We start from the raw sequence: 110,279 nt of genomic DNA on the forward strand, positions 1-110,279 counted from the left end.
GAATACAGGGTGATTGTGAGCACACAAGGCCCACACAGCACAAAGTCTGAACACAGAACGATATAATGTGCACGAGCTTCTCATTCTCATAGTAGCTGTGACAGACCGGGCCGCGTCTGGGCACCGCTGAGGGCATCCGCTCAGGGCGAACTGCTCAACTTCGGGGCTCCTTACAGCCCCCAGACTGGTGACCTCTCCAAACAGGCCCACAGAACACTTCAGCAGCCTGCCTGAAGCCTCACGAGCAAAACCCCTCCGACACCCCAGCAATATCTGTGCCCCAGATGGCCCTGGGCCTCATACACAGGTAGGGGGTCTTAGCACCCAATCCCACCTACCCCGAACAAGTTCTGTCCAGTTCCAAGAAACCAGCCACAGATCCCTGGTCAATTTATCCTCTGGACCTCACCCACAAATCACGCTGGGCCAATCCTTTAGAATCTACCATCTAAAGGTTTATTACCATAAGAAAGAAAAGCATGAGAGTAAGGTTGCTAAAGTATCATACATTACATGCATCGACTCTCCCAGTTCTCGATGCAGGCTCTAGCAGAGATGTTACAGCTGCTGGCTTAAAAGTCCTTGTTGTGCATCCTAGATCAGGATGAGTCCACAGTTCTTTCCGGCCCTTCGATCCCTGCACTGCTGCCTCTGGGATGAAGTGCTGAGCAAGATGAAGTCGACCACATGGACTCTTTATACATCCTTCCTGGTCTCTTCTTGGCTGCAGCAGGTCACCTGGCCAGTGGCCTATCCCTGTATTCCCTGCAGGCAGCCCTCAGGTGTCAGCCCTCATTCTTTAGGTGTGTCCTTGGCCCATTGAGTACCATTGTCCCACAGGGCCTCGCTAATTAGCATGTCCAAAGGCTGGGCTCTGCCCAATGCTCAACCACATGCAGGGAAATATTCAGTATCCATACAAAGTACATGCTTATAATTTCACACACAGGCATTATACAATCACATGAACAGCGTACATAGGATTAGCAGACAGTAAGCTTCTATTCAACACCTCACATGGCCCCCTTTTATACCATTTTTGGGGCCAACACCTATCGGTGCAGCAGTGATCTGGCTGCTTCCCTCAAATTCAGTAACATGACAGTAGCTCACGTCTTAAATTCTTTTAAAGTATTTCCCAGAGGACCTACATTCTCAACCTACCAGATGGGGGAGGGTGTCTTAGGGTTTGAGCTTCGAAGGGTGTGGGGGAGCGCTGGGGCTCTTGGCTTCTGCCCCACAGGATGTGCCAGGGCTCAGAGCTTCAGCCCAGGAGCTGAACTTTAACAGTAAAAGTGCCAGATGCAGCTTGTGAGCCATAGTTGGGCCATGCCTGGAATAGAGGAGAATGGCCCTGAAATCTATGAAATAATTAACCGTAATCTCCAACTCTGACTGCTCATAATGGCCCATCTCCTGTACATCATCCAATATTCACCATGTCTGTCATTGCCAGTACAACCTCTGCATGGACCTGGAGCACTAGCACGTCCCAGTTTGGAAGAGTGCTATGCCACCACAGGAGAGGAGTGTGGCATGAGCCCATAGGTCTTAGAGAGGAGCTGGGAGGTTGGAAAGGAGAGCTGTTAAGACACCAGAACATAAAATTCCCAGGACAGCAATCCCAAAGGATTCCTTAATTCCTTAGGTCTTTTACACCCATCTTGCAAATAAAAAACACATTTTTAAACTAGTGAATGTTTAATTGACAATTTTATTTGAAGAAACTAATACAAAAATAAGAGAAAGATTGACACAGATGTACCGGGCCAGTTTATTTGAAACTGACCAGAGGAGAATAGTAGATAAGTCATTATAGTACCGCTCACTACTTAATTCGGATTTCCTAACACAAACATACATTCTAAAGCCGGTCACTAAGCAATGATGGTTTCATACAGAAACTATCATTGGATAAATTACATCATATTTAAAAATGTGTGAATTACAATTCCACATGGAAAGATTTGGCTCTCTCGAATAGGTAGCTGAACAAGTGAGTTCCAGATTCCCCACCAGTGGGGAGGCAAACTAGAAATGAGAGTTGTACTTGCCTCTGTACCGCTCATCTTGGAAGGGACTTTTCCTTCTTGTAGGGGACAGAATAAAACCCCTTTCCTTCCTCTTTCTACACAGAGACTGCTCTTTCTGCTCTCTTGTCCAACATGAGCACCACTGAGTCTTCTGGTACTATCTGGGTATAAATGGTTCCACGAGGATCAGAGTAACAGGCTTCATGCTCTTCAGAAACTGAGAATGCTAAAAAGCATAAAAGTCATCAGGAAAGCACAAGCCAGGTCTCCTTGACAGCTTATCCCCCCACTCAGTGCTACCTTGAAGGGAAAAAAGAAGTCAAATGGGACTTTCCAATATGTGCTGGGCTGGCTACGTGGAGATTCTGGCCATTCTGTCATGTCAGTGAAGGCAACAACGGTTGTCAAAGGCACCATGGTCATGCTGAGGGACTGCAGGAAAAGGAAAACATCAACACTTTAGCATGGCTAGAGCCACAGATGCATCTTCCAACCTAGGGGATGTTTCTTCAGAAGTAATGGCTGCCAAAAGTGACCGGCTGGCTCCAAAGAGCAAGCAGTCTTCATCAGCTATTGCTACCATCTTCTGCATATTTATCATATTTTCAAAGTGAAGAGAACTCTGACATTGTGGTCAGGCATATCACAGGGAAGAGTTATCGTGAGAGGAGAAATGTAGTACTTCCATGTGTGTGTATGTCCCTTTTCTTTCCCTCTTCAAAATGAAGAACTGGGACACTTTACAGAAAAGTGTAGGAGAAGATTAGTTACTTGGCCTACAGTAGCTGTGGTTTTCTTAGATATTTTTGTCAGTGTGATTCCCACTGTAGGGCGCATATGCACCTCATACATGCAAAACCACATGTTTTTGGAATTGCTGGGTCTGTTGAGGTTCATGAGAGAGTGCAAAAACCAAGCAACCATGACCCTTTCTCCGTTCTCTCACAATTTGAAGCTCCTGGTAATCAAGGATTCCAAGAGCAGGTCATGAAATCCACACTGACAAACATTTTTGAAGAATCACAATTACTATAGTGTAAATAAATAACTGTATTTTCTTCTACTGTGTATCAGTGTGGAGCCCCATTGTAGGCGCCTGGCAAGTAATATCCCTTCAGGACAGTAGGAATGAGGAATTCCAGCTGCACTGGTCAAAAAGAGATTCTTCTTCTTCTCTCTTAAACCTGTCATATGATCAGCTAAGTCCAAGGCACAGTGCTCGACAAAAGGCAGTAGTTTACTCCACACCTCTACTTTGCAGATGTCTAGTAGTAGCACACGTCTGAAAAAGGTGGAAGAAAATACTTGAATACTAGTGCAGTTAGCCTTGATATTTAATGGGAGATATTCCCTAGCCATCTAATAGCAAGAGGATGCAACATGTGATCTGTTTCAATATTCTTTGGGATTATAGAGGTTGACCTTTGGAATGCTCTGTTATAGGAAGAAATATATAAGATGATAGCTGGAATGATTTAGTCTCCTTGGTATAATAGAGCACAGACCTGGAAACAAATAGTGTGTGTAATTTCTTTTTTCCTAGTGATTCATGTACATTTGGGAAGGACACAGGTAAGCTGATGGGTTCACTCAGATGGAATTCTGAGAACACACTGGGGCTGTATCTACACTACGGGGTTTTTCTGGGATACCGGAGGTATCTCGAAAAAATTCCGCCGCATCCCTAACCCTAACCCTCTTCCTCCTCCAATGAGGAAGAAGGGCTTTTCTGGAATGAGGAGGCTTTTCCAAAATTTGGCCCAGTGTACACGGGCCAAATTTTGGAAAAGCCTCTTCCGAAAAAACTATCCTGGAGTGCAATTTGCATACCTTTTTTCGATAGATCACTGTAGAGTAGACATAGCTTGGGAAACATAAGAATGGACACACAGGGCCAGACCAAAGGTCCATTTAACTCAGTATCCTGTCTTCAGACAGGGGCCAATGCCAGATGTACCAGAGGGAATGAAAAGAACACGTAACCAACAACAGAGGTGTAGATTGGACATCAGGAATAACTTCCTGTCAGGACAGTTAAGCACTAGAATAAATTGCACAGGAAGGTTGTAAAACAGAGAGGGGCAAATTACAGCCTGCAGGCCACATCTAGCCCACCAGCCATTTTAATCTGGCCCTCAAGCTCCTGCTGCAGATCAGGATCTGGGACTTGCCCTGCTTTGCGTGGCTCCTGGAAGCAGCAGTATGTCCCTCTTCTGGCTCGTTGCTATACATAAGAGCCAGCAGAGGGTTCTGTGTGCTGCTCCCACCCCCAAGCACTTCCCTCACAGCTCCCATTGGCTGGGAACTGCAGCCAATGGGAATTTCAGGGACAGCACCTGTGGACAGGGGGAGGGAAGCAGTGAACAGAGCCATCTCGTCACACCTTCACACAGGAGCCAGCCAGAAGGGGGACATGCTGCAACTTTCAGGAGCTGCATGGGGAGGTAAGCACAGTCCACAGCCTGCACCCCTGAGCCCCACACCGTCCATGAACCTGCCACCTGCCCCAGCCTTGATTCCTCTTCTATACTATGAATCCCTCAGACCCAGTTTGGATCCTTCTCCTGAACCCCGACTGTCTTATCCCCAACCATACCCGCAACTGGAGCCCTCCCCCTTCCCACATTCCAACCCCTGCTCCAACCCAGAGCGCCCTCCTGGACCCTGAGCACCTCATTTCTGACCTCATCGCAGAGTCTATCGCCCAATCAGAGCTGTCACTCTTTCCTACATTATGGAGATTTAGTCTACCTTCTTCTGTGGAAATATTACATACGTGCCATTGTCAGGCTACACGGACAAATGGTAAGATCCAATGAACTCCAACCTATCAATACCAGAATTATACGAAAGATCCCTCAGACTTTATATAACCCATATGCCCTATGTTATGGCTTTGGGGGGTGGAGGTGAATGATAATGAGGCTATACCTTCAGAGACTGACACTGATACCAGTACCGTGCTCCCAGCACTTGAGTTTGTGGGTTGGACTGAAGGCCCACCTTAGCCCACAATACCTGGATCTTCAAAGACACAGGAATCATACAGCAGGAGGCACAATTCGCAGCCTGAGAAGAAAAGGGGAACTCATACGTTTTCATAGATTTTAAGGCAAACGAGACATTAAGATAATATATTCTGACCTCCTGCATAACAAAGGTTACAAAACCTCACCCAGTAATTTTAGCATCAAGCAAAATTTTCTCGTTGAACTAGGTCATATATTTTAGAAAGATATCCCGTCTTTATTAATGATGTCAAGTAATGGAGAACCGACCATATTTCTACCTAATCTAGTGTCTAAGGTGTCACAGGACTACTTATTACTTCTACGTTATTCTAATAGTTAATCAGCTTCACCTATGTGCCTGATTATCCTGGAGGAGCAGAGCCCATTGTTGTCTGTGGATTCCCTGTATTTGTTTTCACCAACTCCAAGCAAAACAAAGGTTGGGGGGGGGGGGAGCAGGGAGAGCTTTGCCTTAGGAAGGGGATTCCCAAGTGATCTCTTCCCTGGAAAAGGGTTTATTTTATATTTTTCTTTTAACTCACTTGGGTGGTGGTAGCATTTCCTTTTGGATCTCAGAGAGACTGAGACCAGACAAGTTTGTTTCTGGGAACGTACAGAGGCAGGTTCTTAGTTTATTCTGCTAGCTGGCCCCCATCTCTACATTCGACGTGTTAGGTTGGGGAATTGAGCCATGACACCTACTCAAAGAGGAGCCTCTGAATAGCATGTGCATGGACTAACAACATCTGTTTGTATGCATTAGGGCCCCTGAACTGGGTCAGTAGTCCTGACACACAGATAGTCTGTATGTGCCCTCTTTGACTCCAGTACTAACAAAGAACAACAAACTTTGGCCATGTCTCCCTTTGCAGGAAGATCAACACTGTGGCAGTTGATCTTCCAACATTAGATTTAGCGGGTCGAGGGTCACGTTTCCACTTACTGGAAGATCGATACTCTGGGGATCAATCTTCCGGGGTTCGATTTAGCAGGTCTAGTAAAGAGCTGTTGCAAGGAGTAAGGGAAGTTGACCGGAGCATTTCTCCAGTCAACCACTCGCTGTGGAGACGGCACCAAGCTCAGCTTATGTTATTTATGTAGACTGAGTTGCAGACCTTACACTGATGTTTTGGGTGTAAAGTAGACCTGGCCTAGTAAAGCCCACTAAATTGAATGGTGAGGGTGCCCCAGTTGATGCCAGTACTCATGAAGAGTAAGAGAGGTCAATGGGAGCCTCTCCCATCGCCTCTTGCTGTGAGAAAGGCACCAAAGCTTGGCTTAAGGTACGTTGACTCCAGCTACATTTTTACATAGTTGGAACTCCGTACCTTCAGCTGACCTTTCCCCACACTGTGGGCTTGGTCTGAGATTTTCTCCCCCTCTCACAGTCCTCAAAGCTATTCATCTTGGATGCCGAGCTCAGAGAAGAAAGAGTAGGGTTCAGAATTGGCTCTTCATTCTTATTACCTGCATGCTGCAATTCCACATAAGGATACTGGTCCACTGATCCGTCTGGGTTGGCTGAGCACTGCCAGTTATGGCCAGAGCCTGTGGGCTGCTCACCCCTTCGAGGGCCTGATATAGCTTCTCCTGCAAGTAGCTACAGCTTCCATCCATCATTGTTTGTAGTATGCTGGAAATGAGACAGAACATCTTTAGTAGTCTAAGTCCTTTGGAGCAGAGAAGAAACCAGTTTTTAATATAGGGCATTTTTTCTGCAGTAATGATTTCATTTCAAGGTGTCTACTACTTTGGTAATGCCTGCATGAAATAATTTTGGAAATATTAGTGTTCAATTCTGTATGGATTCACCTCATGTCTTCAAAAAAAGTAGAAGGGAGAAGAAAAGTGCACAAATCACTGACAAAGATGTGCTGCATGTTGAGGAGATTGACAGAGTACCTCAGATCTCCTGTCACCCTTGGGGTTTTTGTTTGTTAGGGAAGAAGGATCTCTCTACTATCACCAGGAAGAGAACGAATTGAATTATTGACCCTGTAAGTCATGGAGTTGGGTTATAACTTCCAATAGTATTTAATTATAATCAGGCTTTCTTTTTATACACACATATATACATACACATACACATACACCAGCCAGGAGCAGGAATCCTGTCACTTGACAATCAAAGTGCTAAAGGAATACTCCAAAAAGACAAGGTCACTGCAGAGAAACTAAGTGAATTACAACTAAGAAGATGCAAGGGAGATTCTCACACTTGAGCCATTCTTTTTAGGTGAGAAATCTGAGGGACTGTCCCAGATTGAGGTGTCAACAGAAGAGGATTCAGAACAAACTGACAAGTTAAACAATAATAAATCATTAGTACCAGACTTATTCACCAAAGAGTTTTAAAGGAATTGAGATATGAAATTGCAGAACTACAAAGTGTGGTATGTAACCTATCATTAAATCAACATTTGTAGCAGATGACTAGAGGATAGCTAACATGACACCAATTTCTTAAAAAGTCTTCATAGGTGATCCTGGCACTTATAGGTCAGTGAGCTGAAATTCAGTGCTAGGCATAGTGATTGAAACTATTAGTAAACAACAGAATTATCAGACACATAAAATGTTAGGGAAGAGTCAACATGGCTTTTGTACAGTAAAGCATCCCTCACTCATCTATTAGAATTATCTTAGGAGATCAACAAGCATGTGGGTAAGAGTGATCCAGTAGAAGCAGAAAGCTTTTGACAAGGTCCATCACAAAGGCTTTTAAGGAAAGTAAGCTGTCATGGGATAAGGAGAAAGGTCCTCTCATGGATCATGTAGATACCATTTCATATTTAGCTAGAAGCCATTCTGTATAACAAAAGCTATTTCAGTTTCTTGTGTCTGCACGCGGGAGTGAACTGGCCTTCACCGAGGTGGGGAGAGACCAGAGGGATGCGCTGTTGGAATGTGTTGTTGAACTATTTTTGAGCTGAAGCTCAAACTCCCTCTAAACCTGTTTCTTTCTCTGCTGATAATAATTCCTCTTTGAAGTTCGCTTTGATTTCTTGCCCTGACGTCAGACTTGTTTGGTTAAGGGTATAAAATACTAGGATTGATTGTATTAGCCAGCCTTACTGGGCCCGACTTTGCTGGGACCACGTTTGGCTCACTTTGCTTTTACTGGCCAATAAAACTGTCTGTTTAGCCGCGTAAACTGAGTGAGGCGTTTGCTTCGACAATTTGGAGGTTCCACCGAGATTCCTAACGCGCCACTTGCCCGTATGGATGGACCGGCACTCCACTTCCAAACCTCTCAGAGCGCTCAATAAAAGGTAAGGAGATACCTGTTACGAAATCTCCTGTTGAGGGCTTAGGATTTGGAGTGACAGCCAGCCATCAGGGTAAGGGGAGCTACGGAATTCAATTTTGTGGAGCGGCTAACATTTTTGTCTGTCTGTGTCTGTCTTTGTCTATTAGGCCTGTCTTATGTGTCACAGTTCCAAAAGGGCACACCGGTGTCTCTAGTGAGGCAGCCATGCGCTGGACCCTCTGTGTTCGGACGCTAAAAGCTGGTGTGGTGCCATTACTCTCTCTCGGCACACGGAACTGTGGGGAAGCTTTGTTGTCTCTCTCTGTTATTTGTGGGCGTAGTACTGACCTCTGAGGCTAACCCCAGGCCATAGTGCCCCATTCCGCCAGGCTGTCTCCAGGCGCCAGGACGTGGTGTTCTGCCGGGCTGGGGCAGGTGCCGGAAACCCCTGCGAGCCAGGTGGACCTTGAATCCAGTGCCTCGCAACAAAAAGGGGGGGGACCAATGCGAGCAGGTGAATTCTTGATTCGGTGACTCGCAGAGCGAGCAGGCGGATCCTGATTCAGTGACTCGCAGAGCAAGCAGGCGGATCCTGATTCGGTGACTCGCAGAGCGAGCAGGCGGATCCTGATTCGGTGACTTGCAGAATATGGTGTAAGCAGGCGGACTTTAGTTCGGTGCCTTACAGAATTAAGCGCGCGCAGAAAATGGGGGTAGGTCAGTCTACAGGAATTCCAGTGCCTTTATGATAAGTGCCTTCTGGTATAGAGTCCTAATGAAATCTGATATTAAGTGCCGGGTGTCTTAGGGCAGCGTCACTTAATAGAAACCCATGGGAACTGGACAATAAATAAAGATGCATCTAAATGTGGAAACTGTAGGAAAAATGTGAAAAAGGAAAAAAATAAATTGTATGGAAAATGAGTATGAATGTAATGAGTGAAGAATGAATGCTGCTGCATAGGTCTGAGACTTGAGCTGATCCCAGCTGCACCAGGGCTCTCCCACGAGGGAGCCCTGAACGCAAGGAGGTGGGGGGTCAGCTGAACCTCGAGACTCAGCGGATATGTGAGGGAGTGACGACTCCCCTTATTTCATGAGCTACTAAGGTCTGACTCTCTAGACCCGGCAGACTCTTTCTTTGGAGTGTGTAAAGTTAGTTTAAGTGGGGATTAGTCTAAACACCCCCCCACTCTGCTGAAAGGCACCCCTGTGTACTGCATGTATGTGCATAATGGTCCAAGGACCTGTAAGCTTTTAACAAATTTGAAAAGAAGAAAAATTAAAGCCCTGAGGGATAAAAGTGAAGCTCAGAAAGGCAAAAATCTGCCCTGCAGTAAGATAGGTAACTTAAAAGTTGCTGCAGCACCTCTGTGCCAAAATAATGCACAAGAAGTGGAAAAAAAAAAAGAAAAGAGATTTCTCAGTTGGCACACCCATATCAACCAAGCTTGGGGGGAAAATCTGGCACAACATCACCCCTCTATCCCTCTTTATAACGCATACACAGGTAGAGAGGAAACCTGAAAAATAACTGAAAGGAATTAGCTCTTCCCTTTGAAAACACGGGCTCCTGTAACAAACTTGCCCGATCCAAAGCAAAACACAAACTTTAAAATAAGTTTAACAGTTTAAGGAAAGTGTTCCTCCAAATCCTAAGGGGGAGGGAAAAAAAATAAAAAAACCTGCTTTAAGAAATGACTCCTTGTTTCTTGCAGCCTCTTTTAATCATCTTAGCAATGAAACAGTCAAGTTAAACATTTGGCTACAGACACTTTGTTAAATCTATTAAAGAGAAAATAAAGAATTCTACTGAAGCTTAATTGGTTAACCGCATAAAAGAATAGAATCTATACATTGTAAGTTTGTAAAACCTGCACCCTAAAGGTTAAATGTGTCTTCCAAGGAACCTAATTATTGTTTAAAAAAAAAATCCAAGCCCAGAAACTTCACAGTGTTTCTGTTCAAGGCTGAGCTGATAGCACCTTTGGCTTGCTTTCAAATCCAAGGTTGTGTGTGTCTGCAAACTGCCTGGCTGTTCTGGAAGGGGGGGAGCACTGTCCCCCATAAGTAAGTCTGTAACATTACATGTGATTCTTTTCAGGAAAAGAAAACCTTTTTGCTTGCTGGAATAGTAACTAGCAAGCACCTTGTTCTAAGAGTTTCTGTAGCAGTTAAAAAAAAAAAAAAAAAAAGCCTGGTCTGCAGTACAAGAGAGAAACTGAGGCATGGCCCCTTTAACTTAATAATTAAACAATGAAGTAATATACTCAAACCCTCTGAAGCTAGTGTTCAAAATAAAAGCATACCATTGGGTAACAGCAGGCTGATCAAAAAGTAGCAAAAATCTGTAAAGAAAAAGTGTTCTAAAATATAATGCACCACCCCAATGTGGGTAGAAATGTTTTCTTTGTCTTTCAGATCATCAAGAAGCGCTAATATCATCTGAAAATTAACTGAAAAAAACCCCCATGGTTCTGTGTCATGACATAATAAGTTTGTGTTCTGTGTTCTGTCCAGATTTGTCTTGTGTGTGTCTTAATTTTGATATATGTATTTCTAACATTGTTGTGTGTACAATATTGTTGTTTTAATGAAAGAATAATTTAAGTCCCTTGAATAATCTTAACTTTGTGCTTTACATAGATGGTTTTTTGCTTTTATAATTCTAGCAGAATTTTAGTAGCAGGCTATGCAGTTTGTACTGTCTAGAATGTAGTGAAATCTGCTCCTCTACCTGCTGTTTTTCCCTTCTCTCCTACCATCGCCAGCTCCTACGCCGTCTCTTTCAGAACTGGCCCTCCTGCAAGACCAAGCCCCAGAATCGGAAAAGCAGGAGTGGAAACTGGCAAGGTGCACCTTGCACCCAGACCACTTGTGGTGCAGCTCTGATGGCCACATTGTTGCCCCAGTGGTCTTGCTACTTCACCTTGCCTTCGTGCTCCATAGATTGTCGCATGTTGGCAAAGGGGGGATGGTAGCAATCCTTAAAACAAAATTGGTTTGCTCCCAAATTCTCCCAAGCAGCCAAAGATCACTGTCTGGCTTGCCCTGTCTGCCAAGCCCACAACATAGGTAAACCTGTAAAGACAGTTCCGGCAACCAGACCTCTGCATTTAAGACCATTTCTGAATTTACAAATAGACTTTATTCAATTGCTTAACTGTCAATCTTTTGAATAATGTGCTGGTTATTGTTTGCCTGTTTTTGAGATGAGTAGAAGCTTATTCCTGCAGGAAAGCTGATGCCATCACAGTGGCAAAGAAACTTCTAAATCATTACATCCCATCATGAGGAATACCCCTGGTGATCTCCGGCGATAGAGGTACCCACTTTACTGGACAAATTGTTCCAAAACTAGCAAAGTACTACTCTATCAGAGAAGCACTGCACTGCCCGCGACACCCAGAAAGCGCAGGAGCAGTAGAGAGACGTAACGAGATTTTAAAGAACAAACTTGCTAAAATATGCGAGAACTCTGGCTTAACATAGATAGTAGCACTCCCGATTGCCCTAATGAGCATGAGAGCCACTCCTAATCAGAAAACTGGACTCAGTCCACATGAGATTGCATGTGGCCGACCTATGAGACTGTTAAGCAGCCCAGAAATTGACCTGGCTGATGCCACACTTGTTAAAAGAAGCATAGTCAAATATTGTCAGGAACTTATAAGGTGTGTACAGTCTTATCATTCACAGGTTAAGGACGCCTTCCAGGAGGCCCCGACTGAGCCATGCCATAAACTACAACCAGGAGACTGGGTTTGCGTGAAAGTTCACCAGTGGAAGACTGCCCTGGAACCCAGAAGTTGGCCCCAACAAAGAGCACCGCAGACCTGGTACCGGAGACCCAGGTCCAGAAGCAGACGGGGATCACCGCAGACCTGGTACCAGAAACCCAGGTCCAGAAGTAGACGAAGATCAGCGCAGGCTTGGTACCGGCAATCCAGGCCCAGAAGCAGACGATCCTAAGAGGCCGAGGCCAAGGTACCAGCTGCGGCCCAGAAAGACCTGCCAGCAATAGGTGAAGCAATCTACGAAGTCCTGAAGATCAGCCAGCATGAGGCTGGACAAACAATTCATGTTAAGCTTATGCTTAATCTTGTCAGGTTGCTGGATATGTGCTCACAGTCCTGTACATTCAGAAAGAGGTATCCCAATGATTCCAGTCCCACTAAACAACACTCAAATGAATGGCACACTGTTTAGTGAACAAAGCCAAATGATACTTAGCAGGATAAAAAGTTTACTAACCCCGGGTATATCTGCCTAGCCTTGACCCCAGTTGGAGAGTACTGCTGGACATGTAATGGTTCAAGAGCCAGGGTAAGAAAAAGCCAAAACCAAATAGCCCTAGACTATGTCCTAGCTAGTAAGGGCGGGGTTTGTGCCTTAGTAAGAAGAGAATGCTGTGGGTATATTTCTGACACCAGCAAAGAAGTACAAGAAGATGTCTCAGAGATTGAAAAAACTGTGGAAAGCCTAAGACAAGAGAAAAGCTGGACCCTCTGAGGTTGGTTGAGAGGCTGGTTTAGACATGTGGGAACTTGGATTTTGCAAGGTATTGTTTTAGTATTAGCTATATTCTTTTGTGCCTATTTTTGTTTCTTGCTAATCAAATGCTGTATTTCTTGTATTCTAGAAAACAAGGGACAGACCCTTACTAAAGGGAATGTAGAAGTAATTATGTTAAAATATGATGAGCAAGAAAAGAACAAGAAATGTATATAAAAGCTTTGATGAAAATAAAAGCATGAAATGGCTTCAAAGTTAGCCTTTAAAAGGCTAAAAGGGGGGAGTTGTAGATACCATTTCATATTTAGCTAGAAGCCATTCTGTATAACAAAAGCCATTTCAGTTTCTTGTGTCTGCACGCGGGAGTGAACTGGCCTTCACCGAGGTGGGGAGAGACCAGAGGGATGCGCTGTTGGAATGTGTTGTTGAACTATTTTTGAGCTGAAGCTCAAACTCCCTCTAAACCTGTTTCTTTCTCTGCTGATAATAATTCCTCTTTGAAGTTCGCTTTGATTTCTTGCCCTGACATCAGACTTGTTTGGTTAAGGGTATAAAATACTAGGATTGATTGTATTAGCCAGCCTTACTGGGCCCGACTTTGCTGGGACCACGTTTGGCTCACTTTGCTTTTATTGGCCAATAAAACTGTCTGTTTAGCCGCGTAAACTGAGTGAGGCGTTTGCTTCGACAATCAGTAACTTAAAAGACAGGAAACAAAGGGATAGAATAAATGCTCAGTTTTCAGAATGGAGACAGATATATAATGATATCTCCCAATAATTTGTACTGGGACTAGTGCTGTTCAAAATACTCATAAATGATCTGGAGAAAGGGGTAAACTGTGAGCTGACCAATTTGCCAATGATATAAAATTACATAAGGTAGTGAAGTCCAAAGCAAACTGCAAAGAGTTAAAAAGGGATCTCACAAAACTGGGTAATTGGACAACAATATGACATGAAATTCAGTGTTAATAAATGCAAAGTAATGCACACTGGGAGAATAATCCAAACTATAGATACAAAATGATGTGGTCTGAATTAGATGTTAACACTAAGGCTATGTCTAGACTGCAAGCCTCTTTCGAAAGAGGCTTTTTCGAAAGTATCTTTCGAAAAAGCCTCTTTCAAAAGTATCTTTCGAAAAAGCCTCTTTCGAAAAAGAGCATCTAGACTGCAAGCAGTACTTTTGAAAAAGCAAGCCGCTTTTTCGAAAGAAAGCAGCGAGTGAGTCTGGATGCTCTCTTTCTAAAAAGCCCTGTTGGCATTCAAGAACGCCTTTTTTCGAAAGAGCACTTTCGAAAAAAGGCGTTCTTCCTCATGCAATGAGGTTTACCGCCGTCGAAAGAAAAACCGCGTTCTTTCGATTTAATTTCGAAAGAATGCGGCTGCAGTCTAGACGCAGGTGAAGTTTTTTTGAAAAAAGGCTACTTTTTTCGAAAAAAACCCTGAGTCTGGACACAGCCTAAAAGAAGAAAAGAGAGAGAGAAAGAGATTTTGGAATCATCATGGATAGCATGCTAAGACCTGTTAGGAATGGACTACGTAATAAGGGAAAAAATATCATAATGCCACTATCTAAATCCATGGTACAATCACACTGTGAATACTGCAATTCTGGTCACCCTGTCTCATAAAAAGATACATTAGAAATGAAAAAATACAGAGAAGGGTATCAAAAATTACAAAAGGTACTTAGCACCTTCCTTATGAAGACAAATTAAAAAGCTTGAAAAAGATACGACTAAGAGGGAAGATATGATAAGAGGACTATCAAATCATGAATGATGTGGAGAAAGGCTATGTATACACTACAAAGATATATCGGAAAAAGAAACGCAATTTGTGGTACGCAAATTGTGTATCTTTTTTTTATTTACTTCCGAAAGAGGCTTTTCTGAAATTTGGCCTGTCTACACGGGGCCAAATTTCAGAAAAAACCCTCTTTTGGAACATCCCTTCTTCCTCGTAAAATGCAGATTACAGGATGCTGAAAAACGTGTCTGCTTTTCTGACTTTTTTTCGGAAAAGCGGACACGTTCCTTGGATGTGGCAGAGCTTTTCCAGGATGCCTCCAGTGTCCCGGAAAAACTCTGCAGTCTAGACATAGCCAAAGTGAATAGGGAAGTGTGAGTTACACCTTCACATGACACAAGAACCAGTGTCACTCAATGAAATTAATAGGCAGTAGGTTTAAAACTTAAAGAAGTATTTCTTTACACAATGCACAGTCAGTCTGTGGAACATGTTGTTACAGGATGTGCTAAAGGCCAGAAGTATAACTGGGTTCAAAAAAGAATTAAATAAGATCATGGAGGATCGGTCCATTAATGGCTATTATCCAAGATGGGCAGAGATGCAGTCCCATGCTCTTGGTATTCCTAAATCTCTGAATGCCAGATGTTGGGATTGAACACAGGACAGATCACTTGATGTTTGGCTTGATCTGGTCATTCTCTCTGAAGTTACAAGCATTTAGTTACAAGCATTTTTTTCTCAATTTTCTCCATTTAAATTTGGACACTTGCAGAAAATTATGGGGTTCTGGTTGGACAATGACTTCAGATATTGAGATTCAAAATTTTCAAACTTTATAACTATTAAAACACATTGTCAAAGTCACATATCAAAACATATAAAGTAAATAGCTTCAAATCAAACTGTTAAGTACCACTTTTGTTTTTACTTTGCCTCTCTATAAATGTCCATTATTATTAATGAAAATATTTGTAATCAGTTTGTGTGTAAGAGGTACAAAATTGGTCTTTATTGATATTAAATAATAAAAATTTATTCCTTTCAGGAGTAATGATAATTCTAGTCTTCAAATCCAAGCCCTTCATTCATGTATTGTTCTATGAAACACGTGCCTAGAACTGGCACCTCAGAACCTCCCCAACAGACCACCACAATTAATAGTGTTCTAGTTGCTCTAGGAGGGCTCTCTCTTGTTGAGGTTCTTTGTCGCCAGCATTCCTCAAGCCCTTCAAGCATGTGTGAGAGAGATTACCTGAGCCCCATATGGGGATTTACAAGGAAGATACTACCTGAGCTTCACAGCACAACCTGAGCCCTGCAAACCTGAATGGCAATGACAGGAGAGTCATACCTTGCAAACTTATCTAAGGATTGGGGAGGAAGGGATGATGAAAATTGTTACCTGAAATGGCAGCTTGTCCTCACATTCATTCCAAACTGTACCTTGTACCTAAGAGTCTGTGAACATATTCCATTACCTTGGCTCTGTAAGATAGTCACCTGAGGGAAGGAGCTATGTGTAAGGAAGCCAAATAAGAGGAAAGTTAAACAGCATGGGCTATCCAACCAGTCCTCAACAATATCAAGCTTTCATTATGTGGATTTAATGTGGATAAATGTAAAGTAATGCAAATTGAAAAAAATAATCCCAACTATACATATAATATGATGGGGGTTAATTTAGCTACATCTAATCAGGAAAGAGATCTTGGAGTCATCGTGGCTAGTTCTTGAAGACAGTAAAAAAAACAGTCAAAAAAGCAAACAGGATGTTAGGAATCATTAAAAAAGGGATAGAGAATAAGACGGAGAATATTGTATTGCCCTTATATAAATCCATGGTATGCCCACATCTTTAATACTGTGTACAGATGTGGTCTCCTCATCTCAAAAAAGATATACTGGCATTAGAAAAGGTTCAGAGAAGGGCAACTAAAATGCTTAGCGGTTTGGAGCTGGTCCCATATGAGGAGAGATTAAAGAGACTGGGACTTTTCAGCTTGGAAAAGAGAAGACTAAGGGGGGATATGGTAGAGGTATATCAAATCATGAGTGGTGTGGAGAAAGTGAATAAGGAAAAGCTATTTACTTGTTCCCATAATATAAGAACTAGGGGCCACCAAATGAAACTAATGGGCAGCAGGTTTAAAACAAATAAAAGGAAGTTCTTCTTCACACAGCGCATAGTCCATCTGTGGAACTCCTTGCCTGAGGAGGTTGTGAAGGCTAGGACTATAACAGGACTAGATAAAAGAGAACTAGATAAATTCATGGAGGTTAAGTCCATTAGCCAGTATGGGTAAGGAATGATGTCCCTATCCTCTGTCTGTCAGAGGGTGGAGATGGATGGCAGGAGAGAGATCGCTTGATCATTACCCATTCAATTCACTACCTCTGGGACACCTGGCATTGGCCACTGTCGGCAGACAGGGTACTGGGCTGGATGGACCTTTGGTCTGACCCAGTATGGCCAGTCTTATGTTCTTATGTTAGTAGTAGTAATCTCCTACCAACAGTGCCAGTTATTGTAGTATATGTACTTAATCCACCACAACCAACTTAGCCTCCAACCAAAGAAATACCCACCCAAACATGCCAATGACACCCTCAACAAAGTTACACCCAAAAGTCTCCTTAATTCTGACAGGCTTCTAATCCAGTCATGGTCAAGACACCTTCAATATTATTATCAATTATTTGTTTCCAGTAATGCCCACAATTTTCTTTTCAAAGCTTCTCAAACATGGTCCTTGCTCTGAAGAAACATACAGAGAAATGGACACAGGATATAGGAAAGCCATGTGGAACAAGGCTTTCTCTTGGCAGATACCCAAAAAACCAAACAGGCACTGTGCTAACTACATAGATATTCCTTACTACTCAAAACATTGCTATAATAAGCCTCTTAATTTCTTGAAGGAATCATGGTACATGTGGGTCTTTAGGAGGGAGTTGATCAGGGAGAGGCTGATAGCCTTATGGATGAGCTTAAGGATGGTGTTTCCCTACTATTCGCAATGACAAGGTTCTGATAGACAAAGGTTGCAACATGAGATTCATATGATGCTTCCCCAGTTAATAGTATAGCCACACTATAAGATGATGGAGACAGATACAGTCTAACACCAGAAAGGATACATGCTGCCTGGCACCACTGTTTAGAGATAAGAGTGGTGCCCCAATGATATAGCCAGGGTTTCCACTTCTTGGTAAGGTGTACAAAGAAGTCCCACTCTGCAGAGAAGCAAGCAGAAGAGAAGGAAAGAAAATGTTACAAACAGAAGTCACACCAGGTTGATCAGACATAGCTGATCAAATTCAGTCATGGGATAAGCAGGAAAACTCATTTTCAGACAAGGAAGTCAAGCCTACTTATGGCAGGGCTCAAAAAACGCACCCTCAGTGTAACTAAAGCTTTTTTAAAAATCACCCTATTAAAAATCTCATTAAAAATAAAACCTTGGTCTGTCTCAGAATCCTCTTCCATACTTACCCAGTACCTCTACAACACGGCAGTTGGCAAGCCAAACTGCAGCCTGCCCTGAAACTTGAGTACCCATGCCCTAGAACAGGGCTACTCAACTTTGGAAGCCCCGGGGGCCACAATGATACTCACAGCACATGCCGAGGGCCGCAACTTAAGTGTGGTTGCATATATATGCAAATAGCTTCTTTCAGACAATGCCCTGGCACTCCTGGCATCTCCTCCCTGGGGGCTAGAAACACTGACACCCTGTTCTCGTCTATTCCAGCCAGCCTGCCTGCTTGCATCTTTCAAATGCTCACCCTGCCTGGGAGATGCCTCGCTGTTGTGGAGCATGTTCCAAGTGGTGGCCATGTTCAAAGGATCCCACGCACGAGCTGCGTGTTGAGTCCGTGTAAATCCAAACCGCACCACGGGCCACATGCCGGGCCACATGTTGAGTAGTGCTGCCCTAGAGATAGTTCTTAAAACATCAGCCTCCCACAACCTAAGATTTGTCTGCAACAAAGGGTACTATGGCCTCATGGATTTTATGGTCATATTTATGATCCATGTTACACTGTCTCCATAGCGGGTTAGGTGGTTCTACAGAAACAAAGTTACTTATCTATAACCCAGTTTCTTTGAAATGGGTGCTACATATTCAACTCATTAGAATACTCCAAATTGTGCAGCCTTAATGTAAAATTCTACTAGCAGTAGCCACTGGAGCAGCCACACACGTCCCTTGCCCCACTCCCCTTTCTAAGCTCCAGACATTCCAGGAAAAGAATTGTAAAGGGTCTCTCCCACTGCCTCAGTTCTTCCCCCATGACCATAAGACCTTTGGTAAGTAGGGCTCTGAAGCAGTGGGGAAAGAAAGGTAGGGAGTATGACTATGCAGAGCAGTGTTCCCTCTAAGGTGTGCGCCTACGCCGCTGGGCACAAAACATTCTAAGCCCACCCATCTCCTTCCCAGAGTCATGCAGCAGCACTTACCTTCTTGCTGGACCTGGAAGCTGAATGGTGTGGCTGCTTGCAGGGTCTAGGCCTCATGGAATGAGGTGAAACAGTAAACTCAAACTAAGGACTTAGTTCGAGTTAACATTTGACAGTTAGTTCGGACTAGGGAGATTTAAAAATGGCGCCCGGACGGGAAGATGCAAATAAAGCCCGGGATATTTAAATCGCGGGCTTCGTTTGCAACTTCGAATGCCTACATTAGCCTCCCTAGTTCGAACTAGGGGACTAGTGTAGACATACCCACAGAGAGCTTTACATACTTGGGTAGTATTATCAGGCAACACAGAGGCATCAGAAGTGATATCCAGAGCAGACTCAGTAAAGGCAGAAATTTCTTCATGAGTCTGAATGCTGTATGGAAGCCATCACAATACAACATCCATACCAAACTGAAGTTTTACCAGAACTGTATTTTATCAACACTATTATATGGATCAGAATGCTGGCGGATGACAGAGTATGACCTCAATAAATTGTCAACTTTTCACACCAGAAATCTTTGGAGGATTCTCTGTATTTTTTGGCCAAGAATAATTTCAAATCAGGACCTGCTTCCGCGATGTAAACAAGATGACATGGTTACCATCATTATGAAAAGACACTGGAGATGGACTGGGCACGTGCTCAGGAAAGATGGAAGCTCCATCACAAAGATTGTGGTGCACTGGACCCCTGAAGGGAAGCGGAAGCAAGGACAACTCAAGACAACACGGTGCCGGACCGCTGAAGTAGAAATGAAGAGCATGAATTACACTTGGGGTATTATGGAGAGGCTGGCCAGAGACAGAAGTGGAGGACCTTTGTTGCTGCCCTATATGTCAGTGGGCATGAAGGACGATGATGATGATGGTCCCTTAGAAAACACACTAACTACTTACGTTAAACTAGCCATTCAATTTTATATTCAACTTTGAGTACCTTTTCCAAACCCGAGGAAAGGCTCTGGATAGCTCAAAAGCTTGTGTCTCTCACCAACAGAAGCTGGTCCAAAAAAAGATATTGCCTCAAGATCTTTGTCTCTTTACTTCTTCAACAGTAATATTATGTAAATCTGTGCTAGTTAACAAACCCTCCTCAATTCTCTTAACTGGCTCATTAACTCTCATCCTCATGACTGGCTCCTTCAGATCCAATCTTGTAAGATTCATAGACAAATGGCTCCTAGCTCTTCTTTGACAGCTTGAATCAGAGCCTGGCTCCATAATAAGAGTCTGGCCTGGTATGTCCTTCTCTCTAAGGCTGGCTCTTTGTAATAAGGGTGACACTGATGAGGGCTGCAAAATTTTCCTTGGTACTGTAGCTGAGTCTCTCTGAAATGGGACAGCTCTGGAAACAGTCTGTCACTGATCCTGACCAATTTTTCAGATCCTGAACTCCCTTGGATAGCAACCCTGGGTGAGAAGCTGAATTTCACTTCATTCTTGCAGACCTGGCAGGAGGCAGAGATGGGGCTGAATCAGGTATCTGCTTGAATTAGGTATCTGCCAGTGTCAGTACTTCCTGGAGCCAGTTTTGTCTCTCTTTGCCCTTGTGGTAAATGATAGGAAGTGTGGACATTCAGAGGGAGAATGCTCTTCTGCCAAACATATCAGGCATCTGGGATATGCGCTCAGTGCTGGGAATACTACTGGGCACCAGATGCATCTTTTGAATCCAGGCTTCTTAGCCTTCTGAGCCATTGTGTTATCCTTTATATAACCCTGTGAACTTATGTTCCACCTAATCTAAACATCTGCCTATCTACTAAGGATCTAAAGGGATCCTACAGCAACAAGGTAACTATCCAGCTGGTCAAAGCTGAAGTCACTGAGGCAAAGAAGTACCATGTGCCATTTAAACCCTTGCCCTAAGAAGTCTGAAGTTTGGGGGGAGTAGACAAGCACTAGTCGAATTATACTGTTCAGGCTGCTTTGATCAAAGCACTCTTTATGATTGGAATATGCAGAGGCTACTAAAAAGAAGAACTCACCTTTGCCCTTCCACAGCCCTGAAGTTTTGAGTTACTGAGCCCAGCCCCAAATTCAACACACACTTATCACATTGTCCTCACTGGGAAAGGGTTTGGGGACTACTTCAATAAGCTTCTAGTGTTCAGAATCAAATGACCTCACTACACCTCATGTTACACTGCAGCCACTTGGCATGAGAGTGGCCCTCGCCAGTACTAACTCACAGACAGATTTAATATTTCCCAGCTTTGTCCTCTAGCCTTACAATACAAGGGGTTGGGAAAAGACCCTTCAGGACAATTCCTAACACCAGCAGCTCAGCTCAGCACAAGTGAGATAAAACATTGCTTCCTAACCTCGCTTTACATCACATGCATGGCTCAAAAACATTTACCTTGATCTCCCCTTTCCTCCCCCAGGGACCATGCTAGAGCAGGACACCAAGTCTGCAGAAGACAATTTGCACTCTTTGAAGGCCTCTTACCTGAGACAAAACCACTGACTATAATGCCACACAGGACTGATATATGACTGAGAAGCTGACCCTGTTCCTCTCATGCCACTGACCAAATCTCCTCACTCAAAGACTTAAATGAAGTCAGAGCACTAAGCTCAGATCTTGAAATGATCCATGTGATCCCAGGACACTCACCCAGAAGTGCAGTGTGAACCGCTGCTGCAGAGAGCTCCCAGAGACATTGGTCACTTTAAACTGGACAGAGACACTCTGGATTCCATGGGTGCCATTGAACTCTATCTCATAGATCACCTACAAGTCCAAAGCAGAGGAGAGTCAGAGAAAGGAAAAGGATCCGGGGCCTTATTCCAACCATGAATGCTTTAATGATGGTGGAAGGATGGTTTAAGTACCTCATGAACAACACTGTGACAGGTGTTGCCATCCATCTGGGGTGCTCCAGGCTGTGTGACAGGGGCGATGCTCACCTGAAGGCAGCAAAGAAAATTTAAAAATCAGTTAATCCATTAAAATTGAGTGTGCCCATCCAACCCTGATGTGAGGTTGCTTACTGTAAGTAGAGGCTCTTACAAATGGGGGCCGCATATCTCAATTACCATGTACCCAGTCCAGAAATTCTTCAAAGGGGCATTCATTGACATGCACAGTCAAGGAGTCGAGGAGGCCTGGGAGACGTCCTGGCTGTCGGTGACTGGCTCGAGGGACAGGGTCATGGTCCTTGTCTCCTGCTCTCGCTTCTCCTCCTCTGGCTGGGACTGACCCTAGTCCTCCTGCTCCTCCTCTGGGATGACCTCCATCTGGACTATGACGGGGGTCTCAACCCTGGAATCCACCAGAATGGGTGGGGAAGACATTTCCGCACCCCCCCAGGATGTGGTGGAGCTTGGCATAGTAGGGGCAGATGTGGGGTCCTGCCCGAGTTCACGCTGTGCTTGGTGGCCCTGACATACCCCGATGGAACTCTTTTACCTTGCTCCGGAACTGCTCCATGGTCCGAGCAAGGTGTCTTCACTCTGCCAGGGATGTGGCCATCCGAGAGTAGATCTTGGCATTCCGCCTTTTGGCTCGGGTACCTTGCCCCACAGTTTGAGGAGGGCCTCAATCTCCGGTCCTGACCAGGTCAGGGCACACCTTTTGGTCCCCCTGGGGGGTCCTAGGACCCCTGAGGCTGCTCCCTGGAAGGGCCAGGGGAGTATCAAGGGGCTTGTGGCTCCGCCATGGGTGGCAATGGCAGTGGAAGAGAGAGCTGCACGATAAGGGTACTGCTCTCAGGCTGGCTTCCTGCCACAAGGCTTGTCCAGGGTGCCTGCAGCTTTAAGAGGGGCCATCAGACAGGACCTATAGAGTTCCCATTACCTTGGATGACGTGGCCACCAGGGCACTTGTTTTTTTTTCCTGGAGGCCATTTCTTGTGCAAAAGCCCCTGTTCCCCGTCCACGAACTCTTTCACAAAAAGGCTTCTTCCTTGTAGAAAGAAGAATACCAACTGCGCAAAACCCCTCTGTTCTTTCAATGATTTTGCGCAAAAACATGCTTGAGGTGTGGATGCTCCTCTGTAGTGTAGACATAGCCCCAGTCTCCTGAAACCTGCTGTACCTCAACCCTCTGCCCTGAACTAATACACCAGGGCTGGGCAAGATGCGGTCCAGGGGCATCCAGCCCACCTAACACTTTCATACAGACCACAGACTGTATCTGGCCACTTTCTAGTTATATCTTGCTGCCCGTGCTGCTGAATTTCCAAGCACTGGCCCAGACAGCAAGATACTATTTAAATGGCTCACAGTCATGGCGCTATCCCAACAGGGGCTCAATGACAAGCCCATTAAATAGCTGCAGAAACCCCAGGTGGCTGCCAGGCAACACAGTAGTGGCAGGGAAGGGAGTTGCAAACCTTTTGCTGGGTCTTTAATTCAAAGCGTGCAGCCCCACACAATTCTGGGGGGAGGCTAGTCCCAAGCCCTGCCCCTTCCAAGGATGGAGCTGGCCCACAACCACGTACCAAAATTCATTAAGTGGCCTCCCCTCAGAAAATTATTGCCCACCCCTGTATACTCCCAACTCTGACTCCTACATCCCAACCCTCAGCCCTGAGACCCTCCCACACCCTAACCCTAATTCCTGCATCTCCTCCCACATCCCCAGGGCCCTGCCCTGAGACCCCCACACTCCACCCCACACTTCACTTTTTTTACAAGTACTAACACACCACAACTCCCACAGCCTCTGCCCTGAGTGCCCCACTCCCACCCCCAGGGGACAGGTTGTGATAGGACATTACCTGTAAGAAATTTTAAGTTACTTTCACCCCTGGTTCTGGACCAAAAGATAAAGAGAATTTTTCTGAGGAAGGCTGTATGGAATTAAGACAATTTGGACATGTATACTTTCTCATTCCCCAGCATTTTGCACTATATAGTAATGTTGAAACTATGCAGCTCTGATAAATTTTGAGTTTGGTTTCAGTGTTGTATTTAGATAATTTCCAGACTGTAATTGAGCTCCTGAGGGTGTTCCTGGCTTTACTGATTTTGTTCTGGATATCCTGGCTTGTGGTTTTGTGCTGGATGTCCTGAATGGTGATGCTGCCCAAGTATGTGAATGTTTCTACACTGGGGAGAACATAATCCTCTAACCATACTCATGACACTAAGTCAATATTAAAAGTCTTACTGAAGTTGATTTGCAGTCCGATTGGCTGGCAGAATGTGTTGAGTCAAGCTTTTTTTTCTTTTTTTTTAATATGGTGTTGGGTTTGTGACAGGAAAGCAAGATAATCTGCGAAGTCCAGGTCTTCAAGGGATGAGACGGGTATCCATATAATGCTCTTGGTATGTTTTCTGTTGCACGTTGCATTACCCAGCTGATGGCAAGGGTGAAGAGGATTGCAGACATGACACACCCTGATGTACTCCTGTTTTGACTTCAAAACTGGCTCACTATGATCAGTACTGCATGTAAAATTGAAATAGTAGCTTTTGATGATGCTGATTATTCCATATGCCTGCAGAATGCACCACAGGTTGATTGTGTGATTGTTATTAAATATCTTCTCAAAGTCTATTATGTTTATGTAGGGTTGCTGTTGCCATTCTAACCATTGTTCTATTATGTTTCACAGAGTGAAAATCTGGACTGTGCACCCACTCTTTCCAAAACATCAGCCTGCTCTTTTTTGAAAATGCTATCAACTGCTTCTCATACATATGCTAGACTATGATCTTATACTTCCATCTGCTTGTCATAAATAAAAGTGTGATACCACACCAGTTATTACAATCATTGAGATTTCCTTTTTTTGGTATCTTCACTATAACAACACTGGTCCACTCATCTAGAACTAGGATAACTAATTCAAGATTTACCTTGAACATTTCTGCATTCAAGTTATCCTTGCCAGGAGCTTTGGCATTTTTAAAGAATCTGATGGTTTGAATGATCTCTTCCTTAGTTTAGGTGTCCGTGTTGATATCAAGACCTTCTTCTGTCTCCCTGATGTTTGCTTCCTCTTTAGATGACTCCTTGTTCAGCAATTCTTGTAAGTGCTCTGTCCAGTGTATTTCTTGGGCTTTTTTTCTATTATCAGCAGGTACCCCTGTTTATCTCTAATAAGAGTGTTTTGTTGGTATCTGCTGTTTACCACTGATTAGCCAGTTCATTTTGTAGATGGCTCTTTGTTCACCATGAGCAGTTGCATCCTCTGCTACTGTTGCCAGATTACCAATAGAATACCATTTCAGTTCAGATATAAACAATTTAAAATATTTCATACTTTTCAGGTTATAGTGAAGGAGGACTAAACTCTAATTCAGGCTATGCAGAGGTTAGAAAGAACTGGAGAGGTGCTGGCCTGCTCTGCCTCAGGTATCCTTGGCTGGGAGCATGTGAGTCAATGGACACTGCTTTTGAAGAATTTCTGGACTCCAGAACATAGTGCTCTATATATGGAAAACATATAGGGGATCCATCACTTGAAGAAAACCTGAGGCCTTCTCCCACTTTCTCTTTCCAAACCACTTTCCAGTCTGAGTCTTTTCCCTTTTCAACCAGATCTCTGTCTGTGACCTACCCCTCCACTCCCAATCTATCTGGGAACTAGGGCTTGCTCTCTACTCCATCTCTACCCATTCCAATCCAAAGATCTTCCACTCACTCGCTTATACACACCACCCGAGAGTATACCCCTCTCACATCTGAAACTTTCCCCATATTATTGTTCCAGAGACAGTGTGGCTTTCTCCTCCAAAACTATGTCTCAGATACAGAACTTTTCCATTCCTGCCAAATGCTTGATTCAAGCAGCTCATTCTGCATGCCTCAGACTTAGATTTCCCTTCTCAAATGCAGGACGTATTTTCTCTGGCATAGAAAATCACCTGCATGAGCTTGACATCAGTTGTATTAACTGGGACCTGGAAGAGAAAAATAAAAAATGTTTTGACTGTAGGTACCCAGAGTCACTAAGATATCACACACCTAGAAGCTATGGTGATAAGCAGAGCTCTGCAAATTCCAAGGCCAAAGAACTTGCCACCAACTTTGTGTTCTAGAAATATGGTCTAGTTAGTGGATACAGCACTGGTCTGTGACCCAGCTGTTTTCCTGATTTTTACTAGGGTCCTTCTGTTTTCCCTTTCTGAATATTGGTACCCCACTCTCTCTGTTCTAGCCTTTGGGAATTTCCCTGTTATTCCAGGATTTAATAAAGAATTAATATTGATGTAAATATTAATATGTCATTGAAATGAATGAGGCAGTTTGCTCCTCTCAGAAATATTTTTTCAGAATGCCTGCATAGCAGAACAGATGTCACTGCATCAACTACACGTGGTGTGTATTTCCAAGGTTTTTTTCATAATCATGGGACTTAGAAAATAAAGTAAATAAAAGCGTAGAGGTTTTTTTAATCATGTCACAGGAGCCATAGGCACAGGCGTATAGTACCTTAAATTGGCTTTGCACAGCAGGTCACTAGCAGAAGCCCAACATCAACAACAAGAAAAATAACTGAAAAGCTGATATGAGAGTCAAATCAATCAAAGGCTGGAAATATAATTAATGCACTCAACATGGTTTTATAGAAAACAGCACTTGATAAATAAGCCTGATTTAATTCTATGACAAGCTTACATGTTTGGTTGATAAAGGTAACTGCATAGATGTATTATATATTTACATTTTTGTAAGGCACTTTATTGGGTATCAAACAAAATTTGAATTAAAAGTTAGTACTATAAAACATCAGTACGCCACATGAAATTGATTAAGAACAGGCCATCTGACAGCTCTCAAAACAATTATCAACAGCGGATTCTGATTACTTGGTAAACTGGGCCAACTCAAACAAAATGTGTTTGAATGCAGATACATTCAAGATCATACATCTAGGAACAATGTTGATCACTGTTACTGTATGATTTTTTTTCTTGTGTCGGGGCTAAGCTTCATCTGTACTATACTTAGCTTGCCTTCTCCGGTGGAGGGAGCGAGTGGTGAAGTCATGATACAAAGCTAATGTGACTAAACTGGGTCTTCATGGAAGCTGGTGATCTGTGACCAGAGCAAGATCAGATCAGAAAGACTTCAGAGAGGGTGGCATTGAGAATTGATGCTCCAGGAGTAGGTTGGAAGACTGAGAAAAATAGAGACCTGAGAGTCAATGCTCTATAAAGATCAGGAGGGTATCAGGCAGGGTCGGAGAACATTGGAGGAAGACATAGAAGTTTGGGGTGACTGGACAGTCAGAATGCCCAAGGCTGAGAACTCATAACAGATGGGTAACCTCTATGATACCAGCCTGTGAGTTTCCCTTTAATCTTCCATAATAATGAGAGGATGGACAAACTGTTCAGACTGCCTTCAAGCAAGGTAATAAGGTGACTCCTCTGAACAAAGAAAGGATGAAGGGACTAAGAGTACAGGAGGGCTAGAGCTGAGCCCAAGAGAAATATGGTGGTGGAGAAAAGAAAACAGGAGAAAAGGGGCTGTGCCTCATGAGACTGGGATGGAAGATATGTGGTTGGTTGGTTGGTTTGATTTGATTTAAAGGGCTAATCTTTTTGTGACTTGGCCAGAGATCTATTTCACTTGCTGTAGATCAAAGACCCATGCGAGATTAATGAAAAATGAGGCACCAGTGCAAAATTGGGTGGATTCCTGTTAGAAACACAATTCTAGAATAGAAAACTATACTTGGAAAACCGTGACACAGAAAAGGGCTTGGGAATGCTGGCAAACAACTAATTGAACAAGAGCTTGTACTGTAATGCAGGGGTCAAAAATAAAATGCAATCCTGGCATATGAACAAAGTAGAATATGGTAAAAGCGGCGAGGAGTCCTGTGGCACCTTATGGACTAACTGAAGTGTAGGAGCATAAGCTTTTGTTGGCAAAGACCCACTTCGTCAGATGCATGTAGTGGAAATTTCCAGAGGCAGGTATAAATATGCAGGCCAGAATCAGGCTGGAGATGACGAGGTGGATCCAATCAAGGAGGATGAGGCCCACTTCTAGTAGCTGATCTGGAGGTGTGAATTCCAAGAGAGCAGAAGCTGCTTTTGTAGTTAGCTAGCCATTCACAGTCTTTGTTTAATCCAGAGTTGATTGTGTCAAACTTGAAGATGAATTGTAGCTCAGCAGTTTCTCTTTGAAGAAACGAGGAAGTGAGGAGACAGACTGACAGAGCCAGACGTGTACCCAGAAGCCTCCTGCTACGGGACAAGTCCAAGAAAGAAACCAACAGAACACCACTGGCTATCACCTATAGCCCTCAGCTAAAACCTCTCCAACGCATCATTAGTGATCTTCAACCCATCCTGGACAATGATCCCTCGCTTTCACAGGCCTTGGGAGGTAGGCCAGTCCTTGCCCACAGACAACCCCCAACCTGAAGCATATTCTCACCAGCAACTACACACCGCACCATAATAACTCGAACTCAGGAACCAATCCTTGCAACAAACCTCGGTGCCAACTCTGCCCAAATATATACACCAGAAACACCATCACAGGACCTAACCAGATCAGCCATACTGTCACTGGTACATTCTCCTGCACATCTACTAACGTAATATATGCCATCATATGCCAACAATGCCCCTCTGCTATATACATCGGCCAAACTGGACAGTCCCTACGTAAAAGAATCAATGGACACAAATCTCATATTAGGAATGGCAACGTACAAAAACCTGTAGGGGAACACTTCAATCTTCCTGGACACACAATTGCAGATCTCAAGGTAGCCATCCTGCAGCAAAAAAACTTCAGGACCAGACTTCAAAGAGAAACTGCTCCTCGCCGCTTTTGCAGATTCAGACTAACACGGCTACCCCTCTGATACTAGAATATGGTAATTACTCGTTTAACCTGCCTGCTTAACACGTTTTCGCAATAGCACGATTTTTTTGGGGAACGTTTTTCGAATAACACGACTGTCCCTGAAATAACACGAAAATAATCAAGTGGCAGACTATTTCGTGCGGCGGTATAAGTTGGTGAAAACAGTGGTAATATGCATGAGCAGATGAATACATGTGGTCACAGTGCTCCTCCGCTCACTCATGTGTTTATCTTTCTGTTTTAACAAACCATGGCGACTTGTGTTGCTAGATATCTTATGTTGTTAGATATCCAATGCTGACACTGACAACCCAGCACCAACAAAAAACTGACTTTGCCACCACCACCTGAAACCCAACGCCCACTTTTTCCATTGACCCCGCATAGCCCGTTTTCGCTTAGCACGAACATTTTCAGAAATGCATCTATAGTGTTAAATGAGGAATTACTGTATCAGTAGAAGTAGGGCAGTGTTATTAGGACTGCATGTGACATATGAGAGACTATTACTAAAACAGTGTCCAGTTCCAGTGTCAACACATTAAAAAGGATTGTGACAAATGGGAAAAAGTGCAGAAGACAAATGATTCAAGATCTGGAAAAGATTCCTTACAATAAGAGATTTAATAAACTCAACCTACACTGTAATTAAAAGTATCAGAGGGGCAGCCGTGTTAGTCTGTAACTTAAAAATGAGTGGTCCTCTAGCACCTTAGAGATTAACAAAAAATATATATAGTATCATAAGCGTTTGTGGGCACAATCCACTTTTTTAGATGAGTCCCATCTGAAGAAGTGGGGTTGTGTCCTCAAAGACTCATGATACTATATAATCACAGAATCATAGAACACTAGAACTGGAAGGGACCTCAAGAGGTCAGCAAGTCAAGTCAAGTCCCCTGCCCTCACAGCAGAACCCAGTACCATCTAGCCATCCCTAATAGATGTTTATCTAACCTGCTCTTAAATATCTCCAGATATTCCACAACCTTCATAGGCAACTTATTCCAGTGTTTAACAACCCTGACAGGTAGGAAGTTTTTCCTAATGTCCAACCTAAACCACCCTTGCTGCAGTTTAAGCCCCTTGCTTCTTGCCCTATCCTAAGAGGCCAAGGAGAAAAAATGTTCTCCCTCCTCCTTGTGACAACACCCGAAGAAATCAGATTTCTTCAGTGGCCAGGAGTGCTTTTGGGCAACTTCGTTTAATCTGCCACCTGCGACCCTTACTGAACAAACATGACTTGGCCACAGTGATCCATGCTCTTGTTACATCCCTACTGGATTACTGTAATGCACTTTATGTAGGGTTGCCTCTAAAGAGCCTTCGGAAACCTCAACTGGTCCAGAATGCGGATGCTCGAGTTTTAACCAATACTAGTTATACGAAGCACATTACGCCAGTGCTTTGGCAGCTGCACTGGCTGCCAGTATGTTTCCGTACACAATTTAAGGTTTTAGTTATGGCCTATCAAGCCTTAAATGAGTTGGGTCCAGGGTATCTGAAGGATCGTCTTCTCCCATATGTGTGGATAAGGGAGAAGCGGTGGATGTCATATACCTAGACTTTAGTAAGGCATTTGATACGGTCTCGCATGATATTCTTATTGATAAACTAGGCAAATATAACTTAGATAGGGCCACGATAAGGTGGGTGCATAATTGGCTGGATAACCATAGTCAGAGAGTTGTTGTTAACGGTTCTAAATCCTGCTGGAAAGGGATAACAAGTGGAGTTCCTCAAGGGTCTGTTTTGGGACCCGTACTGTTCAATATCTTCATCAATGATGTAGATATTGGGATAGAGAGTACGCTTATTAAGTTTGCAGATGATACCAAACTGGGTGGGGTTGCGACTTCTTTGGAGGATAGGGACATAATTCAAAATGACCTTAGCAAGTTAGAGAAATGGTCAGAGGTAAACAGGATGAGGTTTAATAAAGAGAAATGCAAAGTGCTCCACTTAGGAAGGAACAATCAGTTCCATACATACAAGATGGGAAGCGACTGTCTAGGAAGGAGCATGGCGGAAAGGGATCTAGGGGTCATAGTGGACCACAAGTTGAATATGAGTCAACAGTGTGATGCTGTTGCAAAAAAAGCAAATATGATTCTAGGTTGTATCAACAGGTGTGTTGTAAACAAAACTCGTGAAGTCATTCTGCCGCTCTACTCTGCACTAGTTAGGCCTCAGCTGGAGTACTGTGTCCAGTTCTGGGCGCCACATTTCAAGAAAGATGTGGAGAAATTGGAAAGGGTACAGAGAAGAGCGACAAGAATGATTAAAGGTTTAGAGAACATGACCTATGAAGCCAGGCTTCATGAACTGGGCTTGTTTAGTTTGGAAAACAGAAGATTAAGGGGGGACATGATAGCGGTTTTCAAATATCTAAAAGGGTGTCACAAGGAGGAAGGAGAAAATTTGTTCCTCTTGGTTTCTGAGGACAGGACAAGGAGTAATAGGCTTAAAGTGCAGCAGGGGAGGTTTAGATTGGACATTAGGAAAAAATTCCTAACTGTCAGGGTGGTCAAATATTGGAATAAATTGCCAAGGGAGGTGATGGAATCTCCCTCTCTGGAGATATTTAAGAACAGGTTAGATAGACATCTGTCAGGAATGGTGTAGACGGAGCTTGGTCCTGCCTTGAGGGCGGGGGGCTGGACTCGATGACCTCTCGAGGTCCCTTCCAGTCCTATTATTCTATGATTCTATGATATGAACCTGCCCGGGGATTAAGGTCAGCTGGGGAGGCTTTGCTTTGTGTTCCCCCACTTGTGGAGATAAGATTAACATCTACACGGAACAGGGCATTCTCAGCTTCAAAATAGCATGTCTACATTATAGGGAAGCCTCAAAATTAGTACAAAGCAGGCTTCCCTAATGTAGACATGCTATCTCGATTTAGAGCTGCAGGAAGAATAATTTAGAATGGCCCTGGTGAGGGGCTATTTCGAAATAGCAGAAGTGGAGTGTCTATACATACCTTATTTTGAAATAGCTATTTCAGAATACGCATTATTCTTCTTAGAATGAGGTTTACAGAAGTCAGAATAAGCCGCCCATTATCTTGAAATTATTTTGAAATAACAGAATTGCTGTGTAGACGCTCATATAGTTATTTTGGAATAACGGACATTATTCCAAAATAACTTTGCTGTGTAGACACACCCTAAGATTATGACAATACTAGTAGAATTACATTACAAGCTTCTGAATCAGATAAAGGAGAATAAATGCACTCAATGTTGAGAAAGGTCAAACAGACAACTGAGTCTTCATCTGTAGTGAAGTTATATTGGCATAGCTACGTTGGTCACGGATCATAGAATCACAGAATACTAGGACTGGAAGGGACCTCGAGAGGTCATCGAGTCCAGTCCCCTGCCCTCATGACAGGGCCCAGTACTGTCTAGAACATCCCTGATAGACATTTATCTAACCTACTCTTAAATATCTCCACAGATGGAGATTCCACAACCTCCCTGGGCAATTTATTCCTGTGTTTGACTACCCTGACAGTTAGGAACTTTTTCCTAATGTCCAACCTAAGCCTCCCTTGCTGCAGTTTAAGCCCATTGCTTCTTGTTCTATTCTCAGAGGCCAGGGAAGAACAAGTTTTCTCCCTCTTCCGTGTGACACCCTTTTTATAAAAAAACTCATCCCCTTGACTGATGCAGTTATGCTAACAAAACCCCAAGGCTGTGTCTAGACTGCATCCCTTTTCCGTAAAAGGGATGCAAATTAGACACATCGCAATTGCAAATGAAGCGGGGATTTAAATCCCCCTGCTTCATTTGCATAAACATGGCTGCCGCTTTTTTCTGGCTTGGGGCTTGGCCGGAAAAAAGCGCCAGTCTAGACGGGGATCTTTCGGAAAATAAAGCCTTTTCCGAAAGATCCCTTATTCCTAGGCTTTATTTTCCGAAAGATCCCCATCTAGACTGGCGCTTTTTTCCGGCAAAGCCCTGAGCCAGAAAAAAGCGGCAGCCATGTTTATGCAAATGAAGCGGGGGGGGGGGGGGATTTAAATTCCCACTTCATTTGCAATTGCGATGTGTCTAATTTGCATCCCTTTTACGGAAAAGGGATGCAGTCTAGACACAGCCCAAGTGTAGATGCAACTATGTCAAAGGAAGAGTGTTTCTGTCAATATAGCTGACATCATTCGGGCAGATGGCATTCCTACAGTAACAGAAAATTCCTTCTGTTGGTGTAGGCTGCATCTACACTGGGGAATATGGAAGTATAGCTATTCTGACAGAGCTATGTGGATATAGTATCCATAATGTAGATATACCTAAGGATAAGGACTTGTAAAATACTCAAGTTGCAAAACTTGAATTTAAAATAATTAAACCAACAGAAAACCTTCTACACACAAAAAATCAATATAAGCCACATGTAAACAGACTTAAAAGAGACCACACAGTGGTGTGCACTGGTTTAACTAAATCTAGGTGTTTCGGGGTTTTTTAAACAATTTTAGTTAAAACACAGTGCAATTATTTGTATGGAGACAAGGACCTAATACAATAACAATAGATGACGTCTGCTATTTGCATATAAACTAGTCAAACATCACAACAGGACTAGGTTTAGAGAAATAGTTTCTTGACTGCTTCCTAGAGCACCATGAAATATTTAATCTATAACTAACATCCACACAAGAAGCAACTCAAGGACTATTAGTGAGACATTAAGTAATACTAGTTTCAATATAATTAATGTAATCAACATTCTGGGAGAGGGAAAACCCACAAGTGTTGCCACTGGATACTATACTTTAGATAAATATGTTGTCTTTGACTATCTTTCTACTTTTAAACAATGTCAAAAGAAATTAAAATGCTCAGAGTTGGAATGGAGTCTAATTGAGGCAAGTCTCAAAGGCCACATGAATTCCCTTAAATAAAACAAGCAAACAAAAAAGACAAAGAAAAAGCCCCACATAGTTAAATACAAGAAATTACTTGAGTCAAAGAGATATCCTTCAGAAAACAGAAGTCCAAACCTACGCAAGTCAAAATAAAGAGGCAAATAAAAGTGTCAGAAAAAGCATTAACTGGAAATTAGGAGGGCTAAAGGAGCGATATTTGAAGTGCAAATAGTCAAAAATATTTAAAGAATTTCTTGTGATTTATGATGTCATTTGTTTCTTCACCACAAAAGATGTGAAGAGACATCTTTTATAATTGAACAGAGCAGGTCAACAGAAATGGTAAAGAAACAAATAATCTAATAAATAGCAGCAAGTCACCAAGACAAGATGCTCTTGATCCAGGAGTTCTGTACAAATGTCACGAATTGCGAGTGGTGTGAAAGGTTGGCACGAGTGAATTAAGGTAAGTGAGCTAAAAAGAGGCCATACTAAGGTTCAAGCCAGTGCCCCAGAGGATTATGGATTTGTTTACAACTTTGAGAAAAAGGACTGTGTGAAAGAAAAGACTGTGTGTGCTGAGTAGACAAAATGGTACAGAAGAAGGCAATGTTCCCAGATAAGAAGGAGTAACAAGGGAGAGACCTAGTCAAGGACATTCTATTGTTTATCACTCGTGGTGAGGCAAGCAGAATTGGGTGGTGAGAGCAGGGCACCTCAGTCATGGTCACACTAACAAGAAGGAGGGTACGACATCACCCCACCCAGGCTGTGTGCAACCAATGGATGTTGTCCCATTCAACTGGCCCCCGCCGAGGGAGTATATACCACACCATTTTGCCACACAAGTTGGAGTCCATCGATTCGGCATATTGGGGTGACATGCACGGACTTCCGCCTCAACCAAATTTACTAACATTACTTGGGATTTGGCCAGACCCAGAGGGTGATGGAATGTGTTTGTGAGTGTATGTGTTACCATTGGATTAAGAATTAGGCTGCTAAATTGAGTTAAGGATTAGATTTAAACTGATAACTATTCAATTTAAACATTGTTTTTTAACATGCCTTTTCATTTTTAATTACTCTATATATGTATATTGCTTTTAAAACTGCTCCTCAACAATTGCTGGCAATAAAGCTTGTTGAAGATATATTTGAGGTACTGTGGAATGCCTGGTGTGTGGCATGATCAACAGTACAACAGTGCCCTCTTGTGACACAAACATAGAATGGAATGGATGGACTGCTCAGAGTAATAAACAGTCTTTCATTGAAATCAGCTCTTGTACTGTGGGGCAAACCAAGGTGATTGGGAGATCCTAGGAACAACACACCAGTGAGCTCTACTTTAGTAATAGCTAAATTCGCTGAAAAGACAGTGGCAAAAAAGTTCAGAAGTGAGGAGAACATGATGTTAAGTCACAGTTCAAGAAGCTGCTGAGGGTGGGGAAGATGATATGCACCTTTAGTATAGTAAAGTCACGATAATATGAGGCTGCATCCAGAGCAGGATCAGTGGCGCAGCTGCTGCTCAAGTTGGTGAAGGTCCGAATACAGCTTGTGCTTTTACTCACCAAGAAACCTAGAAAAAGGGAGCAAGAAACATGAAAAAAATCAGTAGGAAATGTCATCCTCAATCAAAATAAAACTGTTAGCACTACCGCACTCACCAGCAGGATTCCCATCAATACAAACTCCATTGGCATCCATTCCCACTGGCTGTCTGAGTGTGCTTAGTACAGATGATGCAGCAAAGTAGGTCTGGATTGGATCACCAGCCTAAAAAGGAAATTTGGAGAGTTTACTGAGCGATCCTGGAACAGGAGTACCAAGTCCAAACAGTGGAATACCGTCAACTCAGGAAGGAATTAGAACATGAGGTCTGCTAGACTTAAGGTTGAAACTAGCTTCCTCCTTTAGAGCACTTCAAAGAGTCAAGCTTTAAACGTGCATTATTACTTGGATTGCCTTAAAATTTGGTTGCTTCATTTGGGGATGTGGGGTACAGTTAGTAACTCTAAGGGTGCATCTATACAACAGGTCTTAACTCGAAATAAGCTACGCAAATTAGGCTATGTCAATTGCGTAGCTTATTTTGAAATTGGGAGCGTCTACACAGCACTTATTTCAAAATAGATCACTCTTCTTCCAATTTCCCTTACTCCTCGTACAAAGAGGGTTACAGGAGTTGGAGTAAGAAGTCCTCCAGCTTGACCATATTTTGACATGATTTCAAAATAACTGCCTGTTGTGTAGATGCAGACCAAGGGTATGTCTACACTACAGTGTTATTTCAAAATATCATATTTCAAAATAGTTATTTTGAAATATCTTATTTCAAAATAACGCGGCTACTCACAAAATGCATTTCGAAATAGTGTTTTGCTATTTAGAAATAGTGTGTTCGCACTGATTGGATGCTGAATCGCATTTAAGGCCAGCCAGAACTGGCAGGGCATGAGGTCAGGAGTTAGCCTCAGGCAGGAGCCACACAATGTATCTGAGGTTCGTACTTAAAGGAACCTTCCTGGACAGCCAGTTCTCAAGTTTCCCTGCTTGCTTCTCTACCTCACTGAGGAACAGCAAAGCGTTGTTTCTCTGCATGCTCTGGTTGCCCAGACTCAGGACACCACAGCACTCTCCAACATGGAGCTCTTGGACATGTTGCTGCAAGTCTGGCAGCACTTTCTGCAGGCAGCTTCACAGGATCTGCAGCAACCCAACCCCCAGGCCTTCTTCCAGACCCTCCTGGGATATGTGGCAGAGTGGCTGCTGGACCAGGATGCTGGTGTGCCCTGCCGCCTCTGGAGTCTGGACACCAGCAACCGAATAGTGGGACCATATAGTCCTAGAGTGCTGGGGAGACCAACAATGGATCCAGAACTTCAGGATGAAGGAGGACACCTTCCTGGAGCCCTGCGAGTGGCTTGCCCTGTCTCTGAAGTGACGGTACACGCATATGAGGCCCGCCATTCCCCTCCACAAGCGTGTGGCCATCGCCCTCTGGAAGTTCTCCATGCTGGACAGCTACCGATCTGTGGGGAACCAGTTCGGCATGGGGAGATCCACTATTGGTGCTGTGCTCATGCAGGTATGGCAATCTCAGGCAACTGTCCCAGGGGGTGGGGGGTGGAAGGAGGGAATGGGCTGCCCTAGGGGAAGAGTGGGGTGGAGGTGGTTTAAGTCCCATCCCTGGAAGGGTTTGTTCTGTCCCAGCCACAGAGAGGCCTCCCTGCAATGACCAGGATTGCTGGGAGCTGCTCCTGGTACGTGGGAGAGTGGGGGATTAGAGGGGAGAGGTGGGAACTCTCAGGCACCCTGCCGTGGGCTTTGTGTGTCTTTTTGCAGGTGGGCAGGGTGATCAACACCATCTTGGTCTGCTGAATCATCCACCTGACAGATGTTGATGCCATCATCGAGGGGTTTGGCACCCTGGGCTTCCCCACCTGTGGGGGGGGGCTATTGACGGGACACGCATCCCTATCCCTGGCCCAGACCACCAGGCCATCATGTACATCAGTGGTCCCCAACCCGGTGCTCGTGGGTGCCATGGCTCCCGCCAGGGTATTTATATGTGCCTGCCGAGTGATCAGGGCCAGCCCTGCCCTGGGTGCGCAGCGCATGCGTGGTGCCGGCCCTGGGCGCGTGGCGCATAGGCGGCCCCCCCAGACACGCGGCGCATGGGGAGCGCCAGCCCCGGGCACATGGGCGACCCCGCCTCCGGGCGTGCGGTGCATGGGTGGTGCCAGCCCCAGGCACGCTGTGCATGGGCGGCCGTCCCTGGGCACGTGGCGCATGGAGGGCACCAGCCCCGGGCACCCGGCAGCCCCAAAAGATTGGGGACCACTGATGTACATTAACCAGAAGGGATACTTTTCAGTGATCCTGCAGGCCGTGATTGACCACCGGAGCCACTTTCTGGACATTAATGTTGGCTGGTCGAGCAAAGCACACTATGCCCGGGTCTACCGCAACTCCTCTGTGTGCCAGAGGCTGCACGCCAGGACTTTCTTCCTCAACTGCGACATCAGGGTTGGAGATGTGGACATGCCTGTCTGCCTGATGAGGGATGTGGCCTATCCCCCTATAGCCCTGGCTGATGAAGCCCTATACTGGACACCTCAACCCTTCCCGAAAGGCATTTAATGCCAGGCTCAGCAGGGCCCACATGGTGATCAAGGGTGCCTTTGGGCAGCCTCCTCACCCGCCTGGACCTCTCAGAGCAGAATATGCCACACATGGTGGCAGTGTGCTACACAATGTGTGTGAGCGGAAGGGGAAGGTCTTCCTGTCAGGCTGGGTGGCGGAGACTGAGCGCTTGGCCAGCCTGTATGCGCAGCCCCACACAGCTGCCCTCCAGGAGGTCCATCAGGGTACTATGTGCATCCAGGAGGTCCTGCGGGAGAGCTTCTACTAGGAGGACCAGTGGCAGTGCTTCCTGGTTAGTCTCACTGGGAGCTTGTGCCACACTCCTCCCTCACATCCTTCCACTTTCCCCTCCCTTTCCCCCATTCCTCATGGAAAATAAATACCGGGTTTTTTTTTTTAAACAAACTGAACTCTGTTTATTAAGCAAAACTGGGTGGGAAATGAAACTTGCGTGAGATCGGGGAAAGAAGGCGGGAGAGGAGAGGAGAGAGGGTAGGAGGAAAACTTGGGAGGAGAGAGCTGGAAGGGGTAGGAAACGGGAAGAGAGGCTCAGGGTTGGAGCAGCGCCTGGGCCGCCAGCTCCCAGCATCATGGGTGTGGGGGCCTCAGCATCCCCAGGGGTGTGTGGAGGATGTGAAGGGCATGAAGGAAGAAGAGGGAGGTGGAGAGGGAGTGGGAGGAGAAGCAATTGCTATGGAGGCAGCAGCAGCTGGAACAGCAGGAGGAAGCATGCTCTGAACCAGGGTCTGAGATGGGCACAGATGGCATGGCCCTGGGCAAGCTCTTCCCGCCAGCTCTCCCACCGGAGTTGCACGTCTTCTTTGACCCAGTGGTCGAGGGTGGGGTGCAGGGCCTGCAGCGCCCCCAGGTGCTGCCGCTGGTATTCACCCATTGGACAGGTGGGCCTGCAGAGCCCTCGGGTGTGGGAGGATGTCCTGGGTGGTGTGGTGTGCCCTCCACTCGCAGCTGGTCCAGCTGTGGAGAACAAGCACAAATGATCAGTCATTCCTGAGGACAGAGTTCCTGAAGCCCAGCCCACCTATGGAAGGAGAGGACGACAGTTCTCCGTGTCATCAGAGGTGTTGTGCTTGAACACAGGCCATGTTTGGGATGTCCAGGGGGCCCTGCTATCCCTGGAAGTGTGAGCTGCCCCAAGACTGCACCCATGCCCCTGTGCTGTATATCAGTGTGGGTGTAGGGGAGGATGTCCCCTGCCTCCTTGTAGAGGGGGCTTGTGGAGGGGGGGCATCCTGTCTATGTCCCACCCCTGGGCCAGGAGCATGTCATGTCTCTTCACACACCCTTGTGGCTAACAGGCCAAGGCCCCCATGTGGCAGCCAGCTGGGGCCATGTGCTCAGGAATGGCACGGCACATGCTCGCACGTGCACAGGTGGCTATGTGATCCGTGGCCAGCAAGGCCCAGGTGCGCAGTCCCTGGTCCCTCCCACCCACCCCCTCGCCTGCATAAGGGGACAGTGGATGGCACTCACATGATGTTCCATCCCTGGCCTCGGACAACGCCTGAGACAGGTCTGCAGGGACGGCTCGGGGATCCTGGCTCAGCTGGGTAGTGACACTGGCCTCCTCTGGCTCTTGGCCCTCCTCATCTTCCGCGCCGTCATCAGGGCCCTCAGCAAGGATGACACTGCCTGGCTCTGCCCCAGAGTCCATGACTACCTGGGGGGAACAGACCGTCCCACCCCCCAGGATGCGGTCCAGGGCATCGAAGTAGGGGCAGCTGTCTGTGTCTGCCCCTGTTCAGGAGCTGCCCTCTCTGGTCCTGTCACAGGCCTGCTACAGCACTTTAATCTTCATCCGTACCTGTTCCTGTGTGCGCATGTGGCCTCTGTCAGACATGCTGGCAGCCATCTGGCCATAGACAGCCGTGTTCCTGCGTCTAGTGCATAGATTGTGCAGGTTGGTGGCATCCCTCCATGACCTCTGCACTAGACCATGAAGATGCCCGTCTCTTCCAGCCCCTGGCAGGCTCTTGAGAGCTGGAGGATTGCTCCCGGGGAGTGGTGGAGGGCTGGCTGGTACCGGCTGGCTGGCTCATTTTGTGCCACTGGGTCGAGGTAGCAGCAGAGTGGCTCAGGGCTGGCAGGCCTGGCGCTAGTCACAAAGGCTCTGGGCAAACTGTAGACCTTTAAGAGCTCCGTGGGGTGGGGGGAGGGGGAGGAAAGGAGAAAAGTTTTCCTGACTGTGGCCAGAGCAGCCAGCAGGTCACCCTGGGAATGGCTGGAGGCCCCCTATTTCGAAATAGCCCCTCTTCCCTGTCTAGAGAGAGCCTATTCCAAAATAGCTATTTTGGAATAGACACTATTCCTCGTAGAATGAGGTTTACATATTTTGAAATAAGCCCTCCGCTATTTCGAAATAACTTTGCCGTGTACATATACCCTATGTCACTTTGAAATAATGTTGCTACGCAGACGTACTCTAACTGGTGATCATTTGATCAAGGAGTACCCAAAATACTGTTCCCTAGACATGGGAAGTGGGTGAAGCTGTGCTTAGGAGACAAGACCCTAGCCTGTGACCTCACCAATACTCCATCACTGCTCTACCCAGGCCCCATCCACTCTATCTAGGCCCCAACCCCTCCCCTCTGTTTCCCTCTTCTCTTCCTTCCCTGTCTGCTTGCCCCTTACAGCAGGGTGGGAAACCTTTTTCGGGTTGGGGGCCACTGACCCACAGATGGATCAGTCGGGGGCACACACAAAAACCCCTCACTGACGTGGCACCCAACTGAGAAGCAGAAAGACACTTCTCACATTCCTCTCAGACACCAGAGCGTAGGGGGGGTCCAGCCTAGTAGATTTTGTGTGCTCTAGCCCCATAGTAGAGTATCGGGGGGGCGGGGGCTGGAGTACCAGCACAGGATCCTCAATGCGGGGGGGGGGGGGGGGCGAGGGAGCAGGACTGTGAACCTTGCCACATTAGGCCCCCAGGCCTTAAGTTCCCCACCCCTGCCTTGCAGGCATATTCCTGAACTCAAATGTAGCAAAGGGAATTTGAAAAATAATACTCTTCTAAAATTTCTTTCTGAAGGAAATGGGAGTGTGTTTTTTGCTGCATGCCAGACTGTGAAGACTGGACATGAAGAAAGTGCCTAATTAAAAAGCATTACATTTGGGAATAAAAGCGTCTGTTTTTTTATATATCCTGAAGTTTGTCAGAGATTTCTTTACAAAAACTTTGTAGTAAGGGCAAGTCAGCTGTCCTGCTGAATACAAAATTATAGAATACGTGATGCAGCTCTTCTGTTTTCAATTTTCTTAATCAGTATTTCAACACTTACTTTTTATTTAAATGTACTCTTAAAACAAATATGTAGTAATCTGGAATGATTACTTTATAAACACACTGAAACAAAGACATTATTTTAAACTAGTATATTTATACAGCATTGCACAGAGCTGGGGTGATGGTGAATGAGTCAGGGTTGGGGGATGAGGAGGAGCTCTGGGCAGGTTTGAGAGAGAGAGACAGAGAGGCTACATCTAGACTGGCATGATTTTCCGGAAATGCTTTTAATGGAAAAGTTTTCCGTTAAAAGCATTTTCGGAAAAGAGCGTCTAGACTGGCACAGACGCTTTTCCGCAAAAGCACTTTTTGCGGAAAAGAGTCTGTGCCAATCTAGACATGCTTTTCCACAAAAAAGCCCCAATCGCCATTTTCGCGATCAGGGCTTTTTTGCGGAAAACAAATCTGAGCTGTCCACACTGGTCCTTTTGCGCAAAAGCTTTGCACAAAAGGACTTTTGCCCGAACGGGAGCAGCATAGTATTTCCGCAAGAACACTGACAATCTTACATGAGATCGTCAGTGTAGCCAGCTGGCCAGTTTTTCCGGAAAAGTGGCTGATTTTCCGGAAAAACTGGCCAGTCTAGACACAGCCAGAGAGAGAACGTATGAGTGTGTGTAAAGGATGCAGAAGCTAAACTCTCCTCCCATCCCAAGATTCATAACTCATTTGTCCCCTGTGCTCCCCAGCAAGAGTGAGAAATGCAACAAACTGTGCACTTTCCCCACAATCACTAATGAAGGGGATTGGCCATCAATGTTCCCATGTGAATCTAGAGGGACGCTCCCCACCCTCACCAAAGGGCACCTGGGCATGGGAGGCTCATGATTGGGGCAGTCCCAGAAGGGGAGATGGCACATACCCAGCCAGCCCCTTTCACCCACCTGGTGATTCTGTCTTTTTTCCATATGGTTTTCTGAGAAGCAATTCCATTCCATGCACATCCCATTTTCCTGGCACAACCAAACCCTTACGTTGCTTTAAGTTATGATAAGAGGAAGCTGTATACTGAATTGGAGGTCCTAGCACTTACTGTTTGTGAGGCATTCTTGAACAAACAGACAAACTCTCTCAAATATATAGCAGATAAATCAGTCAGAGTGGTTTACTGTGTTCAAAACAAAGTTCATTGCTTTCAGAAAAAGGGAATACTTTGTGTGATCTTCATAATAATAGACAAGCTTATGAAATTTCACCATATGCTTATGTTAAAAAATGTTTCCAGAGATTTTAGACAAAACAAAGGATTTTATATCATAGTAAGGTACTGATTTTGGTGGAGTGTTCTCTTAAAACTAGTTCACCAAATACTCAGAAGTAAAGAAAGGGAAACAAATCTGTCCAGCTATCTGGAAGAAAAAGAATATTGTCCCTTTAAGGCCTGGGTGGGGTGTCACAGGGCTCCCAAGCTTTATGAAAATTGGCTTATGACTATGAATATATATAGTTAAAAATGCTTTATGCAAAGTCCATCATGTGACATGTCATTTAAAAGTTATAATCCACTAAATCTGGATATCCTATTTGTGTGCATGTAACTTTCTTATATGTGAAGTCAAAAATATTAAGTGGGAACCTGTTTTATTAGTCCAGGTATTCTAGCAAAAGCCATTAGTAATACTTTAGGAACTTAATGGCTGGGTGAACAAGTCAACAACCTGTGAATGGTTTTGGTTTTCCAATAAGCCCAAACTGTGGTTGGTCCTAGAAAGACATGTCACCGTACCACCTGGTACTGCAATACACCTTGAATCTGGTATTTTCCCATGGGAATGGGGAGACTAAACAAAGTGTTCCTGCCCTGGGGGAAAGCTATTTAAGGGATTGAAAGCAATCAGACTTTTTGTCTTCAGCTGGCTTTTTGAAATTGCCTCCCTATTTTAAGAGGATACACATGAAGAAACTGTTGGGATAGGTGAGGGTCAATTAAGGGGTCTGGGAAAGTGTTACCATGGCAATGGGGGTACAGCATAGGCAAGCACTGTCCCTATTGATCTGTAGAGATGTTTTCTTCCTCCCTTCTTGCTTGTCTAGAATAGATAAGCATACAGATACACAAACAATGTAACTTTAACAAATGCCATTGTGTATAAGAAATGGTTACTTACTTTCATAACTGTTGTTTTTCAAGATGTGTTGCTCATGTCCATTCCACTTAGGTGTGTTCATGCCATGTGCGCGCATTGTCAAAGCGTTTTCCCTTAGTGGCACCCATTGGGCCACACAGGAAGCTACCTGGTGTGGCGCCACTATATCGGTGCATATATACGTCCGCTGGCCCTTCACCCCCTCAGTTCCTTCTTGCTGGAATGCTCTGACACGGGAGGCAGGTGGGATGTGGAATGGACATGAGCAACACATCTTGAAAAACAACAGTTATGAAAGTAAGTAATCATTTTTTCTTCTTTGAGTGATTGCTCATGTTCATTCCATTTAGGTAACTCCAAAGCTAACCCCCAGGAGGCGGGGTTGGAGCCTACCGAAAGACAGACTGCAGCACAGCCCTACCCACAACAGCATCCTCCCTGGCATGTTGTGTAATGGCATAGTGGTTAGCAAAGGTGTGCACCGACCACCAGGGAATTGCCCTGCAAATCTCTACGATGGGCACCTAGGCCACAAAGGCTGTGGAAGGTGCTTGAGCTCTTATGGAATGAGCTGTAATGGGCGGAGCAGAAACCTGCGCCAGCTTGTAGCACGTTTTGATACAAGCTGTGATCCAGGATGAAATGCACTGGGCCGACGCAAGGTGGCCCTTCATCCTGTCTGCTATAGACAAACAATTGAGGGGACTTACAGAAGGGTCTGGCCCTCTCTAAATAAAAAGCTAAAGCACGTCTCATATCAAGTGTGTGTAAAGCCTGCTCTGTCCCAGAGCTGTGGGGCTTTGGGTAAAAAACAGGAAGAAAAATGTTCTGGTGAACATGGAAGTAAGAAACCACCTTGGGCTAAAAGGCAGGGTGGGGGCACAGCCTGAACTTATCCTTAAAAAAGACCGTGTACGGGGAGGGTCCACCAATAGGGCCCTCAGTTACGACACTCACCTGGCTGAAGTAATGACCACCAGGAAGGTCCCCTTCCAGGAAAGATGCAGAAGGGAGCAAACTCATTGCCAACGGCTCAAAGGGGGGGACCCATGAGCTTTGTGAGAACCAGATTTAGGTCCCAAGAAGGCAAGGGCTTGCACACCTGAGAGTAGACCCTATCCAACCTCTTAAGGAAACAATGCACTATGGTATCTGAGAAAACGGTCCTGCCACTCGAGCCCAAATGAAAAGCCGAGAGGGCAACTAGATGTACTTGTACTGAAGAAGGTACCAGGCCCTCAAGCCTGAGCCCCAGGAGGTAATCCAAGATAGCAGGCACAGGAGTTTCCATAGGGGAGAACCCCTTGTTGCCTGACCAGAGGACAAAGCGTTTCCACTTCGCCAGGTAAGAGAACTGAGTGAAGGACTTACGGCTTCCCAAGAGAACTGCCTGGACACTGCCTCTCCTTGGCCATCAGCCATGGAGCTTCCATGCCATGAGGTGCAGGGAGTGGAGGTTTGGGTGCCAAAGTCTGCCGAACTCCTGAAAGATTAGGTCTGGGCACAGAGGGAGGATTAGAGGCTGCTCCACTGAGAGCGCAAGAGGGCCTGGGAACCAATGCTGATAAGACCACACTGGAGCTATCAGGATTATGGAGGCCTGAAATTCCCTGACCCTGAGGATCACCCTGTGGATCAGCGGGAAGGGGGGAAAGGCAAACAGAAGACCCTGAGGCCAAGGGATCATGAGAGCATCCCCCAGAGACTGCTGGCTGTGGTTGAATAGGGAGCAAAAACGAGGGCACTTCCTGTTGCTGCAGGTTGCGAACAGGTCCAAGTGGGGAAAACACCACCTGTGGATAATGGACAGAGCTAAATTCACCCTGAGGGATCAGTCGTGCCCCTTGAAGGAGCTGCTGAGGTGATCTACCAAACCGTTCCGGGCCCCAGCGAGGTAAGCAGCTACCAGGTGACTGTTGTGAGCCACGCAGAACTCCCAAAGGAGGAGAGCCTCCCTGCACAGGGGATAGGAGCCAGCACCATCCTGTCTGTTTATATAAAATATCGCAGCCCTGTTGTCGGTCAAAATAAAAATGCACAGGAGGGACATCTGCCACTTCTATTATTATTATTACAGCCCCTGCACCTAGAGAAGTCCAACCTATTCCCCTGCTGAAAAGGGCGGAACAGGGCCCTAAGGAGGGAGCACCTCTGTAGTACAGGGGTATGGATACCCAGGGACCTGAAAGTTAACCTAGAATCCTTTAGCCGATGGAAGCTAGTAACAGTGCGTTCTGAAAATAATCCCACACCCTCAAAGGGCAGGTCCTGGATTGTGTTCTGGATTTCTGGAGGAATGCCAGATACCTGAAGCCATGCGCCCCTGGGCAGGACCAGGCCCGTTGCCATGGTATGGGCTGCCACATCCGCAGAGTCCAGAGCTGCCTGGAGTGCAGCTGGGGACACTACCTTACCCTCCTCGGACAAGGCCCTAAATGCTTGCCTCGAGTCTTGGGGTAGCACCTCCCCATATTTGTCTATAGCTGCCTATAAATTGAAAGCATACCTACTCAGGAGGACTTGCTGGTTAGCTATCGTGATTAGGAGAGCCCCTCTGAGGCATAGGCCTTGTAACCCAACTGGTCTGATGGCTTGGCCTCCTTGTTCTTGGAGGTAGGGGCAGGTTGCCCCGGTGCTCACGGTGGTTAACAGCCTGCACCACTATCGAGCCCAGTAGAGGATGAGAGAACAGGTGTTCATGGCCTGCCTGAGGGACAAAGTATCACCATTCTGCCCTTTTGTCCGTAGGCCAAATAGACACTTTTGTCTGCCAGAGGGCCTTTGTGATTTTGCCCACTGTCTTATTTAAAGGCAAGGCCACACGAGACGGCACCTCCACATTGAGGATATCAACTGTCAGACTGGAGATCTTCGAGGCCCATTCGAGCTGGACCCCAAGGCTGTGGCCCAGTCTCCAGAGGAATTCTTGATGGGCTTGGGAGTCCATGGCTAGCACTGATGAAGAGGCCAATCCTAGGGCCTTGTCAGGGGAGGACGATGAATACTCTTGTACAGTTGAGTCCTCCAGCTCATGATGCCTGAAAAGGGGCAGACTGCCCCGACGGCTCATGGTCCCCGTCCCCCATCCTACGGGGGCTGAAGGGATTCACTCCACACTACCAAAACCTGCGGTGCTGGGGCACTGGGTAATGGAGTGGCTCAAGGTGGGGCCCAGATCCCCAAACACGAGGATCCTGCTGTGGAGGGAGCACTCCGTAGGGCCTGGTGGATCCAAAATGGCCACTGGTCCAGATGCTGCCACTGTGGAGGTGTCATGATCAGAAGGAGTACTGACTAGCACCCAGTGACTTAAGGGGTTAACTCAGGTACCTAGCAAAGGTATCAGCTGGGGGGGTTCGGGCAATCAGACAATAACAATGTAGGTAGGAATTTCAAACTGGAAAAGAGGGGTTTCTCTCTTTCTTCTTTGTTTGAGATCAGAGCAGTTTCTCCCAGGTATTGAGGGAGATGGGAGAGGCTTCTGTCTCTACGAACAGATTTCTTCAAATGTGTAAGTAGGGAAAAGTTTGGAGAGTACGTCAACGGTTTATCATTTTCATTGTTTGGGGGCTTAGATATCATGTCTGAGCTGGCTAATTGTTTGCTCTTTTGTAACTAAGGATTACAGCCTAGGGACTTTCCCCAAGTATATATCAAATTGTGGCTATTTACCATCTAACCAATTTACTATGCTTGCAACAGTAGTTTTATTTTTATAATAAAAGAGTTCTCTTTTTATTCTAATTAACCGGTTGATTGATTGTTGTGTTCCTAGGAGTAAGTGCCTAGTTACAAGGGCAGAGTCCATTGCTGTCTGTGGATTCCCTCTGTTTTTCCCAACTCCAAGCAAAATGGAGGTTGGGGTGGGGGTGGGGAAGAGCTTTACCTTAGGAAGGGGATTTCCCAAGTGATCTTTTTCCTGGAAAAGAGTTTATTTTTATATTTTCTTGTAATCACGTGGGTGGTGACAGCAAACAACCAGTCTTGGGGGGGGAAGAGTGTTGAATCTCCGAGGGACTGAGTTTGAATAAGCTTGTTTCTGGGAATCACAGAGACAGGTTTTACAGAGCTTATTCGGTTAGCCGGCCCTCCATCTCTGCACGTATAGTGTCAAGTTGGGGGATTGAGCCATGATAGAAGGCCAGGTCTGCGAGTGACCTGAGACACTGTCCTGGCACTTGCGATGCCAAGAAGTGCGGGGACCTGGAACGGTGCTGGGATTTTGAGTAGAAGTGGGAATGAGAGAGTGACGCCCTAGACCACACCGATTCCACGTTGGAATCCAATGAGTAGTCGGTCTCTGACCAAGGCAGAGCAGAGGCCAGACCCGTGGAATGGTGCCACTCCGCATTCCGAATGATGGATGCCGGCTTGCCCTAGTGCCGCACCGGCAGTGGGGGTATGAGATGTCCCGGTGCTGGGGACTGGGCCACCGGGATGAGCATGCTAGAGGCTGAGCTCTCCCTGGACTCCTGAGAAAGCAAGGGCGCACCAGTACCAAAGGACTCGGTGCTGGCATAGACAAGAGCACCAGAAAACACAGCACTGCATGGGGCGCTGATGCCGAGGATGGTGCGAGCCTACTCGGGTCCGGTGCCGTTGACGATGCACAGGCCCAAGGCTGGTCCCAGCACTCCAGAGGAGGCGAGGGTGAATTAGCGGTGAGCTCAATCAATTCCTACGCCACCTCAAATGTGTCCAAAGTGGAAGGCCATTCAACCAGAACTGGCTCCTCTGCTGCACGCAGCTCTTGGTCCGGCCTACGAGCAGCAGACCTCACTGCTGGTGCAGGCGCAACAGAGTGCCCTGACTGGGGCCTCACCATGGGCACATGCCAGGGCAGAGACCTGCCCCTCTCTGCTCTCCTCTTCATGCATGGCACTGGTGATTGTGAACAGTGCTGTGCCCACAGGGTGCCTCAACGACGACGAGTCCCCTGAATACCCGGGAGTCTCCCACACTGAGGGCAGTGAGCTGTGGGATGCTGGTGCCGAGTCCAGCAACAGTGCTGGGTGAAGCGCGAACTCCATCAGGAGTATCTTCAGGCATGAATCTCTCTCACACCGAGTCCGGGACTTGAAACTGCGACAGATTCTGCAGTTCGCCGGGACATGAGCCTCATCCAAACACTTCAGGTACAAATCGTGCGGGTCACCACAGGTCATAGGCTTGGAACAGTCAACACAGGGCTTAAAGCCATGTGGCCCTGGCATGCCCCATGGGCTTGGAGGGAAGAGGAGGCAACAGGGGAGCCCCAACCCAAACAATCGTATCTAACTATCTAAACCGGTACTTAACAGGGGAGGCAACTTGGAAAGAACAAAGGGATTCAACTAGGTGCTAACTATTCTAAAGTCTTGTGACGGCGCATTGGGGTTCCCCGTCTCCTGCACCCCCGAAATGGCATGAACAGACTCCACCAGCCAGTAGAATTGAGGGTGGTTTATTGCTCCTCCAGGATACAGCATAGCACAGATGTAATCTGGTTACAGGAACTGGGGCTAAGAGGCCTCAGTGCCCCCTTTGAGATGGGGGGGATCCCAGCCCCCTCCCCAGTTCCTTCTTCCCTGCTTTCCAGCCAGGAACTAACTCCCTCTCCTCCAACCCTGCCCCCCAGCCAGGGCAGCATTCCACCTTCCTTTGTTCCTCTCCATGGGCCAAACAAGTTGGGATACCCTCTTTGCATAGTGACTCATCACTTGTCTGCTCGGTGGTGCTACAGACAGCAGCCAGAGAGTTAGCAGGTTACCTCCCACTATGTCACAGTTCTCCCCCCTCCGAGAGCGAACTGAGCAGGGTCACTCCGCTCGTGACCTAGGGAAGTTCGGGTCCTCTGCGTGGGAACCCGCCCTGGGGACATGGGTGCTCCCCTTGACTCGGGCCAGCCGTGGCGAGGCCCCACATGAATTGGCTTCCTTCTGTCCACTCACCGCCCCGCTCCAGGGCGACTGGCACAGGCCTGTCCTCGGGGGTCACACCCACCCTTCCACTGGCCTTGATCTCTGGCCAGGGTCTCTCGGGCCGGGGCCATGAGCCCAGCGAGCCTTCTCTGGACTTCCAGGGCGGCTTCCACCCCCGACGCTCCATCCAGGGGGGTCTTCCCCTCCCATAACTCTCTCAACGAGCCCAGGGGGTCCTCTATATGGGGTAGGGACCACCAAGCTGCTTTCCTTCTGTCTTGGGCCTTCCCGCCCCTCTGGCAGGAGTCACAGGACCGGCAGTACCGCTGCACCTCCGCAAACATCCCCGGCCAGTAGAAGTGTTGGAGCAGCCTCAGCCGGGTGCTCCGGATCCCCCGGTGGCCCGCAACGGGGATGTCGTGGGCCAAATACAGCAGCTTGAGGCAATGCTTTTGGGGGACCACCAGCTGCCGCTGGACCCCCCATTCCCTCACCATTCTGGGGGGGAAGCCATTCCCGGAACAGGAATCCCCGCTCCCACAGAAATCTCTCCTGGCCACCTCTTCCCAGGGGCTGAGCCACACGGAGGCCAGCCTGTTCCCTCAGCCTCTGCAAGGAGGGGTCTGCCTTCACCTCAGCCTGGAATTCAGCTGCTGAGGCAGGGATCGGGACCTGTCCCCCACCTTTGCCTAGGTCCGGAGTCCCAGCCTGGCTGGACCCCATGTCCACTGGGATGGGACCCTGAGGACTCTGCTGGGAGTCCTTCCCTGGATGCAGGCTGCCAGCCCCTCGCTGGCTCTGGCTCCGGGTGGTGACTAGACCCCACTGGGAATCATGGGGCCACTCCTCTAGGTCATTCCCCATTAGCATGTCGGTGGGCAAATGCGGGTGCACTCCCACTTCCTTGACACCTTCCTTGGCCCCCCATTTCAGATGCACCCGGGCTACAGGCACCTTAAAAGGGGACCCATATATGCCTTTCAGGGTCAGCTGCGTGTGGGGTAGTATCCGGTCTGGGGCCACTATATCGGATCGGGCCAGCGTCACCTCCGCCCCGTGTCCCAGAAACCCGTCACCTTCCTACCATCCACCTCCAGGGGTATGAGGCACTCGCTCCGCAGGGGCCGTCCTGCACCCACCCGGTACACGGAGAAATCCGCCTCCTGAGAATCAGACCTCCCAGGGGAGGTGCACTGAGCATCCTTCCCCTCTCTCTGAGCTGAGGTTTGCCTGCCAGCCCCTGCCTCTGGGGCAGCCTGCCCTTCCTCCCGCCCCAGCCAGTTAACCCTGGAAAGTCCCCGGTCCTGGGACCTGGTGCACTGAGCCCTCTTGTGGCCTTTTTGCCCACAGCGATGGCAAGTTAGGATTTGGGCTGTCTCTATCCAGGCCCTGGCTGGTTCTCTGGGGCCCAGACGACCTGTTCTCTGTGCTCGTCTCATAGTTGATTCCCTCCGTCGCTCAGACGAGATCCGGTCTCTGCGCGATTCCCTTTCTCTCTGGGACTCCCGTTCACACCCAGACCGGCTCTCCGTGAACTCATCCACCAGTCTCCTGGCCTCCTGGGGGTTCTCTGGTCTCCGGTCCTTGAGCCACAGCCTCAGTTTGGGTGGGCATGCTTCATAGAACTGCTCCATCAGGACCAGCTTGAGCAGCTCCTCTGCGGTCTGGGCTCTGACTCCAGACACCCACTTGCGTCAGTATTGCGACAGGAGGGAGGCCAGATCCACATAGGTCTACCGTGGCCCTTTCTGTACCCCCCGGAACTTCTTCCTGTACATCTCGGGGGTCAGCCCGAACTTGTGCAGCAGGGCCTCCTTGACTCGGTTGTAATCCCCTAGCTGTAGGTCCTCCAGCTGACTGAGCACTCTGGCCGCTTCCTGGCTCAGTGCGGGGACGAGCTCTTGCAGCCAGTCAGCTGGGGGGACCCGTTGCAGTCCACAGGCCCTCTCAAAGGCACTGAGGAACCCGTCTATGTCACCCATGTCCTTCAATTGGGCCACCACAAGCCTCTCCAAGCGTCTGGCAGTCCCGGGACCCTGGGGCCCATCCGCACTTGGCGCAGCCGGGGCCCCGCCGGTTCTCTGCTCTGCCATGGCCAGCTCATGCTGTCGCTGCCTCTCTCGGTCCTGGCGGTCCCTTTCTCGATCTTGGCGCTCCTTCTCTTGGTCCTGGCGGTCCTTCTCTGGGTCCTCTGCTTCCAATTCCTTCATCCGCAGCTGGATCTCCAGCCGCCGCAGCTCCGCTGGGCTGGCCCCTGCCCTAGATGGGCTACGGCTTGCAGGCCTCCCGGGAGACACTGTCTCATCTCTCCGGTGGGTTCCAGAGCTCCTCCCCCTCTCTGAGCCTAACACACTCTCTGGGGGGGGGGGGGTCTGGCTGCTTCCCCTGGGGACAAGATCCTGGCCCTGTGGCTGGTCATTCTCTTCCAGCTGGGCAATCAGCTGGGCCTTGGTTGCTTTCCGCACAGGCAAGCCCCTCTCTCTGCACAGCCCCACCAGCTCTGTCTTCAAGAGTCGGGCGTAGGCCATCTGCCCGCTGGTCCCCTCGGTGCAGACTCACCAGTCTAGTGCTGCAGCACCCCACGATTCCCAGGAACTGCTTCACTCTGTCTCCAGCACGCTTGGCTCCAGGGCTCTTGCTTCTACGGCACCTTGTCGCTCGCCACTGGAAGCTCCATCCACGGGGTGCAGTGCATCCCACTCCTGACACCAGTGTGATGGCGCGTTGGGGTTCCCCGTATCCTGCACCCCCGAAATGGCATGAACAGACTCCACCAGCCAGTAGAATTGAGAGTGGTTTATTGCTCCTCCAGGATACAGCATAGCACAGATGTAATCTGGTTACAGGAACTGGGGCTAAGAGGCCTCAGTGCCCCCTTTGAGATAGGGGGATCCCAGCCCCCTTCCCAGTTCCTTCTTCCCTGCTTTCCAGCCAGGAACTAACTCCCTCTCCTCCAACCCTGCCCCCCAGCCAGGGCAGCATTCCACCTTCCTTTGTTCCTCTCCATGGGGGTCAGCTGGCCAAACAAGTTGGGATACCCTCTTTACATAGTGACTCATCGCTTTTCTGCTCGGTGGTGCTACAGACAGCAGCCAGAGAGTTAGCAGGTTACCTCCCACTACATCACAAGTCTTTTGAATACCACTGAGATCACGCTTGCAGGCAAGCGAGAAGGGAGCTCCACCAACCATCATGGGCAGTAAGAAGGAACTGAAGTGGTGGAGGGCCAGCGGGGGTATATATGCACAGATATAGCGGTGTCACTCCGGGGGGCTCCCTAGCTGGCCCAATGGGTGTCACTAAAGGAAAACTCTCAGAAATCCGTGCACACTACACGCGCACACCTAAGTGGAATGGACATGAGCAAGCACTCGAAGAAGAACTCCATGTTATCTTCCCTTTGTCCGTCCTTTCCCACTTGCTCTGAAATATATTTAAGGTCACAGCACCTTCTTACCCCCCGCTCCCAGTAAGCTGCGGACTCAAGGAGTTTGGGATGTGAGAACTGCATGCTTCAACTAAAAGTGCTGCAAACAATAAACAGAGTGGGTATGATTATATTCATCACATGATTATTACTATTCTTTATATGGGTGTTCACATTACTAATATAGGGTATGTCTACACTACAAAGTTAATTCGAACTAACAGACATTAGTTCGAATTAACTTTAATAGGCACTACACATACAAACCGCTAGTTCGAACTTAATTCGAACTAGCGGAGCGCTTAATTCGAACTAGGTAAACCACATTCTACGAGTATTAACGCCTAGTTCGAATTAAGTAGTTCGAATTAAGGGCTGTGTAGCCACTTAATTCGAACTAGTGGGAGGCTAGCCCTCCCCAGCTTTCCCTGATGGCCACTCTGGACACCACCAGGGAAACTCGTCTGCCCCCCTCCCGGCCCCAGAGCCCTTAAAGGGACACAGTCTGGCTATGGTGCCAGTGCCAGGTGCAAGCCTGCCAGCACCCAGCCAGCAGATCCTGCACCTGGCATGGCACGAACCAGCCACCCGCTGCCACCCAGCCCTCCGCCTCTTCCCGGGACCAGGCTGGCGGCTCCCAGGAGCCTGCCCAGGTCCGCAAGAGGCAGGCGCCCGCCTGGTCTAGTGCGGACTTCGTGGACCTCATCGAAGTTTGGGGGGAAGCCTCCAACGTCCACGACCTCCGCACTAAGCACAGGAAAGTGGCTGTCTAGGGCAGGATAGCTGCCAGCCTGGCCACCCAGGAACAGGTTTGCCCTCCCCTCTCCCACCCTCTCTCTTCCCCTCTCCCACCTCCTTTTCCCAGTCTCCCCCAGTTTTGTTCAATAAAGACAGATTCCATTTTTGAACACAATTGTCCTTTATTTTGTACATCAGGAAGGGGGGCTAGGGACGGGTAAGTGGAAGGATGAGAGGGAGGAATGGGGTACGAGCCCCCGATGAGGACTGGGGTGGCTCTGTGGGCTCCTCAGGGTGGAAACTCTCCTGCAGCCCCCTGATTGACCCACCCGGATGGCAGCCTGCGGCAAGTGCAGCCGGGCTGATGGCCGAGTGCTGTGATGTGCCAAGTGTGGGCACTCAGAGCACTCCAAGCCAGGACTGCTTTGCAAGCAGGGAACCCCTGAGAACTGTCAGTCTGGGGCGGGGGTCGGGTCCCTTTAAGCACAGCCCTTGGCTAGCCTGAGACAGCAGCTCCACGCTCTAAGTCCTAATCTGATGCCCTGGTGGCACTGCTTCCGGCCATCCTTAACCTCGGTTCAGGATCCACTCAATGTGGACATGCTAGTTTGAATTAGCAAAATGCTAATTCGAACTAGTTTTTAGGTCTAGATGCACTAGTTCGAATTAGCTTAGTTCGAATTAACTAATTCAAATTAAGTTAGTTCGAATTAGTGCTGTAGTGTAGCCATACCCTAAGGGTTTAAAAAGAGTTGTAATAGATATGTGTATTTACATACTAACTAGGATAAAAGAATGTGCTATTGGTTAATATGTTGCTCACTTGGACAGGGTTTTTGGGGCCCAAGGCAGAACATGTATCTGCCAAAAAGAAGCCCGTCTACTCCATTCGCCTCTGGGTCACTGGTTCTTTTTTTAACAGAAACATGATAACAAAGAACCCATAAAACACAGAGAGCTGTAGACCCAGGCCAGAGAAAAGAAAAAAAACCAACTCTGCCTTGAACCAGGGACAAAGGGTGAGGAATATACTTTGCAAGTAACACATTTCTTAGTATATTAGACTTCTGTTTATTTTGGCTTAGTAACTTACTTGCAATCACTTAAATCCTACTTTTTATACTTAATAAAAACACTTTTGTTCATTATCAAGCCCAGCGTAAATCATTGTAATCCAGGGAAGAGCAGCTACTCTGCATAGCTCATTTTCATTGATAAAGAGTGAGAACTTATAAAGTTTCTCTGTAAAACTTTTATACAGAGTAAGATGGGTTTATTTGGGGTTTTGGTCCTTTTTGGGGGCTGTGTTCCTGAGTAATGTCAACAGCCCAGAGCTGAGCTTGTTTAACACCTGTGTTGCTCTGCCGCAGGGTTGTTGCCCCAATTCTGTGCCATGGCTGGGGGAGACCAGAGCTACTAGCTCAGCAGAACAGGGTGGTGGGGTGCCCTAGGGCAAGCTAGGTGGGTTCAGTGGTGTGACCAACACACTGGGTGACAATCCCAAGGGGACCCCTATTATCTAGCCCATAACAAAGGGAACCTTTTTTGGGTCAAGGGCCACTGACCCCGCCCCCCAAAATCAGCTGAGGGCCACATGCAAGTGAGAAGCAACTCAGGGCTTCATGCAACTTTGTAAACCTCATTCCACGAGGAATAACACCAAATTCGAAAAAGCTATTTCAAAATGAGTGCTGTGTAGACACATTTCAAAATAGGAGGCCTCCAGCCTTCCTAGGGAGCCCTGGTGGCTACTCCAGCCTCAACCAAAAACACTTCACTCCCTCCCCACCTTCCCTGAGCCCTTAAAGGGGTAGAGTATGGCCACAGTGCCTGTGCCACCTCCAAGTCTTCCAACCCAGAGCCAGCAGTCACTGCCCCTGACCCAGTGGCCCCAAAACATGAACCAGCAAGCCTCTGGCAGCCAGCCCTCCACCGCTCCCCAGGGGCAGCCTGCCAGCTCCCAGGAGCCTGCCAGGACCCAGAGAAGGCAGGCACCTTCCTGGTCCAGCGTGGAGATCATAGACCTTATTCAGGTTTGGGGGGGATGCCCCCAACATCCATGATCTCCACACTAGATGGAGGAACACGGCCATCTATGGCAGGATAGCTGCCAGCCTGGCCACCAAAGGCCACGTGTAAACCCAGAAGCAGGTTTGCAAGACAATCGAGTTGGTCCGGCGAGACCGCCTACCCCTGAGCTTACCTCCCCCTTCTTCCTTTTGCTTCCCCCTTCCAGCTCCCTCCTCCCAGTCTTCCCCTCCTCTCCCCCAACTCTCTTTTCCCCTCTCACGCCTCCTTTCCCCAGTCTCACCAGAATTTCATTCCTTCCCCCCTAGTTTTGTTAAATAAAGAGAGTTTGTGTTCATGAAAATACGTGTATTTTATTTGACATCAGGAAGAGGGGTTAGGAAGGGGTAAGTGGAAGGACGTGAGGGAGGAATGAGGCACAAGCCCCCAGTGGGGCAGATCAGGGAGGCTCTTAGTGCTTCTCAGGGTAGAAGCTCTCCCGCAGGGCCTCCTGGATACTGACAGCCCCCCAGTGGACCTCCTGGATGGCAACCTACAGAAAGTGCAGCCAGGCTCGCAGCAACGCATCCAAGAGAAGCACCAGAGTGCCCAGAGGCAGCTCTGGCTCCATGTTGCAGAGCGCTATGGTGTCCCAAGTGAGGGAAACCAGAGCACTCCGAGACACACATGCTTTGCTGTCCCTCAGCAAGGCAGGCAAGCAAGCAGGGAAACCTGAGAACTGGCTGTCCGGGGAAGACCCTTTAAGCACAGACCTCAGACAGCCTCAGGCAGCAGCCCCACACAGTAAGTACTGACCCGGTGCACTGCGAGAACTGGTTCCGGCCAGCCTTAAATGCGATTCAGAGTCCACTCAGTGTGGACGCGCTATTTCCAAATAGCAAAATGCTATTTAGAAATGCATTTTATGTGTAGACGCATTATTTCAAAATAAGCTATTTCGAAATAACACTGTAGTGTAGACATACCCAACTATACACACAAAATGTTGACATCTATAATAGCTGTTACTACTCAAGGAAGAGATCTTTGAATCACTGCAGATAGTTCTCTGAAAACATCTGCTCAGCATACAATGGCAATCAAAACAAGTTAACAAAATGCTATCAATCATTGGGAAACGATTATATAATAAAACAGAAAACATCATAATGCCCAAACATCGAATACTGCCTGCAGTTCTGGTTACCCCATCTCAACAAAGACATATTAGAATTGGAAAGGTACAGAGAAGGGCAACAAAAATCAAATGAAGAAAGATTTAAAAGACCGGAATTGTTAAATTTAATAATGAGCTGACTAAGGCGGGATGTAATAGGCTACTGCAATGTTAAATCGGAAAAAGATACACAATTTGCAGTACACTCGTTCGAAATTTGGCACATCTACATGGCACCATATTTCAAAAGAAGAAATTGTTACTCACCTTGTGCAGTAACATCTGTTCTTCGAGATGTGCGTCCCCGTGGGTGCTCCACTACAGGTGTCAGGCTCGTCCCGGCCCTGCAAACCAGAAAGTTTTCGCCAGCAGTAGCCCCCTCCGGAGGACCACGCATGCGCAGAGCGTCTCGCGGCGTTCGCGCCTTTTCTGTGTCGCGTGGTCCGACACGCCAGTTCCTCCTAGCCGGAACATCTGAAACGGAGAAAAAAAGAGCTCCGAAGCAGGGAGGAGGAAGGGTCGTGGAGCACCCACGGGGACACATATCTTGAAGAACAGATGTTACTGCACAAGGTGAGGAACAATTTCTTCTTCTTCGAGTGATGTTCCCATGGGTGCTCCACTACAGGTGAGTATGAAGCAGTCACCCAAACAGCTGGTCGTGCTTTGGAATTATCTGTGCACAGAAGAAAGAACTGCCTGAGCGACTGCTATGTCTGCAGCTTTGAGACGATCAAGGGCATAATGTCGAGCAATGTCACGTAGCGGGACGTTCTTTAGGAATGCTGTGGAGGCAGCCATACTCCTGGTTGAGTGTGCTGTTGGTGGACAGGGTAAGGGCCTGCCCCTAAGGGTGTAGCAGCGAGTGATGCAGTTAACGATATGCGACGATATACGTTGTGACGACAGTTGACCTTTAGAGCGGGTCGCCACTGATAATAGTAATCGTGGAGACTTCCGGAAGGGACACGTTCTGTCCAAATAGAATGCCAACGCCCTTTTGACGTCTAATGTATGCAAGCGGGCTTCCTCAGGTATAGCATGTGGCTTGGGGTAGAAGGCAGAAAAGACCATAGGCTCATTGACGTAGAATGACCAATTAACCTTTGGCACGAAGGCTGGGTGACATCTCAGTGGGACACCCTGTTGAGTGAATACTGTATAGGGAGGATCGGCAGAGAGTGCCGCGAGTTCGGAGACTCGTCGGGCTGAAGTGATCGCAAGGAGAAAGGCAACTTTAATAGTGAGAGTCTGTAAATCACAAGTTGCGAGTGGTTCAAATGGTGGACGGGTAAGAGTGTCCAGTACGAGGGTAAGGTCCCATGGTCCACCTATGTGGTGGGTAGAGATTGGAAATACCCTTAAAGAATCTCTTCGCGAGTGGATGAGAGAAGACAGAAAAACCCTTTATCGGAGCGTGGAAGGCCGAAATCGCTGCCAAATGTACTCTTAGGGAAGCGACTGCCAAGCCTTGCGAATGTAAATGGAGTATATAGTCTAGGATGCATTGGATATGTGCTTTGAGAGGATCGATGGTTTGTGATTGGCACCAAGTATAGAAGCGACGCCACTTGTAGAGGTAAGATCTCTGAGTGCTCTGACGTTTGTACCAGTACGTCTCTGACTGCTTGGGAGCAGGTTAGCTCTAGGCCTTGGAGTCAGTTAGGAGCCAAGCTGTCAGATGCAAACGGTCGATGTTCGGATGGAGAAGATTGCCGCGTTGCTGCGAGATCAAGTTGCTCAGCTGTGGAAGTCGTTGAGGTCTGGATAGCGACATCTGCATGAGTTGCGTCAGCCAGGTCTGGCGAGGCCAGAAGGGAGCCACCAGGATTACTGTTGCTGCGTCAGATAGTATTTTCCCTATTACTCGGGGTATCAGCAGAATCTGGGGAAAGGCGTATAGGAGATGATATGTCCCCCAATTGAGCAGGAAGGCATCTCCCATCGATTGGCTGCCTATGCCAACTCTTGAGCAGTAAGCACGACATTTCTTGTTGTCGCGAGTGGCAAAGAGGTCGATTTCTGGGTAGCTCCATAGTTGAAACAGATTGCGGGCTACGTAGTCGAGGAGTTCCCATTCGTGTTGGGATTGGAAGGATCTGCTGAGTGCATCTGCAATTGTATTGATCTTGCCGGGGAGGTAGGAGGCTGAGAGTGTGACGCAGTGGTGAATCGCCCAGTTCCAAAGGCGCACTGATTCTGCACACAAGGTCCTGGATCTGGCTCCACCCTGTCGATTGATGTAGTATACAGTGCATATGTTGTCCGTAAGGACCTGTAGTGTGGTTCCCTGGATCTGGTGGACGAAGTGGCGGCAAGCGTTGAAAACTGCTCTGAGCTCCAGGAAGTTTATATGGAGTAGGGATTCCTGGTGGGACCACAAGCCTTGAACCTGATGTTGTAGTATATGTGCTCCCCAGCCTACAAGGGACGCATCCATGGTAAGCTGGATTGAGGGAGGTTGAGCCCGGAAAGGGACACCAGCAAGAGTATTGGCAGGGTGGTGGAGCCACCATGCGAGCGAGTCCCTGACACGGGCAGGAACAGGCGTGAGCCTGTTGATATTGGTAATACCGGGTCTGTAGGTTGCAAGAAGCCAATGTTGCAGGCACCGCATGCGAAGGCGAGCGTGGGCTACGACATACGTAGTGGAGGCCATGTGGCCTAACAGTTTCAGGCAGGTGAGGTATGAGACTGCCGGGGCAGTAAGCAGGATGCTCGATAGGTCTCGGATGGCGTGGGCTCTGTCTATGGGTAGGTACGCCATAGCGGTTGTAGAATCCAGTCTGGCTCCAATGAATTCGATGGACTGGGCCGGGACCAGAGAAGATTTTGGTAGATTGATGATTAGTCCAAGAGTCTCGAAGATACCTCTTGTAGTGGTAAGTGTGGTCTCGGCCTCTTGCATCGAGGGGGCCGTGAGGAGGCAGTCGTCGAGCTAAGGAAAGATGGTGATGCCGGCTCGACGAAGGTACGCAGCTACGACTGCCAGGGTCTTTGAAAACACTTTTGGGGCTGCAGATAGGCCAAAAGGGAGCACCGTGTATTGGTAATGATCGTTGCCCACAGTAAAGCGAAGAAATCTCCTGTGAGCTGGATGGACGGCAATATGGAAGTATGCGTCCTGTAGATCGAGGGACGCGAACCAATCCCCTTTGTGCAGTGCTGGGATGATGGAGCCCAAAGTAACCATTTTGAATTTGAAGGATAAACTGTGACCTGGATGTTAAAGTCTGGTCTTTGTAAAGAGGTACGTGCTTGAACACAGGTATACAAAAGGAGGGGGACAGGTGAAACTGGTTTGAACCTGTTGTAAGGCCTGCAAAAGGACTGTGAGGGGACAAATGATGATTGGAGGGAATTTGGTGCAAAGGGGCATGACCTGTATATGCATGCAATTGTAAGTGATCAGTAAAAGGGGGGTAATTACCATGTAAGAAAGTACAAAAGACCTTGCCTTTTGTTTGGGCAGTTGCAGAAACCTTTTTTTCTCCTGAGTATCCTGGAGGTTTTTGCCCTGGAATGCATTCCTGAATAAAGCTGGTTGCTTAAGAAGGGTGTCTGGAATTGATTTGGTAGGGGTTTTGGGCCCCTATCCGAACCGTCGGATTAAATTCTCCGTCATTTATGGTGTCAGAAGTGAGATGGATCGGGACACCAGGTGATTGTGACGAGACGGACCGGAGAGACTGAACAGAAAGGCACCATACAATTCGGTAAGAGATCTGTGTTAAAAAATCTCACTGTTCTGTTCCTCTCTCCTTGTCCTGAACGGCTGCTTTCACTGGCGGTAAGCGTCCACCCTACGTTAAGAACATCCTTCCCAAGCAACTGTAAGTCTTTCTCTTTTCTTTTTCTTTTTGTTTTTGTTTTTTGTTTTGAATAATTTTGTTTAAAAGAGGACTGTGGAAAGACACTGAAACAGAGTCAGCTCAGGCTTGAAGCTGAGAGGAAGGCAGGTTAGTGCCGGATTGGAACTGTCTTATTGGTAATAGGACTGGGATTATGGGGAATAAAGGATAGAAGATAGATCCAAAAACCCCATTGGGTAAAATGCTGCAGATTTATAGTCAGCCAGGGAAATTGCCAGCAGGTCTTATGCTCAGGAGGCTGGCAAAGCTCACACAAACACACACACACACACACACGTGGAATGAATATACTTATGTAGAATCAGAATTACAATTCCCAGTTCAAGGTACCTTTCAATTAGAGAAATTAAATTATTTAAAGGGTGTCGTAGAGTCCAGTCACCCCTCCCAGATGAATTATTGGCACCTCTGGGATGATCAGGCCTCTAAATTAAGAGATAAATCCATAATGGCTAGCCTAAAGGACTCAAATGAAAGAACAATTGGCAGAAATAAAGGAGAAATCTGACTCCTCTAAAGTTTGTCCACCTCCGTACGTTCCTACACCAAGCGCGCCCAGTGGAATCTACCCATCCATCTCGAAACCACCAGCTCCGCTGCCAGACCCACCTGAAGATCTATTGGACCTGTGGGTCCCCAATTTCCCGGCTCCCCTTCCCACCGACCTGCCCCAGCATCAGCAAATATTGCTTACCGATCATTCAGCTGCATCAGCCCAATTTGAATCCCCCGCACATACTCACACCTCTGCAGGGGCAGTGGGGAATGTCAACCTGGCCAATAAAACTTCGGATTGTGAGCATACTCAGAGTCCAGTGATTCTAAAGCGGTCAGAAGTCTCCTCAAAAATGCTGCAGCGGACATTGGCAAAAGACTTAAAGGACCTGGGGTTTGTTATAACTAAAATAGATCCCGAAAATAACTCAGTGACTATAAGTAATGAAGTAAATAAGGATGTGATTATTGAAGTTGGACCTAAAAGTTTTCCTGGACTGTTTAAAGAGAATATTAATCTTTTCCCACTAAGACAATTTCGTAATCCAGCAGGGGGTGCCCCAGCACTTATCCACGTCCCCTGGACACCTAACGACATCATGAATTTTAGACTTACTCTCCCAAAAATAAGAGAGGATCCTATGGGCTTGCAAAGGGAGTTGCGTCAGATTTTTGAAATTTATCAGCCTACCCACATAGACATTGACATGCTACTCTCAGGAATAATGGAACCCCATGAGAAGCAAGCTCTTTACACCCAAGCAAGGCGAGGCCCTGGGGATACTCCTGCCCACCTGGGTGAGCAATGGCCCCAAGATTTGCCAGGAATTCCTGCTACTGCTGCAGAACATACCGGTCTAGCAAATGACCGTACAGGTCTCCTAAATGAAATTACCGAAATGGTTCCAGTGCAAACTGATTGGTCTAAAGTATATAACTGCAAACAGAAGCCAGATGAAAGCCCTATTGATTTTCAGGCAAGGCTCTTTGCAGCCATGAGGAAGTATAGCACCTTTAACCCAAATGATGCCAATATGCACACTATGGTAGTAACTACCTTTGTGCAGAATTTAAGACCAGAAATTGAGGACAAGATTATTAATAATATGATTGGATGGAAAATGGAAACTACTGAGAAAATTTTGGAAGCTGCAACTCAGTTCTTTGAAAACTTGCAACTAGAAAAACAAAAGAAAAAGGAACTTAAAAATACCCTAATGGCACTACAAATACAAGATTTACAAGGCCACGGGCAACTAAAAGGTCAGAGGAAAGGCCCAAACAAACCCCGGCATGGCCCCCAACCTAATGATGTATGTAATTACTGTGGTGGGTTTGGCCATTGGAAAAATGAATGCCGTAAAAGACGACAAACTAGATTTAACCAGGGCCCCAACAGACAGTCCGGACCATCGTCACAAGGACAGAGGTGGCCCAATACTAACCCCTTTCCAGCAGGTGCACCCAACCGAGACTACCCTCCGGAGGACCGACAAAGGAGTAATCCGTTCTGACTATGCCCAGAGGTTACTGATAAAACATTGCAATGCTCTCTGTTACCTTCTGTCTCTCTTTCTGCTACACCTGATGCCTTAGTTTCATTTTCCGTTAATGGAAACGAACATGAATTTCTAATTGATACTGGTGCCTCTCTTTCCACAATAAGAGAGGATGAAGCTCCCAGTCTGGCCAGAACTGGAGAAATAGTAAATGCTGTGGGGGTGGGGGGAGTAACTATACCCCATGCAATGAGTGGACCGTGTTCCTTAACCATTGGGCCTTTGACAGAGGAACATGCCTTTCTGTTATCTCCCAGTACGCCTGTAAACTTGATGGGTAGAGATCTGCTGTGTAAATTGAATGCTACAATTTATTGTTCCCCTGAAGGGGTCTTTGTTGATATACCCCATAATCAGGCACCAAATTTCCTCATGATGTTAACAACAGACGGACAAGGTATAGACCCAGACTCCAAACTGGAGTGTGGAACTGGACCAGGTACCAACGTCTTTGTGGGCTTCTCACTCCAATGAAGTTGGGAAACTGTTAAAAGCAGAGCCTGTACGGATCAGGTATAAACACAGCCGGCCTTACCCTTGAGTGTCTCAGTACCCCTTGTCCCAGGAAGCGGAGGAGGGCATAGCGCCTGTAATCTCCTCCCTGTTGGAACAAGGAGTGCTCATAAGAACACAGTCTGTGTGTAATACCCCAATACTTCCGGTCAAAAAGGAGGGGAAATTTGATGATCAAGGGAGACAGATATATAGATTTGTGCAGGACCTAAGAGCTGTAAACCAGTTTGTTATCCCCAGATTTCCTGTGGTTCCTAATCCAGCAACGATATTGTCCTCTATCCGTGCAGGTGCTAAATGTTTCTCTGTCATAGATTTATGTCCATCCTTCTTCTCCATTCCCATTTATAAGGATTCACAGTTTTTGTTTGCTTTTTCCTATAAAGGAGAGCAGTTGACCTGGACCAGACTTCCTCAAGGGTATACTGAAAGTCCCACCCTTTTCTCACAACTGTTAAAAAGGGACCTTGATTCAATCTCTTTGCCAAAAGAGTCTACCCTTGTTCAGTATGTTGATGATTTATTGATAGCCTCACCTAATCATGAAGCATGTAAAACAGATACTGTTCATTAGCTGTGTGAATTAGCAAAGAGAGGTCACAAAGCCTCCAAGGCAAAGCTCCAGTTCTGTAAAGCAGAGGTTGAATATTTGGGTCACCTCATATCCCAAGAAGGGCAAAAGCTTACTGATAAACACATAACCTCTGTTCTTTCTCTCCCTCGCCCAGTAACTAAGAAACAGGTTCGGTCTCTCTTAGGTGCTGCTAGCTATTGCAGACAATGGATTCCTAATTTCTCTGGTCTTATAAAACCCCTTGTATCTCTGACATGTGACAAGGTGAAGGATCCCGTCCCGTGGACAGAGGAGGAAGAAAAATCCTTTCAAGAAGTGAAAGCTGCTTTGGTCTCTCCACCCTCTTTTGGGCTCCCTGATTATGATAAACCCTTTACTCTTTTTTGCCACGAACAGGATCAGGTCGCTTCGGGAGTATTATGCCAGCCAATTGGAAATCGCCTTCGTCCTGTAGCTTATTTTAGTGCTCAGATTGACCCAGTAGCAAAGAGTTTCCCCCCGTGTCTTAGAGCTGTGGCCGCAGCTGCTGTACTATTAGAAAAAAGTCAATGCCTGGTATTGGGTCACCACCTAACACTTGCTGTACCCCATGCAGTGCAAGCTTTGTTGAATAAGACTAAGACCCAGCATTTGTCAATGCAAAGACTGACTAACTATGAGAAAGCCCTTTTAGGAGCCCAGAATGTCTCTATAGTATGCTGTTCTACTTTAAATCCTGCCACCCTTTTTCCTAACCCTACTGATGGAGAGCCCCATGAGATGGAACCCCACGATTGTTTAGCATTGGTGGACCTCCCTTGTACCCCGCGATCTGATCTAAGGGACATTCCTTTGTCCAATCCTGATTTAGTGTATTACACTGATGGGTCATGTAAAAGGGATGATAGGGGAAACCTTATAAGCGGGTATGCTGTTGTTTCTGATCATGCAATAATTGAAGCTCATTCTCTTCCAGGGATAAAAAGTGCACAAGCTGCTGAACTAATTGCTCTCACTCGTGCCTGTATTTTAGCTATTGATCAATCTGTTAACATTTATACTGACTCAATGTATGCTTTTAATATCTGTCATTCTGTACGTCAGATTTGGAAACATCGAGGATTCTTAACATCCTCGGGAAGTGCTATTTCTAATGGATCACTTGTTAATGACCTCTTGCTTGCTATTAAATTACCTTTTGCTATTTCTATTATGCATTGCAGTGCTCATACTGATAAAACTGATACTGTATCAGTAGGAAACAGACGGGCAGATTTTGCAGCCAAGAATGCAGCTGCCTGTGGACCTCCAGCTCCATTTCAAATCCTGGTTGCTGTTTCTGTTCCCCTGACTCTAAATGATTTATCCCTGTTGCAATCTAGGGCACCTGAGAAGGAACAACACAATTGGTACAAAGCTGGGTGTTGTATTCAAGATAATAACATTTGGTTTTCACCAGATGGACGACCTGTGGCTCCTTCTACATTGGTGTCCCACTTGGCTACCATTACCCATGGAATAGGACATATGAACAAAAGGGAGGTAGCAGACCAGATTCTGAAGCATTGGTATGCGCCCGGGATTCACCAAGCTGCTGCTAAAATCACCAGCAATTGCACTACTTGCCAAAAGTTCTCTACCCAGGGTGGAGAAAAGACTACTCTAAGTACTTATGCTTGGGCCTATGGACCCTTCCAATATTTGCAGATTGATTTTATAGAGTTAACCCTTTCCTGTGGGTTCAAGTATTGTCTGGTTATTGTATGTGTGTTCAGTGGTTGGGTGGAAGCTTTCCCTTGACGCCGAGCGGACGCCACTACTGTGGTGAAGAAATTAGCTACTGAGGTGGCTCCCAGATTTGGAATTCCTTTAAAAATTGACTTGGATAAGGGAACCCATTTCACGGCCAAAATCCTGCAAGTTCAGGGCATGTTGAAAGGAAAAACCTCGATATCAAACGGAAGTTAAGCAAGATTATCTCTGATACTGGACTCAAGTGGCCACAGGCATTGCCCCTTCCCTCATGCATATCCGAAATACCCCGAATCGCAAACATGGTCTCACCCCTCATGAAATCCTATTTGGGAGGCCAATTTTACTTGGATTTGAGCCTCCTGGAAAAATTAATCCTTCCCACTTGTCTGAATGTTATGATGAACTACTTCAATACTGTATACATCTGTCTAAAATTACTTTTAGTCTCTCCTCTCAGGTTGCAGAAGCCTTACCTGTCCCAACTGATGTGCCCTGCCATGATGTGCAACCATGAAACTGGGTCCTGATAAAAGAATTCCGGAGGAAAGACTGCCTATCTCCAAGGTGGAATGGTCCCTTCCAAGTCCTGCTGACTACCAACACAGCTGTGAAGGTAGCCGAGCGAGATTCTTGGATACACGCAAGCCACGTGCGCCGCACCATTGACCCTCATAAGTTGTGTGAATTTGCCTCTCCCGACATATCGCCTCCTACTGAACCTGTCAGCCCAGAGCCAGAAGAGAACGACTTTCTACCGCTTTCTGAGAAAGAAATTGAATCACTTCTCCTGAACGAGGGATATACATCATCGGAAATCAAAGACCTGGACCTTGTTCACTACGCTCTCACTACAGGCCAGATTCTTTCTGGTCCTACTAGTCACGGTGACATTCCACAAAAATCTACACCCGACCTTGCCATTGACCCTACCGGCATTTTGTCAGAGGACGGTGGGTTTTCTGAAAGCTGTTTTCCTTCCTCTAGATTTACTTATAAACTCCGTCCGCGCAAGTGCTGAAAGGATTACAATCCCTGCACAATGGCTAAACTCTTGTTCCTCCTTTGTATAGGCCTTATTTGGCTCCAAGGGGGGAATGGTATTGGTACTAACACCTTTCTGCAGCTGGCAGAAGGTATGGCACGAGCTACAAACAAAACTAACTGTTGGGTGTGTGCCAGGGCACCACAAAGCGCACAAGTGGATACCCAATAGGTGCCCTTCCGTTAAACAAAACTGGACTAGTAAGTGATGCATTAGTGGAACAAAATGACCAAACTGTGTGGTTCAATCAGACTGGGTGCCTCCAATTATCATTCAGTGGTACAAGCCCCCTATGTAGGAATCTTACAGGTACCACCTTTGTCGGGAAATCAAGCTGCACACACATTATAACAAAGCTGAATGGGACACATGTATGGCATAATGGTTCCACTAGGTCTACCGCAAACCTTTGGTGCACCCTATTCAAACCAGAAATAACAACCATGTGGGGAGGGACCACTAGTACAGACCTTTGCAAGGAAGGTAACACCACCTTTGCAAACTGAGCCATAATGATATATCAGTCTGACTCATGGAACACGTATAATTATTGGTGGATATGCGGTAAATTTGCCTATAAAAGGCTTCCGCAGAATGCCTCAGGGTTTTGTTACCTCGGTCTCGTGCCACCAGCTATGAGGATTGTTGACACTTTGCCATCAGGGCATATCAGGAACAAGCGGGATGGGTCTTGGGAGAAAGCATGGAACTGGATAGAACAAACTGCCCTTGCAGTAGCTGAAACTACCATTCCATGGGTAGGGCAGGCAAAAACAAATCATGATTTAAAACAATGTCTCTGCTTATGGAGAAATTCATGAATACCACAGAGGGGGCATTAGGTTTGGTACAGGAAAATTTAAATGAATTGCGAATCTTTACCCAGCAAAACAGACTGGCTCTTGACTATCTACTAGCAGCTCAAGGAGGGGTATGTGGATTAATAGGCCCAGAGTGTTGTGTTAAAGTTTCTGATGTGAGTTCAAACCTAACCACAAGGATAAAGGAAATCCAAACATTATCTGTCCAGACAAAAACATTTAGAGAGCAGTTGCAAGACTGGAATCCTTTGAATTGGTTGGGAACAGAGTTAAGCGAACTCATGAAGAAAGTGGTGGGAGGAATATTGATGTTCCTTGTCTTAATATGCTCTATATACATAATGATATAGCTAGCCTTATGCTGGATTAAAAGGTGCTTACAAAAGATAGAAAATGTAGCAGAAAGCAAGGTACAACAGATGCTTCTGCTAAACGTACAGAACCCTCCCAAGAAAGACTACAAAGGCACTTGCACATTTGAGGATGAATGGGAAAGGATGCTTAAGATTAATTGTGATCCACAAGTGGATCAAAGGGGGGAATGAAGGATAAAACTTAACTGTTGTCAGTATGACCCCTGCTGTGACCTGGATGTTAAAGTCTGGTCTTTGTAAAGAGGTACGTGCTTGAACACAGGCATACAAAAGGAGGGGACAGGTGAAACTGGTTTGAACCTGTTGTAAGGCCTGCAAAAGGACTGTGAGGGGACAAATGATGATTGGAGGGAATTTGGTGCAAAGGGGCATGACCTGTATATGCATGCAATTGTAAGTGGTCAGTAAAAGGGGGGTAATTACCATGTAAGAAAGTACAAAAGACCTTGCCTTTTGTTTGGGCAGTTGCAGAAACCTTTTTTTCTCCTGAGTATCCTGGAGGTTTTTTCCCTGGAACGCATTCCTGAATAAAGCTGGTTGCTTAAGAAGGGTGTCTGGAATTGATTTGGTAGGGGTTTTGGGCCCCCATCCGAACCCTCGGATTAAATTCTCTGTCAAATTTCTGTCTTCGAAGGTGGTGGTTGAGGCCGCGAAGATCCAGGATCAGTCTCCAAATTTCTGTCTTCTTGGTGAGGAAGTACCGGGAATAGAAGCCTCTGTCTCGGAACTCGGAAGGAACTACTTCTACCGCACCTATGGTAAGTAGGTGCATGAGCTCCTGACGTAACAGAAATTCGTGAGAGGGGTCCCTGAAAAGGGACGGGGATGGGGGGCTGGAGGGAGGTAGAGTGGAGAAGGGAATGGTGAGTCCAGAGGTGACGATCTCCCTGACCCAACGGTCCGTGGTGATGGCGAACCAGTGGCGGCAATAAGGGCTCAGGCGGCAATGGAAGAGCTTGGTTACTTGTGATGGAGCCTCCAATAGGGGGATGGTACGCATACCCTCGACAAGAGCGTCAAACTTGCTGCCGAGGTTGTTGTCGATTCTGATGCTTATTAGGCTGCTGGCGGCGACGTTGGGGCACTGCCTTTGTTTATGTTGGTCATAGGGCCTGAAGCGTTGGGTGGAATAATAAGAAGAAGGCCTTTGTCTGTTATACGGCCATGCTCTCCTGCGCCTGAAAGGCGGAGTGTACATCCCGAGGGTTCTTAACGTAGTTCGGGAGTCTTTTCCGGAATTGAACACTTGATCCGTGTTCTGGGCAAACAAGGAGGCTCGATGAAATGGAAGGTCCTCCACCTTGGGCTGTAGATCTTTTGGCACAGAAGCAAGGTAGAGCCAAGAGGCATGTCGCATGACGACCAATGTCGCCGTAGTGCGGGAAGCCGAGTCGGCAATATCCAGAGATATCTGGAGTGTATTACGGGCTGCTGTATAACCCTCCTGCACAATGGATTTCAGTACATCCCTTTTGGAGTCTGGCAGATGTTGTATCAAAGGCACCAACTTCGAGTAATTATCGAAGTCGTGGTTAGCAAGTTGGGCGGAATAGTTGGCCATCCTCAGTGTGGCTGTTGCCGACGAATATACCTTCCTGCCGAGGAAGTCCAGATACTTAGCTTCCTTATCCGCAGCAGAGTTTCTCGATTGCGCGGACTTCGCCTTTTGTTGGGCTGCGTTGACGACGATGGAATTAGGGGCGGAGTGAGTAAAAAGAAATTCTGCGTCTTTGGCGTCAAGAAAGTATTTCCTGTCTGTGCGTTTATTTGTAGGGGGCACGGATGCCGGGGTTTGCCAGATGTCATTAGCTACTTTAAGGATAGTGGCATCGAAAGGGAGAGCTAGTTTCTATTTGTTGGGTTGTTGTAAGTTTCTGAAGAGGGCATGCTGCTTCTGTGGCGCCTCGGAGATACGTAGGTTTTGTGAATATGCTACCCATTTAAAAAGCTCATGGAATTGTTTGTAATCATCCACGAGAGAGGGTTCGTCATTGAACACCGCATCGTCCGGGGAAGAGGAAGAGACATCTGTTGGAGAAGCCGTGGGCTGTTGCTCTGCTACAGGTGACTGAGTGATATCGCCATGTGGGGCAGAAGCGGTTGACGCATCACCAGTAGGCGTTGGTGGGCGTTGAGCCGGCGGGATAGAGTCCTGAGTCATTGGTCATGGTGAATATAATTGCTGCCGCTCTGGAGACGAGGGTGAGCGTCTTGTGACTGAACGTGAACGATCATGATGGGGCGAGGTGTACATACGATAACGAGAGTCATGGTGAGAATATTGCAGAGAGTAAGAAGCGATGCTCCTGTGGCGATAGTAACGGGAGCGAGGAGGAGATCGCGGGGATCGTGAGCAGTGTGAATGGTGATATGGAGATCTCGAGTAGTATGTACAGTGGTAACGTGGCGGTGTAATATATCGCCTTGGAGATCTGTAGTAACGGTGTGTAGGAGAATAACCGTAATGGTGGTCCCACCGTCTTTGGCAAGGTGAGAGCGATGGCTCAGGGGAAAACGCCGCCCTGTCGGGACTGGGGGAAGGCGTACGGGGATGGTGAGTCTTCCTTTGCGCCTTAGTCGGTACCCCCGTGGATGGGGGAGCCCTGGGGATTGGACTACCCGGAATGGAGACGACGGAGGAAAAGTCAGAAACTTCCTCTGGGAGGCGTGGTGACCAAAGTGCGGAGGATGGGGATGGTGGTGCCGTATTGTCTCCCAAGCCGTGGGGTTGTGGTGCCGGTCCAGCTGCACACAATGGGTGGTCGGTGTGGGCAGGTGCAGGCGTGCCCTGTATGTGCGGCGTAGCCATATGTGACGTAGTGGGGGTACCTGGCTGGTTTCTATGCTGCTGGCTCTGGGGTAACCCCCACTGGCTGCCGTGGGGACCACGACCCAGCAAAACAGGATGAGTCACTATGCAAACGAGTATGGCCAGCCACCCCCCATGGAGAGGAACAAAGGAAGGTGGAATGCTGCCCTGGCTGAGGGGCAGGGCTGGAAGAGGGCGAGTTAGTTCGTGTCTGGGAGCATGGAGGAGACAGCCTAGGGAAGGGGCTGGAGTTTAGGGGCCCAGTCTCCCCCATCTCAAGGGGGCCTGAGGCATCCTAGCCCAGCTCTGTGACCAGCTTACATCTGTGCTGTATCCTGGAGAGGCAATAAACTTCCTCTATTCCACCGGCTGGTGCAGTCTGTTTGTGCCATTTCGGGGTGCAGGAGACGGGGGACCCCCAACACGCCATCACACCATATCCCCAGGTCTTGAATGGGGGCGGGTTGACCTGGGTGCCGAGTGCTTTCTCGGTGCCATCTCCAGTGTCTGCATTGATTGTGGCTTAGTCTTCGGTGCCTGCTTAGGCTTCGGTGCCGGGTCAGTCCGAGAGTCTTCATGAGGCAACGGTGCTGAGTGTCTCGGTGCCGAGGACTGCACCGTATCTGGCTGCAGTGCCGCTCGGAGACTCAGTGCCGCAGATGATGGTGCCAATTCCGGATGACCTGGCAGGACCGAGAGCACTGAAAGTGCAGGGCTCGGCACCGACGTACTACAGACTTTGGGTAACTTGTCCACTCCCTGTGTGGGAGAGTAGCCCGATGAGCCTCGTGTCTCTCCTACACTTAGGCTCTTGGACGGAGCAGAACTTTTTCCATCCCTGGACTTATGCGGGACTGAAGCTTCCCGTTCTTCTACTGACTGGGGCTGAAGCGCCTTATTGAAGAGTAGCATCTTCAGGCGCATTTCTCTGTCTCGTCTCGCCTCGCCCGCGCGGTCAACTTGGAACAGTGACCACATTTCAGGGGATGTGGCCCTCTCCCAGGCAGCGAATACAGCGGGAGTAGCCATCGGAGACCGGCATGGTGTCACCGCACGAAGCACATTTCTTAAAGCCGGGAGAGCCGGGCATGTTTAGTGTGGCAGTCTCCGGGGGAAGAAAAAACTTGAGGAGCTGGTTGAAGCAGCCCTCAGAGGTTATAACGGCAAGAGAAAAAAAGTGTTTTTTTTTAAACTATTAACTACTAACTAACTAACTAAGATAATAACTGACTAACACTATGTAGGAAGCGGCTAACTGGGAAAGAACAAATGACTAAACGATACAATTTCTTCTCAGGAGAGGAGCGTGTTCCAAGTCCGTCTGCGGCCGTGGACGGTTAGGAGGAACTGGTGCATCGGACCGCGCGATGCAGAAAAGGCGCGAACGCCGAGGGACGCTCTGCGCATGCGCGGTCCTCCGGAGGGGGCTGCTGCTGGCGAAAACTTTCCGGTTTGCGGCGCTGGGACAAGCCCGACACCTGTAGTGGAGCACCCACGGGGACATCACTCGAAGAAGAAAGTGCTCTTTCGACACATCCCTTATTCCTCATAGAAGGTATATCTACACTATAGTGTTAATTTGCAGGACTCGACAACTAATGTAATCTACTCGCCCATGGCAAGTAGATTACAACCCGGAAGAGTCGGCGCAGAGCGATACGCATGCGCAGAACCGCGTGAAACCACAAAGCTGGCAAGCAGGGCTCGACGCCACTTGGCGAGCTCTGTTAATTTGAGTTATCTTAATTCGAAATAATTAATTTAAATTAAGCTAATTCAAATTAACGATTCTACACACAAAATGCAGTTCGAATTAGCATTTTGCTAATTCGAAATACTGCGTCTACACTGAATAGACACTGATTCGGATTTAAGGCTGGCCAGATCAGGTCAGGGGTAGGGCATCAGGTCAGGAGTGTCTTTGTGTGGCTGTTGCCTGAGGCTTGTGCTTAAAGAGAGAGAGACACACACACACACACACACACACACGGCAACCGGTTTTCAGGTGTCCCTGCTTGCTTGCCTGCCTCGCTGAGGGACAGCAAAGCATGCGTGTCTCGGAGTGCTCTGGTTGCCCTCACTTGGGACACCACAGCACTCTGCAACATGGAGCCAGAGCTGCCCCGGGCACTCTGGTGCTTCTCGTGAACATGTTGCTGTGAGCCTGGCTGCACTTTCTGCAGGCTGCCATCCGGGAGGTCCATTGTGGGGTTGTCAGTATCCAGAAGGCCCTGCAGGAGAGCTTCCACCCTGAGGAGCACTCAGAGCCTCCCTGGTCTGCCCCACTAGAGGCTTGTGCCTCATTACTTCCTCACGTACTTCCACTTACCCCTCCCCCCAACCTTGCTTCCTGATGTCAAATAAAATACATGTATTTTCATGAATACAAACTCTCTTTATTTAACAAAACTGGCAGAGGAGTGAAGGGGATGAAACTCTGGTGAGACTGGGGAAAGGAGGTAGGAGAGAGGAGGAGAGAGGGTGGGAGAGGGGAGGGGGAAACCTGGGAGGAGGGAGCTGGAAGGGGAAATCAAGGGGAATAAGGGGGACGGGAAGCTCAGGGGCGGGGGGCCTCGCCGGATCGCCTTGATTTTCATGTGAACCTGCTCCTGGGATCACATGTGGCCTTTGGTGGCCAGGCTGGCAGCTATCCTGCCATAGACAGCTGCACTCCTCCATCTAGTACGGAGATCATCAACGTTGGGGGCATTCCTCTTCCCCCAAACCTGAGTAACATCCACCCTGATCTCTGCCCTGGACCAGGAAGGTGCATGCCTTCTTCAAGCCCTGGCAGGCTCCTGGGATCTGGCAGACTGCTCCTGGGGAGCGGTGGCTTGCTGGCTCATATTTTGGGGCCACTGGGTCAGGGGCAGTGACTGCTGGCTCTGGGCCAGCAGGCTTAGAGCTGGCACAGGCACTGTGGCCATACTCTACCCCTTTAAGGGCTCCGGGGAGGGCGGAAGAGAGAGAGGAGTGTTCTTGGTTGAGGCTGGAGTGGCTACCAGGGCACCCTGGGAGGGCTGGAGGCCCCCTATTTCGAAATAAGTGTCTACACAGCACGTATTTAGAATTAGTTAATTCAAGTTTGGCGTTACTCTTCGTAGAATGAGGTTTACCAAATTCGAATTAAGCACCCCAGTATTTCGAATTAAAGTCGAAATAGCGGTTTGCCTGTGTAAACACTATCAAAGTTCATTCGAAATAATAGCTGTTATTTCGAATTAACTTTGATGTGTAGACATACCCAGAGTGAGGTTTACAGGGATAGCAAAAGAGCACCTCTGTTTTTTTGAAAAAATTTCAAAAGCAGACACGTTCCTTGGATGCAGCAAAAAAACAATGCAGTCTAGCCATAGAGATTCATAAAATCATGTATGGAATGGAGAAGGTAAATAGAGAAATGTTACTTACCTCTTCACACAGCACAAGATCCACAGCACAAGAACCACACAGTAAACAATGAAAGTAACAGATACCAAGTTCAAAACAAAGACAAGGAAATACTTCACACAACATACACACTACCTGTGGAACTTGTTGCCATCAGAAGTTGAGAAGGCCAAAAGCATAACTGTTTAAAAAGGATTCACTAAATTAATGAAGCCTAGACCATCAATGGCTATTAGCCAAATGGTCAAGGATGCAATCCAACATTCAAGAACCTGGGACTGAACAAAAAACAGGTCACTCCAAACTGTCCAGTTCTGATAACCTGGTACCAGCGACTGTAGCGTACCAGATGAAGCAGTATTCTGGCTCAGTACGGCCATTCTTATATCTTCCATGACACCACCATGGATCTCAAAGAAAAACAATTTGATTCTTGTAAGTGCTTTTCCAACTCACCCGGTAAAAGGCAAAGGGAGATGGTTGGTCTTGTGATGATGGAATGAATGACGGTCCGCCATATTGTGCCAAGAACACTGAGAAATCTGATTTTTTAATTTTTTGTGGCTGCTGGAAATAGTTCAGCTGTGCTAAACATGGGAGGAAAAAAACCAAATAAACCCATAATCAAATTACTAGACAATGATTATGCAAAGGTGAAATTCTAAAAAGGGTGGCTTAGGTAGACTAAGGCTCATTAGCCTGACATCAATTCCAGAAAAAATGAAGGAAAAGCTGATATTCTTTTAGTAAAGAATGGTAGCATATGTAATGCCAATCAAAATGATTTCAGGGAAAATATGTTGTGTCAAACAAATTGTATGTTTTTTATGACAATAGAAGTATGGTTGATAAAAGTGACTTGTGATATAATAGACTGAGACTTCCGTAAAGCACTTAACTTCGTCCCTTATGACATTCTGATTTTAGTAAAAATTAGCACAATACAAACTGTTGTAGCTCATATTAAGTGAATTTAAAACTGAATAAATGATAAAACTCAAAATAGTTATAAGTGAGGATGTGACAGGGTACTGGGACAGCCACACCATGACCCCACATCACAAGAGCAGACACATCCCATCTGCGGCTCCAGCTCTGCCAGCCGCCACATGGTCCACCCTGGCCACAGCTCCAGCCCTGGAAAGGACTGAAGGTGAGGCGGGGACCATGGGGTGGCTGCCCAGCTGCTCCTGGGATGGGGCTTGTGGCGGGTGGTTGCCCCATGTGCTGAGGATGGAGCTGAGAACAACTGGGCAGCCACCATGCGGCCCTGGCCCTCCCACTCCCACTCTGCAGCCAAGCTTATCAGCAGCAGCAGCTTACCTTCCACATCCAAGGAAGGTGAGTACTGCTGCACAGCTCTGCTGAGGAGTAAGGATGTTAAATATTGGTTAACTGAATAGTCGATTAACCTCATGAATTCTTATTAATTACTCGACTATTCTATAGTCCCTAGGGGTGAGGCCAGCAGTACAATCCAGTCCCACGCCCGAGGAGCCCCTTGCCACTCCACACTACTGCCTCTGTATCAAAGGAAGCAGCATGAGGTGTCAGGGAGGAGCTGGTCTGCGAGGGGAGCCAGTTTAAAAACCAGCTCCCCTCACAGACCAGCTGCCTGTTGCCCCACAGTTGCCTCTGATTCAGAGGCAGCAGCCCCAGCCTAGGGTGGGGTCTGACCTCCTGGATCTGGCATGAGCCAGAATGGAGCTGGGCTACCTGCCTGCCCAGCTCCTAATACACTATAAATCCAGAGCTGCATCAGGGGTAGGTCCCAGATCCAGCATAAGCCAGGACTGAGCTGGGCTGCTGGCCAGCCTGCTAAAAAATTGACTGGCAACGGGGTGCAGGGAATGCATGTATTCTATAGCTTTAACCTATATGCTTTTGCTTATCAATTAATCGACTATACTATTATATCTCTACTGAGGAGGTGGGTGGGATTAACATTTTTTGTGCCTGCCCATGAAGGTGCACACACTAGAGAGAACTTACTCTAGGAGCCTTGCAGAGAAGGAGGGACCAGGCTCCCCTCTTCTCACAACCAACATGGAATTAGCTGAGAGTAGGGCACCAAGATAAATTATGCTTCCTCCTTCCTCGCAGCAGATGCCTGCAAACACTGCAGGGCAGTGTGAGTAACATGTGGCCAGTGGGCCTACTTACCACCAGTTTGTGTCCCCACATACCTCTCATGCACTGGGGCACTGGAGCCCCACACTTCCTGTTCCTCCTTTTTCCTCCTAACACTTTTGGAGCGACATGGATTGAGAATGCAGGGGAGTTATTAGGATGGCGAAAGAGCAATTGGAATTGCAGCTAGCAAGGAATATGAAGGGTAACAAGGATGGTTTCTGCAGGCATGTTAGCAATAATAGGGTGATCAGAGAGGGTGTGGGGCACTTACTGGATGAGGGAGGTAACCCAGTGACAGATGATGTGGGAAAAGCTGAAGTACTCAATGCTTTCTTTGCCTCTGTCTTCACAGACAAGGTCAGCTTCCAGACTAATTCACTAAGCAACACAATATGAAAAGAAGGTAGGCAGCCCTGAGTGTCAAAAGAACAGGTTAGGAACTATTTAGAAAAGCTAAACATACACAAATCCATGGGTTTAACGCATCCGAGGGTACTGAGGGTATTGGCAAATGTCTTTGCAGGGCTTTTGGCCATTATCTTTGAAAACTCATGGAAATCGGGAGAGATCCTGGATGACTGGAAAAAGGCCAATGTAGTGCCCATCTTTAAAAAGGAGAAGAAGCACAATCCAGGGAACTACAGACCAGTCAGCCTTACCTCAGTTTTTGGAAAAATCATGAAGGGTATCCTCGAGGAATCCATTTTGAAGACTTGAAAAAGGAGAAAGTGATCAGGAATAGTCAACATAGATTCACCAAGGGCAAGTCCTGCCTGACCAATTTGATTAGCTTCTATGATGAGGTAACTGGTTCTGTGGACATGGGAAAATCAATGGATGGGATATATATACCCTGACTTCAGCAAAGCTTTTGATACAGTCTCCCACAATATTCTTGCCAGCAAGTTAAGGGAGTATGGATTGGATAAATGGACTGTAAGATGGATAGAAAGCTGGCTAGACTGTCAGGCCCAATGGGTAGTGATCAACTGCTCTATGTCAGGTTGGCAGTTGGTTTCTAGTGGAGTGCCCCAAGGATCAGTTTGTTTTATTCAATAACTTTATTAATTTCCTGGATGAGGGGATGGATTGCACTCTCAGCATGTTTGCACATGACACTAAGCTAAGTGGAGAGGTAGATACACTGGAAAACTGGGGCTAGGGTCCAGAGTGACCTAAACAGATTAGAGGATTGGGCCACAAGAAATATGATGTGGTTCAACAAGGACAAGTGCAGAGTCCTGCACTTGGGACAGAAGAATACCAAGTATTGTTTCAGGCTGGAGATCGACTGGCTAAGTAGCAGTTCTGCAGAAAAGGAATTGGAGATTACAATGGATAAGAAGTTGGATATGAGTCAACAGTGTGCCCTTATAGCCAAGAAGGCTAATGGCATATTAGGTTGCATTAGGAGGAGCATTGCCAGCAGATCTAGAGAAGTGATTATTCCCCTTTATTCGGCGCTGGTGAAACCACATCTGGAGTATTGTGTCCAGTTCTGGGCCCCCCACTACAAAAAGGATATGGATGCATTGGAGAGGGTCCAGCGGAGGGAGACCAGAATGATTAGGGGGCTGGAGCACAAGACCTATGAGGAGAGACTGAGGGATTTGGGTTTGTTTAGTCTGCAAAAGAGAAGAGTGAGGGGGGATCTGATAGCAGCCTTCAACTTCCTGAAGGGAGGTTCCAAAAAGGATGGAGAAAGGCTGTTCACAATAGTGACAGATGGCAGAACAAGGAGTAATGGTCTCAAGTTACAATGGGGGATGTCTATGTTGGATATTAGGAAAAACTCTTTCCCTAGGAGGGTGGTGAAGCACTGGAATGGGTTATCTAGAGAGCTGGTGGAATCTCCATCCCTAGAAGTTTTTAAGTCTCGGCTTGACAAAGCTCTGGCTGGGTTGATTTAGTTGGGATTGGTCCTACCTTGGGCAGGGGGCTGGGCTTGATGACCTCCTGAGGTTCTTCCAGCTCTATGGTTCTATGTATCTGCTGATTCACATTCCATTCCCCTCCCTGTCAGTGCTTGTACAGCCACAAATCAGCTGTTCAAGCTCTGGTGGGGAGAGGAAGGAGTAGGGATAGAGCATGAATCAGTGGATTCATGGTGCTACGAAAGCGCTGGGAGGGAGAAGATTAGGAAGTGCATGGCTCCAGTGCATGGGAAAAGGGCAGAGATAGGGTGGAGAGACAGGTAGATGGAACCCAGGACAGGGGTTGCCCACCATTGGTCATGTGGCCTACTGAAACGAAGGAAGACCACTCACCAGTCCGGGTTGAAAGTCACAGAGCAGTAGTTATGTTAGGCTGTATCTGAAAAAAATTAAAAAACAACAAATAGTTCTGCAACATCTTAGAGACTAACAAAGAAAACCTGATGGCATCATGAGCTTTCAGGGGCACAACCCACTTCTTCAGATGAATGGAGTAAGGAGTCCAGGGTACAAATAAATAGCAGAAAAAAGAGAAGGGATGGAGGGAGGGTGGAGGGAGGGGAAGAGAAGGAAAAAAATAGGAAAAAAATATTGTCAACTAAAGTGTCTGTGCTAAACGAGGCTAATAGAATGGGCTGTAAGTATACCGTGCTTAGCTTTTTATGTCATTAGGATGCAGAACGTAGTGGTCCATCTACTTCAGGTCTTTGTTCAAACCTTGATTACAGGTGTCAAACTTGTAAATAAAACAAAGTTCTGCAACTTCTCTCCAGCTGGTTTTTGAAATTGCTTTGTAATAGCATAATCACTTTTCGATCCACTAGTGAGTGCCTTAGCAAGTTAGAGAAAGGGTCAGAGGTAAACAGGATGAAGTTTAATAAAGAGAAATGCAAAGTGCTCCACTTAGGAAGGAACAATCAGTTCCATACATAAAAGATGGGAAGCGACTGTCTAGGAAGGAGCATGGCGGAAAGGGATCTAGGGGTCATAGTGGACCACAAGTTGAATATGAGTCAACAGTGTGATGCTGTTGCAAAAAAAGCAAATATGATTCTAGGTTGTATCAACAGGTGTGTTGTAAGCAAAACTCGTGAAGTCATTCTGCCGCTCTACTCTGCACTAGTTAGGCCTCAGCTGGAGTACTGTGTCCAGTTCTGGGCGCCACATTTCAAGAAAGATGTGGAGAAATTGGAAAGGGTACAGAGAAGAGCGACAAGAATGATTAAAGGTTTAGAGAACATGACCTATGAAGCCAGGCTTCATGAACTGGGCTTGTTTAGTTTGGAAAAAAGAAGATTAAGGGGGGACATGATAGCGGTTTTCAAATATCGAAAAGGGTGTCACAAGGAGGAAGGAGAAAATTTGTTCCTCTTGGTTTCTGAGGACAGGACAAGGAGTAATGGGCTTAAAGTGCAGCAAGGGAGGTTTAGATTGGACATTAGGAAAAAATTCCTAACTGTCAGGGTGGTCAAATATTGGAATAAATTGCCAAGGGAGGTGGTGGAATCTCCCTCTCAGGAGAACAGGTTAGATAGACATCTGTCAGGGATGGGTGTAGACAGAGCTTGGTCGTGCCTTGAGGGCGGGGGGCTGGACTCGATGACCTCTCGAGGTCCCTTCCAGTTCTATGATTCTATGAAAATGTTCCCCAATACGTTTTCACTTGCCCAAGCACTCTCTTTCTCTGCTATTTATTTGTACACTGGACCCCTTATTCCATTCATCTGAAGAAGTGGGTTGTGCCCACGAAAGTTCATAATACCATCTAAACTTTTTGTTGGTCTCTAAGGTGCTGCAGAACTATTTGTTGTTTTCTAATTTTTTTCAGTCTTGGTTGCTCATTGCTGCTGTAGGGAGTAAGAAGGCTCTTGCAGGACCCTGAGTTAGCAGGGACAGTCCTTTTTTTGTGATGGTACTGACTGGGACGCAGTACCGGCACCTCCAGACACAGTACCAGCACCTCCAGATGCAGTACCGGCACCTCCAGTCAGAGCTCAACAACTTTTCCCCTGGAGTAGTGGTACTTTTTTTTTTTTTTTTAAACAAAAAAAAAAAACCACTGGCAGGAACAAGATACCAGCCGAAGACTACCTGCTATATCATCCTAGCCTGAGGAAGAATAAGCCAGCTGGGATAAAACTGACTAAATTATAACCCAGTGCTAAGGAGGAGGGCTGAAGCATTTGCTTTGAGATTTTTCTGGCTCATCTTGGTTTACTCTCTTTCAACATTTGTGCAGTCATGTCAATTTTAAGGACTGTACTTGCTTTGGTGATTCTGTCTCTTTTCTGTCTGGTGTTATGAGAAGAAATCCCATTCCAGGCACATCCCGTTTTCTTGCACAACCAAGCCCTTACATTTCTTTACACTCTGATCGGACGAAGCTGTATACTAAATTTAGGTTTAGGAAGAGATCTTGATCAAACAGAGAGACCAACAGACAAATTCTCTAAAATATATAGTACATAAAGTGATATACCGACTTCAACACACTTTGGTTCAGACTCATATCAAGTAAGTAAAATATTTTTGTTTTCCTAGCCAGCTGGGTGTGAATATGCCTATTTGAATGAAACCCTGAAAAAGCAACAGGTGAATAAAAAACCATACACAAAAAGGAAATGAGAACTTAAAAATACAAACTAGTAGGGAGGCTCAATGACAGGTGGTAACATAAAAAACACAAAAATTCCTAAGGGGTAGCCAAGTTAGTCTGTAACAGGAAAAACTTAAAAAACAACAAATAGTCTAATAGCACCTTAAAAACTAAACACAAAAATTGTGAGATTAGATCAGACTATTGGCTCATCTAATGTGGTCTCCAGTCTCTGATATTGGTCACTGCCAAATGCCTCAGAAAGATGCAAGAAAACACATAAAGGACCATTATGGAATAACATGCCTCTGGGGCACTTTGGCTGTGTCTAGATTACACCTCTCTGTCGACAGAGGGATGTAGATTAGGCACATCGAAATTGCTAATGAAGCAGGGATTTGAATATCCCGTGCTTCATTAGCATAAACATGGTCGTCGCTTTTTTTCGACATGGAGCTTTTTTTTAAAAAAAAAACAGCAATCTAGACGGGGATCCTGTTGAAAAATAAACCCTTTTTCGACAGATCCTGTATTCCTTAAAAAAATGAGGGTTTATTTTTCGACAGCTCCCCGTCTAGACTGCCGGGTTTTTCTCGAAAAAGCTCCATGTCCAAAAAAAGTGGCGGCCATGTTTATACTAATGAAGCGCGGGATATTTAAATCCCTGCTTCATCAGCAATTTTGACGTGCCTAATGTACATCTCTCTGTCGACACAGAGGTGTAGCCTAGACACAGCCTTTCTAACCCAAGATTTGTGCCATGGAGTTTATTCCCTTTATAGCACTCTCATCTTCTCTACTATTATTGTGAATGCTATAACCTCTCTCATAAATGTATTAATGTTTTAAATCTCACTGAGGTTTTGGTCTAAATAATACCTTGAAGTAGTATTGCAGATTTCTTGGCCAGCTTCAGCTCAAAGGTGCTTAACTCCTTCTCCCGCCCTGTGCCTGTAGTAATGCTGGCAAATGCCATGGAACAGCACTTCTCACATGCACAAGATGTTATAGAACAGATTTCCTGATCAGGGATAACTTGGGAGTTCAGTGTGTATAGGGCAAGACTACTTACAATCACTCATCTGCACACAGAACAGAGACTCGTATCCATTGGGGTCAGTGACGATTTCAGTCTGAAGAGGAGTGTTATTTCTGAAAATAAGAGACTTCTCCACACACACTTGATTCACAATACTGCACAAAAAACAGAAAGAGAGAAAATGCTATTACTTAGGATACATTTACATTCTATATTCCTCCATCCCCTCCAGCCCACCAGAAACACAATACTTCTTCATTTCCTAACACAAGTTGGTTTGCACTATTAAACAGATATTGTATTTCACTTCAGAAGGAACTGTGGATGAGAAGTGATCCATACATTTGCGAGTCACATTAGGATTTTTCACAATGCAATATAGGCTAACATGGACTTCCTGTCCTTTCCACAATCTCAACATCACAGGGTTATATGCCTTTTCCCAAATCTCCTCCTTTCTAAAACAGCTTGGCCAAGTTCAACCTACAACCTCTTTTCTCCATCTTCTGCCTCTCTGCTGCCATCCCTAATAAGATCTAGGGATATTAAAATACATTTATATGTGTAAATGTGTACCCGTTGAAATTTTTAGTGGATACATGTTTACATATGTGTGGGGGGGGGGGGGGGGGAAAGATGCTCATGGGGACCACCAGCTTCTGTTCTCCCTTCCCTTCTGCCTCTTATCAGAGGCAGCAAGGAGAGAGGGGGATTGGGAGTCAGCTTGGTGGGAGCCGGTACATAGAATCATAGAACCATAGAGCTGGAAGAGACCTCAGAAGGTCATCAAGTCCAGCCCCCTGCTCTAGGCAGAACCAAACCCAACTAAATCAACCCAGCTAGGGCTTTGTCAAGCCGAGACTTAAACACCTCTAGGAATGGAGACTCCACTACTTCCCTAGGTAACCCATTCCAGTGTTTCACCACTCTCCTAGGCTGCGTCTAGATTGGCATGATTTTCTGGAAATGCTTTTAATGGAAAAGTTTTCCGTTAAAAGCATTTTTGGAACAGAGCATCTAGATTGGCACAGACGCTTTTCCGCAAAAAAGCTCCGATCACCATTTTCACGATCGGGGCTTTTTGCGGAAAACAAATCTGAGCTGTCTACACTGGCCCTTTTGTACAAAAGCTTTGCGCAAAAGGGACTTTTGCCTGAACGGGAGCAGAATAGTATTTCCGCAAGATGCAGTGATTTTTTACAGTAGGAAGTCAGTGCTTTTGCGGAAATTCAAGTGGCCAATGTAGACAGCTGGCAAGTTTTTCCGGAAAAGTGGCTGATTTTCCGGAAAAACTGGCCAGTCTAGACACAGCCCTAGTGAAATAGTTTTTCCTAATATCCAAGCTGGACCTCTCCCGCCACAACTTGAGACCACTGCTCCTTGTTCTGCCCTCTGTCACCACTGAGAACAGCCTCTCTCCATCCTCTTTGGAACCTCCCTTCAGGAAGTTGAAGGCTGCTATCAGATCCCCCTCACTCTTCGCTTCTGCAGACTAAACAGACCCAACTCCCTCAGCCTCGCCTCATAGGTCATATGCTCCATCCTCCTAATCATTTTGGTTGTCCTCCGCTGGACCCTCTCCAATACGTCCACATCCTTTTTGTAGTGGGGGGCCCAGAACTGGACACAATACTCCAGATGTGGCCTCACCAGAGCTGAATAAAGGGGAATAATGACATCTCTGGATCTGCTGGCAATGCTCCTCCTAATGCAACTTAATATGCCATTAGCCTTCTTGGCTACAAGGGCACACTGTTATCTCATATCCAGCTTCTCATCCACTGTAACCCCCGGGTCCTTTTCTGCAGAACTGCTATTTAGCTGGTTGGTCCCCAGTCTGTAACAATGCTTGGGATTCTTCCGTCCCAAGTGCAGAACTCTACACTTGTCCTTGTTGAACCTCATCTGATTTCTTGTGGCCCACTCCTCCAATTTGTATAAGTCACTCTGGACCCTATCTCTGCCCTCAAGCGTATCTACCTCTCCCCCTAGCTTAGTGTCATGTGCAAAATTGCTGAGGGTGCAATCCATCCCCTCATCCAGGTCATTAATAAAGATATTGAACAAAAACGGTCCTAAAACTGAACTTTGGGGCACTCTGCTAGAAACTGACCCCCATCCTGACATCGAGCCGTTGTTCATTACCCGCTGGACCCAGCCTTCTAACCAGCTTTCTATCCATCTTACTGTCCATTTATCCAATCCACATTCCCTTAACTTGCTGGCAAGAATACTGTGGGAGACCGTATCAAAAGCCTTGCTAAAGTCAAGGTATATCACATCCACTGACTTTCCCAAGTCCACAGAGCCAGTTACCTCATCATAGAAGTTAATCAGATTGGTCAGGCATGACTTGCCCTTTGTGAATCCATGCTGACTATTCCTAATCACTTTCCTCTCTTCCAAGTGCCTCAAAACAGATTCCTTAAGGATCCCTTCCATGATTTTTCCATGAACTGAGGTAAGACTGCCGGCCTATAGTTCCCTGGATCGTCCTTCTTCCCTTTTTTGAAGCTGGGCACTACATTTGCCTTTTTCCAATCATCCGGGATCTCTCCTGATCTCCACGACTTTTCAAAAATAATGGCCAAAGGCTCTGCAATGACATTTGCCAACTCCCTCAGTATCCTCAGATGCATTAAATCCGGACCCATGGATTTGGGTATGTTTAGCTTTTCTAAATAGTTCCTAACCTGTTCTTTACCCACCAAGGGCTGTCCATCTTCATCCCATCTTGCGTCACTTAGCGCATTAGTCTGGGAGCCGACTTTGTCCATGAATACATGCTAGGAGCTGGCTTCAAAGATGTTTCCTCCTGTGTACCGGCTCCCACCTGCCCCCGTTCTGCAGCCTCTGTATCAGAGGCAGCAGCATGGAGGGCAGGGGGGTAGGCAGCTCCACAGAAGTCGGCTCCCTGCACGTACAGGCTCCCGCCCACTGCTGCCTCTAATACAGAGGTTGCAGCGTCGGGGTGGGGTGGGGGAGGTAGTTATAAGAATGGTAATACTGGGTCAGACTAAAGATCCATCCAACTCAGTATCCTGATGGACCTAATCTCCATGAATTTATCTAGATGTTTTTTGAACACTGTTAAAGTCCTGGTCTTCACAACATCCTTTAACAAGGAGTTCCACAAGTTGACTGTGTGTTGTATTAAGAAAAACTTTCTTTTATTTTGGAGCCGGTATGTGCAAGGAGCTTGCTTAAAAGGCCGGCTATGAGAGACAGCAGCACGGGGAGCGGGGATGGGGAGGAATGCGGCTCCACAGTATCTGGCATGCACAAGGAGCCAGTTCCCCAGGCACATCGGTTTCGGCTGTTAAAAAACAGAGGGAAGGAGGAGAGGGGGTCTGCATGTAACCGAGAGGGTTAACCAATGAGCTCAGATTTATCGGTTAACTGTGTACTTGAATACACATTCACATTCCTAATAAGTTTGTTATAAAGTCATTAAGGCCAGGCTTGCAAAACTGTCATGACAATGTACAAGCCCTGTCCAAACATCTCAAGTTCCTCCCTCAATTATTTAATTGACCTCAGGCATTTGAACATTAGGAGAAAGATCACACAAATCCCAAGCGATATTAAAATAATTGTTTCTGGATTTTAGTTCCTATTGGAAATGTTGAGTGAAAAACCCCGGAATCCCTTGCACATGTTACTTCCATCAAGCTTCATGGGTCCTTAACCATTGCTTAGACGGGATGTCTGCTTGCAACATGGAAGGGCACCACGCAACCAGTCCTACACACCTTACCTAGTACTGCCTAGAAGACAGAAGGAAGCTTGTTATGGGCTAAGACTGAGATTCAAGGGTGCTGTTTTGGGAGAGCAAGAGGGACAGCAGCCATGCGTACTGGGACACAGCTTGTTTTTCTTCCCATTCCCCTGACTATCAGTAAGCGAGAGGAAAATACATGTATTCCATGAATTATTCTTCTGCCCCCTCCCTTCATCAGCTAGGAATGAGAGGCATGCACAGAAACCGTGTACTTTCCCCTCACTTCCTGATAGGAAGAAAAGCAAGGGGTAGGTGTGTCAGAAGAGAGAACACACAGACACTGAGGCCAGACCAGCACCCACTAAGGCTATATCTAGACTTCAGACCTTACAGTGGCACAGCTGTACCACTGCAGCTGTGCCTCTCTTAGGTATCCTGTGTAGCTGCTCTGTGCCAACAGAAGAGAGCTCTTCTACCACCATAATTACCACTCACAACTAATGACTGGTGTAGCTTCAGCACTGGAAACTTCACCACTGCTTGTCAAGGGTATCTGTACACAACACTGAAGTGAATCAGAGAACTGGTTCTTCATACCTTACCTCAGGGCTACTCAACACGCAGCTCATGGGCCACATGCAGCCAGTGACCCATTTGTTTGCAGCCCGTGGTGCAGTTTGGGTTTACGCAGGGCTCATGTTGCAGCCCGAGGGTGGGATCCTTTGAACATGGCCTCCATTGGGAACACACTTCACAACAGCGAGGCATCTCCCAGGCGGGGCAAGCATTGAAAGACGCAAGCAGACGGGCTAGCTGGAACAGACGGGTATGGGGTGTCAGCATTTCTAGCCCCTAGGGAGGAGATGCTGGGAGCACTGGGGTATTGTGGGAAGCACTGGCTGCTTAGCCTTGTGGGCAGACCCTGAGAGGTGCTGATTGGCTCACACTGAACACATCTGGGTTTTGCACCACGGCTTAAGGCTTAATCTTTGTATTCATGCCCGTCAGTGTTAAAGAAGCTATTTGTATATATTTGCAGGTATATGAAACCATACTTAAGTTGCGGGCCTCAACATGTGCTGTGAGTATCACTGTGGCCCCTGGGGCTTCCAAAGTTGAGTAGCCCTGTCTTACCTGGTGCTGCCTGGAAGACAGAAAGAGAAGGCAGCCCTGGAATCCCCCAGATCACAGCCAAGGTTGCAGTCAGTATCACAGCAGCAGTTTAAGTCACAGGATCCAGGGTGCAAGTTGCAGATACAGGTGGGCAAACAACCTATGGAGAGAGACAGACGCTTGTTCCGAGGTGGGGAACAGGCCCCAGACACTGCTCTGCATGATGTGGAGGGATGGCTAGTCCAGGGGAAAGAGGATCTTGGGACGAACCCTGTGAAAAGCACGTGAGGCCAAGCACGCCAGAGGAGTGGCACTAGCGGGGCCCACGGGAGCCAGGCTAAGGAGGGAAAGGCCTCGCTGTGGCCCTGCAGAGGATGCGGGGGAATGGCGAACAGGGCCGGCAGGCCCCAAGCGCTGCCCTGCAGGGGAGCGGGGAAGAGGGGCTGGGGCAGCAGAGGGCCCAGACACCGCTGCAGGAGGACGGGCGGCGAGACGGGCTGGGCCAAGCCAGGGCTAAGGGCTGCGGGCGCGGCCAGACCGCGCACCCCGAGCTACGCGCCGCAGGAGAGCGACTACGGGCCCCTCCCCACCTGCGACACCCAATGGGTCTCCCTGGACTCCTGGAGTCGCGCTGGGCCCGGGCTCCGCGAAGTCACCGACCCCTGGGCTGGGGGGCCCGGGGCCCGAAGTTCCCTTCGGCGTCGTGCCGAGGCTACCGGTGTCGGTGACAGAGCCGGGCCCGATCCCCGCGGTCGGGCTGAGGGGCCCGGGCTCGCCCCCCGCGGTCGGGCTGGGGGGCCCAGCCCCACACTGCGGCTGCAGTAATAGCGGGAGCAGAAGCCACTGTAGGCCCATGGCGACAGCTCGTTGCCAGGGAACCAATACGCTAACGTCTGACGCCATGTCGTAACTAGCTGGTCTCGCGATGACTCGTAGCTCGGGCGCGCGTCGCAGCCCCTGCACCTTCCAGCGCGCATGCGTATGTCGCTCTCCTCCTCCGGCCTGTCCGCTTGTTAGACAGTCGCCGACGTCGCGTCGGCTTCCTGGGCCCTTCCCTGGGCCGCCTGTCGCTGCCCATTGTCCCAGCGCGGCGCTTCAGGCGGGCTGTGCCGGCGGGCCCGAGCCATGGCCCGGCCCTGCCCCCCAGGGCTTGGTCGGCGGGCTGGGGGCTAGCTGGGCTAGTGCCCCGCGGGGCCGCTCCTCCAGGCCCTGCGCCACTGTTCAGTGCAGGCCCGGCCCTGCCCCCCAGGGCTTGGTCGGCGGGCTGGGGGCTAGCTGGGCTAGTGCCCCGCGGGGCCGCTCCTCCAGGCACTGCGCCACTGTTCAGTGCAGGCCCGGCCCTGCCCCCCAGGGCTTGGTCGGCGGGCTGGGGGATAGCTGGGCTAGTGCCCCGCGGGGCCGCTCCTCCAGGCACTGCGCCTCTGTTCAGTGCAGGCCCGGCCCTGCCCCCCAGGGCTTGGTCAGTGGGCTGCCTGGCTAGCTGGGCTAGTGCCCCGCGGGGCCGCTCCTCCAGGCCCTGCGCCACTGTTCAGTGCAGGCCCGGCCCTGCCCCCCAGGGCTTGGTCAGTGGGCTGCCTGGCTAGCTGGGCTAGTGCCCCGCGGGGCCGCTCCTCCAGGCCCTGCGCCACTGTTCAGTGCAGGCCCGGCCCTGCCCCCCAGGGCTTGGTCAGTGGGCTGCCTGGCTAGCTGGGCTAGTGCCCCGCGGGGCCGCTCCTCCAGGCCCTGCGCCACTGTTCAGTGCAGGCCCAGCCCTGCCCCCCAGGGCTTGGTCGGCGGGCTGGGGGATAGCTGGGCTAGTGCCCCGCGGGGCCGCTCCTCCAGGCACTGCGCCACTGTTCAGTGCAGGCCCGGCCCTGCCCCCAGGGCTTGGTCAGTGGGCTGCCTGGCTAGCTGGGCTAGTGCCCCGCGGAGCCGCTCCTCCAGGCCCTGCGCCACTGTTCAGTGCAGGCCCGGCCCTGCCCCCCAGGGCTTGGTCAGTGGGCTGCCTGGCTAGCTGGGCTAGTGCCCCGCGGGGCCGCTCCTCCAGGCACTGCGCCACTGTTCAGTGCAGGCCCGGCCCTGCCCCCCAGGGCTTGGTCGGCGGGCTGGGGGATAGCTGGGCTAGTGCCCCGCGGGGCCGCTCCTCCAGGCACTGCGCCACTGTTCAGTGCAGGCCCGGCCCTGCCCCCCAGGGCTTGGTCAGTGGGCTGCGGGATAGCTGGGCTAGTGCCCCGCGGGGCCGCTCCTCCAGGCCCTGCGCCACTGTTCAGTGCAGGCCCGGCCCTGCCCCCCAGGGCTTGGTCGGCGGGCTGCCTGGCTAACTGGGCTAGTGCCCCGCGGGGCCGCTCCTCCAGGCCCTGCGCCACTGTTCAGTGCAGGCCCGGCCCTGCCCCCCAGGGCTTGGTCGGCGGGCTGGGGGATAGCTGGGCTAGTGCCCCGCGGGGCCGCTCCTCCAGGCACTGCGCCACTGTTCAGTGCAGGCCCGGCCCTGCCCCCAGGGCTTGGTCGGCGGGCTGGGGGATAGCTGGGCTAGTGCCCCGCGGGGCCGCTCCTCCAGGCACTGCGCCACTGTTCAGTGCAGGCCCGGCCCTGCCCCCCAGGGCTTGGTCGGCGGGCTGGGGGATAGCTGGGCTAGTGCCCCGCGGGGCCGCTCCTCCAGGCACTGCGCCACTGTTCAGTGCAGGCCCGGCCCTGCCCCCCAGGGCTTGGTCGGCGGGCTGGGGGATAGCTGGGCTAGTGCCCCGCGGGGCCGCTCCCCCAGGCCCTGCGCCACTGTTCAGTGCAGGCCCGGCCCTGCCCCCCAGGGCTTGGTCGGCGGGCTGCCTGGCTAACTGGGCTAGTGCCCCGCGGGGCCGCTCCTCCAGGCCCTGCGCCACTGTTCAGTGCAGGCCCGGCCCTGCCCCCCAGGGCTTGGTCGGCGGGCTGGGGGATAGCTGGGCTAGTGCCCCGCGGGGCCGCTCCTCCAGGCACTGCGCCACTGTTCAGTGCAGGCCCGGCCCTGCCCCCAGGGCTTGGTCGGCGGGCTGGGGGATAGCTGGGCTAGTGCCCCGCGGGGCCGCTCCTCCAGGCACTGCGCCACTGTTCAGTGCAGGCCCGGCCCTGCCCCCCAGGGCTTGGTCGGCGGGCTGGGGGATAGCTGGGCTAGTGCCCCGCGGGACCGCTCCTCCAGGCCCTGCGCCACTGTTCAGTGCAGGCCCGGCCCTGCCCCCCAGGGCTTGGTCGGCGGGCTGGGGGATAGCTGGGCTAGTGCCCCGCGGGGCCGCTCCTCCAGGCACTGCGCCACTGTTCAGTGCAGGCCCGGCCCTGCCACCCAGGGCTTGGTCGGCGGGCTGCGGGGATAGCTGGGCTAGTGCCCCGCGGGACCGCTCCTCCAGGCACTGCGCCACTGTTCAGTGCAGGCCCGGCCCTGCCCCCCAGGGCTTGGTCGGCGGGCTGCGGGGATAGCTGGGCTAGTGCCCCGCGGGACCGCTCCTCCAGGCACTGCGCCACTGTTCAGTGCAGGCCCGGCCCTGCCCCCAGGGCTTGGTCGGCGGGCTGGGGGATAGCTGGGCTAGTGCCCCGCGGGACCGCTCCTCCAGGCACTGCGCCACTGTTCAGTGCAGGCCCGGCCCTGCCCCCCAGGGCTTGGTCGGCGGGCTGCGGGGATAGCTGGGCTAGTGCCCCGCGGGACCGCTCCTCCAGGCACTGCGCCACTGTTCAGTGCAGGCCCGGCCCTGCCCCCAGGGCTTGGTCGGCGGGCTGGGGGATAGCTGGGCTAGTGCCCCGCGGGGCCGCTCCTCCAGGCACTGCGCCACTGTTCAGTGCAGGCCCGGCCCTGCCCCCCAGGGCTTGGTCGGCGGGCTGCCTGGCTAACTGGGCTAGTGCCCCGCGGGGCCGCTCCTCCAGGCCCTGCGCCACTGTTCAGTGCAGGCCCGGCCCTGCCCCCCAGGGCTTGGTCAGCGGGCTGGGGGATAGCTGGGCTAGTGCCCCGCGGGGCCGCTCCTCCAGGCACTGCGCCACTGTTCAGTGCAGGCCCGGCCCTGCCCCCCAGGGCTTGGTCGGCGGGCTGCGGGGATAGCTGGGCTAGTGCCCCGCGGGACCGCTCCTCCAGGCACTGCGCCACTGTTCAGTGCAGGCCCGGCCCTGCCCCCAGGGCTTGGTCGGCGGGCTGGCGGATAGCTGGGCTAGTGCCCCGCGGGACCGCTCCTCCAGGCACTGCGCCACTGTTCAGTGCAGGCCCGGCCCTGCCCCCCAGGGCTTGGTCGGCGGGCTGCGGGGATAGCTGGGCTAGTGCCCCGCGGGGCCGCTCCTCCAGGCACTGCGCCACTGTTCAGTGCAGGCCCGGCCCTGCCCCCCAGGGCTTGGTCGGTGGGCTGCGGGGATAGGTGGGCTAGTGCTCCTCGGGGCCGCTCCTCCAGGCACTGCGCCACTGTTCAGTGCAGGCCCGGCCCTGCCCCCCAGGGCTTGGTCAGTGGGCTGCCTGGCTAGCTGGGGTAGTGCCCCGCAGGACCGCTCCTCCAGGCACTGCGCCACTGTTCAGTGCAGGCCCGGCCCTGCCCCCCAGGGCTTGGTCGGCGGGCTGCGGGGATAGCTGGGCTAGTGCCCCGCGGGGCCGCTCCTCCAGGCACTGCGCCACTGTTCAGTGCAGGCCCGGCGCTGGCCCCGCACGAGTTCCACAGCTTCCTTGGCTGTGCCCGGGTGAAGAAGTACTCCCGGGTGTTTATTTTAACCTGATTCCTGATAGTTTCATTGAACTACCCTGGGTCTGGTAATGAGCAGCCCTGGGCCAGCTTGGGGATTAACAAATCCATTGCATCGTGAGTCCTTGTGGGGGTAGAACCCGCTTTATCAGATAAGCTGGAGCAGAAATACAGAATCCAGAGTACATATCACAGCAAAAGCAGCTAACTGTCAATTGTGGGACCAGTATTAATGACACTAATTGAGACAGGCTGGATGTGTCCCACTCATAACTTTTGATGTGCAAATGGGAATATCAAGGCTGGGCAAATTGTCTTTGTAGTGCATTAACTAGTTATTTCTTTAAGCCTGAAATGATAGTGTCAAATTTGTAAATGAATTCTTGATCAGCAGTCTCTGTGTAAGTGTAGCTGAAGCAAAATGCAGGACAATGTAGCACTTTAAGGACTAACAAGATGGTTTATTAGATGATGAGCTTTCGTGGGCCAGACCCACTTCCTCAGATCAAATAGTGGAAGAAAATAGTCACAACCATATATACCAAAGGATACAGTTAAAAAAATGAACACACATGAAAAGGACAAATCAAATTTCAGAACAGAAGAGGGATGCGGGGGGAGGTGAATGTCTGTGGGCTAATGATATTAGAGGTGATAATTGGGGAAGCTATCTTTATAATGGGTAAGATAACTAGATCCTTTGTTTAAACTCAGATGTAGAGTGTCGAATTTTAGCATGAATGACATTTCAGAGGATTCCCTTTCAAGAGCAGATGTAAAAGGTCTTTGTAGCAGGATGCAGGTGGTTAAGTCATTGAGACAGTGTCCTTTCTGGTTGAAATGGCAAGAAACTGTTTTTTCTTTGTGATCCTGTCTGATATCTGTTTTGTGGGCATTAATCCTTTGGCGAAGTGTCTGAGACGTTTGTCCAATGTACATAGCAGACGGACACTTTCGGCACATGATAGCATAGATTATATTTCTGGATGCGCAGGAATATGTGTTCTTGATCTTATAACTCACTTGGTTAGGTCCAATAATGGTATCAGAGTGAATATGTGGACAAAGCTAGCAATGGGGTTTGTTGCAAGGGAAGGTACCAGGGTTGGTATTAGTGTGGCATGTCCTGTGGTTGTTGGTAAGAATCATCTTGAGGTTAGGTGGTTGTCTATAGGAGACTATGGTTCTGTCTCCCAGAGCCTCTTGGAGTTTGGTATCCTGTTCCAGTATAGGCTGTAGTTTATTGATAATGTGTTGGACAGGTTTAAGTTGGGGGTTGTAGGTGATGACAAGTGGTGTTCTATTGTTGGTTTTCTTGGGTCTGTCTTGAAGTAGATGGTTTCTAGGTATTCGTCTGGCTCTTTCAATTTGCTTTTTTATTTCTCCGGGTGGGTAGTTGAAGTTTATAAATGCTTGGTAGAGATCCTGAAGTTTCTGGTCTCTGTCAGTGGGATTAGAGCAGATGTGGTTGTATCGAAGGGCTTGGCTATAGACAATGGATCGTATGGTGTGTTCTGGATGGGAGCTGGAAGCATGTAGGTAACTGTTTGAGTCAGTGGGTTTTCTGTAGAGAGTGGTGTCTAATTTTCCATTGTTGATTTGTACGGTGGTGTCCAGGAAATGGACCTCTCATGTAGAATGGTCCAGGCTGAGGTTGATGGTGGGGTGTAGGTTGTTGAAATCTCTGTGGAATATCTCCAGTGTTTCTTGGCCATGCGTCCTGATCATAAAGATGTCATCGATGTAGCGTAAGTAGAGAAGGGGTAAAAGGGGACGGGAGTTGAGGAAACATTGTTCTAGTGTGTGTTACAATTCCTTTATAGAAGAATGGCTACTTTTAAATCCATTATTGAATGTCCAAGAAGGTTAAAATGTTCCTATATAGGTTTATGTGAGTTACCATTTTCTGATGTCTGATGTGTGTCCATTTATCTTTGTCGCAGAGACTGTCCAGTTTGGCCAATATACATGGCAGAGGGGGAGTGCTGGGACTTGATGGCATATTTACATTGGAGTATATGCAATTTTATGAGCCCCTGATGTGACTTATGTATTTTGGATCTGTGGTGATATGTGGACAGTGTTGCAATGGGATTTGTTGCTGGGTGAATGTATCTGTGTGGTATGTGGCTGCTGCTAAGTATTTGCTTAAGGTTGGAGGGCTGTCTGTAGGTTAGGATTGGCTAGTCTCCCAGAGGTCTGTGAGAGTGGGGGGTTGTTTTCCAGGATAGGTTGTAGATTATCAATAGAAAGGACATTGTCTCAACGACTTAATTACCTGCATCCTGCTTCAAAAGCCTTTTAAAACTGTACTTGAAAGAGAATCCTCTGAACTGTTATTCATGCTAAAATTCGACACTTTACGCCCAGTTCTTAACAAAGACTCTAGTTATCTTACCCATTACAAAGATAGCTTCCCCAATTATCACCTCTAATATCATTAGCTCACAGACATTTACCTCCCCCCTCCCCCGCACCCTCTTCTGTTCTGAAATTTGATTTGTCCTTTTCATATGTGTTCATTTTTTTAATTGTATCCTTTGGCATATATGGTTGTGACTATTTTCTTCCACTATTTGATCTGAGAAAGTGGGTCTGGCCCACTAAAGCTCATCATCTAATAAACCATCTTGTTAGTCTTTAAAGTGCTACATAGTCCTGTATTTAGATTATCAATGATGCACTGGAGGGGTTTAAGCTGGAAATGATAGGGGATGACCAGTGGTGTTCTGTTTTTTTCTTTGTTGGGCCTGTCATGAAGTAGGTGACTTCTGGGTATTTGTCTGGCTCTGTCAATCTGTTTCCATATTTCCCAAGTGGGTATTTAAGTTTTAAGAATGCTAGATACAGTTCTTATAGGTATTTATCTCTGTCTGTGGGATTGAAGCAGTTCTGGTTGTATTTTAGGGCTTGGCTCTAGACAGTGGATCGTGTGATGTGTCCTGGATGGAAGCTAGAGGCATGTAGGTAAGAATAGCGGTCAGTATATTTCCAAAAGTGACCAAGCATAAGCTTTCATGGGCAAAGACCCACGTCGTCAGATGTATGTGAAGTGAGTCTTTGCCCATGAAAGCTTATGCTCCAATACATCTGTTAGTCTATAAGGTGCCACAGGACTCCTTGTCACTTTTGCAGATGCAGACTAACACGGCTACCCCTCTGATACTTGACAGTATATTTCCAGTATTGGATGGTCTTTATGTGACCATTATTTATTTGTACTGTAGTTTCAAGGAAGTGGATCTCTTGAGTGGACTGATCTAGGCTGAAGTTGATGGGTGGAAATTGTTGAAATCCCTGGTGTTAGGTGAAGGGGTAAATAACACTTCCTTACTCAGTTTCACCACACCATGCGTGATTGTATAGACATCAGTCATATCCCCCTCAGTCATCTCTTTTTTTCCAAAATGAAAAATCCCAATCTTTTTACTCTCTCACATGGAAATTGTTCTGTGTTCCTAATTAATCACTTGAAGGCAAATTGTCAAACCAACTTTGAAATAGTGATCTTTAAAGCTGAGGCTTTAGTATATTGCTCCCCAGAACTGATTATCCCTCACTTACACCAGGTTTAATCATATTCACTTCCACTGAGGGCAGTTGAGTGACAATGGGGAAAAACTGGAGAGAGAAGTATGAGGCCTAAGATATTTGATTTGTTTGAGTCCCTTATATTAGGAAACATTTTATTATAAAAATTACACATTACAAACAGTTGAAAACCATTTAATATATGATCTAGAGCAGACTTTTCAAACTCTGGGGCCTGGTTCTGTTTGGGGGAAAGGTTTTGAATTAGGAATCACTTCTGTTTACAGTCCTGGAATTAAGAATATGCCAGTGGCTGGGAACCTCTCTGCTAAAATCCTTCTTGAGGTCAGATGGGCTGTGTGACGGCGCGTTGGGGGTTCCCCGTCTCCTGCACCCCGAAATGGCACAAACAGACTGCACCAGCCGGTGGAATAGAGGAAGTTTATTGCCTCTCCAGGATACAGCATAGCACAGATGTAGTCTGGTCACAGAGCTGGGCTAGGATGCCTCAGGCCCCCTTGAGTTGGGGGGAGACTGGGCCCCTAAACTCCAGCTCCTCTCCCTAGGCTGTCTCCTCCATCCTCCCAGACAGCCACCAACCAACTAACTACTTCCAGCCCTGCCCCCCAGCCAGGGCAGCCTTCACCTTCCTTTGTTCCTCTCCATGGGGGGTGTCTGGCCACTGGTTCAACAAGTTTGGCATTACCTTGGCCTAGTGAGGTTTTCCCTGCTGGGTCTTGCTCCAGACAGCAGAGGTCACCACATCCCAGCAAGTACCCCCACTACGTCACAGGCTGCAGGGACTTAAACAGAGATTCTCCTCACTGACTCCTCCACCCCCCTGAGTCTGCTTTTGGGTTGCCATTTAGTGCAAGGAGAGGTTTCCCCTTGCCTACTCCGTGTTTCCCCTGGTGGTGCACAGGGAGATGGAAAAGATAAGAGTTAAGCAGAGGGAGAAGTTTATCCTCTCAGGGCTTGCAAGGTGTAACCTGGGCTCTTTAGATTGTAACAGGAAGTAGGGCTACAGTGGGAAAGTCTGCACCAGAATCCCCTCAAATATTCTTCACTGCCCTCAATCATTCCTGCTGAAGATGCCAGACTCCCCATGCTACCCGTACTCCCTTCAGTATCCTGCTCTCCACCAGATTCCTTAGATCTCTTCTAGTTCTAGTGTTCTATGATTCTATGTTTTAAACCAGGGCTATTTAACACCCAGCCCATGGGCCATATGCAGCCCGTGGCCTGCTTGTTTGCGGCCTGCGGTGCGGTTTGGATTTACACGGGGCTCAATATGCGGCCTTTGTGCAGGAGCCAAAACAAAAAAGTAGTCAATATAATGGTCTTCTGTTGATATGCGTTTTAATGGTTAAATTCCTGGACTGTCATTGCTTATTAAAAGTGCTGTCGTATGGGTGAAAATCAGGTAAATATTGCAATTTAGTAATATCAGCAGAACTGACTTAAATGGGGCATGTGTTTGTGTAGTCTTGCGTTAATATTTGTATGCATGGCTGTCAGTGTGAAAAGCTATTTGCATATATATTTGCACGTATATGCAACCACCGTTAAGTTGGCGGCCCTGGGCATCTGCTGTGAGTATCATTGTGGCCCCTGGGGCTTCCAAAGTTGAGTAGCCCTGTTTTAAACTGGCAGCGGTGTGCCTGAGGGCCATATTTTGCCCAGCCCTGGTCTATGGCCATGCTATAAAAGTCAGACTAGTTCAAAGGTTCACCAGCTTCTTTTGCTCCTTTTGGCATTCTCCTTTTAAAAATTCATGTCTCATACACACATCCCTCACCACAGGGAAAGCCAGATGGTGCCGAGTTCAGAGGCCATGGCAGGGAAATTGCATATGACCTGCAAGCTGCAGGGCCCTCCCCTCAACAAGGATTCAGCTGGTAGGGCAAAGGAGGAAGGAATTGTGCATTGATCTCATAGGCTCAGCTCTGGGTGAGGAGTCCTTAGCACAAGGCAGCTTCCCAGTCTCACAGGGTGTGGAGGAGGGCAACCATATCAAATCCTGGGACATTTTAGTGCCCCCTCTCCATGACAGAGACCTCAGCAACAGAAGTCCACAGCCTCTTTATCAGCCCACATATCTTCCCAGGTGGGCTATCACCTGTTTTTCCTGCCAAGACCCTGCTTCTCCATGGTAGCTCCCCTAGGAATGACCCTTCATTCCTCTAAACCAGCGGTTCCCAACCTTTCCAGATGGGGACCTATTTTGACAATTCAGGAAGGCTTGGTGATGCAAGGCAGTTCAAAAACGGGGGGAGGAAAGGGGGCAGAGCCACCTGAGGAGACACTTGGCAAACCTTTTGAAATGTAATGGCGACTCATAGGTTGGGAAACCCTACTCTAAACAGAGCCTATCTGTTCCTAGTCACTCCCCTCTAGCTGTCACAGCTCAGCAGCACACAGCTGCTAAGCTGGGGCACCCAGGACAGACTGAAAGGTGCCTCTAGTAGTCTGACCTACAGACAGAGCCCAAGTTGCTTCTTTTTTCTTTGGCCACATAAATCATGTGTAGTGAGAGAATTTTCTGATGGGAAGGAGAGGCCAAGCACCTGCAGAATGATGGTACAGAGCTGGGTAATGGGAGCACTGTCATTTGAAAATCTACAGACTAGAAATCGAATGGTCCCTTCAGACCTTAATGTTTATGAAAACAATAATTAAATCTCCCCCAATGCGCTAGTGTAGCAGGATCAGCCACTTCCACATGCCCACTTATGGCCTAGTATGGGATTGGCGCACATTCCTCAGTTGCCCCTTCTGTTCGAGTTCACAGAAATAATCATAGAATACGAGAACTGGAAAGTATCTCAAGAAGTCATTGAGTCCAGTCCCCTGCCCTCACAGCAGGACCAAACACCATCCAGATCATCCCTGACAGATGTCTGTTTAACCTGCTCTTAAATACCTCCAGTGATGGAGATTCCACAACCTCCGTAGGCAATTGATTCCAGTGTTTAACTGCCCTGACAGTTAAGAATTTTTTCCCAATGTTCAACCTAAACCTCCCTGCTGCAGTTTAAGCCCATTGCCTCTTGTCTTATCCTCAGAGGCCAAGAAGAACAATTTTTCTCCCTCCTCCTTGTAGCACCTTTGTAGATACTTGAAAACAGCTATCATGTCCCCTCTCAGCCTTCTCTTTTTTAAAGTAAACAAGACTATTTCTTTCAGTTTTCCCTATAGGCCATAAAGGGTTTCTAGCCAATAACATCCCTTTCTGGGGTCCACATTAATTAACAGGTAATTCAATATAATCCTCAAAATAAAGCAACTCCCAGCCCTTTCTAGATGGAGTCTTTTCACAGGCCCCAGCCAACCTGGTCAAATCTCAGGCTATGGGAGGTCAGCAGCCCTACTATCATGTTACTGGATTTTAAGGGAAGCAGCCAGATCATTGCTGCACCCATGGGGGGGGGGGAGGTGTTTGCCCCAAAAGTTGGTACAAAGGGGGCCATGTGAAGTGTCAAACAAAAGCTTACGTTCTACTGATTCTGTATATGCTCTTCATGTAATTGTATAATATCTGTAGGTGGAGTTATAAACATGTACTCCGTAGGGATGCTGGAAAATTCTCTATCTGTGGCTGAGTATTGGGCAAGAAATGCTCAGCCAATGGCTATGCTAAATCTCTACATGCCAGAGAAACACCTGAAGGAATGCCTGGATATCTGCAAGCCAGCCACAATAATGGTTGCTGACTTGGGACACAAGGATAGGCTGTTGGACCATGTGACCTTCTCTGGCCAGAAAGATGCTAGGAGAGAGATATAAGTGCCATATGGGATCCTCCATCTTGGCCTTCAGTTTTTCTCCTGATCCCCAATGCAGGAAACCACGAGCCGGAAAGAACTGTGGACCCATCCCTGGGTGATTCGAAGCATGTAATGTATTATTCTTTAACAACCTTACTCTCTTGCTTTTCTTTCTTTTAATAATAAACCTTTAGATTTTAGATTCTAAAGGATTGGCTCAGCGTGATCTTGTGGTAAGATCCAGAGTATAAATTGACCTGGGGACTGTGGCTGATTTCTTGGGACTAGAAGAACCCATTCGGGGGAGGTGAGATTGGGTTCTAAAACCTCTCACCTGTATGCAAGCCCGGGGCTGATTGGGTATGGGAAGAGCTAGAGTATCGGAGGGGTTTTGCTCGTGAGACTTCTGGCTGGCCAGACTGGCAGGTGAAGTGCTCTGTGTGACTGGTGGGTGGCCTATTTGGGAAGGGCCTCCAGTCAGGGGTTGTAAGGAGACCCTAATTTGAGCAGTTTGCCCTGAGCGGACGCCCTCAGCCATGCCCAGACTCGGCCCGGTCCGTCACACCGACCTCTTACGCTTTTCTTCTCATCTCTCCTCAGTGTCCCTGCCATCTTGGTAACTGTTGCCAGGCTTCTGTCCCCGCTGCCACTCCTACCCCTTCCTGGTTGGCGAGTTGTTTTAGGCTCATACCTTATACAGGAGCCTCCTGCTTATTGCAGCTCTCACCCCCATGGGTTTTCTCAAATCAGCTCTAGTTTCCCAGACTTTTCTCCTGGCTGGCAACCCCAAGCCTCTTACCTGGAATGTTATCTCCCCCGGGCTTGGTCTGAGTTAATCACATAAGCTTCTTTTATCATAACTACTGTGACGGGACCCCTCTTCCCCCTCCCCATGCTTTTTGAAATGGACTTATGGACACACATTTACATAACTGAAAGGTGCTTTGAGCAAATTATGTTGTGTAACCCATCAATCTTCATGTCATAATCTGCTCGTTCTGTTTATCTTACTCTGTTGTATGTATCATTTGTGTGTGTAAAATTAGACTCATGGAGTGGGGAATACTTTGTGAGTTTCAAATGTGTGAATGGGAGACATGGAGGGTGTTACCCGCAACTTCTTGATGAGCTACTGTTAAACAATCTTTTGTCCTTAAGTTTAAACAGTGGATGGTAGGGAGTGGCCTCAACTCCTTAACAAAAGGAATAGGAAAGGAGAGGCCTGGGTCTTTTGGCTGGGCTGCAACTGAAGGACAGGAGCCGAAGACCCCAGGGTGGGGAAGAAGGCCCCGGTTTGGAGTGGCAGCTGGAAAAGAGGTTTTAGGGTAAGTTTGAAGAGTTTGTACTGAGGCTTTAGTGTAAAATTAGCCAATCATTTTTTTTTCTTTTGATTTGTAACCTACCTTGCTCTGCCTGTTTTCACTTATTACTACTTAAATCTTACTGCTTCTACTTAATAACATCATTTTTATTTTCTATCAGACCCAGTGTAAGTAATTGTTACTTGGGGGGGCAACCAGTGTGCACATTCCCCCTTTCATTTTTAAAGGTGGCTGACCTAATTCTTTGGGGTTTGATCCCATTTGGGGAGTGCTACCTCAGGAGGCTGGGCCCTGAACTGCACTCTCTATGGACCTGAAGTGGTTCAGTGTCTGTACTGCTTCTTGGTGGGGGGCAAGGACCTCAGCTCTGGGCTTTGGCTGAGACCAGTGGAGCTGTCCCAGCAGGACCAGGCGGTGAGGAGCCCCAGAGAGTGGGAAGGCGAGTGGCAGTGGCCATGTCAACACCCTGGGAGCCCCCCCCCTCCCCGAGGGGTCATCTGTGACCGCACCCTGTCACAAGTACCTTTGGAGGTGAGCTGATATAGTCACGAGGGAGACTGAGGCCTCAGTTCCCCTTTAAGGGACCAGCAACCATGGGACACTTCCCCAGAAACAATACCATGAATTTGTTTTTTCTTTCTATTTTTCTCTCCCCTTTTCCACTTAGGATGGACATGTTTGCTGCTGTTGCTTCCATGGCTCGCTCCATATTTGGAAAACAAACAGCCTCCCAGCTGCTCCTTTTTGAATCTTTCTCCTCCATCCTTCTCTTTGAAGGAGTGGAGAGGGTCCTGTTAGAGAAGGAGCTAAGTGGCCCAGGTGAGGCTAGTTGTTTCAGAGGAGGAAGTGGAACCACTCCATTTTTCAAAAGAAGGGAAGTAGGAGCAGAGCAATTCCTGCTCCTCTCCTCCTGCTCAGTGTGTTAGAAGAGCATTGGTGCTGGATCTTGTCTGCTCCCTGTTCTTCCATCGTCTGTAAAACGTGGAGTTTCTCTGTTATCTTCTCCCTCTTCAAAATCAACAAGTGGCTTCTGGACTGCTTAGCTACTTCCCTTGGGGGGCCTCTGTTCCTTCAAGGGGCGGAAAGGGGGAAAGGAGCAGACAGCCTAATGCAAGGTGTGGAGTTACTCAGACCCAGAATGATGGAGCAGCTGAAACAATGCATCAGGTCTGTCCTTTGAGTTGCTATTGACCATTGCTTCATCTGTCTTCTCAGAAATTGACATTCTGTGCACACAACAAGCTCATCCATCTCACTGAAGCTTGTAACAGTACTGGCAAGTCTCATTATATACATCAGTAATTCTTGTCTCATTAAGTTTCACTTTGTGAATTTTGCATCTATCACATGTGAAGATGGGCCAAGAGCTCACTAGCGTTGGTAAAGTGAATATTGAGGTAATATGTTGTTAGAGAACCTCTGGTTGATCTGCCAGAATTATTAATGTAAGTGTATAATGTAAGGCTTTTTCTAAGATACTTTTCCCCAGGAACATCCTGTTAAAGTAAATGTCATAGGAAAAATTTAAAAAACAATGAGTAGTCTTGCAGCACTTTAGAGACTAACAAAACATGTAGATGATGATAAGAACTTTTATGGGCACAACCCGCTTCTTCAGATGAATGGAGTTATTAAAGGTCCTGTTTCTAAATAAGTAGCGGATGTAGGGAGGAGAGAAGGAAAAAGAAGGGGGAAAAAGGTCAATGTGAAGCTGACAGAGAAGGTGCTAAGTGTTCTTAAGTACCCATTGTTTGGTTTTTTATGTCATTAAGATGTGGAATGTAACAAGCCATCCACCCAATGTCTTTGTTCATACCTCTGTTGAAGGTATCAAACTTGTAAATTAAGTTCAGCTTTGAGGCCTTCCTGTGGAGTTGGCTTGTGAAATTGCCCTGAAACAGTATGGTGACTTTGAGATCTGTTAATGAGTACTCAAGCAAGTTAAAATTTTCCCCAACAGGTTTCTGTGTGTTGCCTTTTCAGATATCTGATTCATGTCCATTCTTTGTCATAGAGACTGTCCAGTTTGGCCAATATATATGGCAGAGGGGTATTGCTGGCATTTGATAGCATATATCACATTAATGGATGGATGCATAGTTATATGATCCTTTGATGTGGTGGTTTATGTGATTAGGTCATGTGATGATATTGCTGGGATAGATGTATGGATAGAGTTGGCACAAGGGTTGATTGCAAGGGTGGGTCGCTGGATGAGTATGATGCTGTGCTGTGTTGTAGTTTTTTCCAGTTATTTATAGTAAACATAGAATTAAGTATCCGAGGGGTAGCCGTGTTAGTCTGAATCTGCAAAAGCGGCGAGGAGTCCTGTGGCACCTTATAGACTAACTGACGAAGTGGATCTTTGCCCACGAAAGCTTATGCTCCTACACTTCAGTTATAAGGTGCCACAGGACTCCTTGCCGCTTTTATAGAATTAAGTAGTTAGTTGTTCTGTTTATTTAAAAAAAAAACTTTAAAACGGTTACTATTGGCTGTTCATACACCATAGCTTAAAAAAAAAGATAGAAAGAAAAGAAAGAGATAAAATAAGTGATAAAGCAGACTCCTCACAATGCCAGGCTCTCTGGGCTTCAAAAAGTGTGACACTTGTCGCAAGCCCATGCCTGCATCTGACTGACACTCTGCCTTGGTGAGGCATATGTACCTAAAAAATGTTGGCATTGCTCCAAGCTGACACCGAGAGCATGCTGAGATAGGGAAATGTGATTACGTATACTCCTATTCAACAAAGCCCTTCAGCCATCAGATTCTGCAATGTCCTCTGCCCAGTGAGACCCTGTCAGGGCTGAAAAGCAGAGAGCCACTTCTCCAAACTCATGCCCTGCTAAGAAAAGGGCTTTGCCGGTGCGCTATCTCCCACCGACTTGGAAAAAGTCAGGTTAGCACGGGGGACAAACCTGGATCATCTTGCACTGCCCCGTAACCAAAAGCACAGCACAGAACATCATCGGTGCTAATAGTGGAGATGCCATCTAACCACTTAGCACCAGTACCAGCACCACTAACTCCAGCACCACAAACATCAGCACTGGCATTGGCGATAACAGACACTGGCATCAACCTCCATGCCAACTCATCCATCACACATTACTGAGGAAGTAAATGCGTGGTTGTGCAGGTGATGTCGCAGAGAGGGCTTTGATTTCTTCGACCATGGGACTCTGTTCCAGGCACAAGGATTGTTAGGAAGAGATGGGATCCACCTAACAAAGAGAGGAAGGAGCATCTTCACGGGCAGGCTTGCAAACCTAGTGAGGAGGGCTTTAAACTAGGTTCATTTGGGGATGGTGACCAAAACCCTGAGGGGAGTGAGGAAGTTGGATACTGGGAAGAAATGAAAAGAGGAACAAGCAACAAAGATGGACCCCTGATTCGAATGCAGAGGGTAGGGCAATCAACTGGTTATCTAAGGTGTTTGTATACCAATGAGAGAAGCCTGGGTAACAAACAGGAAGAATTGGAGGCCCTAGCCAAGTCCAAGAACTACGATTTGATTGGGATAACAGAGACTTGATGAGATGACTCGCATGACTGGAACACTGTCATGGAAGGGTATAAACTGCTCAGGAAGAACAGACAGGGGAGAAAAGGAGAAGTTGCACTGTATGTAAGAGAGCACTATGATTGTTCAGAACTCCAATATATAGAGGGAGAAAAGCGTGTTGAGAGTCTATGCGTCAAGTTTAGAGGTGTAAGCAACAGCAGTGATGTTGTGGTTGGTGTCTGCTGCAGGCCGCCGAATCAGGTGGATGAGGTAGATGAGGCTTTCTTCAAACAACTGAGAGAAGATTCCAGAACGCAGGCCCTGGTTCTCATGGGTGACTTTAATCACCCTAACATCTACAGACAATCCAGGAAGTTTTTGGAAAATGTTGGGGATAACTTCTTGGTACAAGTGGTGCAGGATCCGACCAGAAGCTGTGCACAACTTGACCTGCTGCTCACAAACAAGGAGGAACTAATAGGGGAAGTAGATGTGGGTGACAACCTGAGAAGCAGTGATCATGAGATGGTAGATTTCAGGATCCTGACCAAAGGAAGAAAAGAGAGTAGTAAAATACACACCTTGAATTTCAGAAAAGCAGATTTCAGCTCCCTTAGAGACCTGATGGTCAGAATCCCCTGGGATGCTAACATGAAGGGGAAAGGAGCCCAGGAGAGCTGACAGTATTTTAAAGAAGCCTTATTGAAGGCACAGAAAGAAACCATTCCAAGTCCCCCAAGTGTGTTCCAACTTCCACATCAACAAACTAATCATCCTCCCATCCTTCTATCCCAGCCGCATGTATCCCAACAGGAAGCTGCTCTTCATTCCCTTGACGTGCATAGAGCACTTGCCTTTTACATAGACGGAACTCAACCTTTCTGCAAGTCAGAATGCTTGCTAGTTTCCTTAGCAGACCGATCAAAGGGTAAACCGCTTTCATCTCAACGCATCTCCAGATTCATAGTTTCATGCATTATGAAGTGTTATGCCATCCAAAATAAGCCACTTCTGGGAATACCTAGTGCTCATTCTACAAGAGCCATAGCGACATCAACACCTTTCCTCCAAGGGGTTCCCCTCCAAGACATCTGCCATGCGGTCACATGGTCTGCCAGTGATACTTTTATGAGGCATTATGCAATTTCCCAGCACTTAACTAATGATACTGCAGTAGCCTCAGCAGTACTCTCAACAGCTGTTAAACCATGACTCTGAGACCCACCTTCCATGTGTTTTTTGGGTATTGCTACGAAGTCACCAACAGTGGATCACCCACAAGGACATAACTTGAAGAAGAGGAGGAAGTTACTCACCTGGTGCAGTAATGATGGATCTTTGAGAGGTGTCCCCCCGTGGATGCTTCATTACCTGCCCTCCTCCCCGCTTTGGAGTCTTTGGTCTTTAATTATGTCTTTCAGGCACTTGGATGGGCACAAAGAACTGACAGGAGCTGGACTGCATGCGTGAGCTAAAGGATGCGAATGGCATGAGGCGTCCACTGTGCATGCACTGTCCAGGTGACTACTGCTACTGAAAACTCCAATCTGTGGCACCAGGATGACCTAACACCAACAACAGAACATCTACAGGGACAGACAGCTCAAAGAACTGTCATTACTGCACCAGATGAGTAACTTTCTCTTCTCTCAGCCTCTAAGCACGTTCTTTGTCTTTCTCAGGACTTTTACCACTTCTGATCTGTCTGTTTTGAATTAATCATAGAATCATAGAGCTGGAAGAGACTTCAGGAGATCATTGACTCCAGCTCCCTGCCCAAAGCAGGGATCAATCTTAACTAAATAATCCCAGCCAGTGCAGAACCCTCGCATGCATTAAATCCAAACCCATGGATCTGTGTATATCTAGTGTTTCTAAATAGTTCTTAACGTGTTCTTTCCCCACTAAGGGCTGCTCACCTCCTTCCCATACTGTGTTGCCTCGTGCAGTAGTCTGGGAGCTGGCCTTGTCTGTGAAGATAGAGGCAAAGAAAGCATTGAATACCTCAGCTTTTCCCACATCATCTGTTAGTAGGTTACCTCCGCCATCCAGTAAGGGCCCCACACCCTCTCTGATCATTCTCTTATTGCTAATATGCCTGTGTCACGTTACTGGATTTTGAGGGGAGCAGCCAGATAACTGCTGCACCCATAGGGGTGTGTTGGCCCCAAAAATGGTATAAAAGGGGGCCATGTGAGGTGTTGAATAGAAGCTTAGGGTATGTCTACACTACCACCCTAGTTCGAAGTAGGGTGGTTAATGTAGGCAACCGGAGTTGCCAATGAAGCCCGGGAAATTCATTAACCACCCTAGTTCGAACTAGGGTGGTAGTGTAGACCTACCCTTACTGTCTGCTAATCCTCTGTATGCTGTTCATGTGATTGTATAATCCCTGTGTGTGAAATTATAAGCATGTACTTTGTATGGATATTGAATATTTCTCTGCATGTGGTTGAACTATGGGCAAAGCAGCTCAGCCTATGGACATGCTAACAAGCAAAACTCTGGAACAATAGCCCTCTATAGGCCAAGGACATACCTCAAGAGTGATGACTCATACCTAGGGGCTACCAGCAGGGAGCACAGGGATAGGCCATGGGCCAGGTGACCTGCTGTAGCCAAGAAGAGACCAGGAAGGAGGGATAAATAGGCCATGTGGTGCACTCCATCTTGGTACTCAGCTCAGCACTTCATCCCAGAGGCAGCAGTGCAGGGATCGAAGAGCCAGGAAGAACTGTGGACCCATCCTGATCCTAGGATGCGCAACAAGGACCTTTGAGCCAACAGCTGTAACATCTCTGCTAGAGCCTGCATCGAGAACTGGGAGATTCGATGCATGTAATGTACTATCCTTTAACAAACTTACTCTCATGCTTTTCTTTATTGTTAGATGCTAAAGGATCGGCTCAGCGTGATTTGTGGGTAAGATCTATAGGATAAATTGACCAGGGATCTGTGGCTGGTTTCTTGGAACTGGACAGAACTTGTTCGGGGTAGGTGGGATTGGGTTCTAAGACCCCCCACCAGTGTATGAGGCCCGGGGCTATCTGTGGCACGGATATTGCTGGATTGTCGGAGGGGTTTTGCTTGTGAGGCTTCAGGCAGGCTGCTGAAGCGCTCTGTGAGACTGGTTTGTGGCCTGTTCGGAGAGGTCACCAGTCTGGGGACTGTAAGGAGCCCCGAAGCTGAGTAATTCACCCTGAGCGGATGCTCTCAGCTGTGCCCAGACACGGCCCGGTCCGTCACAGCTTGTAGAAACCTTTCTTGTTACCCTTCACATCCCTTGCTAGCTTTTGCCTTCCTGATTACTCTCCTGCATTCTCGAGCAATATATTTATACTCCTCCCTAGTCATCTGTCCAAGTTTCCACTTCTTGTCAGTTTCCTTTTTGTGTTTAAGCTCACCAAGGATGTCCCTGGTAAGCCAATCTGATCGCCTACCATATTTTCTTTTCTTACTGTGCATCAGGATGGTTTGTTCCCTTCAATAAGGCTTCCTTAAAATACTGCCAGCTCTCCTGGACTCCTTTCCCCTTCATGTCAGCTTTGGGGGGGGTTCCTGCCCATGAGTTCTCTGAGGGAGTCAATATCTGCTTTTCTGAAGTCCAGGATTTGTATTTTGCTGCTCTCCTTTCTTCCTTTTGTCAGGATTCTGAAATCTACCATCTCATTATCACTGCTGTTCAGGCTGCCACTGACATCTTCTTCCCCTATTAGTTCCTCCCTGTTTGTGAGCAGCTGACCAAGCTGCGCATGGCCTCTGGTCGGTTCCTTCAGCACTTGAATCAGGAAGTTATCCCTAACGTTCTCCAAAAACTTTCTGGATTGTCTGTGTATAGCATTATTGGTCTCACAAAAGGTGTCAGGGTGATTAAAGTCCCCCATGAGAACAAGGGCCTGTGATCTGGAAGCTTCTCTTAGTTGTCTGAAGAAATCCTAGTCTGCCTCATTCACCTGATCTGGTCTATAGCAGACACCAACTACAACATCACCCTGTTGCTTCCACCTCTAAACTGAACCCATAAGATACCATATGAGAATGTATCTCTGTTGCCTTTCTTCCTGGGGTGGTTAATATGACTGCTAATCTTTGGTAGTGACATGAGGAAGCCGCTATTGACTTTACATGCAACAATATTTCAAGTGTTCCTATTCCAAGATCAGTGTTGACATGTAGACAGATTCTTCAATCTGCCACCTAACTTTACTTCTGAAATATGTAGAAAATGCTTTCCACAACTGCATGCATTTCTTCCTTCTTTCCCTCCTTCTCTGTAACCTGCGGCAAGCAAAGACAATGTGGATCTATTTAAAGTTGCATTAGGGATAGGCAAAGACACCGTCTAATTTCCACTTCATGATTAATTGCTTCAGAAACCTTCACACCCACTCAATCCTCAGATATAATCCAATTGGATTTTTATTCTTGCAGATTTGTTCTCAACCTCCCACCACATTTTCCTTGTGGCTGTTTCCTTGTCTGTTCTCCATAGGGAAAGAGTCTCTCTAGCTCCCTTCTCCATTCTTCCCTCCTCCTATTCCACAGATTTCAAACTAGCATGTCCTAAATTGCAATCTGTGCTTGGGCACAGACTTCCATTCACCACACTGGCTGCCAAGCAGGGCTGGCTCTAGGTTTTTTGCCGCCCCAAGCAAAAATTTTTTTGGCTGCCTCCCCCCCCCTTTTTTTGTCCGGGGAGGGTCTGCACGCAAATGCAGCTTGCACGGCTTGCTGGAGGTGCATGCGCAAATGCAGCTTGTGCGGCTTCCCGGGGGTTGGGGCGTGCTCTTCAGGGGAAGCCCAAACCCCGGGGCATTTTCATCTCCTAGGAGAGCGCCAGGGACTCCCCATGTGAGGGCAATGAGAAGGCAGGTTCATCCACAGCAAGCCAGTTAAAGACTTCCAAAGCATGCCGCTGTTCACCTCATTTATTGCTGGACTCCCTGTCCCACTCCTCACTCTGCAAAGAGATTTTATTACTAGAAGCCTTATAATCACTCAGACTCCAACCCCAACACATAAGCTGTCCAACTCTTGGTGTCCATGGACAAGAATCAGTCTCACTGTACAATGAAACAGTTCAAAGGGATTAAGAGAACTTTTGTTTCAATTCCCCAGCTCAACTGTCCAGAACAAGACAGGCATCAGACAACAAAACCCCACTAGCCTAGTACCTATTCCATGAGCACAGCCCTGTGCTTTCTCCTTCAAGGACAGACCAAACATTGGCCTCTGAAGCAGGGTGGATTGATTTAAATAGCTTTGATTTAAATCTCTAATTTTAATCATAATTTAAACTGGCAAGCAGAAAACCTAGGTTTAAATGAGCAATTAATCATTTAAATTATAGTTTAAAAATATTTTTCTAAAGGATGGTTGAGTCTTATTGATTAGCAACCTTTAAAACATGTTGATTTACAACTAAATATAACTTTTATGTGAAATTTGGTGCTTCTATTTACTAACCAGGAGAATACACTCAGTACAGCTACCAACTAAATAAATGTCCAAATAATTGTGTAACTTACATGTAATCAGATTCTTAATTTTTACATTTTTATTCTATTACAAAATGGTGTGTAATAGGAACACTCAAGAGACAGGTTTTACCCCATTTATTATTTGCTAACTGGTGGCTACTTTTTTAAAAACATATGATTTACATCTAGTTCTGTCTGGACGGAAATTCTATGTAAAATAAACAAAACCAGCATTTAATTTTTGTATGAAATAAAACTACCTTAAATGTGAAGGACACATAACAAAAAAGTATCCAAACACATTTTGCATCTAAAATTCATTTATTAAACAAAGGAAATATCCATAGTGAATTTAACAGATTGAATCTAGTCATCATGTTTTTCAAGATGTTAGAATGCTCTCATAACCAGTTTTTTACTGAGAGAAGGGGAAAACAAGTTTTTCTGCTTCGTCAACTCTCGGTTTTGCAACGGTGAATGAACTAATCATTGAATTGAACTAGCTGAATAAACCAAAGTGATAAAAACATTCTCTTTTCACCTGCAGAAGAAACTACTGCTGATATAAACACTGGTTCTGAGTGCTTACACAGCAACTTACACTAGTGAACTGGTAGAATTTCTTTAAAAGTTGACAAGAGACATGTTCTATTTAATTTTTAAATTTAATTCATAAGTTATTTAAATAGGTTATGATAAATTTAGGCCATAATTTTTTATTTAATTTTAAAGGTATATTATTTAAAACAAAGCCTATTTAAATGGGATCAAAATTCCAATTTTAATAAAGCTTTCCTGCCCCAGACAGGAAGGGACTTGGGAACATGGGCACTGGGAATACCAGAGTTCCCCTTCCTCAGACAGAGGAGGAGGGAGAATCACCTGGGTCCCAGGCAGGGGTGAGGTTGTCAGGACACAGCACAAGGGGGCTGGGTTCCTAGGCAGATGTGGGAGAGGGGAGGGTTCAGGGCCCCGAGAGTAGGGGGAGGGGGGATTGTTTAGAAAGCCAGACAGGAGATGGGGATCCAGGTGGGGGGGGGGAGGAGAAGAGGAGATGGGGTCCCAGTGAGGTTGCAGTGGGCCAAGAGGTGGGGTTGCTGGGCAGAGGCAGAGCTGGGGGAGGTGGAGAGAGGGAGGAGGTGTGGGGGGGTTGCGGGACAGTGGGCAGGGGCACAAAGGCTGGGGGGGACAGCTGGGCAAGGGGGGTTCACAGGCAGGGGAGTTGCGGGGGAGAGAACGCAGGCGGGAGGGCCCGGGGAGGGAGAGTTGCGGGGAGGGCGCATGGGAGGGGGGGTGGCCTGCCAGGGGAGGCCACACAGGTGGGGGGGCCCACTCACGAAGGCAAAGAAGAGGCCGCTGGGCTCAGCCTCATCGGCCGCCACGCCACGCCATGCTGCCCTCCCAGCAGGGGCATGCCTCGGGGCTGCCCATGCAGAGCTCCCAGTGTCCCGGGGCCAGGCGCAGGCTCCAAGCAGCTGGGCGCAGACCTCCTAGCTCGGGGCAGCATCCACAGTGTTCCCCACTTGGGGGATGGGGCCCCACCACGGCGGAGCCTCAGTGCCCGCCAAGCCCCTGATCTTCACTCCAGTGAGCCAGCTGCCGGGAGCAGCCACCAAGGCCGCGACCTGCCCCGCTGGGCTCAGCGTCACCAGCTGCGGGTGCAGGGGCCAGGCACCCCACCCTGCATGCCCTCTCAGTGCCCCAAGGCTAGGTGCAGGCTCCAAGCAGCCGGGCGTAGGGCTCCCAGCTCAGGGCAGCCTCTGGGGGCTCCCCACTGCCCTGCTTCTCCTGTAGGCCGGAATG

At 47.8% G+C, this 110,279-nt stretch overlaps 1 protein-coding gene and 2 long non-coding RNA genes across 9 annotated transcripts; 2 read left to right on the top strand and 1 right to left on the bottom strand.

Annotated features, from left to right (window-relative positions):
• Positions 1-1,694: 1,694 nt before the first annotated feature.
• Positions 1,695-87,129, bottom strand: TCTN3 (tectonic family member 3). Of its 7 annotated transcripts, XM_075934431.1 has the most exons (15): positions 86,801-87,128; positions 86,232-86,370; positions 81,410-81,531; positions 74,131-74,261; positions 35,370-35,478; positions 35,163-35,281; positions 25,856-25,891; positions 21,872-21,946; positions 21,654-21,770; positions 17,705-17,800; positions 15,969-16,066; positions 6,512-6,677; positions 4,965-5,102; positions 2,334-2,465; positions 1,695-2,259 (listed from the first exon to the last, which is right to left on the bottom strand). In XM_075934431.1, exons 1-15 carry the CDS (start codon positions 87,111-87,113, stop codon positions 2,191-2,193), a joined length of 1,860 nt encoding a protein of 619 aa, XP_075790546.1. In that variant the 5' UTR covers positions 87,114-87,128; the 3' UTR covers positions 1,695-2,190. The 7 variants fall into 7 exon arrangements, with proteins under 7 accessions (XP_075790546.1, XP_075790545.1, XP_075790547.1 ...); XM_075934430.1 differs by having other exon boundaries at positions 1,695-2,465; XM_075934433.1 differs by lacking the exons at positions 1,695-2,259; positions 2,334-2,465 and adding an exon at positions 2,472-3,315.
• Positions 11,461-12,939, top strand: LOC142830331 (uncharacterized). The gene is made up of 3 exons (XR_012905503.1): positions 11,461-11,619; positions 11,994-12,148; positions 12,197-12,939. It is a non-coding gene; the product is annotated as an uncharacterized LOC142830331 (long non-coding RNA).
• Positions 87,130-93,518: 6,389 nt separating the features above from the next.
• Positions 93,519-101,850, top strand: LOC142830332 (uncharacterized). The gene is made up of 5 exons (XR_012905504.1): positions 93,519-93,835; positions 98,243-98,295; positions 99,325-99,491; positions 99,894-100,019; positions 100,156-101,850. It is a non-coding gene; the product is annotated as an uncharacterized LOC142830332 (long non-coding RNA).
• Positions 101,851-110,279: the final 8,429 nt, after the last annotated feature.

This window comes from Pelodiscus sinensis, chromosome 8 (genome assembly GCF_049634645.1).
Source record: "Pelodiscus sinensis isolate JC-2024 chromosome 8, ASM4963464v1, whole genome shotgun sequence".
Taxonomy (NCBI): Eukaryota; Metazoa; Chordata; order Testudines; family Trionychidae; genus Pelodiscus; species Pelodiscus sinensis.

Coding starts and splice junctions, on each gene's coding strand:
- TCTN3 (XM_075934430.1), bottom strand. CDS start 87,113: ATGGCGTCAGACGTTAGCGTATTGGTTCCCTGGCAACGAGCTGTCGCC. Junction 35,282..35,369: donor TATTGATGGGAATCCTGCTG/GTGAGTGCGGTA, acceptor CCCTTTTTCTAG/GTTTCTTGGTGAGTAAAAGC. Junction 5,103..6,511: donor TGTGGAATTGCAGCATGCAG/GTAATAAGAATG, acceptor TTTTCTTCTCAG/GCTGCGAATTGTGCCTCCTG.